At 37.7% G+C, this 142,950-nt stretch overlaps 9 protein-coding genes across 15 annotated transcripts; 5 read left to right on the top strand and 4 right to left on the bottom strand.

The window, feature by feature from the left end:
- The first annotated feature begins 31,676 nt into the window (after positions 1–31,676).
- LOC102226547 (secretory carrier-associated membrane protein 1-like) lies at positions 31,677–41,873 on the top strand. 2 transcript variants are annotated; one of them, XM_005794940.3, is made up of 10 exons: positions 31,677–31,901; positions 33,674–33,754; positions 33,917–34,027; positions 34,682–34,696; positions 36,519–36,630; positions 37,831–37,959; positions 38,060–38,219; positions 38,312–38,413; positions 38,496–38,613; positions 39,395–41,873. In XM_005794940.3, the coding sequence occupies exons 1-10, from the start codon at positions 31,845–31,847 to the stop codon at positions 39,554–39,556; spliced, it is 1,047 nt and encodes a 348-aa protein (XP_005794997.1). In that variant the 5' UTR covers positions 31,677–31,844; the 3' UTR covers positions 39,557–41,873. The 2 variants fall into 2 exon arrangements, with proteins under 2 accessions (XP_005794997.1, XP_005794998.1); XM_005794941.3 differs by lacking the exon at positions 34,682–34,696.
- Positions 41,874–42,899: 1,026 nt separating this feature from the next.
- On the bottom strand, positions 42,900–56,636 carry LOC102226292 (LHFPL tetraspan subfamily member 2a protein-like). Its single transcript, XM_005794939.2, has 3 exons — positions 56,518–56,636; positions 46,180–46,832; positions 42,900–44,150 (listed from the first exon to the last, which is right to left on the bottom strand). Exons 2-3 carry the CDS (start codon positions 46,571–46,573, stop codon positions 43,894–43,896), a joined length of 651 nt encoding a protein of 216 aa, XP_005794996.1. The 5' UTR covers positions 46,574–46,832; positions 56,518–56,636; the 3' UTR covers positions 42,900–43,893.
- Positions 56,637–66,328: 9,692 nt separating this feature from the next.
- On the top strand, positions 66,329–69,359 carry LOC102226035 (betaine--homocysteine S-methyltransferase 1-like). Its single transcript, XM_005794938.3, has 8 exons — positions 66,329–66,428; positions 66,897–67,029; positions 67,113–67,225; positions 67,318–67,509; positions 68,175–68,322; positions 68,405–68,587; positions 68,686–68,914; positions 69,024–69,359. Exons 1-8 carry the CDS (start codon positions 66,411–66,413, stop codon positions 69,211–69,213), a joined length of 1,206 nt encoding a protein of 401 aa, XP_005794995.1. The 5' UTR covers positions 66,329–66,410; the 3' UTR covers positions 69,214–69,359.
- Positions 69,360–70,498: 1,139 nt separating this feature from the next.
- Positions 70,499–74,824, top strand: LOC102225771 (betaine--homocysteine S-methyltransferase 1). The gene is made up of 8 exons (XM_005794937.3): positions 70,499–70,581; positions 71,495–71,627; positions 72,032–72,144; positions 72,225–72,416; positions 72,518–72,665; positions 73,773–73,955; positions 74,054–74,282; positions 74,381–74,824. The coding sequence occupies exons 1-8, from the start codon at positions 70,564–70,566 to the stop codon at positions 74,556–74,558; spliced, it is 1,194 nt and encodes a 397-aa protein (XP_005794994.1). The 5' UTR covers positions 70,499–70,563; the 3' UTR covers positions 74,559–74,824.
- A 770-nt stretch (positions 74,825–75,594) lies between these two features.
- mrps36 (mitochondrial ribosomal protein S36) lies at positions 75,595–80,282 on the top strand. Its single transcript, XM_005794936.3, has 6 exons — positions 75,595–75,668; positions 75,780–75,931; positions 76,143–76,234; positions 77,322–77,385; positions 78,200–78,393; positions 79,824–80,282. Exons 3-6 carry the CDS (start codon positions 76,181–76,183, stop codon positions 79,839–79,841), a joined length of 330 nt encoding a protein of 109 aa, XP_005794993.1. The 5' UTR covers positions 75,595–75,668; positions 75,780–75,931; positions 76,143–76,180; the 3' UTR covers positions 79,842–80,282.
- A 91-nt stretch (positions 80,283–80,373) lies between these two features.
- pdxp (pyridoxal phosphatase) lies at positions 80,374–83,455 on the bottom strand. The gene is made up of 2 exons (XM_005794935.2): positions 82,628–83,455; positions 80,374–81,421 (listed from the first exon to the last, which is right to left on the bottom strand). The coding sequence occupies exons 1-2, from the start codon at positions 83,223–83,225 to the stop codon at positions 81,072–81,074; spliced, it is 948 nt and encodes a 315-aa protein (XP_005794992.1). The 5' UTR covers positions 83,226–83,455; the 3' UTR covers positions 80,374–81,071.
- Positions 83,456–84,253: 798 nt separating this feature from the next.
- Positions 84,254–105,809, bottom strand: spef2 (sperm flagellar 2). Of its 3 annotated transcripts, none has more exons than XM_014476161.2 (41): positions 105,653–105,809; positions 105,277–105,379; positions 103,939–104,170; positions 103,589–103,753; positions 103,336–103,458; positions 103,131–103,207; positions 102,816–103,038; positions 102,489–102,677; positions 101,452–101,639; positions 100,006–100,177; positions 99,559–99,877; positions 99,372–99,445; positions 99,173–99,239; positions 98,804–98,844; positions 98,464–98,558; positions 97,874–98,121; positions 97,708–97,771; positions 97,415–97,569; positions 97,101–97,193; positions 96,884–96,967; positions 95,241–95,348; positions 95,014–95,129; positions 94,546–94,673; positions 93,351–93,489; positions 93,101–93,238; positions 92,855–93,009; positions 91,675–91,728; positions 91,491–91,533; positions 91,342–91,410; positions 91,106–91,235; positions 90,894–91,007; positions 90,569–90,707; positions 89,435–89,507; positions 89,189–89,345; positions 88,984–89,090; positions 88,595–88,777; positions 88,319–88,411; positions 87,429–87,599; positions 87,064–87,276; positions 86,216–86,338; positions 84,254–86,032 (listed from the first exon to the last, which is right to left on the bottom strand). In XM_014476161.2, exons 1-41 carry the CDS (start codon positions 105,708–105,710, stop codon positions 86,000–86,002), a joined length of 5,256 nt encoding a protein of 1,751 aa, XP_014331647.1. In that variant the 5' UTR covers positions 105,711–105,809; the 3' UTR covers positions 84,254–85,999. The 3 variants fall into 3 exon arrangements, with proteins under 3 accessions (XP_014331647.1, XP_023198776.1, XP_023198775.1); XM_023343008.1 differs by having other exon boundaries at positions 99,658–99,877; XM_023343007.1 differs by lacking the exon at positions 96,884–96,967.
- A 1,171-nt stretch (positions 105,810–106,980) lies between these two features.
- On the bottom strand, positions 106,981–131,079 carry LOC102224986 (leukemia inhibitory factor receptor-like). 3 transcript variants are annotated; one of them, XM_023343629.1, is made up of 18 exons: positions 130,926–131,078; positions 120,785–120,986; positions 120,537–120,673; positions 119,944–120,097; positions 119,511–119,780; positions 117,923–118,049; positions 115,557–115,672; positions 115,267–115,403; positions 114,199–114,355; positions 113,916–113,980; positions 113,511–113,736; positions 113,107–113,298; positions 112,834–112,935; positions 112,589–112,738; positions 112,251–112,385; positions 111,956–112,049; positions 111,739–111,805; positions 106,981–111,651 (listed from the first exon to the last, which is right to left on the bottom strand). In XM_023343629.1, exons 2-18 carry the CDS (start codon positions 120,888–120,890, stop codon positions 110,950–110,952), a joined length of 2,937 nt encoding a protein of 978 aa, XP_023199397.1. In that variant the 5' UTR covers positions 120,891–120,986; positions 130,926–131,078; the 3' UTR covers positions 106,981–110,949. The 3 variants fall into 3 exon arrangements, with proteins under 3 accessions (XP_023199397.1, XP_005794991.1, XP_023199398.1); XM_005794934.2 differs by having other exon boundaries at positions 106,981–111,630; XM_023343630.1 differs by lacking the exon at positions 112,834–112,935 and having other exon boundaries at positions 130,926–131,079.
- Positions 131,080–132,743: 1,664 nt separating this feature from the next.
- Positions 132,744–141,658, top strand: cep78 (centrosomal protein 78). Of its 2 annotated transcripts, none has more exons than XM_023343128.1 (16): positions 132,744–132,873; positions 134,396–134,664; positions 134,775–134,950; positions 135,421–135,493; positions 135,582–135,685; positions 135,802–135,976; positions 136,093–136,206; positions 136,507–136,571; positions 136,662–136,764; positions 137,347–137,449; positions 137,609–137,648; positions 137,775–137,921; positions 138,054–138,131; positions 138,294–138,475; positions 139,326–139,488; positions 140,779–141,658. In XM_023343128.1, the coding sequence occupies exons 2-16, from the start codon at positions 134,403–134,405 to the stop codon at positions 141,340–141,342; spliced, it is 2,349 nt and encodes a 782-aa protein (XP_023198896.1). In that variant the 5' UTR covers positions 132,744–132,873; positions 134,396–134,402; the 3' UTR covers positions 141,343–141,658. The 2 variants fall into 2 exon arrangements, with proteins under 2 accessions (XP_023198896.1, XP_023198895.1); XM_023343127.1 differs by having other exon boundaries at positions 138,054–138,134.
- The last annotated feature ends 1,292 nt before the right edge of the window (positions 141,659–142,950 follow it).

The raw sequence follows: 142,950 nt of genomic DNA, 5'->3' as shown, positions 1-142,950 counted from the left end.
TTTATGAAAGCATTAAATTGATGGTTTCAAGCCAGCCCAGAGAAAATGCACATAAAACTGAAACTAACTGAGGGATAATAGTCCTCATAAACCGGTCTAAGAGCTCCATAATTCACATCGTCCTCAACTTGTTCTGTCTTACACAGCACGAGCTGTCACATGCAAAATGTTTAAGGTCCCAATTGCACAAGCTGCAAACACAACTACAAACAAGAAGAAGAAGAGCTCATTAGCAATAATGCTGACATGAATAGGCTGAATCACCAACACCTGGAAAGGTCAGGGTAGTACACCACAAAAATAAAATATCTTGATAAATTCTAAAGAATTTTTTTTTCATGGAATTACTGATGCACCAATCAGTCACTAAAATCTGAGAATTTTCCTGAAATACTGAAAGATTCACTAAATGCGTTGACACTAAAAACCCAAATTTTATGGTCCAGAAATGCATTAACAAGCAGTTTATTCATTAGTTTTTTTAAATAAACAGGAATAAGCCTGTTGCTGTGAAACAAATCTGAATCTCAGAAACTCAAATTTTTTGCTGGAATAGAAAAGTAATTTCTGGAATCTAAAGTCTCAGTTTCAGGTAACTGCATCACAGATGGACACACACAGTTTGTGATTTTTGGACGTATCTAAATGAGTGTATTGCATTTTTTACCTTTTAAGGAGTTGGAACCTAGCACAGATACTAAAAAATAAAGGTTGTAAAAAATGACATAAAAAATTTTTATTGGACAACAATGGATGAATACTAAGTATGTCGTCAAGGATCCATTGGTCATAAGAGAAGAGAGAGAATGGAGTCAGTGGATCACAGAGTAGGTTTTCTAGTAAGTAATTTAAGCTGATCTTACTTGGTGTGAGCAGGTAGACGAGTCTGGGGAAGAGTTAGCAGGACGTTGTGGCGGGTCATATGGATTCCAGGAGATTTTGCCAGTTTTGCTTTTGTTAAAAACATGAGGATATTTGTTAACACAAGATGAGGTCAAGGTAGAGTTTTCTACAGCATTGGAAGATTAATGTCAGTATTTTAAACACCCAGTGTAATGCAGTGTTACACTGGGAGAGTCTCGGGACCAACACATTGACCACTAGGCTTTAAATCCTGATCGATTTAATCTCCAGGCTTGATGAGTTTTATTGGTAATAGGTGAATCAAAATGGAACAGTCCCATCCTTGTAGGGACGAGCATCAAGATGAGTGAGAAAAATAAAACAAACAGAATCAGCCCTCATAAATGCAACAACAGTTTTTCAACTGAATTGTAGGCAAACAATTGAAAATGGAAATACACAATGTAGTTAACATTGTGTAAAAGTGAATTTTACCTCACCAGCAGCAGAAAATAGCTGCTCAATCAGCTATGGCTCATGTAAATGTGTGTGCAGCAGAAATAAAAAACAAAGACATTTAATTTGAATCCAACACTTTGCACTGAATCCTGTGCTACCTGCCTCCATTCTTTCCCTTTCTCCTATCTGCAGAGGAAACCGTCACGTGTGCAGGACGAAAAAAAGCTAGACTCTGTGAAAAAAAAGAAGAGTTAACAAGAACTTCTGCATACGCAAACATCAGGGATGACACACAGCAAGTGCACAAAATCTACAAGTTCATTGTGCATCTTTGCAGGTTGCACAGGGCGGTAATGGATGGCCAGTGAGCGCCTGCTGACGTGTTATTCTTTTATAAAACATTGCCTCCTCGTAGCAGAGCGCAAGGGAGAGTGTGTCATGCTTGTGATGAATGACCAAAGGGTAACATCTTCACTCCTGACCCCTAACACAGGGAAGAATGCTCACACATAAACACAAGCACACAAAAAACACAGACTCAAGCTTTTACTCATGCACTTGCAAGTCGGCAAACAGTTTTTTTTGTCACTGTGAAAGCATCATAAATACCTGATGCAGTGTGTTTACTGTGCAGATGTTTATCCAGACACAGGTGATCTGTCATTATACCTTCATTTCTGGAGTGGACACAAACAGATGCTCGATTGTACTCTCTTAAAGGTTTCAGGGGTTGTATTTTCTGCTTTCTTATTTTTTTATTTGATCATGGATTGGTAATTATAAATATTTACTTGCTCTCATTTATCAGACAGCTCGAACAACAGGCTTGCACTCATCAAAGGTATCTTCTGCTATGCTGACAGACAAAGCATGAAAGACCAACATCAAAGCAGTTCCTGTTAACACTGACAAACCCAGAGATCCTGGACAATGCTGAGAACTGAAGAGGGCAGTAATAAGCCCTGACCTTCTCCTTGTTAGTCATACACTAGCTGCACTTGAAGGCAGCACATGTGTAGCATAACAAGTTATTTGTTTCTTTATTCTTTCTGCAAAAGCTGGAAGAGAACAGGAAAAACAGAAAGACAGAAGAAGAGATGGAAAGAGAAGGAGACATGATAGGGAGGAAAACGAGACAGAGGGGTTTTGGGGGAGGGAGGGTGAGACAAGGAGACAGAGACAGAGTGGGTGAAAGTGGGGGACGAGGCAGCAGAGGTTTGGTGGGGCGGGTGGAAGGGGAACAGGCAGCCGGTCTATTATCAGGGGTCTATAGAGAAGCATTTAGGGACAAATAGGACACCACCCCCCTGTCACCCCAAACCATTCAAACCCTGTCAGCCCTGCCCATTCACCCAAACCCCAGGAGGAGTGGGGCAGAGGGGGACGCGGGGCGGTTAAACTGGAGCAGGATGTTGGAGGGCTTGAAGATGGACTACCCCAGTACCACCCCTCTGTAATACTTCAGATGCTGTATCTTAGCAACGGCACTCAGGGTGTGACCTGTAGTTCTATGACTCCATTCAGCTTCACACTTTTTGAACACACACACAGACTCACAGGCATACGAGGGACCCCACAGTGCTTATCGGCAGCCAAAACAGGCTCTCTTATTCAACAATTAGCACCGATCTTGCCTCCCACCCACCTCCTCCAGCTTGGCCATGCTGGCAACCCCGCAGGGAGGAAACTTAATTACCATCAACAGACAGAGGGGAGTTGATCTTTACACACTTAAGATGATCCACTTTGCACTGGCTGACAAACACACAGAGGGCGCGGCATCCCCTAAACTCAAAAGTTTCTATTTCTGCATGCTGTCAATCACATGCTGATTAAGGCAGCACAGAGATGACATTCTTCGCTCCCTAATTTTCGTATGGAATTAGTATTTAATGAATTGTGTGCAGATTAATTATAACATAATGATATTTAATTGTTGCCAACTAATTGTTGTGGCGCTCTTTTGCCTCACAGTTGCTGGGAACTTTGTTTTGTTTTACTTCAGAGGGGAACAGTTGGCAGGAGAACATCTCATTAAGCAGCATAAAAACCTGAAAGGTTTAAGTAAAATAAAGCCTTTTAATTAGGAAAAAAATTGCTTTATTTTTCATGATAAATTAGTTAATTTTCAGTCAAGATGAGTGGGACTAACATTGTATTGGATGTTTTGAGAGGTCAAAATGGAATAAGTATTACTCAATCCCATCAGGATTGAAATAATTAGGCCGTAAGCAATGAAAAACAGCTTTCAACTTTGTCTTAAATATTCAGCATGTTGAAGTGGGTAAATAATGTCAGAATTATGACATTTGAGCCACAATTGTGTTAATTCTGTTGTAGTGGATATGTGGCGAACACACAGCATGGGAGTCTTATTGTCCTATGGCATCATTTAATCCAATACCACAAAAAGGGAAGACTAATACACATTAATATGACAGCGCAATTAGGACTAATATGATTTGTAAAGAGAACATAAAGGATGAAGAGTCAATGTTTCTTTTTGCCTATAACCGAACTTGTCAGATTAGTGAAACAGCATTATTTGCATGTTTTTTCATTCAACTTATAGCATATTTAAGCTGTTTTCCACTTACATATTTCAAAGTTCTACTTAAATATGTAAAAGAAAAAAAAGGAAAACATTTCAAAATATGTAATCAAATTTCTTATTCCAACTAGTCCAAAAATGCTTGAAAACACACAAAATAATAGAGGCCATCATAATCCTTTCATAAAACTAAGGGTTGTGCTTGTGGTTTGTCTCTGCTGCCACATTTATGGCAATGGGCAAATAGATGCACTTGAATAAAGACACACACACAGCAGGATACGTGTTAAGTAATCCACCTTTCAGATGGATAAATGTCTTTATCCGCCTTGTTCTGGTAATAGATTTATACACTCCATCTATTATTTACCCAGGCATTATCACTATTGCCTGAAGCTATAGTGAGGAACAGTGTTTCCCATGACCTTGCGTGAGTGTGTGTGTGTGCGTGTGTGTTGGTGTCTCAAACACGCACACACAAACACACAACACTCAATTTTACTCTGAAATTGGTGAGTGATAATAAACACACATGCAATAATTGTCCCAAAGTCACTTTGATCTTTATCAACCCTGAGGAACCTTGCAAGAAGGTCTACAGAGTCTACCGAGTCTTTATGAATACTCATTAAAACACACTTTTATCATTTGTTATAATATAGCATGATCCTCTCCAAATGACACCATTAAACATAATTCAATCTTTACCTCTTCTTCATGTGTGCTGATTTTGCTGATTTATCCCCACTTTTATTTCATTTCCCCCTCCTGATCCACAGTTTGGATCAGCACACCCATTGCAAACTGCTGCGCTGCCCCTCTGTGGACGGTTGTAGAACAGCAGGGTCAACCACAGTGGGGGGGAAAAAATGAAGAATTTCACTCAAAATTAGCAGAAAAGAGAAACAGAAACCATGTTGGTGTAAATACTGCAATGGAGAAATAACTGATAAACCTGCTCTATTTGCACACTCAAACATACAAATGTAATTGCACACCCATTGAGCAATTTAGTAAATGTCATCCAGTGTGCAGACAGAGAGGGAAATAAGTCTGCCGCATCTTTGTATTGGAAACACAGGTGAGATTGATGAGAAGCGTCTGTTTATCATATCGGTTATTCAAGATGAAAGATGAGCGTTTGCAGAGGAGTTCCTCCCATTCACCATCATTGATTTACACTCATAAACACACACAGCTACACAAGAGTATACCCACAGTAAGTGTCCTTGCTTTGTCAATAGTCAAGGTTATATCATATGCAGTAGAATATTTGACTAATGTGTCACGATCAAATGCTTCAAAGCATTTAAGATTTTCATCTTAAATCCCGATGAAAAATAACAAGGTCTGATTTCTTAAGTGGCACAATCTCACTACGTAAGAAAGAAAGTGCTAAGTGGACAAAAGTTTAAAAAGAAGAAGAAAAACAGAACATAAAATTGTTGTTTAAAAGCAATAAAGGTCAGCTGGAAAATTTGCCGGGAGCAGAAAAATTAAGCACTTGAGTTGCAGCCAATTTTGTCCTGGTGAATTAAAACCTAAGCCTCTTCCACATTAACGTTCAGAGAGAGACAAGTGGCACGTCAAGTGAATCTGTTGCCAGTGCTTGTGTCAAAAGCGTGTTTTTCTTCCTCCGCCAATTAGCCCGGCTGTGTTATAAAGGCAGCTAATTTTGTCAGGCTCCTGTAAATGGAATGATGGATGCCGACTTGTTGGGTACAATGTGGGTGAACTTTAAAACCTCTTGCAGAGAAAACAGTGTGTGAAGGACACTATGCACAAACCTTGCCTATTCATGATGAATTAAAAACCCACAACACACTCCTTTCACATGAGAGTATTCATTATGTAACCCTAATGTAATGGCATAAAGCACGGAAACAACAGCCTATCAAGAGCAGCGATTTGGCTTTTTTCAGTTGTGCTGTTTCATTGCTATAGGGTAATTTGTTGCACTCAGCAGGGCAGGGTAAAGTGAATCAAGATTAATTTACATGCAGGCGAACACTTAGGCAAGGCAGAGCGGTAAGCAAATGCACCGTCTCTGCGGCTGAGAGGAAAGAAGGCAGCGCGGCAAAAAAAGGTGGGGGAAAGCGTTGGATAATTAAGGAGCATCAAATGTGATTGCTGGAGGCAGTTAAAAGGCCACAACATGCCGACTGGATGCGCACTCTTTAGAATGCAGCCTTCGCGTTTTACCCAAGGAGTTTAATAGGAGCAGCAGCCTTAGAGCACACTTCAGATTTCGTCTTCATTAATTGTTGTTTAGGATCTCACCTCTATGCTCAGCGTATTATTTCACCACATTAGCTTAGTAGAGGGCCACGCTCAGATGTGCAACAAAACAAGACGTTGCAGTGGTTTGAAGAGCCAAGAAACTCCTCCGTGAAGGTTATTCAATTGAAGCGCTTGATTTAAATAAAACACAGCAACATAACTCGTTGACAGAAAGACAAAGCGAAGAGTCCCAGAAGACCTGGGGCTGAAGTGACAAGTCTAACTCAGACAAACTGCAGCAAACACTCAGATACAAATGCAACTGCAAGTCCAAATAGATGGGAATAAAAATACTAAATGAGCTGTTTGAGGTGGACACAGGCAAATCTTTGCCCTGCTGAACAGGCTTAACATATCAGAGAAAGAAAGAGATCACTGGGATGGGATAAAAAGAAAAGACTTGGTCCACTTTCTCCCCTCTGGCGTTCGGTGGTAATGGACTCTGGACCCAGCATGTGGCAGGGGAATCTGATCAAGCATGCCATCCTGCAAGCTCTCTCACACACATACACACAGAATCATTCTGTCAAATATGAATAAACACTAACACACATCGGTTGGATTGCGGGATGCAGCTCTGGGATTTGGGCAGAGCGTCTGGCATATTTGCCCATCTCAGATCTCCTGTCAGGGCCTGAATGCAGGATGACAGCAGGAGAGAGCCCGCAGCGTCTGGAGACCTGTCTCCATCTATGCATCTCTCACATAAACAAATTCTCCCATCGCTGTATTCAGACTAACCTCTCTGCTCTATTACACACAAACACACAGCTGCCACAAGCACTCAGACACCCAATCAACAACCACAGTGAGAGAGAAACAGAGAGGGGGAAAGAAAAGGGAAGCAGATAGGGGGGAAAGAAAGAGAGAGAAAAAAAGTATGGAGGTGAGAAGGGGAGGGAGATGGAGGAGAGGACATAGTGAGAAAGGGGCAGCGTCGGGGGAGATGGCGAGATGAAAATGTTGAGAGGAGGCCAGCGCTCCGGAACTGTGCTCAGCGTTCTGTCTGGTCGAACAGGAACCTCCTAAAAGCGGGAGGACGGCCAGCGTGGATGAAAGAGAAATGGGCTCTGGTGGGTTAAGGAATAAGCATGGTGCAGGAGAGGAGGGCTAAGGGTTGCAAAAACAATGAAAGCATGAAATGCTTAGGACCTCCTGCTTTTTCATGAAGTGGGTTGAGCAGGAAGAAGCAGCAAGGGAAGAATCTCATCACACAAAGAGAATATTTGTCATCCATTTACTGCAATGTGATGCAGCTTTACTGAATAGTTAACTGCTTACCCCTCCCCTGTTATTTATTGTTTTTAGTCTTTTTTGGATACAAATTCTAAAAAATAATAATAATAATAATTCAACATGCTTTCCAGTCAATAGCATGGTGAAATATTTTGGATGTCTTAATGACAAAATACAATAAAGCAAAAGTAATAAATTTGAACACAGATATCTGCAAATGACTTTAATCTTACTTTAGTTTTGAAGTAGGTAACAATAAATTATGCCTGAACCAAGACCCCAAATCCCAGAGGGGTTGAAACAGGAGCTTCTTCAAAGCAGAGCAGAACCAAAGAGCAGAGAGAAGGACCAAGTTCAAACCGTCTCTTCCATCAGTCATCATAGACGAGGATCACATCCCCAATGCCGACGTCTCTCTGCCCCGCTTTCTAAACGCATGACCAGAGAGATTAAAAGTGAAGCAGCAAAAGCAAATGATGAGGATAAGCAGGGCTCGCCAACAACTGATTGTGCCAGCCCAGCATATTTTGCTATGAAATATTGTCTCTGCTGATTAAGACTAAACAGCTTTCAATTTTATCTTTTTTTAACGGCCACTCTGCTCTCCAACATTCTTCATGATGACATCCAGTAGAAATTGCAAAAACTTCATTCACACCACTTTTGCACTAGTAATTGATTTCACGTGCAATCTTATAGATTGCTCACAACATGCCCTCTAATTGCACATGTTATTTTACATTTATTTTTAAGATCAGGCCCTTTGTCTTCCCTCTGCTGTTTTATCATTTAAAGACAACACTGGGTGACAGGGAAATACCTGTACATGAAAATGCTGACAAACTTGAAAACTTGGCTCATGTGCATCTTTGTCAGTAAAGCTTTATTTATATAGAACCGTTCAGGTTTTGGTCAGACATGATGAAAAGAGGTCTTGAAATAATCCAGATTTGACAAAACAAAAGCATGATTTGACATATCCAGTTCAGGACAAGAGGCAGTGGAGCAAAGGTTGACAATAGTTCCTAAATGACAACAACATGACATGACATTATCTAAAACTTGAGTGAAGTGTTATCTTCTAACAGAAGATTTTCTAAAGTACCAAAATGCCCAAGAACTTCCTTCATCTTGAACATAAATATTCCAGTTTCGGTGATGCGGCCATGAAAACTGAGATAAATATGAACAGAATCACAGAAAATCCTGATGCCCCAGACCAGCGCCTCAACCTATCGACCAAGATTGAATGGTGGACTGTATCAAAAGGTCCAACAGAAGCAGCACAGAACATTTACCTGCTTCACTTTTCATCAAAATGTCAACTTGTCTTTGTCAGTCTGTGTTACTGTGTCACCTGGGAAAGTGTTTGTCTCTTGTGCCAATATCTAAGCAAGGAGTGTGAGTGTTTGAAAAAAAATCAACAGTCTTATAAATGCAGACGTGCCTATAAAAGTAGCCTACCGCACAGTTTAGGAGGATCGCACAGTGAATGTGATGAGTGGTCAAGAACACACCCAGAGAGTGTGATGTTCTCCAGATTGATCAGCCACATTACAAAACATCCCTCCTGCCTCTCCATCCCTTCTCTCTACACCTCTCTCCTTTGATCAGAGAATCGATCCCTGGATCAGTCGATCGGTTGCTACTCTGTGATCTGGGTTGGGCCAATTACTTCAGTGAGTAATAGTGATTAGTTTGTGTCTAGATCAATCCACACTGATACAGGCAGAGAGGCTGCAGACAGAGCCAGGGGAGCCACTGACTATTCAAATCAGCAACATATTTGTAAGACAACAACAGTGTCGATCCACCATCCTAAGTTTAGCACCTTGGATGCGCTTCCTTTATCATAGTATCAAATTTTCATGGACTGTCTAGGTGTTGAGTACAAATTAAAGGTAAATTCAAGACCTAAAGGGGGATTTAAATGTTCACAGGTAAAAATAGAAGTACAAAAAAATGTGCATAGACTATGTACATAAATTAATCTTATGAAGCCAGCATTTAAATGTGAGCTTGTGGCATTGGTTTGACATTGTCCAGGTGATTAAAGGAAAGCCAGTACTAATGTCGAAGGCAAATCTATTTATGTTGATAGTATTCATGGGCAATCTTTCCATAACATTGATCAACGCAGTTTGGTTAATAGGAAAATAATAAACAATTACTTCTGCAGACGGGAAAGGTAATTGATTTTCTTCTGTAAATTACTACCACTATCAGGCCTGCATACACAGAAAGGTGATCATCTACATAAAATCAATGGGATATGATCCTATCTGTATGATAATCATGGACCGTAGCCAAGGAGCTTTCTTAAGCTTTAGTGAAAGCACCATTAAAGAAAAGCAGGACAACTTCAGAGTTTTAGTTCTCTTTTGCAAAGTTAGTGATAATGTTTTCATCATTTAAAAGTATGAATGTTGCTTTAAATTCTTATGTGACACATCATATGTCCACCATATCTTACTCTAGAACTGCAGTTAGTTGAATCCTTTTGTTGTGATCCTTTGTTGATTTGACTTTTAGTTCTCTAGTTTCTTAATTTTTGTTTTCTTATATCTTGCCATTTTAGTTTAATCCTTATGTTAGTTTAGTTATTATCATCATCGTTTGTATTTTGGGTTTGATTTATTAGATTAGTATTTCTTTTTTTTACAGTTAGTTTATTTCCCCTTCAATTTTCTTATTTAACCTCGGCCTACCAGTCTGCTCTCCTTCCCAGCTGTTGCTCATTTCCTTTTTTGTCCCCACCTACTTTACCTGTAATTATCTTCACTCCCTCCTCTATGTTTTTATAAGCTCCCCGGTTTCTTTATTCTCCACTAGTTCTTTCTGTTGATCCATTTGCTCCATGTACCTGGTGTATGTTAGTTCCCTCATTCCCTGCGTCTTCCAGTTTTTTATAAGTTGTTTTAGGACTATTTACTATTTATTAAAACATTATTTCGTCATTATTCATCTAGAGTCCATCTTCCACTTTGGTCCACTTTCATTCCATATGCAGCATGACATCTTTGAACTGAGAAGAGTAGGTTCTGTATGTGTAAACCTGAGAACTACACAGAAATAACAAAAGGATGATTAATCTCTGGCAAAAGCTCATACCTCGCTGGTGTTCCCAGTGAGACGCTGACTTATAGTGATGGCTAAGCCCACCATCGCTGTATGTATGACTATGTACAAGCCTCTGAATCGATACTGTTTCCATCTGGACTTTTATACTCCCAATATTAATATTAGTCTCTGTGATAGTTTACTTTAATAAGCCCTGACTTACAACATTAGCTCAGGACTACGTAATGTAAAAAATTTATTTTCACATTATTTCACATTTATTGTTTGATTTTCTGAGACTATTTGAAGCTGATGACAGAGTTTGTGAAAACTCTTGTTAGCTTTTCAACCTACCCTTGAGATTCCACCTTTATTTTTAACTTTTACAAACCTAAAGTAAATTATCACTTAGCCTTACATTTATTGGTTAAAATTGTAAAATTGTAAATATAATGTATTTGAAAACAGACTGATGTTGATAGATATGACTTATTTCTGAGGATTTATGGAAAAACTTAAGATTTTATGTAACTGAAGTAACTTTTATGCATATGTTCAGTTCGAAAAAATAAGACAATACATAAGCTGAGTAAGAATATTTTTGAAATATTCATAGAAATTTCACAAATTTAAGTTTGATCTTTCATTTATATATTGTCTAAGCTAAGTGGCCTGTATGTGCAGAGGGCTTCATCTGGTCTAGAAGACTCCAAAGTGCTTTACGCTAAGTTCAATTATTCGCCCATTCACACACACATTCACACACTGATGGTGGTGCAGACAAGTGAAGCTGGAATATACACCGGAGCGTTAAAGGCAGGTGAAATGTCTTGCCCAAGGACACATTGAGTGAGGCAGTAAAATATTTGGTAGAACAGATCAGGCATTCGAACCATTGCCCCAATATTTTCTATATTGAATAATAAATATTTTTGTTCATTTCAACTGTTTACATTAGTTATCACTGCTGGAAACATTCATCATTTTAAATGCAGGAAAATCTTAATTATTACATTCTCTCTGTTCACTGGGAATGCTGAAAATGAACAAAACTTAATTTTGTTTCATCTGAGGATTCTCAAAATACAGTCTATTAAAATTAACTGTGACCAGCACTATACTAAAATACACAAACGTTTTTTTTTCTGGCTGTTTAAGCAAACTTAGGTTTCTGAACTTGTGTTTTTTATATAGTTGAAACTGTATCTTAATCTACAAAAATGGAGGGGGAAAAAAGGTATTAAACATTATTCTGGACCTCCATACTTCACATCTCCACCTCTTTACTTAAGTCATGTGATTGAATAAAACCATTTCAAGAACTGAGGGCATTCAAGCTCTTTTCATTTTAGGCTCAGAGTTGAACTTGTGGTACACAGTTTTGTTAGACTTTAATATCAAATATAGACCATTTTTAGTCATTCAGCTTTGGGCTTTTAAAGCAGGGAGTCTGTGTATAAAGAGAAACAGAAGGCTTTCAGTATATTATCCTCTCAAATCAAATCACCATGGAGGGAAGACACAGCCAGCATTAATATGTTTAAGGAGCCCTGGACAAAGAAGAATAAAGTAAGTGTCCTCTGTTCGAAGATTTTAATGGCCTGTGGAAAAGTGAAGTGTGTCAACACTTGATAACCGCATTAGCCTGGGGCTATTTTTTTAAACCACCAAAAGGATTGAGCCCATTAACTATTTCCATTTCCATTACTGCTGCAAATTACACAAAATGAAATCAAAACCTTTGGAAAAATCAGTCCGTAGCAGGTTGTCAAATTAGATTCAGCAAGTTATCAAATTATACTGAATTAGTTGATTTGGAAGATTAAGTGCCCACCAGTGTGCACACATCCTCCCACACTGGGGTCGAGTTTACAGCCACGGATGTAGCGAACGGACCTCTGAATTATAGTTGGTAAAGAAGTGGCTTTGTCCAGATTGATGTTCTGCTTCTCGTCATGACTGGCTGGAAGGCTGAGATCACTCAATACTAATCAACAGGCTGGACACGAACTGGTCTTTATCACTTTGTCCCCTTTATATGAATCCCAACCTTGGCTGTGCGACCAGTTGCCTGATTTCTCATTTTGTTGCACTGCGACTGACAGTGAGCGGCTCTGATTGAGGGGATCCATTAGGGATCGGCCTGAGGAAAGCCTGTTTGATGGATGAGACCAGCAGTCACCTTCAAAGCTTGCTAACAACACCTGTATCCTCTCTGTCTCTCACACACACACACACACACCCCGCACACACACACACACCCCTACACACTCTTTTGCTGACACAAAGCGATTCACACACATATTTCCACAGTGAGAAAGATTCAGGTAGCCACTGCAATAAAGGAGGAAAACCCTCCAACTTATCAGCAGTTTCTGCTCAATTCAATCTTTAACTAAAACCAAAACAAACAAAGCTTCCTTTGGAAAATGGAATTGTTTATTTTTAAATTATTTTAAATCAAAATTAGATTTTTACTTCAGCAATATCTGACGAAAAATGTCCTAAGCAAGTCGCATCTGTCTGGCCATTTTCACCTTTGACTTTCCAAGCCTTTGTGCTCCTGGTCTTTTCCTGTCCAACCTTTTCAGGTACGAAATAAAACGGGATGTTTAGTAGTGACCTATTCATATCCACCACAAGGAAACTACATACCTGCTTTCACAACTGTGATTTTAAAGCACTTCCATGTCTTCTACTGTCTGCTTTGAGCCAATGTGGTTATATGAATATAAAAATGTAAAAAACGTCAAGCAAGAGGTTATTTAAGGATTTTTTTTTTTTGTACTTGATCAGTAGTCATATTTCGTAAGAACAAACAAGATCAGTTCCACAATTTATGAAGAGAATAATACAAAGTCAATAGAAAATAATTAATGTTCATATTTTTTAACAGTATTTGAGTTTGTATGATTTTTTTTAGTTATTTATCTTCATAATTCTTTAAAATGCTGAGCTACTAGATGTGTAGTCGTGCTATTAAATCACCTTTATATTTCTTGTCTAAATAAAGTTTCCCAAAACATTGATGCACATGTCAGCATGTGGCTTTGGTGGAGTAAGTATGAGCTATAATGCATCAAAATAATAGCAGTATTTCTGGTTTGTTAGAGTGACAAACAAGCACACAACACCACTTCATCACTCATGTTCTCTGTTTCACAAAATTAAAAATAAAACAATTTTCCAAGCTACCAAACTACAGATACAGCCTCCTGTTTGCTGCTCTTCCATGACGCAGACAGGAACTTGCACTTTGATCTCTTAAGAATTTAATTAAAAACATTATGAATGGCACGCATAGATATAATCTTGTTTTGTTGATAAGCAATAGTTAAACTCGATTCTTTTATACCTTGGAAAATTAAAGTGTTAATTTTTGAAAAATGCTGCTCTACAAAGGAAATGAAAAATGTGTGGTGTGTAAAATTTTCTTCCAGAGCGATGTACATTACATTTGAGTGTTTAATTTTTAGCCTTTTAGAACAAATGGCTTTGAATTTATTATGGGTTTTCTGTAGCCTAGCGTTGCATCAAAATATACATACAGGCTCATTTGTGGTTGCATTTGCACAAAACATGATGTTCCAAAAGGGCAATCATTCTAAAAAAACATCTCAAAAATGGATTTAGAGTGGAAAAAGCAGGCCAACTAAAACCCCTGGAAGGGTCCCAACTTCAAACCTAAATGAATGATTCAGATGAATAAAAAAATGCTTCAAATGAAAATAAATTCATGCAAATTGTGAGATTAAAAAGAGATTCAAACATAATTTTTCCACAGGCAGAGGGAGAAGTAACTGCGAATAGCATTTATTTTACAATATTCCATTGCAAGGAACATTGATTTTACCTGGCTCTTTTTTTTTTTTTGCTGGTTCATCTTTTTTATAGACACTGTTGTTCAAGTTGCTGCTTACTTTTGTCAAACAGATCTTTAAAAAAGGTTATTAGAAAATGATAGTTCTAAATGTACTTATTTTTGTTTCTCAATTTAAGTTTGCATAATAGGCAGCATTGTGAGGGACTAAACTGATACAATTTTCTTTAAATGTCTGGCCTTCAAATCTTCCCTTGAAGATGGTTGTTACAAAGTGTTTTTATATATTAATATACAGAATGAGCATGCATGCATAAACCAACGGTGTGTATGCATAAGACTGTGTGTTTTTGTGAATAGCCATCTGCATCTAACAGGCTAATTGCTCTGAGCAGTATTATCTCATTAGGGCTCATCAGCGTTTGACATTTAAATACAGAGCTGCTAAAAGCCTCTGCTTATTTAACATTAGCATTAACATCCAGCGGGTTGTTTGGAGAGGCAGGACAGGTACCGACCTTGGTCTTTTTAGCTCATTTTCTCTTAACTCCCAGCTCTCAGAGCCTCTTGGCAATTTTGTTTTTACTTAAATCACCAATTTATGCATTTAATAAGAATAATGCTGCTAATAGCCACAGTGTGAGTCTGGCAGAAGTGGAGCAAGAACAATTACATCAATAAGGAGGGAAAGCTGCGGCGACATTAGCAGAAAGGAGAAAAGTGGGACAAGCAAGGGGGACACAGAAGGAGGAAGGTCAGGAGAGCAGCGTTGGAGAGGGACGGTAGAGCCTGATGGGCACCAAATGAACAAATTATGACGGACTCCATTTTGCAGGATGGGGTCACCCCCTCCTCTTTTTCCCCTCTATCCCACCCTCTTCTCTTTTTGCAGTCCTCCTCTCTTCTCTTCTCTCTCCTGACAGTTCAATTTCCCCCTCTCGCCTCCCTGCTCCTGCCTGCTAATTGTGAGTGAAGCCTTATCATTGGGCCCCCCATCCACCCTCGGTCCAAGGAATCGCAGCTTCTGAGAGAAGAGACCGGAATGTCAAAATGTTATCCGAGACAGCAAACAGCCAGAGAGACGGAGGTCACACACAATAAGGCCGGATGTTCATCTGAATGCACGAACACGGGCAAAGCATCTCTCAAAGGAAGCTCAGAAGAAAAGACAGAGAAAAAATTATATGAAAATGTACTACAGACATTTCAATTATGTTTTTGATCTCTTTGCAATGCTTTTATGTTTGGCTATTTTCTAGGCAGTTTGGGTTGTCTTATATACAAATGTGGTCTTGACTTTCATATAAATTACCCTCAATATTTCTCAAAGGTTTTTAGCAATGAGCTGGTCTCTAAGATCTGGCATACAGTACTTGTAAAAGTATTCATATCCTTTCATTGTTCCTTTCATAACCAGATACTTCAATTTCACAAAGTAGAGTTTAATGTACAATTATTTTCATACTTTTACAGCGTTTTATCAAGTCCAGAAGACCCTGAAGAATTTCTTATTAGCCAGTCATTCACCCATTCACACACACACTGATGGTGGGAAGTTACTGGTCAGTAGCCACAGCTGCCCTGGGGCAATTTATTGGATGAAATGTCTTTCCAAAAAAAACACAACAACAGAGCAGGGATCAAACAGCAACCCACCGATTGCGGGACGTACTGCTACCACCGTCGCCTATTCACAGTTAGGAATTTGTAGTTTTTTCTGTTTAACGTAATTTCAAGTTATTTGTAAAAGAAACTGCCCATTCTCAGATTGTTAAGTAGAGCAAATCTAAAAAGTTGAAAAAAAAAATGCAGTTTCAGAAGTTAAAATACATAAACAAATGCAATATTGACTGGTATTTGTAAACCAGGGAATCCATGTGTGCTCTTTATTTTCCTTGGCACAGCTGAGGTAAGGAAGACTGTTGATAATAGCTTCTTTAGTGGTTTATTAATTTACATTCAGGTATTTTTAGTGTATATGCTATTAAAAATGCATTTTTAGAAGAGGTCTCTAGTATCTGTGGATTTTAGTCATTCGCAAGCAGCTGTGGTCCCTGACCTCCATGCAAACGAGGGTGGCAAGACTTCAGTTTTAGCTCTGGATATGTATAATCTTCTCTGATCACCTCCTCTCTTTGTAGAAGATAAGCAGCCACAAAGCATGATGCTGCCACAACCATGGATTGCTGTAGGATTTGCATCTCTACAGAGATGTGTAGAGGTCATTTTCCACCACACATCACGCTTTGCATGTGGGTCAAACTGTTTCTGACACAAAAAGAAATACTTTTTTCAGATAAGGAAGGAAACAGAAAAGGTTTTATAAGAATGTACTAGCCAAAGGATTCTCACGTAAACGTATCCCGATCCCTCAACTTAAGACTCATCTAAGAATATCTGACTTCCATCTGTAAGGTTTTGTTCATAGTTGTCTTTTCGTTTCACTATTCATTGTGATACAACTGTGATACAAAAGAGACAAATAAGCAGAGAGACATGAGGCAATCTTGACTCTGAAGGGAGCAGCTGGATTCTCGATAGGTTTGGGTTTAAGCGTTTTAACGGTCAGCTGACAGCACTGATCTAAGGTCAGAACAATCTGGATGCAGGAGGAACTGTCACGGGTGACACAGGACAGAATCACTGACCCCAGACGTTCCCATCACAGAAAACTAGATGGTAGGTAAGAACAGAACGAAGGGGGAGAAGATTCAGAGGTGAGAGAGAACGAGCATTCATCTATATTCCAGCCATGGTAATGAGGGTTAATTCACTGGTTAAGGATTAACAAGGTGAAGGAATATGATGGGTAAGCAGTTGGCTTCTTGAATATGGGTTTAAATCAACTCTGTAATGTGTGATGTAACCTCGGCTCCAGAGCCCCGCCTAGTGGGAATGTAATTATGTCGCAACTTCAGGGACTCTTCATGAAGTGAAACTCCAGATCCTGTGGTGCTGAGAGTTAAATTAAATTGTGAAATCAGTCCATAACTACCAGAACTAGTGTGAAACTTAAAACCCTGCTGTCTCATATTTCTACTGTAAATCACCACATGCAGATAAGGCACACTCCATGCTGATTCAATGTGGGAAAGCTGTTCCTTGTTGAGAACAATTTTTGTTTAAAAATTAAACCATACCCGTTGGCACCAAAATTGTAAATACTTTGTTAAACTCCATTTTTGCCTGTACAGAAACAAATAATCTTATATTGGATCATTTAGAAAACATTTAACATGTAAGGTCGCTAAAAAATAAATGTTTCTCATTTAAAATCCTATTGATTTTGTAAGGTGGCAAGATGAATGTTGGTCCATCTTTCTTTAATCACTGTTAAGTATTGTTGCATATCCAACAAAAACAGATGATTTTGTTAGAAATAAAAAAATAATTACTTTTAACATACTAAAATACAGCTCTGGAAAAAAATGAGAGACTACTTAAAATGATCAGTTTCTCTTATTTTACTCTTTATAGGTAAATGTTTGAGAAAAATGAATGTTGTTCTTTTATTCTATGAACTACTGACAACATGTCTCTGAAATTTCAAGCAAACATTTTGTATTTATTTGCAGAAAATAAAAAAGATGCAGTGCTTTCAGACCTCAAATAATGCAATGAAAACAAGTTCATATTCATTTAGAAACAACAATACTAATGTTTTAACTCAGGAAGAGTTCAGAAATCAATATTTGGTGGAATAACCAAGAGGTTTTTAATGGGGTTCAGTGGAGCGGTCGCTTAATTTTTTCCAGAGCTGTGGATGGTGATTTTTTCAAACAGTTCCAGTCCTAAATATTGCTACTGATCCTATTGTAACTCTTGATCCTTTTAAGCCTTTTTACCGATCTTTGAACAACAGTGTAAGTAAGTGTGAGATGCATGTGTTACCATCGTCCCAGTTGTGGCAGTATTATGGTGTATAATTGTTAACTGTGCCTGTTGCAGCTCAATATGCATATCATCTTAACATCATTGCACAAGGTTGTTGGAATCCATTATTTGAGAGTCAGCTGCACAGAGGGTGTTTCAATGTTGAGACTGAAACTCGGGGGTTTTTTGTCTCCTGATTGTGGTGAAAGAATACATTTTAAATTCTAACCTAATTGATAATTAATCTAATCTACCAGCAATGTGATTGAAACAGATCATTAATGCTAACATTATGTGTAGGCACTTGCCACCCAGCGGTGCTCTAACTGCAGGCGATCTATCTCTCCATCTGTATTCTGACAGTCCAAAGGAGTGTAAGTGACATTTTAATGAGGCCTAATTTACGATACGAAGTTCAAAACTCTGTTTGGTCTAAACGGACATATAAAACACAGCCACACTGAACAATCAGTCTTGAAACACGCTAAAACAAAACAATAGGATCAGACTCAAAATATCTGGAGACAAACACATTTTGAAAAGGTAAGCCCCTATAAATGAGTTCTGGTGTAGAGTGGAAAAGCATCAAAATTCAATTTCTGATTATATCTTTAAAAAAAGATTTGATTGGAGTAAAATTGAAGGTAAACTTTGTACAAATGCCTATATTTCTTTAATAAGTTCCTGCAGAACACTTTAGCTGTGTAGCGTTAATATTTAGCACAATATTAACAATGAATAATCCCATCAGAAAATACAATGAATTTTACAATGCAAAAAACAGAAAAAATATTAATTGCCTTTAGTTGTCATTGACAACAGACAAAAATATGAATCTGACTACATAGCTATTGTTTTTGATCTCTTCATGAGAAATAAAATGAACTTGATCTCCAAGGCAAGCCCCAGCTAACTAATAACGACTCGAGCTAAGCTAATATTTCATCATCGCCTCGCCGCCGTGAGAGAGATCCTGATGCTATTAGCAGACTAATGGCTAAATGCTCTGGCACCGCTAAAGAGGATACAGCCACTGACACACTTGGCATCTGTTAGCTCGTTTAGCACAGACATAAATGAGTCTGTGAAGAAAAGACATGAAGATTGGGAACATCAGTGACCCCTTACATACAATATATCAGTAAATATATGCACACACACACACGGACATGGTGACCCCTATACATCTGATGAGATGGGAGCTGATATGCGAGTTAGTGGGAGCCACATTTGTAAAAAGCGATAGCCAATTACAGCAGTGCGAACTGGGGGGATAATAGCCTGCCTGTCAGAGTCTGTGTGCAGTATATGTAAGCGTTCGCATGTGTGTGTGTCTGTGCCTGAGCACGCAGTGCCCATGGGTGAGTATTGGGCTCCTATTCTCATCTATTTGCTCTATATCTTCATACCTTAGATATTAATTTCATAGCAGAGCTTCAGCGCGGGGCCTGGGTCGTTAGTGTGATTCATCAGGGGTTCATCCACAAAGTGCTTAAAAAAGATGGAAGACAAAGACTATAACAAAATGGGAAGTATATTTCTGAGATTTCAGAAATGTGTTACATTTGAGGGGTTTTTTTACCCATCATACTCAGGGTATGATTTTTTTTTAACTAAAATAATTATAAGAAGCAATTACAACAACTGTGCAACAAGCAGTCATAGAAAAGAGGAATATAATTTACAGTTTAAATAATATATACGTGTTAGTGAAAAATTTGGATCAACCTTCAAGTGTATAAAACTACACAACAGATTCCAGATCATTATTTGTTAAACCACATGGTAAAAGCTGTCTTGGAAAAAAGTAAGTACTCCCTATTATTCAGTTGCTCATAAAAAATAACTTAGAAGTCTTCAGATCCAATAAGACCCGACTTTGCTGCCATCTTTATAGGGAAAGGCTTTCTGTTTGCAACTCTTCAGAACAAATCGTACTTGTGAATTTTAACATGGTGACAGAGAACAACCATTTTCATTGTTGATGTTTTTCCCTCTTGGCATTGTGTTAACACACATCTGTAAACATTGTTGTGTGCTTCTATACTTATTAAAATTATTTATAAAAACTGGTGTAGATAGACCACATCCTCCTTATGACCTGAAATGGTACTCCGTGGATCTGAGAAGGAGTGTACTTTCTTTTTCCATGACTGCATGTGTCACATTATCCCATATACTGTATTTGTCAGAGCACTCCTACAAAAGTCATGGATCACTGAATCTACATGAACCTCTAGGAGACATCAGGAAGGAAAGAGAACAGGGGGAAACGGCAACGATAGAGACACAGTTAAAGCTCACATAACGCTTTCTTGTCCTGTACTTTCCACAGACACATGATCTCCTCAAGGACTTGGCCCTGTCAGCCCCAGCAGCCAGCCATCTGAAACAGAGGAATGATAGACTATCAGAGAAAGGGAAACTGTTCAAGGGAATTGTGTGGATTTAGTGGTCTAGTGCTGACACATGGCTTTGAGCATGGTAGAAAAGCACTTTAACTCTTGAGTGCTTTTATCGCATGCACACACTCCATAAAACGTGGGTTTATGTCGTCAGATGGCTTAGACGTACAGCAACACACACACTGTGTGTGCATTGCACTACCTCAAAAGAAAAAATGGCTCTAAAAGAGAACCAACAGATATTTTATGCTATGTAACAGCCTTGCATTTAGTAAAGGTGTCCCTTCATAAAACAAATGCTGATGGAAGAAATGACCTAACTCAGTTTTTTATCTGCTGTTGAAGCCTTTATTATGTAAACATATTTTAATAGTAAGTAGGTGTTAACCAGTACCAGTATTTACAGATGCATTCTGCCTCTTGCATTCATATTATTATGATAAAATCAAATTGAAAAACAATATCTATATCAGCGCTTCATTATGTAGATTTTAAGGCCCCGCTGTCTTTTCTGCTTTAGATATGTCTCTATCTCATTAAAATACAGTCATCTGAATGTGGTGGGAATGAATCAAGTGCTGGAAAAACATGTTAATCATTTATTTATTCAAGTCGGGTGCACGGCAGCAGGGAAACACCTAAAACTTTGCAGTATGGTGAGCCATGACAATAAGGGTTTACATCTATATCATGTATTATGTCTAAAACATAAGAAAATGGTTCCATGTCAAACAAAACCTGTAAGAACAAGTGGAAAATGGTGCTGTGGTAAGAAGAATTAGACTTTTGATCAACATGCAAAATGCCATGCGTGACAGTGACAGCACCCTGAACACACAACCCCCACTTTGACACAATGGAGACAATATCACACTGTGGAGATGCTTCTCTTTAGTAAGGGCACAAAGCTGGTCAGAGATGAAGGGACAATGGAAAGAGCTACAGCTGAGCTCAAACTATTAGTACAAACAGCAGATTTAAGTTTAAATTTACTTTAATTTGACCAAGACAACAAGACAAGTATCACACACAAGATAATAAAGTACCTAAATTATGTATACCCTTCTCCATAAACAATGGAAAAATCATATTTGGCATAATCGTCTGCTTTGTAATTCCTGAAGAACTTCTTGCTTTATTTCACTGGAGACAGTGTCAGGTCGGGTAACTTTAAAACAATTACTACTTTGGGTCAAAAAAAAAAAAAGACGTTAGAAAAGGCAAAGATTACTACAAATCTAAAACTACCAGGGGCATGAATAATTCTAGGCTTTACTGTAAATACGAATTGCACTGAAAATACAACAGTAGAACATGATGGTGCACTATTATGCTGTGAAGATACTTTTATTTAGCAGGGAAGTTGGTTAGAGTTGATGGAAAGGTGGATGGAGCTAAATTCAGGACAATCTTGAAAGTCAGCAAGTTGGATGTTTGGAGGCTGGAGAGGAGCTTTACAGGACAAATACAGAAAATATGATGGACAGTGATGGAATTGGTCAGATCACAGCAGATTTATGTAGAATATAGCTGTCTACTCAGAGTCCATACATAAATTCATTTAAAAATGTGGCCTTTAAATTGATTTTAGCAAATCTACTAGAATCGATTTATTTCGCAAAGAAGAGTGTAAAAATGTCAGTGATTAGTACAAATTTCAGACTCATTTTGATGCTGTTTGCTCCTTCTTTGCATCTGTTCTACTTTGTGACAGTGAAGAAACCGCTCTTTTCACCTCAAATGTCAATATCTCAAAATGTTGTCAACCTATTTGTCACCAAGCCTCTTTTTGTATTTTACAGAAATACTAAACAGTGGCTTTAATACTGAAAACAAACGGGAAAGCTAAAGTGTGTCCTATGTGATATTCCCTTCTCTCCTATTCATCTCTGTAATAGAGATGCAAGGTTTGTAATGCTCGCTGGGAGCCAAGCATGAGATTGAGGATTTCTCACACACCATGCATTATTCATACCCCAGAGCAACAGAGTGTGTAAGATGAGAATTACACAGCATGAAGAGAACAGGGGAGAGGGGATGGAGGGGAGGAAAGGGGGAGAAGGAGAGGAAGGGGAGAAAAGCATAGGTGAGACACAGCATGGGAAAGAAAAGAGATTAACATGGAGACAAAAAAGATAGATAAATCTATCCATTTCTGGCTTAAGCGCTGCATTGTTTCTGGAGTTTGTGGACAGTTGGGTGGAAGAAATAAATATGGAATCGAGAACCCAGATTGGCCGACAATTTGCATCTTCTAAATGTGGTTCTTGTGAGTTTTACTTGTATTCTGAGCACAAACTGAATAGCGAGCAGGAAATTTCAGGGTTCGTGTTTGGCCTTGGTCTCCGTAATGAAAAACAGTGGGAAGTGAGCCAGGGTTGGAATTGATTTGTTTAACAATGGAAATGAAACAAAGTAGGAGGCACGGAGCAAAACAGGAGGCATGCCATCTTCAGCAAAAGCTCGAGACCACGAAATTGTAAGAATAATTTCTGGGCGGTTAAAAAAAAATAGATTTTATGATTGTTACTTTGTTATTATTCTCTCAGTCACATTTATCAGGCTGTCAAATGGATTCTCAGTGCTTTTTAAAGTTAAACCGTTATATAAAATCAGAGTACTGAATAGTCATGTTTTTTATTGTAATTATTAAGTCAAACAATAGCAATAAAACTTTAATTCTTCCTCTGATGACCCCATTTGCTTGGTCTGAAAGCCTTTTAGCAGAAGACTAATGCTGTTAGTTTACTCAGTTAATGGAATATTACATTACATTTTTTTTCTATTACATACGTGTGCACGGGTGTGTGTGAGTGTCTCCACAGATGCAGCCTTAATGACAAGAATGTGATGGTTACTGGCTTTTTAGCTTCCCAGTGATGAAAAGCCAGTATTAATTTGGGCTACAGATTTCATTTGTTCCGAACAGGAAAAACAATATAAATCACTTTTAGCGTGATTAGAGAGAGAGTTAGATTAATCCAGGCCTGATTAGGGCATTATGCCGGCTTGTTATGGACACACAGGGTGACTGACGGTAATTACTGTCTGTAATAGGAGAGCGCACGTTCAGTCAAGCCTCGAGCCGGGCAGTGTGGCTGAATTTATGTGTGCAGTTATATATACTGCATGTGAGGGCATTGCTTGACTTAAATTGGGACTGGAATGAATTTTTTTTTTTTTAAACTCTGGGTAGACTTGTCTGCAAGGCAGAATGGAGATATTGTTAGCTTCATGCCAAAGGAGAGGTGAAAGAAAAAACAGACTTATGGCTTTGTTTATGATTATTGATATACTAAGACAAACATATACACTTGGATAATTAAAACAGATAGCTGATGTTTGGCAAATATTAGCCTGCTGAAAACTGGAGAGGTGCTACATCAGCAAATTGAACCTCAGCGCAGTTGAAAGGCGATTGCAGAGACTGCAGCGTCAAATCCATAAACACGACACACCATAAACAAACCATGAGCGTAATTTCTACATATGCAAACACTTGAATTAAATATTGATCATTTATCATTATTTTCATGTAACTTTACAATGCAAATTGAACTCCTGAATCAAATTTTTGGTTATTTTTTTCAAATCAAAGATGAGTTCAAGGCATGCTTTCCACAGAGTTCATCACTAAACATAGCCTGAACCACAGACTGTAAAAAATTATGAATGGACGGACAGGCAAGCAGATAGTAGGAGAGACGGATGGACAGACTGATGGGTGGATATAGAGTAAATAATCAGACACATATCAAAAATTCTCTCTGAAGGATGGATTCCTCATCTTTCCAATGAAACAATTAAATTGTGCATTTAAAGAAGAAAGGAGATTCTGTATAATTTTCAGATTTATGATGCTAAAATTATTGGGTTTTTAGTCAATAATTATACAGAAAAATAAAACAGTATAATCAAGAGTTTATGATTAATGACACTACGGCACGTTTGCTAATCATTTACGTAAATAAAAAGTAACAAAAAAGCAAGAAAAGTCAACCAAAGAGAAGATTTGTGGAAAAAGTTGAACGCAGTTAAATGTCTGAAGGACATTGAGTTCACATCATCAGTAGCTCAGAAACTTTTTTATTTTTTGTAATTTTTTTATAACTATGGAATGTATGTAACTGAATTTGAATCTGAATGATTGGATTGAATTGACTTGCAACAATATTTGCTGTAAAATGGTGCTACATAAGTAAACTCAATACAATTCAAATCCTGAACCTGGAATATGATGACAAAAATGGCCTCATGGTAAGTGTGTGCATCTTCTTTTTATAAAACCGGCATAAAAGTTTGACATGTCATATTTTTCCGGCAATGAAACAGGGAAAAATAATTAAAGTCTGGAAAAAAAACAATAATTTGAGCCAAGCCAGATTTCAGCTTGGCTCAAAGTACATTACTTTTCCACACTGTTTGGGGACCCTGGGCATTAATTCTGAGTTAGATTCAGAAAGGACTCAATCTGCTGCTCTTATCATTATTACTGGGAATTTCCAGCAGGTGCGAGGCTAAACATCTTTTACAGTTTGGAAGCAGACATAAGGCACCCAATGAGATGTGTCCCATTAAAGGCATGGAAAATAACTAGGCATATTTAGCACCACACTGCACATCTCTCTTACGACTGCACTCCCTCCTCCACACTTCTTTTCCTTTTTCCACTCTCCCTTCATCCTCTTGTCCCTCTCTGCTTTTTCTTTATAGCAGCACTTGTTCCTTTTCACTACATCACTGCTTAACAGAGAAGTTTAACATGCTGTTGGCTCAGCGAGAGCCTCACATGATTTAAAAAGGCTTAGCACCCCCCGTTGGCCTCTTTGGGTTGTAAAACAACGGTCCAGAAGCTGATTTTATGAGTGCACGCCTCTGCTCTTTGCATGTTTATGTCAAATATTTGGAACAAATGGCATCCATTGGCTGGAACAACACGGATAAATCAAGTCAATTCGCAGGCAAGGAGAGCGGAGCGGGCCGCAGCAAAAGTGGCCCACTTCATGGCTGACGACAGAAGTGCTGCATTATTCAATTAATACCTGAAAGGGTACGTTTTATGCAGTATTTACGAAAGCCTCCACAAGTCACCATGCACAGAAAACACACAAAACGCTCCCCACACAAACACAAGGGCTTGTGTTTGCATCCTGGGAAAAGACTGGACTCCCCTTCCATTTTGCCAAATCAAATATACAGTGAGAGCAAGCTAAAAGGCACTTTCAATCAGCCACTCTGGGTCTGTCTGTCAATCTGGGAACAACAACAATCTAGCCCACTTGGAGTGGTCTAGTCAACATCCATTCCCCAATAAATTCAATCAGTGATGCTTTGTGTGTGTGTGAGTGTGTGGGCGTGTCCATACGTGTGCATCCGAGAGCAAGTGTTTATGAGAGAAACAAGGTTTCTGACACATTGTTTTAGCACAACAACCACAACAACAAAATTTAAAGTGACATCCTCATGTATGAAAGAAGTTGAATAGCTGGAGAATAAGATAGACACATCTAAGTTGGTGGATTTTGCTGTCAACCCAACCCTATTCCTCTTTCAAAGTGACAATAAGAATCTCTGGTTCTCTACATAATCTCAGAAAGCTGAGAAGCAGAAGCAACCGGCCCCAGCTAATGACACTGAGGTGGCAGGCTGCACGCTGGAGTGATTGCCTGACTGCCTGAGACCCAAAAGCAGCACGAGCAGGCTCATCATGGCCCCGCACTCTCATTATTTGGCCACAAATGGAAATGCAAATCGCTCGCTTTGCTGCGGACGCCTCAAATTTATTAAACTAAAAGGTTTAATTTCCATTTTTTCTCTGCATCAGCTTTATTTATAAATGTCGTGCCCTATGAAGACCCAGTTATTTTCTTCCTCTCCTGCAGGCTCTTAACAAATCTGCTCATTAATATGGAAATGGAGAATCAATTGCTTTTCCACCGACAGAGGGCTGCTTCCCTCGGCGGCGTGTGTAATGTGTTCTGACTGGTCATCAGCGCAAACAATCTTGCGTGCAAACACACAACACATATTGAGCTATGCAGTTTCACAAACCAACATTTTATATATATCTGTATTTTATGCAAGAAAGTGACACGAAAATGCTGGATTGTATCTTACCACCACAGAATGAGTTGCATACTGAATTTTCCAGCAAGCGCAGTCAGACTAGTGCCAGAATGACACCAGATGTTGCAGCATTAATAACCCATAATATCAAGTGCTGCTCATCGAGCCTTTCAGTGCCCTAAAATAACACTCATAGACCATAATGAGATCTAATTACACACAAGGTTCTTATCTAGGGCAATGTGGTAATTATTGCATGTGTGACTTTTCACATTTGGTTGCTGCATCTAACAGTAAATTGAAAATGTTTTCACACCCCTGAAACATGCTATTTTGTTATGCCAAAACCACAACATTTCTCATATTTTCTCAGGATTTTATTTATTAGACCAACAAAAAAAAATTGTGCATAATTGTGAAGTGAAAGAAAAATAGTACATGGTTTTAAATTTTTACTTATACATAGCATGTATAATGTTAGGTGTGAAAATGTTTTCAGCCATATTTTACTTTGAAAAACCAAATAACCAACTGCCGTCCAATGTCACCTGATTAGTAGTCCACGGGATTAGGTTATAAAACGATCTAAGCATTGTTCACTCCATTATCTAAAGAGTGCGGCAAACTAAAACATGGCACATAAACTGACAAGCCGGAGAAGGACACTGTTATTAAGAGAACCTGTTTCAATATCCATGGCAACTCTGGAAAAGAGATGCTGCTTTAGCACAGCTCATGTGGGACAATCTTCCAACAGGACAACAACCCATCATGCAGCTCATAAATCTGGTAAAATAATTATAAATTATGCAGGATTGTTGAATTATAATAAGAAAGACAGAAAAAGTCCTACTGGAATTTTATCATAAGTCATTTAAAGCATATAGAAAATATGTGAAAAAAGATGCAGATGAGAACACACAATGTGGTAAAAAAGCAAACATCTTGAATACACCATCACAATGATGAACCATGGTGGTGGCAGCATCATGCAGTGAGAATGATATTGGTCAGAGTTAATAAGAAGGTGGATTTAACTAAACACAGAGGCAACATTGGAAGAAAATTGTATTAAAAGTTGTAGACTCATTTTCTAGCAGGACAACACCCAACATACAACCAGAGCTTCATTAGAATGGTTCACCTCATTCATGCACTAGAATGGCCAAGTCAAAGTCCAGACCTAAATCTGATTGGAAAGACAACTGATGTTCAAAGACATTCCTAAACTAATCTGAGTTTTAGACTCATTTTCAAGCCACGTGTTTCAGTTTTTTATTTGTAAAACATTTTGAAAACTAGCATCTCCCTCACACTTTTGATGGTCAATCACATATAAACCCAGCAATTAGCAGAACCTAAAAAAATTGAGTGTGAATACATTTGCGATGCACCGTGATTCTGGTTTTCCTCTGTTCTGCCTCACTTTCTGCTCTCGCCTTCATTCCTCTTTTCAGTTGACAGCAAGGGAGCAAAGAAGCACAACTATCGCTGCAGCCTGCAACCTAATGAACATTTCTAAATGGCCATGACCAGCTGGTTAAGAGACTAATGTAGCAGCTATTAACCAAAGCGGTTGTTTCCACACAGTGTCATCTGTGGAGAGCACCACTAGAAAGGGAGGAGAAAAAGATAATTATTTTTCACACTGTTCTATATACAGTAGATGCATGCACACATTGCCATAGCCTGGCATGGCGTGTTTATCTTTCACATTTTGCAGCAAACAAACCATGTGACGTAAATTCAACCCACAGCACAGAGCTTATTAGTGGCTCAAGGTGCGTGTGTGCGTGTGTGTGTGTGTGTGTGTCCTATTAGGAAAATTCAGTTTCACTCAAGGTTTCAGCACTGCGGTCGCAGACCACTGGCCATTGATTATTCATAGAGTCTGTGATTGGGTCCATTAATACAAGATTAGGGAAGGAACCAATGCTCATTTTCTTTCTGTTTGGATGCGTGTGTGTGTGGGGGCGTGTGTTTGTGTGAGTTAGTTTGTGGACTGCAGGTGAATTGCAATAAAGGCACAGTTTGATTCATCCAGAGTCCATCAAGGCAAAACATAATACATGGACACTATATGAAATAGAACCTTAGCAGGGTGCAAAGGTAGGTGATTAACTAAAATGGAGCATGCTACATTTAAAGGCATGTTGTGATGGGCTGCTATAAAACAGAACAACATGGTGCCTTTGTTTAAAAATGAGCAACAGCATTCCAGCAGAGAACGGGAATTGTTTAATCTCATACTGTAAGATTTCCACCCTAATAGCATTTGTTCTTCAATTGGAACTTAATCTGGGTAAATGGTGCTTAAATGTTTAAATCACATTTACAGGCTGTCAACTGATCTGATGTTCTTCACATGGTCACCCTTCGTTTGAATGAAAATAAATTGATGGCAAATGAGGAGGGATTTTGTAAAATTGGCTGAAGAGACCAATTGGATTGTAGCTCCCCCAAGTGGGCATTTGTGGCAACTTGCAAAATCTTGAAGACATTGAGGGAAAGCTCACAGGATTTCTAAAAGAGGGGTGTGACAACTTGTTTCACTGATAAGCGGGTTAACTGGATTTCCAGAAGATATTAAGGAACTGCATCAAAGAGAGAATATTCTTTAAATTTGAAAATACAGTCTGGTTGTTTCTTCAGTTCACTCATGTGTAAGGAAATTAGCTGCTGACATTTTCATATATCACCGTCCTCATCATTATCTTCATCATTAGCATAATCATCACTATCATTAAAAAGAGGAGATGACAGTAGAATACGACTCTAAGCAATTTAGAAAATTTACTAAATGGGCACAGAAAAAGTGGACAAACAATTCCATTTTTAAGTAGTGTAGCAATTTTCCAGGTACAATTTAAAATGTACCATTTTTTAAGAAGAATTTAAATATGGTCTTTTTTTTTTGTCCAGTCATACTTCAAAGCAGCTTGAGATATTAAAGTTACTGAGATGGAGCTCTATAGAACAATTTAATAAATGTAAAAAAATAAATTAATAAAAACACAAATTTACAGTTAGTTAGAAGTTTCTGCAAACTTTGTCTCTTTAGTCTATCCAAAAAGACTCATTTGATCAAGAATAGAGAAATGGGCAAATAAAGGGCACAGGAGCTGCTATTTTTCTTAATTTAGAAAATGAAAATAGGAAGAAATGCAAAAGCTTTGTTGTACTCAAGAAAGTGTGTTTGCTATTTAGTTGTTAAATTGTTGCTTTAAAACCCCAAAACAGATATACATGAAGTTATGATTCCTAATTTAACATTAAGACAAATCCATAGTATCTGATCAAGGTGTTTTATAAGCTATGCTTTTATTTTTACGTCAACTAGGGCTTGCAGTTTCAGATAGGTTTTATTTAGTACAAGTAAAAGTTGTTGGTTCACTAAAAAAACAGAAAAGCCACAGGATTGGATGTAGTTATGCCTGAAGCCATTAGGCTGGAGGCAAAGATTTGCCTGAAACGCCAAATATGTTCATAAGGATTGTGACAAAATGGTTTAAGTTTATGTTTATTTTCCACTGGTTCCTTAAATATATCTCTGATTTATTTCATCTTTCTATAGTTGGTCATAAATCCTTAATTTAAACATTACTGTCATAACTTTGCTTCACTCACAATCCCAGGTTTGTTTGTAGAATCATTATTTAGCCGTTTCCATCCAAGCATGTGGTTTTTTTTGTGTGTGTTTATTTTATTTATTTATTTTTTAAGTTAACACTACTAAATCATTAGATAAACATGAATGTTTATTTTGTACCAAGGTACATTTCTGGTATATTATTTGTTTGTTTCTTTTAAACTCACCATTGTTTGTCCTTAGATGCTACTGGTATAAAGGAGGGGTGGGCCCAGCATTTCCTGTTTAAATGGGTGAATGATGTCACTGATTGCATCACTGGGTGCAACCAAGTGAAGGGTTTTCATTCTCGTATTGCTGTGTTGTTTTCTTTAGAAACAAGCAATGTTTATTGAGTTACCCTTTATTAAATGTCTTATTTTGCAGACCATTTAATTATGTAGATGAGTGTGTGAATTACATTAGTATTGTTATTCTTGTTTCTTTATTTAGATTTATTTATTTTTATTGGTTTGACCCGTTTTCTCACGGTATTGTCTAATGAAATGCAGGTGTGTTGTCAGTTCTGTATAAGATTTTTTCAATGTCAGAAAACAAAACGTTAAACAGAAATGTTGGCAATATTACAATGGGTAGAAGACATAAAACCATTAAAAACAACAATTTGTTCAGATTCAAGCTCTGCATTATTAAGTTTCAAATATAATCAGTCAGATAGTAGAATGGACATTTCACTAGAAATATGTCATACATTATTCAGAATACAAAATATGGGTTTGATAGTAGTAGTAGTTGTAGTAGAAGGAAATGAGAGGGCAAATAAAATGGCAGAGTGCAATTTAAAATCCTATTACTTTTACAGTTAAAACAAGTAAATCTGAGAGAAAGAGCATTGTTAAAGAAAAACTGATGAAAGAATGGCAAAAAAAGGTGGGATGAAGAAAAATCAGGAAGATGGTTTTATAAAATTCAGAAAATAGTAGGAGAAAGAAGAAATGGAAGAAGAAATAGAAAGGAGGAAAGAGTGATAACAAGGTTAAGATTTGGACATACAGGACTTAATTATACACTTTTTGAAATACAAAAGCGTACTACTGGCAAATGTGATTACTGTGGAAAATATGAAACAATAGAACATGTTATATTAGAATGTCATAAAAATGAAAAATAGAGAAGATATATGAGGAGAGAGTTTGAATGTATTAAGGAAATGGTTAATTTATTAGATATTTTGAGGAAGAATTTGTGGAGTAAACATATACAAATAGTTATTCGATTTTTAAAGAAAACTAAATTATTTCATAGAATTTGATTATAGTAGGTGTGTTTGTGAATGTGTGTATGATGTAGATGGGTAGAATACAAAGTTATGTATAAGTATGTATATTTGTAAATTTGTACCCGTGGGTCCCCATGTGCTGTACCTGCCCAGGTAGTCCAGCTATGGTGATGCTGTCTGACTCTGACGCTATCAGCATCCTCTCAGCTGCTGCCATTTTTCTGCTATTGGCTAACTTGCTAAGCGAGAGCTCTCCATCTGCAGGAGGAGGCAAAGGGGGCTGCTACCATCAAAAACAGGCAGTCAGATCCGAGGACTAGACCTTTTCCGGAGAATTAGTGGTTTCTTATTTGAAAGGAGGCAGTAATTAGAAAGGCGACACAATGTCTGATTTTGACAGTAATCCGTTCGCAGACCCGGATTTCAGCAATCCCTTTCAGGTAGCTAACGATGCTAGCATGGTCGGCTAACAAAAACCGTTACTTCCCATTGAGCCGACATTCTTACTGTAGCATCCAGGCTAATAGCTTGACAGCCTAATGGAGAAGCTCCTCTGGGAGTTGAAAATGCTATATATTGTCATTTATTTTGAATGTAGTGGTTTAAAATGATTTACAAACAATTATGTCTCAGATTATTCATGGAAACGTTGCTGTTAATACTGTAAAAACTTGTAAATGTATGCTAGTTGGATAATACTAGCTTTGACCATCGCCTGTAAACATTGCATAAAGCCTCTTCGTTAGTACAAATCTTACTGTTTTTTTATTTTTATTTTTTTTTATCTATATTAAAGTTTAACGTGAGTGTCAGTATTTGTTTTATTTACAGCTGTCGCTAGGATGCAGGCCTTGATAACTGAGACGCCAGGCAATAGCACAGATGCAATTATTAATTGTAAGAGATTTTATAAACGAGATGACTTCACTCAGGCTTCCATGCTTTGATTGTTCGGATTATTTTGGTGTTTTTAATATTTTCTATATGCCATTTAAACGCAACAAGCTGTTTTAAATTGGTCATAACAAACGATTGTCTGGATGAGGATTAAAAGCTTAAATGAAATCAATAATATGTGTACAGAAGAAGTGAGTTGCAGTGTTTTAAAAGATGATACTTGAGGCTAATGTGCATCTCAATACACATTGAATTCTGTAAAAACTTGTAAATCAAAAAATAATGTTTAACTTCAGACAGGTTTTAGATGACAAATACTCATTGATCAATAATCCATCTTTAGTGAGTCCAAGCAAATGTTAGTTTAAGATTAGTTTTAGATTAAGCTAAAAACAGAAAAAAAAAAAAATTCAAAACAGCAACTGAGAATATTCTGAATTGAAACGGAAAGATTTTCAGTTTGCACTAATAATTGTAAGATTATGAAAGTTAATTCTAGCATTTGATGAAATCTAAATCCTGCACAGGCGAATAGAGCATGTGCACGTATGTTAAAGTATGTATATTTTCTTTGGAATATATTTTCCTGAAACCATCAAGTAATACATTTTTAAGAAAAGCAGCTAATTTTGATGTATATGAAACAAATGTATCATATCAAGCCCACAATGGCAAATACAAAGGTGTTTTCGAGAAGATGACTCAACCAAAAGTATAATAGCCAATCAAGCATTTTGAGACCAAACAGCAACAGAAACATACCATATACATTTATTTTGAGTAATTAACTGGGGCCTACCTCATGAAACTGTTGGTTTTTCTGCCCAGCTGCTCACCTAAACAAGTGTTTACTATATAATTTTTTTTCACTGCTTATTAGTGTTGAAGGTGCCTGTGAAAAATTTTTTTTGTCATGAACTGGGTTAGCAAAGAGTTGTTAATCCCAAGTACCTCATTACTGGCGTCAACAAAGTGAAATCTTTTGACTCGATATAGTTTACCTTTTTTCTGATCTTGCTATTAAAGAACAGAAAAGAACTGAACTTTTTTAGCAAATTAATGGAAAAAATAATCTCTGAATGTGGAATTTTTTTTGTCACACAACCTCAAAAAGATTATGTCTAGCGCATCCTAATCTAATTTAAAGTTTGCTTTTGTGAAACCACTTTAAGAAAAGCAGAATCTGGTAAATGAATGAATGAACAAGTAATTTGTTCCAGTTTCTATACAAGCTGAGTGAAAAAACTGTATATAACTGATTTGTAGTTGTAGTTTTCCCTCCCTAAACTCCTGTATGAACTTTCGTACCTTGTAGGATCCTTCGGTGACCCAGGTGACACGGTCGACCCCTCCTGGCGGTCTGGAGGAATATAACCCCTTCACAGACGCTAGAACGGTTAGCTTCAGATTGTGAGAGTGTGTGTGTGCGTGTATTTTAGTGTGACCTAGTTTTATCCACCGTCCTGTCTTCCATGCTGTAACTTTCAGAGTGTAAAAACAATCCCAGTAAAGTTTGGTTGCACAAGTAACAATGTAGACGTCCTTTGCTGATCTGCAGGCAGCACCTGGAAATGCGCCCAAACCGACACCCGCCCCGTCCCAGAACACACAACCTGCCATCATGAAACCTACAGAAGAGCCGCCAGCTTATTCACAGCACCAGACTCAGGTGAAACTTACACCACCATCATGACTGTTATGTTCTGAACCGCAGCTATTTATGAACACTAAACTAACAACATACAGAACTCTCCACTATTTTTTGAAACCCTTAAAAAAATGTATTTAAAAGCCTCGAAAGAAATAGTTACTGACCCAAAGTAGATACTCTTTGAATCTTCTAATCGTTTTGGAGATTTTTATTTTTCGTCCTCCCATATAATCCTCTTCGTTGTGTGGTGTCAACATGATCTTGTGTCACAGTTATGGTTATTATATACGTTTTAAATATTTCTCTGATTTAGAAGTGAGTAGGGTTATAATATTAGCAGCCATTTTCTAAACATATGACATTATGCCAAACCAATTTACTTTAAGGTTTTTTTATCCTCTATCTATGGTTCCCAAATATTGTGGAGGGCTTTCGCCGTCTTGATTTTCTTTTGTGCAATTAAAAAACCCATATTGTTCTCTGTAGTTTTTAAGGTTTAGAAAATCTCATATAAACAATAACCTATTACATTAATAACTGTGTCATAATTTATCCAACATGTGCAACTGTAAAATCGCTTAAAGAACTTATCTCTCAACAGAAACTCTATCTGTTCCTTTGGTTCATTTTTCTTTTTGTTCTTCATTGTTCTTGTGTTTTCTGATGACCCAGCCGCAACGTAACGAGGTACCGTCTTTAATTCTGATGTGTTAATTTTTTCATAGAGCTGATCTGGCGTAGATTCATCTACACCGTGTTCCAAATAATTATGCAAATTGGATTTAAGTGTCATAAAGATCATTTTTTTTGTTGTGCTATTAAATTTATAGATGGTATTGTGTGTCAGGGCTCTTTGAATCACTATAATTAATGAATTAATGGGTTAATTAGTTAATTAATTATTAATGGGTTGATTAGTTTGTCTGGTGAGCTCAATTAAAGGAAATCTACTTAAGAAGGATGTTCCACATTATTAAGCAGGCCACAGGTTTCAAGCAATATGGGAAAGAGAAAGGATCTCTCTGCTGACGAAAATAATCAGATAGTGTAGTGCCGTATGACAAGGTATGAAAACATTAGATATTTCATGAAAACTGAAGCGTTATCGTACTGTGAAGAGATTTGTGACTGATTCAGAACAAAGATGGGTTTGTACAGATAAAGGCAAAATGAGGAAGGTTTCTGTTAGACAAATTCATCAGATTAAGACAGCAGTTGTTAAAATGCCTCTGGAACCTCAAGGTGGAGGATCCTGCATGAACCTACTATTCGGCCCCTAACCAGAGCTCACAAGCAGAAATGGTCGCAGTGGACCCAGCCGTACATGAAGATTAATTTTCAAACAGACTTGTTCACTGATGACTGCTGTGCAACCCTGGATGGTCCAGATGGACGTAGTAGTGGATTGGTGGTGGACGGCCACGTCGTCTCAACACAGCTGTGACGTCAGCAAGGAGGTGGTGGAGTCATTTTTTGGGCTGAAATCATGGAGAAAGAATCATTGGTCGGCCCCTTCAGAGTCCCTGAAGGTGTGAAAATGACCTCAGCAAAGTATATGGACTTTCTGACTGATCACTTTCTTTCATGGTACAAAAAGAAGAGCCGTACCTTCAGTAGCAAAATCATCTTCATGCAAGACAATGCACCATCTCATGCTGCAAGGAATACCACTGTGTCATTGGCTGCTATGGGCATAAAAGGGGAGAAACTCATGGTGTGGTCACCATCCTCCTCTGACCTCAACCCTGTTGAGAACCTTTGGAGTTTCCTCAAGCAGAAGATCTGAGGGTGGAATGCAGTTCATATCAAAACAGCAGCTCTGGGAAGGTTTTTTGACATCCTGCAAAGAAATTCAAGCAGAAACTCCACAAACTCACAAGTTCAATGGATGCAAGAATTGTGCAGGTGTTATCAAAGAAGGTTCTATGTTAACATGTAACTCTGTCTGTTAAGATGTTTTTGATTGAAATAGCTTTTGATTTTAATACATGTGACCACTTAATGCTGTACATTCAAAGAATGACAGTTTGCAGCTCTTTATAATGCATAAAATGTTTAGAAAATCTGCTGTGCATAATAATTTGGAACAGTGCATTTTGAGTTTTTTATTTTTGAAAAATATACTGTTCTCATGGGGAGCTTTGTTCAGTAAAATTTGATTTATACTGTAATAGTTCATAACTTGGAAATTATACTGACCATCATTTGCATTGACTATTTAAGAAAATCTGAGAAAATATAACTTGCATAATAATTTGGAACTCGGTGTAATCCCCCTTTTTTTGTATCTATGACTTTCAGTTAAAGGAACCTTGTTGAATCTAGTTTAATACTAACAGAAATGTGTTGTTTGTAGTGACTAATTAGCTTCCTAACATAACCCCTTTTCCATTCCAAACTAACATAACATTTACCCGAATGAGAAATGTTGTAAATATTTGCTTTGCTGTAACTTTGTAACAGCTTTCAGATGTTGTGAATCACACAGGCTTCTCTATGTCTCTCTCAGGACCAAGCGCGTGCTCAGGCAGAGCTGCTGAGAAGGCAGGAGGAGCTGGAAAAGAAAGCTGCAGAGCTTGATCGCCGGGAGAGAGAGTTGCAGTCCCACGGAGTAGCAGGAGGTCATTCAGATTTCTATCACTCGTCCCCTTCCTTTTGTTTAAACTGGAGCATTTACAATGGAGAGAGACAAGAGTTGCTGTTAATGTGTTGCTGCTACCTGTATTATTTTGAAAATACGTTGCTATATACTGAATAAGAACCAGCTGCAGCAAAACTTGTTTATGTTGTAGAACTGCTATCATCCTCTTTTATAAAAGCCCCAAGACAAGTTTGTCTTGTCAAATATTAGTTGTTTCTTCCCACACCATGCAGCAGATCTCGTTTTAATTAGACAGAAAAGAGAAATCCTAAGCATCAACTGGGAATGAGCTTTAGGTAATGTGAGATACATTTTTTATTAATCAAAAATATATTTAAGAAGGCCTGAAATGTGTCCTCTCAGATTTTACTTATTTGACAAGATATTAAAAGCTGGAGTTTGTGAACATTTTCTTGAACATTAGTTGTGTTATGAGGGATCCACCTGTCGGCTGAAACTGGCAAAATGTTAACTACTGAGATCTGAGATTACCGGACGCTCAATATATAGGAGTCTCATGCGTGGGGGGTCCTGCTCCAATTCTCAAGGCCCAATTCAAATTCAAATGGTCCAACTATCTTCTCTAGATGTGAAAGTTCTGCAGAGTTCTGCCAGTGGACCTTCATTTGATTCAGGTGTGTTGATCCGGAGAAAGAATAAATACATGCATGGTAATGGGCCTTGAGGACTCACTTTGGATGCCAGAAATCTTGAGTGGTTTGTTTCATTATAGTTTTAATAGCTGCTCTAGATGTGCTATATCACAGCTTAGTTGTAGATGAATACAGATGAATTCAATCATTAGTTAAAACTTACTTTTATAATAAGGCTTTTAATATTTGAATTTGTTTTTTGTATTTTTATTTCATTTTTTCTTACATTGTTATGTATTTTAAGGAATTTGGTATACTTTTTTGTTTTGTGTCATTTGTAATGTTTTAATTGATTTTTTAATGTAAAGCACTTTATACCATTTGTTTTAAAAGGTGCTATACAAATAAAGTATTATTATTATTTTATTTTCCTCAGAAAAAAGCTAGAATTCTCTTTTTTTCTTTTACATTTTAACAAAAATGATTTGGTCTGACTCTTTCACTATGAATTAGCATTCATAAAAATAAACAATATCTCATATGAAATATGATTAATTATCAAGACACTGATTGTTTTTCTCATACAGGCCGCAAGAACAACTGGCCTCCACTACCAGAAAAGTTTCCCGTCGGTCCGTGTTTCTATCATGATATTGCCGTAGACATTCCTATTGAGTTCCAGAAGACCGTCAAGATCATGTACAACCTTTGGATGTGTAAGTCGACACATCTTTTAATTTATTTTTGATCACTGACAGTTTTTGGTCTTGCGCTGTTGCTAAGTTTGACCCAGAGCTGTTCGATGTGATGTACCAGTTCATGCAGGCACGCTCTTTGTGAACATGTTTGGCTGTCTGGCGTGGTTCATCGTGGATGCCTCTCGTGGGGTGGATTTTGGCCTGTCCATGCTCTGGTTTCTGCTCTTCACCCCGTGTTCTTTCGTCTGCTGGTACAGACCGCTTTATGGGGCCTTCAGGTAAGCAAGAGGACAGAATATGTCGCTCAATTTTGGAGCAGTAGATGCAAATCAATCACCGTTTTCTCACAACTCTTGTCTTCTCATTTCAGGAGTGACAGTTCATTCCGCTTCTTCGTCTTCTTCTTCGTCTACATTTGTCAGTTCGGAGTCCATGTTCTACAGTCGATTGGCATCGCTGGCTGGGGAACATGGTAAATATCTTGTGCTATCACTGGATCCATCACTTTGTGATTGTTTGGTACCTTAATGCTGTCTCTGCTTTTGTTTTGCCAGTGGCTGGATTGCAGCGCTAACTGGTCTGAACACCAGCATCCCAGTCGGTATCATCATGTTACTGATTGCAGCTCTGTTCACTGCGCTGTCCGTGGGATCGCTCATAATGTTTAAAAAGGTAACAGTATTGCAGAATGTTTGACATGTTGTTGAAAGGGAAACTTGTGTAAAAGTTAGGGTATTGTTTGTAACATGTAAAATATCAGTGTAGTAATGAAAGATATAAACCATTTTCATGTCATTTTACGTTTTATTGAATTCATTCAATAATAAATATGAATACTTCATGGAACAACTAAAAGAATTCATTAATGAAAAGGAGCAGAAAGTATAAGCTTATAAAAAGTTAATAATTTATCCATAATGGGGATAGTATATGACTTCCATCACTTAAAAATACTTCTTAAAAGTACATACTTAATGCCACCAGGTAAGATAAGTGACTCTACACATGCAGCTGATGTTTTAAAAGCTTAATTGAAAGTGATTTGGAATCTCTGATGGCTTAAAAAGGAAACATGGAGAAGAAACGAGGAATTTCAAACTGTTGTTGTCCAAAGTGTGGCCTGCAGCCGTCTCAATGATTTTGTGGAGCCTGTGACCACAATTCAAGAATACTACAAATTCTTGAATTTTTAGTATTCAAGAAGAAGCAGGTGTAGAGACCTGCACAGTCAGTAGATGAAAAGAGACCCTTTTTATTATTTAGATCAAGGTTTTCATTAATGTAAGGCCTCTAAAAAAACACACACAGAATCTAAATACTCTCAAAATGAAAAATTGTAGACACAACATACTTTTGTCATAATTTTGTTGCTCTCAGATTTATTTCATAGAAGGCGGCATGACAAATATCTGATAATTGAACTGAATTGAATTGTCTTTTCTGCCTTTTCCAGGTGCATGCGCTGTACCGAACCACTGGTGCCAGTTTTGAGAAGGCTCAGCAGGAGTTTGCGACTGGCGTCATGTCAAACAAGACGGTTCAGACCGCAGCCGCCAACGCTGCCGCTAATGCTGCGACCAATGCTGCTCGCGGGGCCTTCAAGCCTCATCCATAAACAAAACACACACAGGCCGCACACGCTCACACACCCCACCAAACACACACAACAACAAGATGGAGACGCTCAGCTCTGGTCCTGCTGTCTCTCAGATTCAACAGAATATATTTATGAATGTTTCCCCTGCACATTTATCTTCTAAAATGTGAAGTTAAATAACAGACTAGTTACTAGAGTTGTTTATCTTCACCTAAAGCCTAACATCTGTGAAGACACTACAAAATTCACCCTATCTGCTTTACAGTCAGGTGACTGTCTCAAGGTGGGCTCTGTGTGTGTGGGGTGATGTCATCATGCACACTTACCCACTTCTGTGCTCCCCTCATCCTTCTGTCCCCTGTGAGCTGATCCCAGATCAGGCAGAAGTCACATCTCTTGCATAGTTAGTGATGGTGATGACCTCCGAACAGCTTCCTGCCTGATGAATTCAGTGTAGACTTATGAGAAGTTAGAGTCTGTTTGCACATAGTTTAGTTTTTGTTTATTATTATTTTTTGAATAACTGGACGTCAGTGTGATGCAGTGATACATTAATCGCTTTTCTTTCATCCATTTTTTGGACATTTAGGACTTAAAGGTACAGTTCACTTCGTCTTGTATCTGTGCTAAATGTAGCAAGATGATAGCGTTCTCATTATGGAAAAATGGATTCATATTCTTATAATAATTGAACAATCCCCCAGGTATACATCTCAGTTCTGTTCTGTGTGCTCTTTTGCTTGGGCTGATTCGGCAGCTTAAGATTATCCAGCATGACAGCAACAAGCGTGCTTGGCACACACTACACTTTAACTTCATTCCCTTTTTTCAGGCTTCACATGTTGCTGGTTGAGGGGGGGAGTGACTCAAGTCCCGACTTAAAACAGCCTGGTGTATTCAAAGTGGGGGAAAATGCAACAAAAACCGATGTTCCCTTTCATTTATGAATGGCATTTACTCATTACCACACTAAGTGACTCTCTCAGTTGTTTTTGTAGCTGTTCTCACTTGTTGGAAAAACTAACGCTGCTATTAACCTCAGAGCCGCTTGTTGTTGGGCTCCTGCTGTCCTGTTTCCTGTTCAAAAAGAAACAAAATACCACACGTGGAGAGAACTGAAATGCCTTTTCTCTCAGGAGATTTTTTTTTTATTTCTTGAGACTAACCTGCACATATGTTAAAAAGGAAAAAAAAAAAAAACTTGAAACTGTGTACATGTACACTACATAGGCTAACAGTGGCTATCATTTCAACTGGTTTTCCTCTGTAGGAAATTACTGGCTCCAGAAAATGTGTACCCAACGTAAATACTGAAGGAACAGGGGACTGAACTGGATGCACTCTCAGTGCCATCACCAACACACGTTAATTTATTCACACTAAAGTTGTACAGACTACTGTCACTGAGGTGAAATGTGGATGTGCGTTTGTTTTTTTTTTCTTTTTTTGTTGTGCCGAAGCACTTCACGTAGTGAACGTGATTGTCTGACGATGTGCATGATAAACGAATGATAACTGCTGTGCTAAACATTAAATACTCCCAAAAGTAAATGCTAGAAAGTAAAGGATACTTCCTGAAATAATAAGCTTAAATCTTGGCAGTATTGCTTTTATTTGAAGTTGTTTGGGGTTTTTTTGTAATACGTTACACATTTCTTGTTTTTACATCCAAGTTAGTGAAAATCATGTTTTTATTTATTTTATTTAAGTTGTTTGCAATTTTGCCTGTGTGTGTTTTCTTTTTTGTAATGACATGGTTAACGCGACAACTAGGCTGCAGAAAGTTCTGCAAACACGTGTGTGTGTTTTATGAGAGTGAGAGTAAATGATTTGGTATGGAAGAATTAAACTCCCTCAAGTGTTATTTTATGTCCTGAAAAGCTGTGAGAAACTACCAAATGTGCATAGAAAAGTTTTTCCAAATCTTGCTTTGTGATGTGCGCCCTTCAGTTTTACCTTAAGTTATTACAACACTCTGCTGCATACACCCACATGATTACCATGTATTTATACTTTTGAAGTCGTTCTACGAAGCCTTGCCACAGTGGTTAGTTTTTTTGATGTATTTGGCGAGCTGGTTCTGCTGTACAGAACTGTGTGTTTTTGAAGTCTGCTGACACAAAACAGTGTTTTCTGGCCTGTGGTAGTGTTATTCGACAGATTCAGAGAGGAAAAGTGACACCTGTATATTTTGTAAAGTTTAATCCTCAATATCAATCACGTGTAAAAAAGGAAAAAAAGTTAATGCACTCCTGTCTGGCTTTTGTCGCATGTGAAATAGTTTCAGTTTTGTATATTTATGGTATTAACATTAAATAAAATTTGAAAGAAGTAATGTTTTGATTTCATTTTAGTGTGATATGATTTTAATAATGCACACACACACCTTGGAGTTTATCTTCTCTCTTTTTTTTCCCAGATCACATTCATTAGTTAATCATTTTTCCAAAACAATTGGTATTTTTAGTCCCTCCTCTTTATTGTTCTTTGGCTTATTCCTCAAGCTGCTTACATATGTGAAAAGTTCCTCCTATAGTTTGATTTAGTTTTGCTTGAAAATAAGAAAGCTGTAGAATACTTGGTTGATTCTAAATCTGAATACTGATTACATGTCAAACTATAAAAGCAAACCTGCCTTTCATTCAGTGGAATGATAAATTGTATGAAATGGTTGAATGTGAAAACAGCCTTAGTCAGGAGATACAGTACAGGCAAAACATTTGGAGTCAACTTCAGCTTTCTGTTTACAATTCCTTTTACTTTATTGCATAGTCAGATTTATTTTTACATTAAAAAAATCTTATTTTCCCCAGTTTACTTTTAGGTTGACGTTGCTTTTTCAGCACTGTTGCTCATATAAAGCTAATATAAAATAAGGCTTTAATTTCAGGTTTGAAAGGATTCAAAACTTCAACAGTAACACAGTAAATAGTTTCCATGTTGTATGTTTGAAGTGCTTCTGGTAAATTAGATGATTTAACAGCCTGACCCCTGTAGAAATGTATTCAGTGAATGCATACTGATACTTGTGTTAATGCTTCAACAAGAGAACAGAGAACAGTTTGATATTCTGACATAAAACTGTCTGTAGTCTTGTAGTAATCATTTTCTTTCACTAGGTGTCCATGTTTTCTCAGAAAATTCTGAGTTCGAGACAAATTGCGGGTAACCTGCTTTCAATTTTTATTTTTATGAAAGAAACAAAATGTAGGCACAAATGATCTCTTTTCATACACCACTCTAATGTTACATCACACTTTCTGCTTTTTTGTCAATGTAACAAAAGAGAAATCACAAGGAACACTGACTAAAGATTCTCTTTGAAGCAAGTCAATTTCACTTTTAATTTCATTCAGCCCAATCAGTCAGTAAAATACTTTTATTGCACATCAGGCACACATTGAATTTATAAAAGCACAGCAAAAGATTAATAACTAGAATTACAGTAAAATCTGGAGCGTGGAATAGAGAAAAACAGATCTAAAACACTTTAATGAAGTCTGCAGCTTTATGAAATGAGCTAAAGAGTGCAAAATGCAATAAAAGGTGCTATTTAATACTCCGAAAGTACTAAGACGTGAAAGAGGCATCCACTCCAAGCATAGGAGACTGAAAGGAGACCAAAATGATGCATTTATGTATCAAAAGCTGAATACATAGAAGTAAACATTTGGTAAGTGAAGCTTATTCTGCAGAAACTGTCAGTTGCCATTCTGCTGAGAATTCATACATTTTGCTTTACAGAGGACAACATGTGCTATGTAGAGCAAATGAACATATAAAACAAATGAACAGGTCAAATCCTAACAAATTCTTTTGCCAGCTGTTGTTAAGTATTGTTTTCCTAATAATCTAAAATAGAACTTCCTGGCAGAAGAGACATAGGATCTCAGTTAAACATCCCTGGTTAAGAAAAATAAAGTGAATTGTTTCGTTTTAATAGCTAATAATAATCATAATCTGCTTGTGGTTTGTTGTTTAACAATATGAACATCCGTAATAGTTGCCTTTAGAGTAACACAACCATTCTTTAATTTTCTCCTTTTCCAATCTAGTGGTTTCTTGTAGGTAAGAGTTTCTATAAAAATAAAAATGTATTTTTGTAAAAAGAATGTTCATCCGTTACCTCCTGTATTAGAATACTTTTAAAAATGTAACCTAAGAATATAGAAAAAAATTAATTTCCCCACTTTTCACAGGTTGTTTTCCTTTTAACACTCTTTTATCTGGACCATCTAGAAAGGAAAAACCCTCAGGGAAGTCCTTGTCTTTCTTTTATTCTTTTGTACAAGTGTGCACATCCTAAATGTTCTACCAAAGGGGATTTCCTGCTCTTCCTGGAGCTTCCTTGAGGCTCACAACAGGCAGATAAGGCTTTTCCCCTCCTCGATTTCCTCCTGAACCTTATCGCTGGAAGTGGCGATCTCGGCCTGCGCGGACAGAACAGAGCACAGGAAAGTTCCCAGCGTTCCTCCTATCGCTGTGTAGAACGCCCAGCCGAGGGAGCAACCAGCCGGCCTGAAGGGCGAGGCCTCCAAGCCGCAGAAGGACGCCACCTTCTCTGACCCCCAGCCTGTGGGATACAGCATCAGCCCCACTATTAGCAGCAGACCTGTGGGGACAAAGCCGGGACCAGACAGTGAGATGATTGGTTTCATTCATTCTTTCGATGAATGTCATGATTAAAAAAATGCAGATTGGAACATGTTGCGTCAACTCTAGTTGCGATAGCATCTATTCCATGGATGGCAAATGTTTGATTTGTGATAACAAAAACTAAGTTTGATCCCACCTTTCATTGCTGTGCAAATCTTTTACATATTCAGCACAAACAACTAGACACACGTGTAGAAATTCATTTTTGCATAGAAAGAGGTGTGAAGAGATTCTAATATTAGACTTCCCCCCCGCTGAAAAGTGCAATGCAACTGAATTGTGAAATCAAATGTTCCAGCTTGCAGAATTACAGCCGTGAAACTTCCTGTCAGCTTGATGCACAGAGTGCAACAGTGAGCCTACATGGTCTCTGTTGAAAAGTCACATTTGTGACATTTAGTATTTCCGCTTCTTCGGTTTCTCTTTACAATCTTGAAACTTTGCAAAGATGAATCCAGAACATATGAATCACTGAAAAGATTAAATGTTTGATATGTTTCTGATTCTGGTCAATGAAGTGTAAGTCTTGTTATAATGACACATTATTGAACAAAAGATTACTTCACACAAAAGTGATATAGAAATAAATGTTTTTATTTTCTATTTTAGCTTCAATCAGATTTTTTTATAATCATTATTATATAGTCACGCTTTGTTAAAAAAATTGCATTTGGAATTTTATACTAAAACTATTCAGCACCTTAAAGTAGCACTTGATAAATTCTGGGCAAAGACTGAAATACCTGAACTGAATAATATTACAAGTAAAAATTACAAAATGAAACCTGGCAGGGATTGTGGCTGTGCTGTTTCCATGACACAAAAACTATTTTTATTATTAATAAGAAATTGTGTCTTTGCTTTGCAGAAGACTCCACTGGGAGTCATAAATCAATCCATTAAAGATTTTTATCAGAAATCAAAGTTAATAACAAAAAATATATTTTTTCATATACTATTATTCTGCAAATAATCTGTTATTTAGTTATTGCTATTTGTGTTTACATTATATCTGATTGGTTTACTAGACATAAAGTTGGAAGTTACATTTTTTGGAAACCACTGTTCCAGGTTGCTCATGAATAGTTAAAATGGAGGATTTCCTTGTGTTAATAATACCAGAACAGAAAATAAAACACACAACAAAAAACATTATTGGTCAAAAATGAAAAATAGGGTTTTTTTGTATGCTTGGTTCGAGGTCCTGTTATAGGTCACGTAAAACCCAGTTTGGTCCTTTTTGAGCATTTCCAAAATCCAAATAACTTTCTGTGTTATGTCTTTGTCATGATTGTTGCAGAAATGTAAGTAATGGTTGTAAATAGATAAATAAAAGTATTAGAGTATGCCAGAGAATAGAAACTTGAAGTGTTGCAGTCCACGACCACCTCTTGCTGAGCACTGCAAGTGAGCAGGCTGAAAGACAGCTACTACACTTTTCCTTCTCTTACCTGCAAGAATGTGAATTTCTGTGAATATTTTCCAACAAAAACAGACTGCCTTGTAGTGGAAAGTGTATGAGTACCTCCCATTATTCTCATTAAATGAATGCTATTTTAAAATTAAAATAAAACAGCTGACTACCTGAGCAGACAAGCTGATGAACAAACCCATTAGTAGCAATCAGGCTCTTCCATAAAGAGCAGAACAAAAATCAATAATATTCTAAACATTTAGCATTTGGAAACTACTAGTAACAGATGTTATTTTTGTTTATGTATTAAAATATAAATACATCTTCATAGAATACTGCAGTTGTGATAATCAATATATTATGTGGCATTAGCAGAACAATTTCTTATTAGATTTTAGATCATGATTTTCATTTTTGTTTTAAAACTTTGCCTTAAACTGAAGTATTTTTTTAACCAGCATTTTCTATTTACATCTTACAATACGCTAAACGCATCCAGGGCACAGTTAGTGTGGAATATTTGGACAAATGGCTAAGTTTCCTCCATTTAAAAGAACCAACACATCTTTACCTCCAATAGCCTGGAGCAGTCCACAGATGTTGAATATGCTTTTCTTCTTGATGCTCTGAAAGCACAGCGTGAAGACGGAGATGCAGGCCACACACCCGAGCACCAGCATCCCAGCTGCCAGAAACAACATGGCGGCCTGCCAGAATTTACTGGCCACTTCCCCGAACGCCCGTGCGTAAATCCCACAGCTGATCTCTCCCTTGATTCGGTAGCAGCGGTTGTAGAGGCCGAGGGACTCCCTGTCATTCACTTTCGTCTGTGTCACACCGTTCTCAGGCAGAGGGGGTCTCAGCAGCCATTCGGGGCTCATAAAGGCGACCAGCTCCGCAAAGGCCACCACGATGCTGAGCAGGGTCCACAGCATGGAGCGGCATGTTACAATAACATGACACATGGCTTCAGCTCTGAGTCCAAAGTTGAAATAAGGTCTTTAGGTTTCCAAAGAATTCCTCTCCCTCTCAACAGAAAGGTCAGAGAGATTCCTGGTTTAAATCCAGATGGACTGCAGATCTTATCCTCTCGGAGCAGATGTCGGTCCCACCAGTCAGCACCACTTCTCCTTTTTAGTGTTTCCCTCCTCTCTGAAGCGAGCTAACACACTGGTCATCCCCAAAAGCAACAAAGCTCTGACACAGCTTCCTTTAGTCGTGGCTCTGGAAAATAAAGAAGCAGAGGAACATCGAAAGGTCACTCAGGATTTTCCCGTTCATTATTCATTGGTCCCCAGGATGTCCAGTTCGTCTCCCTGCTATCTGCTCAGACTCATCCTACTACAGATTCTGTCAGCCAGCTGTGAGCGTAACATGAGCATCACTCCCAGATGGTTCACAGTCATAATGAATCACACACACATAACTTCTGGAGATAGCAGTTTATACTATCATAATTTATTCTCAGACCTCTGTGTGCTGGATTTGAACTGAGAGACAACAGGAGCTTTGTGTGAGCAGCTGTCAGCACCGATCAGCGCAGAGCTCTGCTACAACACGTTACATCTGACTGCAACAGAAAAACAGGCCTGATCCATCCTGCAATGGCAGATCCAACTTAAATAGAGTCGAGTGTTTAAGTTACACCTAATAAATGCTATAAATGATGAGTTTTATACATCAGAACCTTCCTGTGTGACAAGAGCTTGTGTTTATTTACAGATGAGTCACTGGATCACAGAAAGTACTTGTTCTGTTATGATTTAGCTGCTGTGGCCGCACTGGCCTCGCCACAGTCATCGTCTTGCGGAAGTTGAATAGTTTCTCTCATTTCACAGATTCATCATGATGACATAAACATAAAAATATTTATTATCTGGTTTACAAACTGCCTGGTTGTCCTTGCCTAATTTCGCTGGTCGGAAGTCAGGAGACATCTCAATAAATATCAACTTCTAAAACTGCAGTTGGTCTGCATGGCTAATCCTATATCACTTGCATATCATATTATGGGCATAATGCATATCTAAAAAAAAAACTGGAAAAGTTTAAGCAAGGTCAAAACCCTTTACTCTCTTAGAATAATATGAAGGTCAGATGAAAGTTTTCCGGCAACAAGAAAACAATCTGGACTTCTGGAACAAAATTCTTTGAACAGATGAATCTAAAACTGATGAGTCCAAAACTCTCCAAACAGAGTGGAATCTTATCATTTCAAGTAGAATAATCTTATTAATGTCATTCTAAATCCTTACTTAATGTCTCATCCTTCTTTGGGTAAAAGTTTAAGCAGAAAAACTTTCACCAGAATTTATAAATCGCTCCTTCTACCTTGCCTGAAGGACATAAATAAGGAGTTGGGTTTCAGATAACAACACCACAAGCAAAATTCCAGTTTAAGATGGTAAATCTCTCAACCACAAGCTCTAGGAATGAACAGCACTGCTTCATATTGTTTGATAAGGTCTGAGTCACTTGTAGAGAATCCACCTCAGAAATTTCAAGGGCCACAAAATGATAGAGTTATCGCTTGTATGTTGAAAAGGAGACTTGATGATTCATCTAAACACAGGACTGACTACAAAGCAAAAAAAAACAAAAAAATGAGGTCACAATGGCAAAGTCAGACAGCATCTGAGATCCAGGTATGGGTCAGCTGTGGTTGCAATTCATATCATCAGGATTCGGCTTTGTCTACGGTTTGTCTTAAGCTGAATATCACGGACTTCACAGCGCTTCACATTTTCTTACTCCCATTCAACTTGTTTTCCCACTCCTAATTAGATATTATATGAAACCCCAGCCAAAATACATCGTCTAGTGTCTACATATAATTACCCAGCCAGCTTGGCGATAAACAGCGGGAGTATACTTAAGCTAAGACCAGTTATAGCTACAGGATACACAAGAAGCAGGTTTGTCAAAGTACATCGTTTGTCATGACGGAAACAGCCGGAATAAACAGGAAGCAACCAGGAAGCATCAGTGTCTCCCCCTTTGAGGACGATTCGGCTCTTAAACATTCTTCTGATCTAAACCGTCATTCCTCAAGTCAGCTCTCTACAAGGAGGATTCAACAAGGCATACAGTTATAGTCCACAATAAAAAGCTAGAGTGACAGTATAATCGGGTATCCGAGCTGTGTTTATGTGGTTCGGAACAATTTTGGGAGTGCTCCTTACTGTTACTGTTTATTTTAGGCCTTTCCACACTGTGGCTGTTCTAATTCTTGTCCATTTTCCCCTTTACAATACTGGTTTCACACAACAGCAAAAACACAGTCCTGGCTAGCAATGAGCAATCGGTAAACATGCAGACGTAGTTTTTTTTATGAACCTGAATTTCAATGGGATTATGAGTTTACCTTGTGCAGTTTGAGTCTTTAGTTTGCTGCTGATTATAGTTTATTCAAACAGAGCTCAGTGCTCTCTGTTAAGTCTACAGTGCCCACAAATTAGCAGCTCTTCCACTTCAAACTACAAGGATGGAGCCATAAAATACATTTTTGGAAGGCAATTAGCAGGCTCCTTTTGTGTAGACCTCAGCTATTACAGGAAATTGTCTCATTCAGATCCCATTGTGGCTCTCATTTAAAGAAAACATTCAAAGGTTAACGAAACCTTCAAGCCACCTCAAAGGGGTATTACAAAGAAATATGTCTAAAAGTTTCTTCTGTGTTTTTGGTAAAAGGATTGAGAGCAAAACCAGGTAGATTTATCTGAAACCTAAACTTGCTGTCACACTTTATTTTGTTGGAGTTTTTAAAAACCCTTTTTTTACTGGACAAAATAATAGCACGATCCTGTCCTGCATAACTTCAAAACGTACTCACCGCTTTACATACATTTGTTGTTACATCTCTAGATGCCTCATTGACCTTTAGAAGAGTCTTTTTTCCTTTGTGGCATGGATTCAAAGTTCCCTCTGGGATTTTCCTCTGTGCTGACATGATAAAAATAATACAGTGGCTGATGATTTGTTGGCTTAGCATTAACTAAGTCAATTTTTTTCATTCCAACACATCCCAAAGGTGTTTCGTTGGAACAAGATGTTCTTTGCACCTTTGTGTGGTTAGTAAGTGTATATTATTATTTTGAAGAAGGGCGTAAAACATACAGTTTTCTACGGTGCCAGGACAGATAAATTTATTGTTTCTTTTTTTTTCTTCACTTAATGATCACCTGACACTGTTCAGAAGAAAGTTTCCTGCTCGTTACAGAGACCATAAGCACTGGGCTTATCGACATGGGTCAATCTTCATCAGTACAAACAAAGAGTTGGCATAATGTAGGGTGAGATTATTAACGAGTCGTTGCCCCATTGAGTAATATTAGCAACAGTTACATGTGGTGTCTTTTAAGCAAGGTTCATTACAGTTACAGACAATCTTTGAAGACATATTTCTGTCAGTAAAGAATTTTATGAAGATCTTTTATTGTGAACTTGAATCAATGGTTTGTGGTTTTTATGTTTCATGGGGCTCAACCAAAATTTTCAGAGTTTCTTTGAAGGAAGTCGTGCACGAACATACACCTGCTCAAGTCATTTCTCCATTTTAGATCTCCAACTATTGTCACGCTGATTCTGATTCTGATTCAGCTCCAGCGGTCGAACTTTCTGGCATATTCTGTCTCGCAGTATGAAAAGATTTCAAGACTGTATCATATTGAACATGCTGCAATATGACACTTTCAAGTCCCTTACAATTTTTTAAATAGCAGTATGTGCCAGGCTTGAGTCGCAGTAAATTTGGACGTGATTTATTTATTTTGAACATGTCCATTATTCTGAGCGTCAGATGCATTGATGCTGAAACCGTATATACTAAAAGAGATGCAAATAGTGTGCCAGGGTTATAAAATCCATAATACCACTTGATGAACTGATCCATATTAAAGCTTATTTAGAGTTGTGTACAAGATGTTGCAGAGTTGTATGAGTAATGTGCAGCAGTTTAAGTGTGCAGAAAAAGTCAAGGCACCCTGAGACAAATGAAAACTTCCCACTTGTTTACTGGCTGTTGAGCAAACTTCTGGAGAAAGTGCGTAAGCAGCAGTTCACTGATAAAAATGTGTTTCTCTGTGTTTACTGGAACACCAAAGAAGAGAGATTTTACACTCCACAGCACATCAGACACTTGAAGTTATGATCCATTTCAAACATGCAGTTATGGTTGCGTTCTGTGTCTGTATTCTCAAACTGCTTGATCTTTTTTACTGGATGTGCTGCTTGTGTTGTGGATATGTATCACCTCAAACAGTGACGAGCTCTGGCGTCTTGTATGTATTGAAATGATCCTCTGTTATGCTGAGTTTGGCTGATGTTACAGGAGATGGCCTTCCAGATAAAAGCTAGTCAGCGATGAAGCGGTTTCCCATCTGATATGGTCCTGTTTCATCCCACATCGTCCTGCTGCCTTCAGACAGCAAGTCTGCCACGCAGAATAATATCCAAGCAGCACAAGACTGAAAACAACTTGCACAGTTTTCTCAAATGTCTTTTAGCAAACGGAAATGAACAACACACACACACACAGTTCGATATACCAACAGCCAACCGTGTGGCCAGAAAGTCTGTGTTGCTGTAAAAATTCCTTTAACTAAACCAAAACATCAGTTTCAGCAAAAGCCTGAGACAAAACAGTAAAACTGAAGGCATGTTTGTGTCAGTCAGCAGCTAGCTTGAGGAAGCAGCTAAAGAATTAATCAGGAGTAATTGGTGTGAGACATCAGAAACAGGGCTGATAGCATTCCTAGGTGCTGAGGTATAGATAGGAGGCCACTTATTATGGAACTGAAAGTGAAGGACAACTTAAAGGCTGATGGCCGAGGGGTATAAAGCACTGCTGAGTCAGACTATTCAACGAAGGAAACATTCATGAGGAGCCAGAGAAAAACAACTCTATTCATGGACAAAAAATGTTTCCAGTTCACAGCGTCTGTTAGGACGCAGCGCCCTGCATCCCCTTGGACTTTATCTGCGCTTCTTCACTTTACAACAACAAACTTCAGTCTATTTATTAGGATTTAATGTTATTGAAGTAAGATAACCATACTTGGTTTTAATGGGGTGTTTTTGTTAAAACAAATGAAAATTCAAGTCTTTGGTTGCATTTCCACAGACTAAAAGTTTTGCTCATTTTCTTTTCAAATGGCTGGAGCTCAGACTGAACATTAGACTGAGAACTTTAGCTTTCAATTCTTGTCCAATTAATGAATTTAAGTTTGGACTTTAACTACATCATTATAAGGCATAAATATGCCTCTGACGGTTTCACAAAGCAGTTTTATTTATACTGAAATTAAATCAAACATCAGTGAACTCTTATGACTAGGTGAGTTTGAAAACTGCCGGTTGCCTTGGATTTTATTTTGGGGTATCAGTGAAAAACAAGCTGAACAAAAATGCAAATCAGAATTTGAAGTTTGTTGTCTTGGCTCCAAAACCTAAAAGATGAAATGCATTTGTAATTCTTTAATTTAGCTTTTATATATATATATAAAAAAAAAAAACTATCTCAAAAGATTGGTCTAGGTTTTGCATATCTACATGTTACTGAGTAGATTCTAGGACAAACTGGTTTGTTTAGTTGTAAAGGTTGCTGACTTTTTATTTGTCCCAAAAAATCCCAATAAAACATTTTGACGTTTGTGGTTGCAACATCACAAAATAATGAAAATATGAAGAGATATGAATTCCTGTTAAAGGAATTGTACCTTTTTCATCCAGAACTATAGATTTCCCATTTACATTATATAATCTAAGGAGACTCTGTCCTGTATTTTCCTCTTCAAGCTGCAGGTCCTGAACCAGAAACCTCAAACCAAAGCAATCTGTTCCCTGAGCTGGATCTGCTCAGCTACGGTCTGGTCAAGCATCTGGACCAGCCTAAAGAAAAACCCCTCAAACCAAAACTAACATAAAAAAGCTATTCCTCCTTCTGCAACTCAAATGACATGTCGGGGGACAGTCAGCAAATCACAAGCCACTAATGAGGGCCTATCTTCATCATCTTTCCAAGAACCATAAAAACACCACATGACATAACGCCAGTAAGACAGGATCAGACAGGACCAAGCATATTCCTCCCTCATGACGGCATGCAAACAGCTGAGCTCCACATGAAGAGAGGAAAACTAAAGAAACAAAACTCAATCAGCAGCCACACTTTGGGAACACCTAAACTTCTAGTCAAGATCTGAAGACAGACTTCATTCCCATGATCTCATCAGGATTCTGTTCTGACAGAGCAGGAACATAACACCCAGAAGAACAGAGAGGCTCGAGCCCTGCAGAGTTGACTTGTAGACATTCGTCACATCTCTTACAGCTCTGGGAAAAATTAGGAGACAACTTAAAATGATAAGTTTCTCTCATTTTACTCTTTATAGCTATATGTTTGAGAAATATAAACATTGTTCTTTTATTCTATGAACTACTGACAACATGTCTCAGAAGTTCCAAGCAAAAATTTTGTACTTATTTGTAGAGAAATAATCAAAATAACGAAAAAGATGCAGTGCTTTCAGACCTCAAATAATGCTAAGAAAACAAGCTCATATTAATTTAGAAGCATCAATGCTAAAGTTTTAACTCGGGAAGAGTTCAGAAATCAATATTTGGTGGAATAAGCAAAACGTTTTCAACAGGGTTCAGTGCAGTGATCTCTTCATTTTTTTCAGAGCTGTATCAAACTAAACAAAATACAGAGAGAAATCACACCCAGAGCTAATAAACATCACACTTAGTCATCTACCCTCAGGGAGCACTTACTTTTGGTTTTGCTAACTTTGAATCTAAGAACAAATTTAAGGAAAAATGCAAAAGAGTCACAGTAAAGCTGGAGAATAAACAAAAAGACGAGTTATTGTTCGTTGGTCGTGCCATATGCAGTGAAATTTAAGAAGAATCTCTTGCAGCCACATCATAACAATGTGAGTCGCCACTTTTGTTGCTTTTCATAAACATGAAATAAAGGAATTGCAACAGAAGATTTTCCCATGAATGGGCTTCTACCATATACTGCTTCTCAGAACGTCAGCCTGCAAGTGATGAGCTTATTAAATACTTTTTCAGTGCTCCTGACATTAGTTAGATTTATTTTGCATACCCTGATTAAACTCTGTGAAACAGCTCAGGCTGTGAATAGCCAATAAACATTATTCCCAGACCTCTAATAGGGAGTAAAGTAATCTCAGCAGCTCTGACTCTCTTACGAATAAAGAGCCGTGTTTGTTTATTGATCTGACGCCAAAAGGACACCAAAACACGTAAGCAACAGAGCAAACTATAATGAGGCAAATTCACAAACGTAAACTGTGAAAGGTGTCATGCAATGCTAACCCATCCGACACGAGATTACATCCAAACGCATGACTTCCCCAGAGAAAACTGTCGGCCAGCCTCATTTATGTGTTTATTTGTGTGCATGTGCCAGTAAATCCCTCTTCATCTGCCGAGATCCTGGCCTACTTAAACTCTCTGAGATGTGAAACTGTTTACCCAGGATCCATGCCATCATTTCACATCCCGACCCTTCAGCTCCCACACAAACTTTGTATCAGTCCTACTATTTCTGAAATACCTCTGTAAGTTTTGCAACTTTTTTCTAAAATAAAAAAAAGTTAATACTTTCTGTTTATTTTTTATGAAATAAACTCTGCTATCCAAACACATGCTTATTAGCAGGCAATGAATCAACTTGATGCAGATGTTTCATCTGCCATAAATCTTGAGCTGAAGCTGCCAATAGGCACTGTTTAAACAAGCCAGCTAGGCAGAAAAATCCCAACACGCCTCATCGAGAAAAGGAACAAATGAATTCTGAATTGTTGATCAATGCATTTTTGCAAACTTACCTCCCAATATCTCTTGTTGACATTTTGTCAGATTTTATTTTCAGCAACTTCCCCAGGAAGTCATGTGGAGGAGTTATGCTCTTCATATTTTAACCGGCCAACAACAAAGATTCACGTTTAACACGCATCCTAAACCAGTTACTTAGATCTTAGATGATGACACTAATCCAGAATCATTCTGTCACAGAAGTCAATGGTTGAGATTACACACACAGCATCCCCCAATCCCGGCTAACTCTGTCATATTGAAGTCATAATGACTTTGCAGCTTCCTCTTGACATGGATCCAAGTTGGGTGAACTTTGACCCCCCTTTTTTGATGAGTATTTTCCAGTTTGCAAATAAAATAATAATAAAAATAAATTTACAGTGACTATAATCCAGAGCTCTAGGTAAATTTGGGATGTAGGTTCATAAACATAATTTGAGCAGGGGCGTGCTGTGGTGGCGTAGGGGATAGCAAGACCCATGTTTGGAGGCCTTGAGTCCTTGACGCAGCCGTCGCGGGTTCGACTCGCGGACCCGGCGACATGTCTTCCCTCCTGTCTCCTTCCCCCTTTCCTGTCAGCCTACTTTGAAAAATAAGAGACACTAGAGCCCACAAAAAAGACCCCCTGGTGGAATACAAAAAATATATAAAAAAAAAACATATTTTGAGCAAACTTCCACTGCTCCATCCCACCTCGCATGCCCTCACTTTCCAGCCACACACTTCTCATAAAACAAAGACCTGTTGCTATGACACACTTCAGGAACATCTTTCCCCTACCTGTCTTATCTTTAAAGGTGTTTTGACTGCAAAGGAAAAAATGACTACCAAGGAATCAGGGGAGCTTGAAAGACTCTCCAGAGCAAAAAGAACAACATACTTTAAAATACAAGCCTCATTTTTAAGCACATATTATTTTTGACATTGTTGAAGTCCAGAAAAAAATCCTGCCTGCATGTTTCTAGACCTCTTATAATGTGTTAATGTCTATTTGAAGCTACTTCTAAACCCAGCTGCAGAACAATAGTAAGAAGTAGTTTCCTTTATTTTGTTGAACTTGTTCTAAGGTGCAGCCAAAGTGACGCACTTACAAGTTCCCGAAGCTCTTTTGTTAAAGTCTTGCTCTTCAATGCAGCTCCAGAAAAAGTGGTTTACCAAACCTTGCACTCATTCACAAGGTAAAAATTAGGACTGATCAGTGGACATACTTTAATATATTCATACTTTTGCACAATTTTTAAAACGCTTTGCACAAGCTTTCATTGTGTGGACTAGTCAGCCAACAGTCCCAGTTCTGCTCCTGTCAAATCTAATTTTGGGAAAAACTCAACATGTCAGGGCAGCCACTAAAGTAATTAACAACATGACTGCAACTTAAGACAAGTCCTGGAATCCACTGAGCACTGATGATGTATAGCTGTTAATGTACTTTTAAATATAGTTTAACATTTTGTTCAGCTCTTCCATTGAAGGGAGGATGAAAATTTGTCATCATTTTGCTGAAGTTTGTTCTTGTATAAACACTGCAGAGGTTTCTGGCTTTGTTTAGCTTGTGAAGTAGTACCACTTCCCTTCTCAACTAGAACAGTATGCACACAGCATGTTGGGTGGCTGCAGCGTAGCTGGACCTCCTCCCTGCACTTCAAGGACATGAGGTTGTGGTTGCAAAGAGAGGGGCTGCTGTGTGGACATTTGCGGAGGACAGATTAAGAAGTAAAAACAGCCCAGTTGTTTTCCTGTGAACCTAATGGCACGGTGATGAGACCTTTGACTGCTTCCACATGTCGTATCTAAACTAAGTGACAGCAGTCATCTGTACACACAGTTAACTCACTTTTAACCACATTTTATTTCTTCTGCTACATAGCAACGCCATTCTTATTAAGGAAGAATGAAGTGAAGCATAAAGACTTAAGTGAACCTTGTTTCTGGAAATGAAAGCATGATTTGAATGAAGATAAAGTCTGAGAGATGAGCTTCTACTCCAGTTTCATTCATAAAAATCCACAGGATACTTCTATGAGAGTTGAAATATTTCCTTGTTGCATTGTTTTCTACTTACATGAATCCAGGACTCATTGCAGGCAAAAAGGAGTTCTAACGGTGTGGTTCCGTTTCCTAGAGGCGGCCCAGCTTTCTCAAACATTCATTCAGTGCCTCTCCTTTCTTCAGGACTGTTCTCTTTCCTTCTCATTTTCAAAAAGACATCCCACAGCTTTCTGACGTCGTTTTGTTACGCCCCTCCTTCCTCCTGTTACCTTTACCCATCCCCCTCTGTGTCTGTCAGAGAAAAAGAAGAAGAAATGTTTCTGTGCAGCTGCATATATACATAGGGGTTGGGGAAAAAACTAGAACAGCAGAACTGAGGGCAAGACAGGGGTAAATTAAGTAAACTTTGCTTGCGGTCAACCGTCTTTAAGTCACAATTTGCATGGAGGAGATCAAACATGTAATACCAGCAAGAGTTTTGGATTTCCGTAGGGAAACTCAACCTCAGAATACTCATAAATAGTTCTTTGAAAAAGAAAAATTGTGTTAGAATTTAACAGAATAATTGTTTTACATTGCTTTCTAAAAACTGAATTCAGACAAAATTATTAAACGTTCTAAAATAATTTCAGCTTGAAATCTTTATAACAGTGTAACATATTTTATTAACATTATTTTAATACAATTAAGGGATTCTTATCAAAACTGAGTTGTTGTTGGTAATGCGGTGATTTAAATTAGTTTTTTCAACATCATATGGCCTTTGAGGCTGACAAAATCCATTTATTTTAAGATGTATTAAAAAGATCTGGTGAGAGTGTAAGAAAACTTGCATAGAAATATATTTCTTCTAGTAATAAAGTAAAGTAGTTTTATAGAACTAGGGCGACAAATAGTCATAAAAGTTTTCAAAAGCATGTATTGTTAAATTTGTTTTGAGTATTATTACTTGAAGATTTAATATTATGATATTATTCTTGATTGTGACTCTGATCCTTTTGTTGTACTAGTTGATACTCATGAAATCAGATGAAGTCATAAATGAGGGATTATGACCCATAATCATCTCCTGCTGGTGGAAAATATTTATTATAGTCACATAACGGCTTCACTTGATGTCACTGTTGCATAGCAACAGCAAGGTCCTGGGTTTGTGTCCTGGCCTGTTGTCCTTCTGCATGGAGTTTGCATGTACAAAGTCAGTATAGATAGTGGTTGGATATAGTCACATAACTACATTTTCTTTAACTACACCATAAGTAGATTAAAGATAATTACTTCAAAAGATTTTTTGCCGGAGCAGGTACAAAATGTCCCCAAGGAAACAAACAGGCGCATGGTTGGAATGTTATCCCCTGTGGTAGATTAGCATATGAATTTTGGCAAAGATGTCCTCTGTTCTAAGACTTCTTCTGCTTTCAATTTACCATCCTGACCAGGGTGATAAATTTCACTGCACACATGTTGTTTTATTTTTTACATAAAAACTTGAGAGCCATTTGTTGTTGAGCTGCAAACTCAGTTGTTTTTGATGTACTTCTAAGCTATAAAACACATGCAAGCCCTTTCTTCTCCCTCCACTGGGGAAGGGATGAATTGATTTGATGATTGTTATGAGTCTTTCTCCAGACACTCATATGATTCCTCAGTTCATGGGTGAGACAGTGACAGTTAGGAGGTTGAGTATAAAGAACTGGATCAGTTATAGACATGACATGGTGTATACAGAAGCTACATCACCTATGATGCAAAGGACATAGTGTAACACATAGTAAATGAAAAAACCGAGCGAGCATGCTGATATACTGCAAGAGCAAAATATTTAGACTTTTAAGATGTAATTAGGAATAAAAGCAAACCAGAAAATATTCAAAACGTTTTCCTGTTGACAGGCATTTATCCGACTGCCTCATATTTTATGTTCAAATGTTTCTAAAAAAAAATTAACTATCACCTAAAGAAGGCTGATCAAATATCAATAATGTTTGAACTGTTTTTCAAATTTGGGATTAGAAAAGTATAATTTATTTCAAACATCTGTACCTTATTTCAGTTAGTTTAGTTCAATCCACTTCCAGGTTAGTTGTTGCTACTCTGAAAAGACAAATGTAAGTTTCAGTGCTTTGCTCAGCTCCTCTAAGCTTTCTGTGCATTTCTCATTTTAATTATAATGCACTATTTCTTTTTGCTCTCTCCACATTTTGGTTTGTGTTTGTGACTTTGCCACTCAAACACAACCACACTGCCATTTGCTGCATTCCTGCCGCACACTCTTTGCGTTATTTAGCAAGCGCACAACCTACAAATAAAGCCCAATGGCTGCTCTTCCCAGTCTGTTCACACCAGCTCCCGTTTCCGGTTGCAGTGGGAGTTGATTTAAACACAGACCAACCCACCAACCTCCACTCATTCTTCCAGGCTGAAACCAACATCTCCCATCACTCAGATAATGCCTCAGTAGTGTGTTGCCTCTGTGGCACTGTGTCATTTAGCTGGCCTCATTTCCAGGTCATCGTCTCTCCACACCGCCGCTGTCTCTGAGTGACTTCTTGGTGAGAACAGTGTGGGAGGCAGCGCATTCTGTAAATAGTAAAGTGCGGTCATGGCAGCATTCTGGTCTCCAGAGACATGAAGATGCTCTCGGCTGCAGGGCAACTCCATGGGAAATGCAGACAGCGCGTGTGAGACACTGGGAGCGACAACTGGGTTTGATGGTTAGTGTGGGAGAAAGTCATCCCGATGCGTTTCCTGGAGTGTGAGTTAATGCAACTAGATGTGTGTGTGTGGAAATTAGGGCTGTTGTAACTGTTTTTTTTATCTTCTCTTAATTGTTATTGTATTATTATAAAGTTTTATAAAGGTTAAAGTTTCTGTCCAGTTCACAAAAGTGAAAGCTTGAGGACTGCAGGTCTACTTCATGCCCGATGACAAGAACAAGCGGGTCCAAACAGTGGATGGATGTGTTTTGTCAAGGTCTTTAAACATTTTTCTTTGTACTTTGGCAGCTTTTTCACAAAATTTCAGACCATCGATCTTGTGCAGAGTTTTAAAAGAATCAGGCTTTGACCTGACACAAGACAAGATGCATATTATGATTATATACTCACTGCTTATTGTTTAGGTGGGGAACACAAATTGGGGCAGAGTTGAACTGGTAGCACTGTTACCTTGCAGCAACAGGGTCCGAGTTTTGAATCCAAGCCTGGGATTTCTACATGTTCTCCCTGTGCTTTCATGGCTTCTCTCTGGGTACTCTGGCTTCCTCCCACAGCCCAGAAACAGGACTGTTCACATTTGAAGAGAAGACAGATTATTTTACTAGTTGAAAACATGGCATATTGCATTAAACTTTTTATAAATTCAGTTTATTGACACAATTTTCCTCTTTATGTTGAAATGAATATGCATAAAAGCAAGATAGAAAAATTAAATTGTTAAATTTAGTTTTTAACCACAGTCTGAGCTAAAAATACGCTCAAAAAAGTAAACAAAACCAACTTCACATGTAATAATCGATGGACAGGTATTTGAATTTACTTACTTTGTGCATACTCCCGGCACAGTGCATGAATTCAAATAGGGATGCATACCTTGAAAAACACCTCATGAAACTTTTGCTAGCTAAAGCTACTGCTACGTCAGCCAACGTCAAATTAAAAGCTTCATTATCAGGAACGTGTTGAGGGATTTTTATCTAAAAATAACATCTTACATTTTGCTACTTGAATATAAATGGCTGTAAGAGACAGTAATGTGTCATTTCACTACTTTCGTTTTTAGCTTCTGAATAACGAAGCTAGCTTCTGATGATTTTCAGCAGTTAGCTTACCAGATAGCAAGCACTTCCCCCTGGGGTGTAGCTGTAGATGTGACAGACAACACAGCGGTAAGATTTTCCTGTTCAAAAATTGCTGGGGAGTGTCAGGAACGACGGCTGAAACTTGAAAAATGCAAAATATCAGCTGCTTTATCAGCACGTCGATAATATTGGTGGACTTCAGCTCAACTGGGTGTTGGTAATATATAATATATAATATATAATATATATATTATATACTTCAAATCACTCTGATTTGAAGTATATGTGCCTTTGTGAAAGGAAAAAAAAATCCACTCCTAATTTGTTTGGGAACATTTCCAACCACTTCGCAACTCTGTACTGAAATGGGGTCAGAAATAAGGATGTAAAATAAGTATGACATAGAAGAATTTGATCTGAATCTGACTCATCAAGTCTCTCATGCGAAAACATAAACTTACATGCACTTTTGAGGAGTATTTAAACATTCTGACATCTTGTACAACCTCTGCTCTATGACTCAACCTGCAGACATGAAGCATGACTTTAAACACTGGAAGCGTTCTCATAACATCATGTCAGGCATTCAGACATGAGAGGCATCAGTAATGTCTTACCGCTGTTTGCTTTGCCAAAATATACACAACTTTTGGATGGAAGTAACTTCATGAGTCTTATTTGGAAAACTCACCCATGGTTGCTAACAAACAGAAGAAAAACTCAATCCCAGAATAAAGTCAGCAACACAAATTTTCATAATCATGCTCCAAAAGTTCATAATGTTATGTAAGGTTAACTTTTATGCTTCTGATGCTGAAAACTGATTTACCATTTTTGGTCACTTTTAGTTAAAATTGGTCAAACACAAACTAAAACCTCTATTTCCAAGATTGTTTGACTTTGTTTGACTTTGGGGCAGCTTTTTCTTTCTTTAAGATCCAGCTACAAAATGGATTTAGATTCCTGCATGTAAAATGTTCATCACACTTGTTTATTTTATTTTGGTTTAAGAAAACAATGTGGTTCACTGCAAAAATAATAAATCTGACCAAGCATTTCTTGTCTAGTTTCTAGTGCAACTATTTTAGCACACTTGAAATAAGACAAAACTAACTCATAAGTAGATTTTCAGCATGATATGGGAGCTTGTTTTAAGTCAAAAATGTCTTAATACTGATAAAAGACAAAGTATTAATTCCTCTAGTAGATTATTTTACTTATAACAAGACATTTTTTTCCATGTTATAAGTGAGTTTAGTTATCTCCACACCAGGTAGTTTGTCTTTTGATGTTAATTTTAAGCTTTATGATTTTTGCAGGAGTACAAAAAAAAATCTATGCCACCTTGGAAGACGAGGAAAACAGCAAAAATGAGTCGGCCCTGTTTAACCTTTAATTTTCCTGCAGATATTTCTGTATACATTCAAGTGATGACAGGCCATGTCAGTTAAGCCTTTTGCTGAGTCACACAGCTTAATGGTGAAATTAAAGGGAGGGTTTAAAGCATGTTTTGGCAAAACGCAGATTAAGTGTATATTTTACCTCAATGGTGTCATTTCACTATAGAAGGATGGGAAGCTGCACGGTTGCTTTGTTACAATGAAAAGCAATTTTTAGATTGTTTAGGTGATTTTAAATATGCAGTTAAAATTAGATATTTAACATATAGTAAAGTGCGCTCTATAGTCCAGAAAGTACGATACATACTGCACTTTGAAAATTTTTCTTCTTTCTTTTTTAACTATTTATAGTTTTTGTACCACTTCACAATCATGCTGCACTTTGTCAAGTGATCCAAAATGTAAAAAGGTTCAATTAATTAATTTACTTTTGCATTATGTGCAAAAAGGAAATGCTTTCTGAAAACATTTATACTTTTTTTTTTTAATTCTTATATTTTTATGGTTTTAACAATAATATTTCTTTATAGGCTGGATTCAATGATTTTACAATTTGACCTAGAGAACAGTGTTGATCCTCGTCTTTGTATGAAAGTGTGTTGTGGGTCCCTCCTGTGTCCAAAGGTGGAATTGCAATATTTTCCACTTTTAATTTAATAGAAATATTTTCTAACAACATTGGAGAAATATGACACAGGTCCGAATCACTACAGTGACAACACCCTGTCACAAAGTGTTTTCATTCAGTGTTTTAACCTTATGTGTTACTAAGAGCCCTATATGGTTATCCATATATGTTACAATGTCAGTGGATAGAGTTCAAAAACTTGAGCCATGATTGGATCAGAGGATGAGGTGGAGTTTTAGAGAGAGGAGTTGTGCCTCTGGAGACCATGAGTTGGTGTGACAGCTCTGTAGGATGCAACACATTTTTATTTTACTTCTTGTACATTTTATTTCATTTCAGTCAAGAACAGAAAAAATGTGCAGAAAAAACTATGTCTCATTATTGGCTTATAGTTACAGTACCAAAATGTTGAATCATGTATTACACTGCAAAATGGAGATCAAAGTTGGCAATGCAACATTTTTATTTTTACCATTACAGTTATGTTACCACCCCACCAGAGGAACATGAGATAAGCCCAACTCTTGATCCGTTCATGGTGAGTCAATAGTTAACCAAAATTATCTCTGCTGCAACTTGCAAACAGTCTGTTTCATTCTCTCTTTTCTTCCAGCTTAATGCCAGCCAAAGTGTTTTTTTCCCTCCAGCTAGCCTCCCTCCCTTCTATCTTTCTTCACATCACAAGCCCTACACCAATGTCAGGATTTACTCCCCCAAGTCAATCAAATGTTCCTCTCCTTTTCTGCTTCTCCTTCAGCCTCTGGCCACAGAAATTACGCAGACGGCCAAAGCTCCAGTCTCAACCTGCAGCAGCTGGTCATAGCAACATGAGGAAAACGTAAGTCAGCACAGGCCAGTGCTGCAACAGCAGGAATAACTCACAAAGAAATAGGATATAGAAGGCATGAACTCTGTAGATACATTTCTGAGAATAGAGTTGAGGATACCCTGTAAATACAGCTTCTGTACAATTTGTAACATAGGTTAATCAGTTCCATGAGGGGGAGAGAGAAAGCTCAATCAATCTAAACTTTATCATATGTTGCATAAAGTCATTGAGACGTAATGTGAACATGGTGTCCACATTGCTACACCTAGAGCTGAGGTCTCTTCCACCATGGAGATAAATCTGCACCAAAGTAGCAGCCTTTATTTAACCAGGATAAAAACTCCTTGAGATTAGAAATCACTTTTATTAGTGTCCTTGATACACACACATGAACTATTTCTGCTCTTAAATACAAACACTAAGCCAGACAAACAGTCATTCAAAGTGAACTTGCTAAGCCTGGAGTTCGGAGAGTTTCTTTTAGTGTTGTCTTTGCATGTAAAAATACTACACCTTTCTGTAAACATGACACTCCTTCGTGAATGAATTATCATTATATTTACAGCAACTGGATTATGGACAACGCCTTGCAGAAGAGTTCACACATTTTATCATATTTAAGGACCTAAAATTCAAAGTATTTCATCAGTCAGAAACAGTACAAGTTCTTTATATTTTCAGAAATAGATTCTGAATTCAGCAGTGATCAGAAGAAGCCTGAGCTTGAAAAGAAAGTTGCTTTAAACTTTAAACTTACTAAACTTAAACCCCACAACTCTCTCCCTGACATGTCTGCTGGGTTCTTTGGTCACAATGATGTCACTTTTCTGAGAAATTAAAATGAAAAGGAACATAAAACATTTTCCTTTTACTACACAGTGTAGCTTTGTCTGGATTCATCAAACAAAATATCAATATAAAATACATTAAAGCTTTACTGCAAATGACAAAATGTGGAAAATGGTCAAAGGGTCTGGACTGGACTGCTTAATGAACATGCAGGTATAAATAATGGATGCTTACAGAGGTAGATAAAGCTGCACTACTTTGAAATATTTTACTCACATGAAAGTATTTGTCCAAAAAAAATCTCAACTAGGATTAGAACAGTATTTGGTAAAAAGGCTACTTAAGTACACATAACTGATTTAACATTTTAAAATGTTCTAATCAGACAGACAAGAACATAGAGTTACACTTAAAATCTGGTATTTTAAAGACTAAAATAAATAGAACGTATACATAACATGACTGCAAAATAAATTTAGACAGAGGAGACTTTACTTTTATTTTGCCAACACAAAACTTTTGAAACTGATATTTATAGTAGGTAAAATTACTCTTTTCCGATAAACACATATCGGAAAAGAGTAAAGTACTTCCAGTGACAATATGCCCGGCTTACTGGATCTTCATGATCTCCAAATGGAACTGCAAGTTTACCAGATGGAAAATGACATTGGGACAAAAGTTTGTGTTCAAACAAGAAGTCTTGAATGCGTCTGGTGCGTTTTCATAAAATAGCTTATTCATTCGGTGAAGTTACTTGCCGTGGGTAGAGTAGTAAGAAAATCTAACTAAATCAGAGCAGTGATGCTTCATAATAATATTATTCAAGTAAAAGTAAAAAGTGTGGTGCAGTGGAACTACTCCTAAACATGTGACTGAGTGAATGTAACTTGTACCTCCCACCTTTAGATGGGTATAAATGCCTAAACACTGTCTTTGCAGTAGATTTTAAATTCTATTTTCTTTTCCCACTGAGAAACATCTCCAAACAGCAATGACATATTTATCTCAATATTTTCAAATTAGTCCCAGAATCTGTCCCTACATTGCAAGACATTTCTGTCTGGCTGCATTTGTTCCGCACTCCAACAAAGGTTTGCAGAAATCCTGCAATGAACTGCAGCTGAAAGGCAGTTTCCTGAACTTTGACTCTGTTGATAAACACATGAAGAAGGCCTGAATGTAACGTTCCCCCTGAAACTGGATAAACCCAGAACTGCACACACCAAACTGCTCCACCGAAGGTCATCGATCAGCCGTATCTCAGAGTGTGTGTTCGGGTGTGTGGGCGTGGGCAGGGGTGTGCATGTGTGTGTGTGCATATTTGTGGGTTTTGTGAGCTGTGTAAAGCAAATGTGACAGGCATGAAATTCAGTGGCAAAAAAAATAAGGTGTTAATGGTTAATCTGGAGAGATGTAATGATCCACATGCAGCTGAGGCTTTAAATCTGAAATAAACCTAATCTGAGGTCGGAGGTGATTCTAGCAACTACAAAAAAAGCAAAATATTTTAATGTAGTCATCTAAATGTTTAATGTTTTTTAGCCATGTATTTATTTTGACTGTAGTTGAAATGTGCAGTCAAAAGATTGACTAATTTCTGCACAAATTAAAATGAAAGTTAACTGTCATCACTTGTGTATGCAGACTTAAATCTTCAACATGCTTCTTTTTTAAAGATTTTAATAAAAAACAGGACAACCAATTAAAATAAAATATTATTCAAAGGAATGAAAACAATAATAAACTATTTCTACTTGGCAAATTGGTGAGGGAGGAGGATCTGTAATGCATAAAAAATAAAATAAAAACACAAAGATTTTTTTGTTTTTCTTACCCTTTTTTTGTTTTTTGCTTTTCAGCATTTTGCAGCACATTGCCAAACATTTCCAAAGGACTGCAGCTGAGAAGCAGTGCAACCCTGAAACAACACAGACTGTACTTTTCCCAGGGAATGTGGATGAAAGGAACCTGGTTTAATATTCTTGGGTTTTTTGAATAGATTACAAACATATATGCAGGAGATTTTACATGAAGCAACTTTATTCTCTTAGCTTTGTGTAAATGACAATCATTAATGCAGCTGGTTGCATAATAAGGATTTTATGTTCTGTTAAGCAGAACCCAGAACATCCTTTTATCCCTGACACATGAACACAGAATAACTTTTTGGGTTTTCAAAGCTCAGCTGGACTCAGTGGGAATCTTAAATAAGCAATATTACTGGCTGGACTGACCACTACACAGGCTCATCTGTCTTTCTATCACAGATCCTTTCTCTGCTGCCTCAGAGAACTAATACAACTTATACCATCTCCATTGATCAGTGGGCTTGGCCGCGTTGCACAACATTCAAACAGACATGTACATAATTGACGTAAATTTGGCACCAAGCTGAAATCCTCCCATTCATCCTGCTGCTATATAAAAGAGGAGACGAGCAGCTTCTTGGTACTCATCAGGTCAGCTGAGGGGCTCGCTGTTACCAAGTGCTGTGCGCTGCGACTGAGACGGGACGAAGATGGCACCAACCAAGAAGGTAACACACACTCTGCAGAGATTTTCCCAATGCATCACACAGATTGAAAATGGGTTAATGTAAAGAAACTGCTGGAGGTGGATGTTCTTTTGTCTGTGCTGTTACTGGGAAGGTGTTCATGCAGCTTTTTTTAAAGTATTGAACTGTGTCAAGGCGTTTAGTTGAAAACCCAGACTATGTCAGTCCATGCTGATTTCTGGCAAAAGAAAAAACAGCCTTATCTTTGCACCTTTGTACCCCTAAGGCACATCTGGTTGCATTTTTGTGATTGCGCAGTGATTTTTGATCAATTTTCAAATTATTCATCCAAAACATCAATTTCTGTTCCTTCTGTTTTGCAAGAACATATTTTATTTTGCCCTTTTTCATTGTGGTTTTTTTTTTTCTTAACTGAGGTGTAAGAAAGAAGCACAACTCATTTTTTTAAAGTATTAAACCCAGATTAAATAGATATTTCTTCTCACGCAGGGGATCCTGGAGCGTCTGAATGCCGGAGAGATTGTAATCGGTGATGGAGGTTTTGTGTTTGCTCTGGAGAAGCGGGGCTATGTGAAAGCTGGGCCATGGACTCCTGAGGCTACTGTCACTCACCCTGAAGCTGGTATCACAGTTTTAATCTTACATTTAATCCAAATTCAATCTCACACTTTCACATTAAGGTGACAGGATATGTTTTTTTATCAGTGCGACAGCTGCACAGGGAGTTCCTCAGGGCGGGAGCCAACGTCATGCAGGCCTTCACATTCTACGCCAGCGATGACAAACTGGAGAACAGGGGTCAGGCACTGAAAATCACTGTAGGTACCCAGGGACAGCACCTCAATGCTCCAAACAGGTCTTTTCAGCAAGCAGTAAAGGTGATAATCAGTTGTTTGTTTGTTTTTTCCAGGGAGCACAAATCAACGAGGCTGCTTGTGACCTGGCGAGGGAAGTTGCCAAGGAAGGAGACGCACTGGTAGCTGGAGGAGTGGCCCAGACTCCGTCCTACCTGAGCTGCAAGAGTGAGACGGAAGTGAAAGCCATCTTTAAGAAACAGCTGGACGTGTTTGTCAAAAAGAATGTGGACTTCCTGATTGCCGAGGTGAATTCATTTAGCTCTTAACTCGATAACGTCAAATCATTGATCGCTCTGGCTGTAGAATGACTGCTTTTGTCAAAAACCTGCTGAGTTGACTGACTGTTGTGCTGAATATATTCTGTGTATTCTATATCAAAAGCAAAAAATAAAAATAAACAGGAAAAATCTCATTTTAAAACTGTTTGTAAAATTATAAAGTGATAAATGCTATTAGATTTTGTTATGTGATTTTATAATTCTGATCTGAATTCAGAACAGATTTGCACCCAAATCATCATTCCTGCATGTGCCGATGCAAAATAGTTACAGACATGCACCAAAAACAAAGATGGAGCAATAGAGAGGATATGTGTTAATTCTGATTTATTTAAGTTTGAGGATGTATCTCATGTTTGTGATACAATTTTCAAGTAGTTGCATAGTATTTATTGCATAAACTTAGCAATAGTATGGACTTTTGAGTTTTCTTTACAAAATACTGTGTTTGCAAAACCATCACTCTTAAAAAAATATTTGGCCACCTGCAAAATCAACTTAAATTTTGCTTTGTCACACACCTCCATTTTTCATTTTTATGACAGTTTATTTTTGTATTAGGCTTTAAACGGCCAAATGTACTTAGCCTGAAAAGTCATTTAATTCTTCATGCTGTGTTTATGTGTTGGCAGTACTTTGAGCATGTGGAGGAAGCAGGGTGGGCTGTTCAGGTGCTGAAGACCAGCGGGAAGCCAGTGGCCGCCTCTCTGTGCATCGGCCCAGAGGGAGACATGCACGGCGTCTCACCCGCAGAGTGTGCCATCCGGCTGGTGAAAGCTGGTGCGCCCTGAAGAGTTTGCAACATGAAACTTCTCAGATTTCTTCCTTATTTGACTGTAATATTTTTGCTTTGAACTCCAAGGTGCCCAGATTGTGGGAGTCAACTGCCACTTTGACCCCCTGACCTGTGTAAAGACTGTGAAGATGATGAAGGAGGGAGTGGAGAAGGCCGGGCTGAAGGCTCACTACATGGTGCAGCCGCTGGCGTACCATACTCCCGACTGCAACTGTCAGGGATTCATCGATCTGCCTGAATTCCCCTTTGGTAACAACAACCTGCCTCCACATAGAAAAAGTGGAGAAAAGCTAATGTTGTAATTTAGCATCTTATGTTTTTCTGTCTTGTGTTTTCTTGTTTCTTAGCCCTGGAGCCCAGAATCCTGACCCGCTGGGACATGCACCAGTACGCCAGGGAGGCCTACAATGCTGGCATCCACTACATCGGAGGCTGCTGTGGCTATGAGCCTTATCACATCAGGGCTGTGTCAGAGGAGCTGGCCCCAGAGAGGGGCTTCCTCCCTGCTGCATCAGAGAAACATGGATTGTGGGGTGCTGGTCTGGAGATGCACACCAAACCCTGGGTCAGAGCCAGGTAAAACATCTGCAAACATCAAGAACTCTGCAATCCACCTCTTTGTTTTTTTGTTGATTCTTTTGTGACACAACAAAAAAGTCATTTCTTTTGTTTCCATCTATAACAGGTCCCGACGCGAATACTGGGAAAACATCCGACCTGCATCTGGTCGTCCCAAGTGCCCGTCATTATCCACACCGGAGAGCTGGGGAGTGACCAAGGGCCACAGTGACCTGCTGCAGCACAAAGAGGCAACGAGCACCCAGGAAATGAAGCACGTGCTGGAGAAGCAGAAGAAGGTCAAATCTTCTGCATGAACATCATGCACTAAATAAATAGAAATGTATCTGTCTCTTACGTCAACATGACAAGAGTTTTTCACTTTAGTCCAGAAGCAACGCTCCAGTGGAGGAGTCTTAAAATGACAACCCCTGAAACAATAAAATCTGAGTTTGTTACAAAATCTGAAAGCTCTGGGTCTGTTTCAATCAGTGGATCAGTGCAACAAATGAGTCATTTATTACTCCTAACATATTTCACACATTTACTGATTCAGAAATTGATTCAATAACTTTCTAATACAAACTGAATTTACATTACCTTATAAACACATTTTGTTACACTGCAACTACAAATTTTAATGCTATTTTAATTAAAGTTTTTGTGAAATTTGAAGGGGCCAAAAGAGCAACTCCTTTAGAGCATTTATCAAATCTGGATTTTTTGCAGCAGCTGAAATTGACAGAAATTCATAAAATATCCCAATTCTATTTTGCTATAACACTCAAACTTGAACATTTAGAATGAACCATGATGTAAAACACTTTCAGCAAAGGAAAACGTATCTCTAAACATTACACTAAACACACCGCCCACATGATGAAACATAACAGTGGCAGCATTATGGTGTGGAAATGATTTGTTTCTGCAGGAAGAGCTGGACACAGGGTAACACTGGAAGAAAACCTGAAAAGATCACATTTCAACAGCGCTAAAAACAAACAGCTAAAGTTACAAGAGAATAGTTTAACTCAATAGATAATACAACGGGTCAAAATCCAGATTCAAATCTATAACTTAGAATTTAAAGACCTCCATCAAATCTGACTAAACAGGAGCTATTTTGCAAAGTAGAACTGCAGAGTAGAGTTTAGACTTTAGGTGCGTCAAACTGGTTCAGAGACTGACTGAAATACACTAATATAAACAAGTGGCTGGTGGTTCTGCAAAGTATTGCCTCAAAGATGGTGGTCACAAATATACATCACTCTTATAAGATTTGTATTTTTATCACGATGCATTGCTTTGTTTATCACATTAAACCCCAATATAAAACGTTATTGTGTGACTGAAACAAGACGTATGTGTCAAAAAATAATTTTAAAAAATCAAACAAACAGAAAACCACAAGCCAGCAGAGAAGTACACAGAAAACACGGAGAACCGTAATTAATCCGGACCAAACTAGACACAAAAACGCATTCACAGTGCTCTCATTCAGTTAAAAAGGGGAGGTGTTGAGTAACTTGTCTTTTACCAATCAGAGTGGCCCCTGCACAGACCCCTCCCCTGCTTCAGGGGGATTTAATGAGGCCCCCTGCACCTCTCTGGTGTCACTTCAGCTTCTCAAAGTCTGAGCAGTCAGGGGTCCACACAGCAGCAGGAGAATGGCACCGACAAAGAAGGTATGTGTGAAAAACAGGAATGCTTTCTGAGAAAGCGTATTATTTTTGGTTTAGGACTGATTAACCCAAACTGCAGTTGGTATTTTACTAAGATGCTTCATTTCAAGGAGGGTTTTATTTTTCCTTTAACAACACGTGGGGGTCCGGTGGTTGTGGACTCCTAATAAATCTTCTGCACAGCTGGCATACCAGAGTCACATTTCTCCAAAATGCCAACTGTTGCTGCAGAAATGAAACACCAGTGCAACTAATAAGATATGTTTTATAAAGCCTTGATTCTAAGCTTCTGTCCTGGAAATGTGTTGAAATCATGTTTTGTGTTTTGTTTTTTTACTTTTTCTAAACGGTAGATTGGTTAGAATAATTTTTTTAAAGTATTAAAAACATTTGCTTTATATTTTTTTTAAGCTTACGACTGGCCTAAATTCTGTTGATTATGAAGAAAAAGTCAATTTCTTGAGTGTGGACTAAAGAAGAGATCATCTTACATTAAACAGCAAGAATGAACAACGACAAATCACTCCTGTAAGGAAGGGAAAACGTAATACATTTTATTTGCTCTGCAGATTGCATTTCTTGACCTACTTGGATGCAGATTCATTTTGCAGAATCCAGATGGTGATAAAGTTTAACCCTTACATTTCGATAAAGGCTTCTGGTGTCAAGCCTTTGGTACACGCTTATTTCACAAGCAGCTGTTTTCATGACTCATTGCAACCGTGATAAAGCGAAATGGATTAAAAGATTTCAGGACACACGTTGTACAACACATATTGGATTGTTAGAGATTAAAATCAGACGGTGTTCATAACATTGTCCTGGAATGAGAACAGAAGTTATTTTTGGCTCAGCTGATTTATTTGCAGCCTGACTGATCCAATGTTTTACTGAATTCACTGATAAATTATTACAGGGTATCTTGGAGCGTCTTGACGCTGGAGAGATTGTGATTGGGGATGGAGGGTTTGTGTTTGCCCTGGAGAAGAGAGGATACGTCAAGGCTGGGCCCTGGACCCCTGAGGCTGCTGCAGAGCACCCAGAAGCTGGTGAGATTAAACTTTAATGTTGAAATTCTGCTAAAAAATATATTATTTTTGCATCTTCAATGATGAACTCCATACCAAATTAAGGTACTTTCTACAAAATGTTGAACTGTTACATTTTCTTCAGTTGGCATATCTGATTAGCTCTCCTGCAACAATGTACAATTTCAGAAAATCTTTTCAAACGTTGACATTCTTAAAGTAAACGTTAAAGTAAAATCTCATTCAAGGAACACAAACAAATCAAGAAGGCTCTTCAAGTCAGTGGATTACTAAATCCTAACTCAGCACAATCAAGAAAACGTTCAACATTTCCTACAGGTTTATGAAATGACATTAAAACAAATCCTTATATGCTTCCTGTATTCTTATAATTTTTCATTTCATCCTCTCTGGTTGACTTCCAGTGCGTCAGCTGCACAGGGAGTTTCTGCGGGCTGGAGCCAACGTCATGCAGACCTTCACTTTCTATGCCAGTGATGACAAGTTGGAGAACAGAGGCAACAAGCTCGCCCTCACTGTAAGACAAGAGATTATAACTCTTTGTGACACTTTATGGATTTGCATTTCATTTTTTATTTTTTTTTAATTGGCCTACAGGGAGCTCAGATCAACGAGGCCGCCTGCGATCTGGCCCGGGAAGTCGCCAATGAGGGCGACGCTCTGGTGGCCGGAGGAGTGTCCCAGACTCCATCCTACCTGAGCTGTAAGAGCGACCAGGAGGTGAAAGCCATCTTCAAGAAACAACTGGACGTGTTCACTAAGAAGAATGTTGACTTCCTCATTGCTGAGGTAGAGATTAAGCTATTGAGGAAGTAAAAATATTTCCTGGATGTAGTATCTGCTGGATAGATGTTGATGACCATGATTTGACTGAGAGCTTTGTCCTGCAGTACTTTGAGCATGTTGAAGAGGCTGTGTGGGCGGTGGAGGTCCTGAAGGAGTCGGGAAAGCCTGTGGCGGCCACTCTGTGCATCGGACCTGAGGGAGACATGCACGGCAACTCACCTGGAGACTGTGCCGCCAAGCTTGTTAAAGCCGGTACGTAACGGAGTCTTCAACGTACCCCAAACTAATCGTTAAGTTTAAGTCTTACACACATACACAGCTGGTCCCAAAGCTTTAGGTCAGTTAGGATTACCAAAATTATTTCACTTTACCAAGTGCCAGAAGGATGAATGAGAGGATTTTTAAATTGATGTTTTTTTTTTGTTTTTTTGACATTTTTGAATTACGAAGTATGTACAGTATGTTCTTAATTCATTTCATTGGATTAAATGTTTTAGTAATCATTGATGATGTCAAGGCTTCCAGGACTATTCAAAATGAAGGCAGTCCTGTGGATGTAGTTTAGGGTAAAACCACAAACACACATGTGGTATTGCTGTATGAGAAAGTGAAAAATCTCACAAAATTGATAACACCACGAGTAAAGAATATTACATGAAAATGTTGAAGAAACATCTCAAAACACCAACTGGGAAATAAAACCTCAGCTGCAAATGGGTTTTCTAAATAGACACTTCCAATTTCATTTCAAAGTGGCTTAAGGAAAACAAAACCATTATTTTTGATTGACCATAAAAAAAAAAATGCTGATCTCAGGCAGATAGAAAATTGTGCCCAGAAGATCTGAGTAAAGCTATACAGTTGGACTATCTATCAAATATTAAGGGGATGCATGCAAACTTTGACTTGGTAGAACATTATTTAAAAAAATAACTCTCTCTCCATTTTTTCTGGCATTTAGTAAGCAGAAATAATTTAGGTAATCCTAACAGGAAAAGCATACACAAATATAATGTGACACAGTGAGAAAATGGGTCATATTCGTACAATATTTATCTATGTTTGTTTTCAGCTGCATTACAAGAGCAAAAGGTGCAAAAAAAATTAAAAAATGAAATTCAAGTAGTGTCAGAAATGTGGATCTATTGTGGTTAAAAGTATGGCAGTAGGACGTTTGTTTTATTAAATGTGGGTTATAAACATATTAAGGACTTAAAGCATTTGGTAATAGCACAATATCTTGTGACCAGAATAAACTTTTAATGGCATTTCTAGCTAAAGGTAATGACAAAGTTTTAGTTAATAACATTGTTGTGCACTTAAATAAGGGTTTTCCTCTAACTTCTGCATGCTGTCTAGGTGCCCAGATTGTGGGAGTCAACTGCCACTTTGACCCCCTGACCTGTGTAAAGACTGTGAAGATGATGAAGGAGGGAGTGGAGAAGGCCGGGCTGAAGGCTCACTACATGGTGCAGCCACTGGCGTACCATACTCCCGACTGCAACTGTCAGGGATTCATCGATCTGCCTGAATTCCCCTTTGGTAACAACAACCTGCTTCCACATAGAAAAAGTGGAGAAAAGCGAATGTTGTAATTTAGCATCTTGTGTTTTTCCTGTCTGTGTTTTCTTGTTTCTTAGCCCTGGAGCCCAGAATCCTGACCCGCTGGGACATGCACCAGTACGCCAGGGAGGCCTACAAAGCTGGCATCCACTACATTGGAGGCTGCTGTGGCTATGAGCCTTATCACATCAGGGCTGTGTCAGAGGAGCTGGCCCCAGAGAGGGGCTTCCTCCCTGCTGCATCCGAGAAACATGGAATGTGGGGTGCTGGTCTGGAGATGCACACCAAACCCTGGGTCAGAGCCAGGTAAGGAGCAACCATTTGTCTTTTATTACCTTGGAAATGAACATATTATGGCTTCTAATCACCAATGTGATCCAGCTAATCTCCTCACTGTCATTCAGAGCCCGCCGTGATTACTGGGAGAACCTGAAGCCAGCCTCTGGCCGCCCTTTGTGTCCATCCATGTCGGCCCCAGACTCCTGGGGTGTTACCAGGGGCCACGCTGATCTCATGCAGCAGAAAGAGGCCACCACCAAGGACCAACTCAAACAGCTGTTTGACAGGTCAAAGAACCACTGAGTGTTTCCCACCTGAAAGCAGATGCGAGTTAAGCAGCTGCATGAAGCACCTCAGCACAATATAGTGGACAGTTTTGTATAAACCAAGCAGCAATTTCTAACTTGAGACTGCACTGCTCTGTTCATCGATTTCTTGGAAAATGAGGCCACAGTGTCTCAGGTTAGGAGTTAGCCACATGTTGAAAAAGGGACCGGTTTGTTTTCCATTATCCTGGACCAGTTTGTGAAATGACGTAATATCTAATAAAACACAAATTGGCTACTTAACTGTGTTGAATGAAGTTTTTGATGTCTTACTTCTTCCACCATCAATACTAGAAAAAAGATTTGCATACTTCAAATTGTAAGCATTAAGAATATTAAAACTCTGTTTAAGTATGGTCAGATTAAATTTATTCTTGTACTTTAGAAAGAAGAAACAAATTTATATGAATAAATATAATATTTTCCACCAGATAAATAATACTGTGTTATTACAGGTTTTGGGTTGGTAATGGTCTTATTAGCTTTCATTTCTCTGTAGTTCACATCTACTATCAGTCATAAATTTTCAGATGAACTCCAAATCAACCTAAGCTTTCCGAGAAGAATTTTCTTAACATTTAGAGAAAATATGGAACAACTAAAGATTGACATTTTTCCGCTACTGAAAAAAAACACATAACTTGAACTAGACAGCCATCAACACTGAATGAGCTGCTGTATACTATGGAGAGCCGCGATGCAACCCTCACACAAACGTAACTTTAGTAAATATAAAAACATATTGAATGAGCTAATACAGTGGTAATTTTCCACATGGAGAATAACTTTTGCTAATAAAGAAAATGATCTTTTAAATCAAGATTTTCATTTCCAGTTACTCTGATATTAACATCTTTTTTTATCTGAAACATTTTAATGTACTAAAAATAATTTTTTAAAAAGTGAGAGCGAGCGAGAGATAGAGATAGACAGAGAGAGAGAGAGAGAAAGTTGGCGCACTAAACGTCTGCAAATTCTTGAGTATTCGTGCAGTGATGCATCTTGACCTATAAAGGATCTCTGATATGGTCCTTATTACTGATAGGATAGATCCTGGTCATATGACAACGTTATCTTTGCTCCAAAGGTAGGTTGAAATTAAAGATAGCTTCTTTTTTTCTAGTACAGTGAGCTTCTCTTAACGTTTAACATTATAAACAGACTCGGTAATCTTTTTTTGTGTGTGTGTAAATCTTAGCGGCCTTACTGAAGCTTGTCCTGTTTTACCTCATTCTGGATGACGGTCTTGTATTCGTCTGGGATATTCTTCCATAATCTGAAGGTTGCATTACTATGGGATGGCTACTTGACCAAGCAGGACAGCCCCTGACAACAACGGCTATCTAAACGGTACAAATGTAGCTAACGTTTATTTAAGTTATCTGGTTAAAATGTGGTCATTTCTGAACTGTGCTAAGCAGCCGTCCCGCATCATTGCCTCCTTATTCTTCATATATTCTTTGCTTTCAACAAATGATAGCCCACCCGTTTTATTCTAGAAAGTACCTGTTTTTTGGCAATAACAACAGTGCCCTCTTGTGGTGGGTGTTTGTTGCTACAGGAGACGTTTTATACCCGGAAGTAAACCTTGAGGTCGTCATGGGGAGCAAAGTCAGCTCCAAAATGGCAGCTCCCACCGCTAGAGTAATTCAGGTAAAGTTGCTGAAGAAATTTGAATCGTTCTACCTCCCGTTTGGTTTGTTGCTATTTTAGTATATGGTTAAAGTACAAAAATTAATTCGGGATGTTTTTGACTCATTTTAGTGAGGGCTACTGGCTGAAATACCTCTTGTACCCTTGTTGATGTCCTTGTTAAACCGAACGACTCGCAGTCGTGTCTTGTGTTTTGCTCTGCTGCAACAGTATATTTCTAGTAATTAAAATGTGTTTCAGGTCACTTGATAATTGAGGTTTTTTTCTATATTATGGCCTGTTACAAGGTAGATAGGATTGAATAGTTGCACCTCAACGTTTTGCACCAGTGGCGCCCCCAGAAAATGTCCATAGGGGTGACCAAATTTATTTTCCATTTGGTAACTCAGGTGGAGTTCAGCCGGCGGCTGTGTATTGCATGCTCCTTCACGCTTTTTTATTATTAAAATGACTATGCATCCAACAAATTTACCTCAGGTTGGAGAAACGCAAAGATTTCAGAAGACAGACACTTCATACTGTTATTTCAATGATCATTAATTTGCCTGTTAATATGTCTTTGCAAAAACATCTACAAAACCTAGAAAGACTGATTCTATTTGCTCAATTTGATTCATGGCAACCTAGTTAATCGGGATCTCGTTACTCTCTGTGTTTTAAAAGTGTATATTGATTAACTTGAAGTGGTTGCTGATTTATAGCACAAATCTCACAAAACTGGGGACTGCCTGGGGTGGAAGCCTGTCTTACATTATAACAAATGTTCCCTTGAGAAAATCCCAATGCATATTAATGACTGGAATGATTGATTCCTTATTAAATGCCCCCTTATCTGTGTTTTTCTGTTTTTGTACAATTGTATTAGACATTTAATATTCTGTAGGCTAACCATATATCCGAACTTCAGCACTATATCAATTACAGATGTATCCATCAAGCTTTTCCTGGCTTATTTTGTTTGTTGTTGTTGTTGCTTTTTTCCATACAGATGAACTTGGTACTAAAAGAAGGCATCAAAATTCTGTACCTTTTAATGATTTTTTTAAAGTAATAAATGATTTGGGTTGTTATGTGTGTTTCTGCTCAGGCTGTTCGGCCACATGCTCCTTTGATCAAGTTCCCAAACAGACAGGATGTACCAAGGCCCAATGGTAAGTCTGTTTATAAAAAATGTGTGAGATTTAAACAGAACCAACCAGCAGAGTATGTGTCAAAAGTTTATGTCTTTACTGATCAAAAACATATCTGGTTTATTTTAGCAGAATGAGTTTTTGTTAGAAGCTGGAGAAAACACTTTAACTTTCCTGCAGCTGTTAAAATTAAGGATAGTTTTGTATGATATTTTCTTTTTATGCAGAGAAAGAGAGAATGAGAAGGGATAAGAACATTTATTTGACAACAAAAACAGATTTCAATATGTGGCTTTCTCTGAAAAAAGCTTCAGCATAGGGGCAGATGCCAACAAAAACCAGCACTGCAGAAGATGTTCACCAACACCAGTTGTTTTATGCATACTTTAAGAACAGATTTGTAACACTAAGGAATCATTTTGGCTGTGACGTTCAGACAAATGAAGAATGTGTAGTTGTATCTGATGTCAAAATGACATGAAACCAGCTCCAAAGTTGTTGGGAAGAGGCTTCCTTTCCTTCAGGTCACCTGTCCTTGACTTCAGAAGCCAAACTATTATCACAAGAGCAAAATCTACAGCAAAATGTTTAACTCTTTGTTTAGCTGCGCCTTATCTGATAAAAGTCCAGTTGCCACAATCTTGACCTTCGGCACACTCAACTTAAAAAAAAAAACAACACAGAAATGTCTCCAGATACACTTGTATTTGTCTCTGAGGGAGTGTTTCCTGATAATTCCACATGCTCTGATGTATTTATGCAAGCTCAATACAGCATAGTCATTTACTGGTAACATTAAATGAAAGGATTTCCTGCTGTACTCTGTTTGTTTTAGTCCAAGAGGCATTGAAACTGCTCGGTCTTAACGTTCCACAACACAACGCCCCCAGTTCAGCCTCAACGTCGTCCAGACCTCAAGTACCTTTGACTCCCACCCTGGGAACGCCGGACTCACTGGCCTCTGTTCAGCAGCTGCCCGCCAGGTACCGCAGGAGACCGTTAACTCTGGATGAAATGGACTACATCCAGGTGAGGGGTGCAGCCTACCATAGAAGTATGGCAAATTATTTTTATTACTTCATTGGTTTAGTAAGTTTATTTGTGTGCTTTTAGACTAGAAGAAGAAATGTTTTTTTTTGTTTGTACATTCATAGATATCACTTGAATGCTACTGTGTCCACGGAGGTAAAGCAGCACACAGCCAATAGATGGGGCTACCAGCTGGGGAAATGCGCACACACCTCCAAATTCCACACAGAATGGTTGCAATGAGCAGAAATCTGTCTCTCCTGCATCATCTCATGCTAACAAGCTGATGAAATATTGACGCAGAAACCTCTTATTCATTGGAAAATACAGTGTGAGGAAATAAACTAGTGACAATGTAATAGCATTGAGATAGAATGGCCAAAAATGGGAGGTTAGAAATTGTGTTGAGTACTTGGAACACAACTCTTCCTGCTTACTCTAGTTTCCAACCACAGTCCAAAGACATGCACACTATAATGCCAAAAGTATACACCCACTCTTTCAAACCATTTAATTCAGGTGTTTCAGTCCCTTTCTTGGCCAGAGGTGTATAATGTCCAGCACTTAGGCATGCAGACTGCTTTTACAAACATTTGGGAAAGACTGGATCGCTCTCTGGAGCTCAGTGACTTCCTAATATGGTGGGATGCTTCCTGTGAAATAATTTCTTCTCTGCTAAATATTCCACAACCAGAAGTTATTAACTTCTGTGGAAGCAATGAGAAAAAATGGCAGTTCTGCCGCAAAGTATTAGGGTGTTAAAAACCTTAAGAGTGGCGTCAGTGTGCACTGAGTGTCCTACTGAGGTAGGATGTAATTACAGTCCATGTGTGTGTAAAAGCAAATACTCTAGGTAATTCAGTGTATGTTTAATTATTTAGCACATTTAAATTGGACAAAGTGTGTGTGTTTGGATGTTTGTGTTGGCCCTGCAGTGAGCTGGTACCCTGTCTATTAGTGTAGGCTTCAGCTCCCCTGCAGCTCTGCACTGCAAAAACACAAAATCTTACCAAGTATTTTTGGTCTAGTTTCAAGTAACAGCAACGTATTGGAGGTTGTCTTACGTAAATAATGCCTTAATGTTGATTTTTTAAAAGTATTAGTTCTACAGGTGAATCATTTCACTTATAACACAACATTTTCCCATGTTATAAATGAATTAATATGCCAGTGGAACAAGTACTTTTTTATTAATATTAAGGAATTATGGGCTTAAAAAAAGCTCCTATATCTTTCTCAACAGTTACTTGCAAGTTTGTTTTGTTTTATTTTAGGTGTACTAAGATATTTGCACTAGAAACGAGATCAAAAATACTTGGCAAGACTGTTTTTGCAGTGTGAGAAGGATAATGTGGTTAAAGAAATTATTGGATATTTGGTGCTTTTTGTTCTTTTTTTAAACACTGAATTGTAATTTCTCTTTGCCTCAGCGTGGTGGACCAGAGTGATCCGAAACAATTCATTCTCTGCAGCCAAAGGAAGAGGAGTCTTTCTTCTCATCAACACAACCCTAATGCTGAGATTCATAGGATATATTACATAAATCCTATTGCAATGTACATAATGTTTATTTTAAATGATTACAATTTATTTTAAGTTCACACTAAAGGATAGCTTCATTGTAATACACAAAAAAAAGCCATAATTATTTTTTTTTTTCCTTCAATAAAATTGAACCATGACGGCAGTGGAGACAGCTTGGTTTTAAATGATCATTTAAATTTGATGGAGCTACACATGAACTGTAACTATCCTCAAATGCAAGTCGACAAAATAAAATGACATCTGGTTTTATTTTAAATCAGGGCAAACGTCAAAAAAAAAAAGTGGTTATGAAAATTTTTGAAACTGTTTTGTTGTGAACCACTGGATTAAATTGATTATAATGATTTGGTTTGTTGTGAAAATTTCTTTTTAAACAACACTGGCATCCGAGAAATATACGAAGCATTAGTTGAAAGAAGAGGCAATTGCTGCTGATCAGATGAACAATATTTAATTTGCTCCTCGGGTATTTTATTGTTGATACCATTGCTGGCATGCTTTAAATGGTAAAAACATTCACAACACTAATATTCCCATGTCAGTGCTTAACACTGGCAACCATTAATGTTCTCCAAAATAGAGTCCAGTGGGTTGTTCATTACCCAGATAAATGTTGGCACAATGTAGTACAGACATGACAGGTGAGAAGACACTCCGCCTACAGTCTCTGCTTTATTTTCTGCCAGAGCTGCATGTTTTCACCTTGAAGTGACACTCAGCCAGACAGATCAGAGGAGATTATTCTGCATTCACAAAAACAATACCAGCTCCTAAACACATGAATTAAGAATAATTCATGGTTTTACAAAAATAACTTTGAATGTTCAAAACCCTAATATCAAATACTACCAATGGACTTGATTAACAAAGTGCAGTATATCCATTAAACACAGCAACAACAAAACATTCAGTCACAAATGGCCACAACACTAGAAGAAACACAGAGGAATGCACAGGTTAATCATTATTTTCAGATATTTGTCCTAGATGTGAGTTGCTTTTGATATAAGCAGCTCTTTTTTCCCCTCCCCCCCTCTCTTGCCATAAACTGGAACATTTTCTTGCAAACGTGAGACTCAACACTGCACTTGTAATGTCGCAAAAGCGATCTGTGCTGCCGACGGAATCGTTCGTCAATCGTCGTTCTGCTCTTCTATTTCCTCAAAAGCTGGGAGGAAGTCGGCGATGGTGTCCACCACGTAGTCAGGCACGTAGCTGTGGTTGGTGCTCAGGTCACTGCTTCTGTATTCCTGGGCCTCCTCGATCTGAGACACGCCGGTGAGGGTGAGCATGGTGTCCAGGCCGCAGTTGGACCCGAACAGCATGTCGGTCTCCAGTCGGTCCCCGACCATCAGGCACTGGGCGGGATCCACGCCGCTGAACTGGCTGGAGATGCACTCGAACATGAAGCGGCTCGGCTTGCCGATCACAGTTGCTTTACGGCCCGACGCCACTTCCAGGGCGGCAGTGAGGGAACCAGAACCTACGGAGAGCAAAACATCAAAAACAGAAGGAGCCTCCAAGTGTTATGACATAGGTTTACACAAGTGTTCCTATCACTGATGTTAAATGTGTGTTATGCATTTGTATTTACATTGATGCAGCTTAAAAACTGCAAGAAATTCACATATAAAGTCAAGTAATTCATAAAGTTAATCTGTGTGTAATTTAAATAATCCGCATGGGAGTAAATGTCAGATACAATTGGACTTTTGACTCACAAGCAAAACACTGATAGAAAATTAACACTGCACGTCACCTGGAATGCTCTATTCCCAAGGTGGCAGCTTGATGCTGCGGCAGGTTTTTCAGCCGGTCTGACTCTGAGATTTATGGCTATTATTGGGTAAAAAAAAAATTATGTGTGTGTAAGCCTGTCACATTAAGCAATAAATAAATCACATGATAAATTAAAATGAATGCCACAATTTTCATTTGGACAGTTGTCGTCAAAGAGGGGGTTTGGACTATTTTTTGTAAATACTGGGCAATCCTGGGAGAAAAACTTTTAAAAGCTGCTAAAGACTTTAAGTTGGGACTGAGCTTCACCTTCCAGCAGCAGGGTGACCTAAACATACAGCCAGAATCTCAATGGAAAGGTAAAGATTGAAGCATCTGCATGTGAAGGAATGCCCCAGTCGATGTCCAGACCTAAAACTAAAGGAGAATTTGCAATAAGACTTGAAAATGACGGTTAGAGGTCACTCTCCTGACCCTTAATATTTTAACCAGGCGATCTATAATGCTGCTAGAACAGTTAATAATTCATTTGAATCATTACCTAGCCTAGTTGTTTCCAAACCAAAGGTGAGTTTTAATGGTGATTATCTGATATTATGTAGTCAGTTCAAGTTCTATTCACACATTCATATTCTATTCTGCATTCAATGAAACAGAAACATTATCTTCACGAGGATGTTATTTTTGTTTTACTGCACACTATTGATGTTCAGGTGTGAAGAGGGGAAGAGAAACAATGAACAGAAAACAGCAACAATAACATTTGTAGTATTTGAAGCAAAAGGTGGGATGAATCACAGCAAAGATTCACACACACAACTCCAAAGCTTTAGGTTTGAACAGAGCTAAAGAATATTATATTAAACATAGGAGGGGAAAACTGTCCGCTTGAATTAGCTGATTGTAACTGGGTCAAGCTTCATTACTCCAATCATCATCATCATCATACCTGGCAGGATCCGTCCACCTGACAGCGGGTGCCACGGGTCGTTGTCGGTGGCCAGGAACAGACACTCCGGGTCCCTCAGGTAGCACGTAGCTTTGGCCAGTTTGAGAAAAGTCAGTTTGTCGTCGTGTCCCACCAGAACCGCTTTCACGTCCGGAGTCAGGTCGCAGTTGTAGATGGTGGCGTCCGGGTCGTCCGCCTCCTCCACGCAGGGGATCCCCGCCTCCAGCAGCTCCCTGCGGAGCCCCTCGCAGCCGATGACGAACACTTGGCCGCGGACCTTCACGACGTCCCTCAGGTAGAGGGCCGAGCAGTAGGAGGAGCTGAAGATCTGGTCCAGCATCACGTCGGTGAAGCCCAGGCGCGTGAACTTGTTCACGTAATTCTCCCGGGGCCTGGTGGAGTTGTTGGTGACGAACACCACGTTTTTCCCGCGGCGGATCAGAGCGTTCACCACCTTGGCCGCTCCCGTGATCTCATTCTCCCCGTGCCAGATGACCCCGTCGCAGTCGAACAGGAAGAAGTCCTTCGCTTCGAGCAGAACCCTGATTTGCGCACCGCGAATTTTCTGGCAGCCTTTGAAGGCAAAGGCGCCTGCCATTCCGGCGTTTTCCTCCGTCTCTTCCGTCTTTCACCGGCTAGTGGTGCCCCATGTCAGAGGCTGCGACATAACGTGACGGAAAACGGCGAGCTTATACGGGACGACAACAAAACAGCGTCAGGAAATCACATTGCAGAGACCTTGATGCTGTTGCACAAACCCGACATAGAGGAGCTACATAAACATTGACGTCCAGCCACGCTCGCTTGTCCAGATCGACCAATCAAAACGCAGCACTGCAGCCAATCACAGATGAATGTGTCAGAAGGCTTTAAATCCTTGGAAAATAAAATTTCTCTAAATGAGCTAAAAAGGTTCAGAAGTCTAGAGCAAGGGCTGCATGATAAATCCTCAAAATTATTACAAAATAACTTTCCAGTAAAAACTGTTGCTGTGTTTGTCGCTCCAGAAAGGTTCTGTATGTTTAAATGTAAATATCTCTAATAACTGGGTTACTAAGTTGCAAGACCATGCGAACCTCATGACCTTGCTGGTGCAAGGTATGAGAAATTTCATCCATCAACAAGAAGCGACTTCCTCCTACAAGGCAGAAAATAAAAAATGCACATGTAATATTTTTATAAGCTACCTCAACAAATTATGTCAGCGCGATATCAAAAGTTTGCTAAGCGATACAAAATTGTTTAAAGAGATCTTCAAGTTATACTCACCAATCAGACAGACCGTTAGGATGTTGGCAAAGTGAAGCAGAGGAAGAGCCAGAAGAAAGATCATCCAAAAAGCAATACCCATGCTGTTATTAGCAGCATGTGCTGGTATGTAGCTCAAGTCTTTTCGTCAAACTCCGAAACAAATCAATGAAAACAGCACAAACAGAAAACAAAAGAGACTAAGCTAAAAAAAAAATAAATGCACCTGTTAAACTTCCATCCATCCATCCATTTTCTATTCACCCTTAGTCCCTAATGGGGTCGGGAGGGTTAAACCCTGTTAAACTTGTAATTTGTATATCTTATCATAGAATGCATCCAAGATGGGGGTTTTCTTGCAGAAACATGGAATAGGTCCAACTCTGAGGTACTTTTATTTCCTTATTTTTCAAGAAATTTCCAAGAACTTCTCTGTGTGTACTTGTCCCGTGCGCGTTGCTCCGTATTGTTGAAAACCAGACAATGAGAAGGCCAGGGAGAAACAGAGAAAAGGCAGGGAAATAGATCATGGGTGTAGTGAAAGGGGGGAGAAGGGTTCCCAAAGCCCTCATTGTATGCCTATTAGAAATTTTGCAAAAATATTTTTTTCCTCTGCCTTTTATGTCACAGTCAGGTCTTTCAGATCAAATAGTTTTCACTATCAGAAACAGATAATCTGATTCAACACAAAATATGTTTATTAAGAGAACAAAGAGAAATAAAAATCAACTTGTGAAAAATTAAAGAGGTATGTTTACTGCCAGACGATATGAAGTCGGTTAAAACTTTTTACAGACACATCCTGCCATGATGCAAAGTCATTGACATATTTGTCATGATGCAAGTTTAAAGGAGAACCCAAGTGCAGAGAGCTGGAGGAAATACTTTCTTTAAAAAATGAAATAACAAAACTGAACTGAGGACCAGTGGGCAACTAGAGATATGGCTGGAGGGTAAGAAGGTGCAACAGAGAGAAGCAGGTTAACAGAGGGAACCAGTGGAGAGCAATGAGTCTGGAAGGTAAATATACAGAGTAGGGAGTCATTAGGGAAACTTACTGCAGCTGGGAAGGGAGCGGTGATGAGGTAAATAATCAGCAGCTGGGGAAGGGGAGTGAATGGCAGACTGAGTGAAATAAGGATGACACAAGAGGGAAACCAAAACAGAAATTCTAACAAAATAAATTCTATGCCTTGAATAGGAATCTAAGCTAACAGGAGGAATGAACTAGAATAAAATCATACAAAAAGAAAACAAATCCAAACAAAATCAAATACCTGAAGTGAGTGAATAAACTGGGATGAGGAGAAATGAAAATAAAACACTTACGTTTTACAAAAATCAAAAACCAAAGAAGTCTGTAAGGGATCACATAATTTTACATAGATCTGTTTTCTACAGCACAGAGCAGAGTTACTGCTTTTGCAGACATGTAAATGTAATAAACCCATTAAAGCAGAGGACAAAAAAAAAAGATGAAAATGGCAGCAAAGATGAGCTGTTAAAATTATAGTGAATGTTTAAACAAACACACAGTGACTTGTTTCTCTTGTTTTCTTCTCAGTTGGTTTAATCACACTTTTTCAAAAAAAAAGTTTGAAAAAGTTTAGAAGACTTTTCCAAAAAGACACAAAATACCTTCAAAAAGCAGACAAACATATTCTTTACTACCTTCTTAAAAAACACAAAGTCCTTCTCCTTGGGAGTCAACCATGAACAAATAGGTAAATGTCATATAAACCGATGTTACATAAACGAATAGGGAGTTCTGCAGAATGAACTCTGTTAGGTGTTGAATGTGCTTTGGTTGGTTGTAGCCAGTGAAGCTTGACAAGCAGGTTATCCTGGGCAATGCTCTCATTGTAAGCACAAATGATGCTGCTTGTGTTAGGCAGGCCATTAGAAAAGCAAGTCACTCAGAAAAACTGCAGGAGTGCTTGACGAAGAGAAAAGGCAAGTTAAGGAGGTCGTTCCTGCCATCACTGAGGTGATTGTTGTTTCAAACATAATGCAATCCCAAATTTCAGTTCAGTTTAAACCACTTCAGTCAGTGCAGGTATGGTTGCATTGTCTGTTTATTTAACAACAAAGTAAAGATTAAACAAAAACGGTTAAAATTCCTTTTCATCCAGATGGGACAGTAGTATTCAGAATATTCTGAAGGAAAGACAGTTAAAACATTAGTATTGGTATTATTGGTTAAAATAATAATGATTTGCAAACAAGGTGGGGGCAGGATAAATACATATAATGCATATAATGCAAATAGTGCAACTAAATGTTGGGTGAGATAGGAATAAGAAGATCAATGAGCATACTTAAAAATTTGCAAAAACTTACAATGAGCTGGAAGTTTGTTGAAGTTTCCATCAGCATGTGGGTGTATGGATGCTTATAAATAACAGAGAATGGGACTGATTCAGTGCACTCATATCCCATCTCAATGTACACATTCTCAAGATTCTAAACAGACAGCAGAGACAAAAAGATTAATTAGCAGGTCAGAAAACGTCAGTAATAAAAATAAAGACAAACAATTCCTAGTGACCATTTTTGCCTTGAATACTTGCCAAAATGGACCGTAAGAGGCTCCAAAGTAATCAGTATCTTCTCAATGTGTCTGATTCTAACCAAAAATCCAAGCATATTGGATGAACTATGGGAATAGAATTGGTGTATCCCTGAAATTCAACCTTTTATCTCTGCTTTTCTTACACAGAACTCAATAAATTATTGTTGAAGCCAGCCTGAAGAGTCTCTATGATATTATCATGATGCAGGGCAATGCATTTTTAGGTTTTAGATTGATGACAAACCTACTAAAACAGCCGAGCACAAAAGACCTGCCTGCTTCATTAACAATTCATTCTCTCTCCGTTGTTACCTTCTAAATTAGGACTAGGCTAAATTCTTTACACATTCATTTTATAACCACAATACTTATATTTAGTTATTAAATCCAATCTGGTGTTATGTGTGTTGTGTAACACTTCTGAAGAGCTTTGGTTAAATGAAGCTTAAATTGAACTGGAGATGCTAAATGAGGTCTACCGTTGCTCTCTGGGTAATTCGTCATTATTACAGATTTAACAGAATGTAACATGAATTGTGTGCTCCACAATATAGTGGAACACATTTTCCTCCCAACCTAAATATTAGTAATTTGTTCAATTGAAATTCCTAAATACCTGTTTGTGTTGTTCATAACTCATGCTCCCTGGAGGAAGGGAAATACCCCCCATCTTGATGAGTTTGTGGCAGATGACGTTAAGTAGAGCAGAAATGGAAACTTCCTCGTCCTTAAAAAAACTGCAAGATGAAAACAGAGCATCCTCCTCTTTGTAGTCTTCAGTGAACTTGAAGGATGTGGGCTCTGTGGTTTCTTCCGTGCCAGGCAGAGACTGTATTAAAAAAAACCTTTATGTCAATTTAAGAAATGTGCGTGTCTCTGTAATTATTTTTGGCTCATATAAAATAATCTAACAAATACAGAAATATAGCACAACAGTACATCTGGGTTTGATTTGACTCACTTTGCTTTTTATATACTCACATTTACGAGAAGGCTCAGTAATGGCTGCTGGAGATGTTTCCCCAACACTACACTAAGTGCTCTGATAAAGCCCTGTTTGGGGTTTGGGTTGGCTGCAAAGTACTGCAGCATGGACACATAATCCAGCAGAGGGGGAGAGGAGGAATGGTCTGCAAACATCTGGAAAAAGAACTACAACAGAAACAAATTGATACAAGTATCAATTAATAATTATTTCAGTCTTTCGCAGGTGTGTTAATTTGAAATGTAAACGTAAGACAAAACAAAAGTTCCACCATCTTTGTGTAATCAAAAATAGTAGAATGTAAAAACTGCAAAGGTTAAATTACTTAGGCTCCCTTGCAAATGTATCCATACCTCTAGAACATTTTCACATTCTCAATGATACTGGATGGAGAACACCTGTGAAAAATCTATGTATCTACTCATAATGATACTGCCGCCACCATGGCCACATTTCTACTATAGATTATGTTTGGCTAAAAGGTTTTATTCCGGTTTCATCTGACCGGCACACCTTTTCCCATGTTTTCTGTGTCCTCTGACATGGTGTGTGATGAACTGTAAACAGCACATTTTTTGGCTTTTATTCAACAAACATTTGCAAACATTTACCAATCTTTTATATATGAAGTGAGATTACACACAGGTGAAATATACCTACTAACTGAGGAACTTCTGAGGGAAATTAACTGTACTGGATTTTTTTGTGACACACTTTTGATATTGTTAATTTTAAATTAAAACCATGCATTATGTTTTTTCCCTTTCACAATTATGGGTTGCTCTGTCACGTAAAATTCAACTGAAAAATAATTCAAGTTTATGGTGTGGACAAATCAAGTTTCTTTTTAGATTAGAAATAAAGAAGTTAAACTCTAGCCTGTTACCTTCTGCAGGTTGGCTGAACGGTCGTAGGGGAGAGGCTCTAAAGGATCCTCAGGAACTTTCTGGACACTCTGACCAGGAAACCACAACTCTACCTGTTAAGAAGGAAAAAGAAAAGCTGATCAACCAATCCATGAAACTAATTTCTGTGACCGCTTGTATCTATACATTATATGTTTATTTTTCTCACAAACAAACAGAACAGGGTTGGACATGTTATAAGTCACACACACATAGTTCAAATTAGTGTGAAATCTGGGTTCAGGATAGATCCTAACCTGTAGGTACTGGTCCTCGTTTATATATCCAGTGTTATCAGTATCTGCTTCCTTAAACTGTTTCAACAAATACAGCAGCTGTGACAGAGAGGGAAGCGGCCACGGGAGAGTAGCGCTGAGCAGAAAGCGCCGCCAGTCGATCAGCTCAAATTCATCAGTTAGCAAAGTATTAATCTCTAACAGCTGAAAGCAAGAGACAGGACATGGCATTTACTGCTCATTCAAAAAAATAAATTACGCTGTATTCACTGCTACACTTCAAAAAAAAAAATGAAACACTGCTACACTTTAAAAAAATAAAACATTACAAATGAACGGATATCAGAAACATAAAATTCAAGAAGACCACCTCTACTCTGGTCACTGAGAGCCTCGAACCTGCTGAATACCTGCATTTCAATCATATCTGTCCAGGCCTCAGGTACAATGCTCCTGCCTGTGCTGTTAGAGACCAAATCTTGGAAAAAGTAAAAGAAGTCAGAGCTGGACATAAAGCCTAAAAGACAGAAAGAAGGGAGAAGAAATTATGGGCCATTAGTGGGAAGAACAGTAAACTTAGTAACAGTCCAATTAGTCTCTGGTGTACACATAAACCTGATGGAGCCATGTTGAACAGATGATTGAAGAGTGATTCCAACTGAGCCACCGTGAGTATGGACCGATTTGGTTTCTCCATGGAAGGGGGACGCGGTGGAAAAACCACACCCGAAACCAACAGACAATCTCCATTCAAATAGAACTCACGATCTTCCTAAAGTACAGAACGTAAAAACTGTTCTCAGATTTTACAATAAAAGCACCCAAACATACTAAAAAGATTCAATGAAAGGCTTTACAAACCATCACCAGCTCGTACTGCAGCTTACTGGAAGCCTCTATGTGGTAGCGAACCACTTCTCCAAGTTGATCGATACTGGAAACAGAAAACTTAAAACATTCTGTACACAATACATGTTTAAAATACCTTGCCGCATTTAAGACCCCTAAATATTTTCCCATTTTATTACAACCACAATATTCATTGCACTTTAATGGGATTTTATGGAATAGACAAGCACAAAGTAGTGAATAGTGGCGTGCATTTATGCTCGATCAGAATTGCAGCAGGTCTTTTGGGTATATCTCTACCTGCTGCTCTGAAGAGGCTGAGCATCTTTTGCTCATCCTCCACTGCACGATAGTTAAGGCTGAGTCAGATTGGATGGAGACCATCTCTGAATATCAATTTTCAAATCATGCCATATATCGCATTTTACTGTATTTAGGTCAGGACTCTGACTGGACCATGTCTGAGTCAGCTTTTATCTATATCTACAGCGCGCCCACACGGACAAAAAAATAAAAAAGTATGGTTTTGAAAATGATCAACAAATACAGTTCTATTAAAATACATGTTCAAGGGCGTGCCGTGGCGGCATAGGGGATAGCGCGACCCATGTTTGGAGGCCTTGAGTCCTCGACGCGGCTGTCGCGGGTTTGACTCCCAGACCCGATGATGTTTGCCGTGTGTCTTTCCCCCTCTCCTGTCAGCCTACTATAAGGGATACTAGAGTCCACAAAAAAAACCCTGGAGGGGTAAAAAAAAAAACATGTCCAACATAAATGGATTTAACCGAAATTATTTTCTAAAGTTCCATAAACAAATGACAGACATTTGTTAAGCATTGTGGGGCATTATGAGTTACATCAAACAGCTAAAAAAAACTATTATTTTTCTAACAGGTCAAATACAGAAGTTCAAACCCCCTTTACACTGTTTAAGAATACAAATATGTTTCACTACAACCAAAAATATTCAAATCAGGTTTACACTACTGACTGTAATCTACTTTGTGATTGTAATGTGACAAAATAGGGAGAATTTCAAGAGGTATGAATGCATTTGTAAATCACAAGATGTAAAGGGCTGTACATACACACATATGGTCAAACCACACCAAACCATGAGGGGAACAGATGTTTATATAATCATACCACTTCATTTCGGACAGATAGCATGATTCAAACTGCTTCTCCAGTTTGCTAAAAGTCTCATGCACTCTGTCTTCCAGGGCGTTGACCATCGCCAGGCCGCAATCTTTCACCAGCTCAAGACGAACCTTTATTGAATTTTCTACAAAACACACACAGAAACAGGACAAATACCCAGCTAAACACTGACTAATAAAGTACTAAATACAATGTTATCTCTGTGCATAAAAATAACTGCATACAGTAACAGACATTAAAACAACCCACTGCATGATAATATAAATACTTGGCTATATGTTAGTGGGACAGATAGTGTACATGTACATACCCTCATGAGTCACAGAAGTTGTAAGTTCTTTATATATTTTCTCTCTAACTTCTTGTTCTTGAGTTTTTTCTGGAGGTTTTGGGGATGGAATCTCCACTGCTGGTGGAGGTATTGCTATGGAAAGTAAAAGATTATACAGGAGGGTTGATTTAAAAAAAAGAAATTAGACAATTACAGTACATATATTTGCTAAAAGTTGTTCAGTATCATGCCTGAATGCTTTTTTTGTGACTGCTTTTCCTTTTTAGAACTTTTTGGACTAGTCTTCTTTGATACGGTCTCTTTTTCTTCTACGGTCTCTTCTGGCACTTCTGCATCTTTCTGCTGGAATTCTACTGACACCTGCACAATTGAAAGACCAGCAAGAGTCACTACAGCAAAATAGTAGGTAATATAATGTGTAGAGAACATTTATAATACTCTTCAAGCTAACAAAAATTAACATTACCATATCCTTGATAGTTTGAGTAGCTTGAAGAGCCTCTTCATAGTCACTTACAAGTTTCCCCCGAAATAACTTGAAGAAACAACAAAAAGAATCAGTATCTGCTGCGCTTATGGATCAGAATAAAGTAGAACACTAAAAGTAACATTTACATTGTCTATCATCTTAGAGGAAGACTTCGTGGAGTCAGCGGGTCTAACAAAAGTAGAGAACAATCAGGTGTACAGAATGTCTTAAGAATGTCTTACTTTAGAGTATTATCACCATATATACTTCGAAGTGTTTAGGTGAGCATCAACAGGCTTATCAGAGGACAACTGATGTACTTCTACTTACGGCAGGTTTTTTTCGCTTGCCTGTTCCTTCACACCACTGCTCAATGGCTCCGTACTAACAAAACACATTTTTAAGCAATTTTCATTAGCCTTTAGTAACTTTCCATCACATTTACTGACTTATGTTCATTTCAATAACTAGACTAATATCAATGCAGTACAAAAGTACTGATACTCTTTAAATGTTTTTTAGACTTTGTGTTGTGACAGCTTCATTATTCAATGCATTTTAATTAGATTTTATGGGGCAGATCAGGAAAAAATACATATAATAATGAGGTGGGTGGAAAAGTTGTTTTTCTTTGAACAGAGAATCTGTAAAAAGCAATTTTGGTCTCAACACAGATTTTCGATAACATTTAGGTCTAGGGATGTGTGATATGGAAAAAAGATCATATCTATTGTGATAGGTGGCAGTAACGATATATATTACAATGTTTTTGGTATAAAACTTACAATAGAAATGAAAACAATTTATATTGTAAGAAATTAAACAATCACATTTTTGTCTGTAAATATGTTCTACCCAGAACTCCTGAGTTTTAGCAGTTTTAAGCCTCACCTCATATAAATATATATATATATATATGTGATTTGTGTGTACTGTTTGCCAATGTTTTGTTTTATGCTGCCTCCTATTATTGCCAGGTCTCCCTTAAAATAAGACTCTTAATCTAAATGATAATGACTACCAGGGTAAATCAAGGTTAAATAAATAAAAGATATATCTCTATAGAGAAACACAATAACTTTAGTATGAAGGATGTCTGTGTCGAATCCTGCTTTTTCTTCCAGTGTGGTGACTGGAACTTGAAGTTGTCTGCATTGCTGGTATTAAAGCACATGCAGATTTGAATTTGTTGATTTGGACCAGATGTGTGGAAAACACAGCTGATGTTTTTTCTCGTCAATAGATTCAAGTGCCAGAGTTACCAGGGCATGTTGGTTGTTTCTCTGGTTTGTTGGTGTAATGGGGGGTGGAATACAAACGTATGCCACACTTTTCAGATTTTTTTAAAATTACAGTAGCATTTTGCCTTTACTTCATAATTTTACATTACCTTGTGCCAGTCAATGACATGACATCCTAATAAAATCCAGTGAGGTTTCTGGCTATAACTTGGGAAAATTTGGAAAAGCTCCAGAGCTTTTGCAAGGCACTGTATATTTAAGGTTCTTACATAACCTGATCTTTGTCCTGATCTTCAGCTCCAGTTTCTTTCAGCAGTGTGATACTGAAATCTTTGGGAGATGTCCTAAGTGGTAAATGCTTGTGCATGCCCCAGTAGTAGACCGCCAGGGTACACAGTGTTTCACGGAAACGGTTCATTTCTGCCTATAGGACACAACCAAGGAAATGCTGGGATTTCAACGTTTCTGTAACATCAAACCATAAACCAAACAGTTACATACATTTAGAAAGTTACCTGTATTATCATGGAGTAGTGATTGATGAGCAACGCTGATTGCTCCTCCAGCCATCCATCACACATGAAAGCTGACCTCTCCTGCTGGTCTTCTTCTTTACGCTTGTCGGTAATGTCCCACAGGCGTTCCTGCAGCTCCTGAATATACATCGGATCCATTCAGGGTTCTTGCATTCCTTTTTAAATGACGGGCACCTAATTTGTTTGCTCCTTTTGCATCACAGTACAGCATATTCTAATGTAGTCTTACATCCAGCCTCAGATGAAGCTCCGCTTTGGTCTCCTCATCCTCTCTCATGTCGTCTGGCACGCTGTTGAACACCTTCTGCCACTGAGAAACTAACTCCTGCTTCAAGTCAGGGCAACTCAAAAAGTGGGTGTATCTTTCTCTGAAAAAGTGTCACAGTTTTACAATAAAATTAGAAAAATTTACATTAACTGCAAAATACTGTGGAAAAAAAGTCACCCATAAACACTTCTAAACCCCTTTTCTGTGCACCCACATTAGTACAAATTACATTTATGCCTATTCTGACATGAAAAAACCAGGAGGTCATGTTTTAAAAGTGCAAAACAAAATCTAGAAACAAAAGAATTAGAACGATAAATGATTATCGTGTTAATCATGATGAATTGCTTATTGCAAAAATCGTCAACAAATTTAGCAATCAATTAGTTGTTAACTAGTGTATAGTCTTGAAAAAGGGTCATTTGCTGAAAGAACGTACTCAGCGCAGCACATAAGCCCAAACTGTAGTTTTGGCTTATATACTTTAGTCTCCTTCTTTGAGACTAAAGAAGGAAACATTTTTGTCTGTAAATCCATTCTACCCAGAACTACTGAAGTGGTGGTTTTAGCTTCACATGGTTCAAATTCTTGAACCAAATTATGAATCCAATTCAAAATCTCCTATCAAACACCTTTTGCTGTCCAATGATTACCGTAATCGGTTAATCAAAAAATATTAAGCACATTAGCCCTACACTGTATTAATGTTAGTCAAGCAGAAAGGGCTGAGCTTTTTACATGTCGATGTTAGAGGTGTTTTTTATCTGCATCCTTTGCTCCAAATGATCGAATGTTCACTAAAGGAATGTCATGTTATTGCATTTTATTATCTACAAAATGAATCGAATTATTTATTTATTTGCATCTATTAATGTATTTTTAATACTGGCTGAGAAGAAAAATGCAGAATGTGTCCTTTTGTTATGCCAATAATCTGAAAAATCAACAGATTAATTAATAACTAAAATAATCATTAGTTGCACCTCTAAAAAGAATAAAAATATGCTACAAGGTGTTGCTGGCTGAATGTGGATCCAAATATGTTTGGTTTAACTGAACAATCAATTCTTGTTAGCTTGTAAAATGGAAAATTTCACACAAAGGGCAGTTGGTGCTTCGAGTTGAAACCTAGAAACCAAAAGACTGAACATGATACCTGATGTTGAAAAGGTGGCGATCAATAAGAGTGAGCTGTAAACGCAGCTGCTGCATCACATGCTTCATGGTGTTTACATAAGAATTACAGACATCTTTCCAATGTGAACACAGGTACTCAGGTACTTGCTGGAGAAAGATAATAAGGGAACTAAATCAACAGCAGAGAAGGAGGATAGTAATAGCAAAACAGGAAAAAGAGTAATATCAGTTATCTCTGACAGATAATACATATAGGAGACTAGAAGTCTATCAAAGAAATCAATAAAATGCACAAATGTTTGTGGCTGTAACAAGACAAAAGGTCTACAAAGAGCTTTGCAAGGTACTATACATGTTACAAGGTGGCTAAAATGAATACATTTTTTGTAATATATGCAAGAGATACAACTAAATGTAGAGAATAAGCAGGTATTCAGAAACCACCTAAAAACAAATAAAGCATGTAAATAAAAACAGTATGTCTTACTGGAGACAGAGGTTCATTTATGTAGAGCGGGTTTAATGTGAACGACCCTGGCGGTTGGACGCTGTCATTGATTCCGTCAATAGACCCAGCGGACAGTGGCACACTGTCAGAAAACCCTTTTCATCACACAAAAATGTACAAGTTAACATTAAAACAAGGTATGATTCAAAAGCAGCTGATCAAATCATGTCTTAATGAATGTTTTTAGATCAAGAGTACAATCTGACTTGTGTCTTTTGCCTTCTTGAGGCTGGAGCTGGGCCTTGTAGAACTCCTTCTCTCCACACTTCTTGTGCCCTCCGTCGACAGATCGTCACTAAGAAGATCAGCGGCGACTAATGAGGGAATTAATTGCAACAATTGAGTTAATATTGTATTTATGCTCAGTAAAAAATGTTTGACAAATATAAATTCACTTTAAAATAACTGTATAAGGCGTGATTAAAGAACAGCTGATTAAATCATGTCTTAATAAATATTTTTAGATCAAGAGTAAAATCTCATTTGAATATCTTCCCCTCTTTCTATCCATATTCACACATAAATCTAAACTAAATAAAATCTCTGTGGAGTTCCCCGAGGTTCTACTCTGGGTCCTCTCCTCTTCAATATCAACATAATTTTCTCCTTTGAAATTTTGCAGAATAAAAATGTAGAGTACCATAATTATGCTGATGAAACACAACTATATATTAGCCTATTACCAGGAGACTTTAGTCAGGTGCATGTATTTGATAAATGTATTAAACAGATTAACATTTGGATGAGTCTAAATTTTCTTCAGTAAAGTAATGAAAAAAATGAATTTTCAGTTTTTGGTCAGAATAGGCACAGGTTAAAAATTAATGCACATCTCCTTTAAATTAGTTTAACATGTTCTGATTTAACATGTTCAACAGGACTCTGAAAAATTAATAATTAATGCCTTTGTTTTTAGGAGACTCGATTATTATAATGTTATTTTGCCCAGACTGCCAAAAAAATCAATAAGATCAAGAGTCCCCCTTGATCCTATTGATCAAGCCTCTTCAGAAGCTGAAGAGTCTCCACAGCGAGAGTCTCCTCTAATACAAATCGAGACCAAAATATTAGTCCGGTCTTTACATTGGTTATCTGTTGCTCAAAGAATAGAGTTCAAAATTTCACTGAAGGTTTACAAAGGACTTTAAGGTAAAATCCCGGGCTACATCTCTGGTCTGTTCATTGCTATTAGGGATGCACCAATCACAATTTTCTGGCTGATCACCTGACCTGCCGATTCTGATTTTGGCTGATACCAATTGTTTTGTTTCATGGTAAATTAGTTGCTGAGTTGGCAACAGTGGGGTGACTATTCTTAAGTGCGAATGTGCAGACATGATCAGCCGGCTGATCATGTCCTCTATTGCTCACAGCAAAGCGATAGAGGAATGTGACAGATTTTTAAATCTTTGTTGAGGTATATAAGATCAGTAGTTAAGATCAGCTTCCTATTTACGCATTGATCACCGATCTTCAAAAAATAAGGAAATCGGGGGTGATTTATTGGTGCACCCCTAATTGCTATGAACCCTCAAGACTTCTAAGAACATCTGAACTAAACCTAATTACTATTCCATGAGTTCCAACAAAGCATGCTGAAGCAGCTTTTAGTTATTATGCACCAAAAATCTAATCTGGAATAAACTACCTGTTCACTGCAGGAATGCTCACACCTCAAGTTTTTTCAAAAACTAGTTTAAAAAAATATCCTATTTGCTGATGCCTACTTTTAACCCAATTTTTTTCTTTGATTTTATTGATTTGATCTGTTGTTAGATTTTTGTTTTTATATTAGCATTTTGAATTCCTTTTGGCTGATAGGTGCTATATATAAATAAATCTGCCTTGCCTTGCTTTGCCTTAAAGATGGAGCTGCTCTTCCTTCTTGGTATGAAATCTAACACACCATCTTCACCAGCATGAAACCCAGTAACTAATAAGGGAGTCAATCGCAAGATTTGAGTAAATATTGTATTCCTGCACAATAGAACATGTTGACAAACACAAATTAACTTTAAAATAACTGCATGACGTGATCAAATCATGTCATAAGTGTGAAATCTCACCTGAGTCTCTTCCCCTCCTAACGGATTTAGAACTTCTTCTTGTTTCCACACCTTTTGGGATTTCCTCAATTCCCAAACTTCCCTCAGGAATACCTGAGGGAATTAATTGCAAGATTTCAGGAAAAACATGTTGACAAATTCAAATACAAATGTCTCTGTACTTAAGCAGTGAAAATCTTATCAGTGTTTAAAAGCAAGGAGGTTTCTTTGAATTAAAGTATTCTAATCATTTAATTATTTGGAATAATTGACTAAATTACCTGACTTTAACAGCTAAACATCAACATTAAAATGGTAAAAAGAAAAAAAGTCACCTTCTTCTTGCTCTTTCATAACCTCACACAGGGACGACTCCACTTTGTTATAAAGTTCCCTCTCTTCCACATCAGCGTTGATATTAACCAAAATGTTTTGCTTTTCACCATACCACTTTTCTAGCTCTGGCCAGGTATCCTGAAAAGCTGCAATCCTTCCACAAAAAATCAAATCAAGTTCAAACCTCGAGATTACAGTCATGCAGAAGAATTCAATCCAGCAGTATTCCTGCCTGATCACGTTGTGCTATCTGTATGTAACGCTGTACTACCTGGGTGTAACGCTGTACTACCTGTGTGTAATGTGTGGAGAAAACCTGGTGGTATCTGCTGGTTGGGAGGTTGCAGCAGCAGCATCTTTAGATATTTTGGGACGAAAATGACCACATGAGCACCAAAAACATTTACCTTGTTCTTTTTCATAACACAGAGCAAAAAGCTCCAATCACATAATTGTACCTTTATCTGTGGATGCCCTTCTAATCACACACTCATCAGATATATCCAGCAGAAGAGCCACGTCCAGCACAGGCGGAATAGGTGTTGGTGGTTTGAGCTGCTCTGGATTAGGAACAAGTTCATATGTGTTGATTTCAGTGCCGTGTTCTTCTTCCACAAACCCACCCAAAGCTTTCTCCAGCAATTGGGCTTGACCGATATTAGTTGGAAAGCCATCCAGGATCCAACCTGACTGAGATGAAACCTGACTAATGGGAAGAAATCAGCTATTTTAGTGCTTGTTGTAAATCCGCATTAATAGAAACCAACCATTTAGTTCAATACACCAATGACCATTTTATCAAATATGGTACAATAAAATCAACTAAAATTGTGTAGTCATTTTCCTGTCATACTGATAGCTCACAGTGCTTTATACTAGAGCCACTTTCAGCCATATATACGCAGATATGTGACAAGAGAAAGCTGGAACTGAAAACCTGTCAATTGCAAGACAACTACCCACTGAACCACAGTCAACCTACTTAGAACAGTTGGCCTGCCTAATCCATGCAAATAGTATTTCATAGTTCATGTAACATCATTATTACCTGATTGCGTCAACTACAATGTCCACTATCAGCTCATTTGGAATGGTATTTCCTTTCTTCAGCTCCCTTTCTACTGATGCTGCAATCGAGGCCATCTGCATAAACACATAACAGAAAGTGAAAGTAGATATGTTTCATTACAAACAGATGTTAGGTCTGGAATAATTATGCCTAAAATGCATTCATTTGAATATTAGGATTCTCAAAGTCTCTTTGTTATGTTACTAGTTGAAAAATCCTCCGTAATACCAGAGAGATCAATGTAATGTGTGATGTACAAAGGAATACAAAATTAAAACAGTGTATTAAAATTTCATTATGAGCACCCTTGAACACTCACTTTGTTACTACATTCTCTTTTTTCTTCTGGTTTGCTAGAATCTGAGAAAGAAAGAAAGGAAGAAGAAAGAAAAACAAAGCAAAATAAAAGTACATAAGCAGCTTCAATAAAAATTTTACTTAGTCCCACGGAAAAGCATTTTTATACATTTTCAACTTTTTTACTTAAAGGAGAAAGTGCATAGGACAGAGTAAAAATGAACTTCCTTCCACCTCACAATTGTGCTCTACTTCATAGTGGTCCATCACATAAATACCAATGAGATACATTAAAATTTGAGTTTGCAGCATGCCAAAATTGTGAAAACTTTCCAGGGGCATGAATAGTTTTGCAAGAGACTGTACAGAAAAAGCAGCTTCAATAAACCACCTGACTGAACTGGTGTGGGGGGTTTAAAAAACTGCTCGCTCTCCTTCTCCTCCTGCTGATCTGTAGCCTATATTGTTAAAAAAAAACACAAAAAAACATCTGCTTTAAACTTTGAACTAAGATCAACAACTAAGATTAAATGGCAAATCAGTTGCAGGTTAAAAAGCCTCGAGACAGAAGTTCCAGCACTATAATTTACCTTCTCTCCTTCTTTAGCAGACCTCAGCGCCTCTTCAATCAGTGTGTCAGGCGACAACACAGTGACGCCATGCGCTGGGTAGGAAACATTAACTTTATATTTCAACAGCAAAGTAGAAATCACAAGGGCTAAACACTTTTAATGTGTGAACTCTAAAAGGCACACATTTTTAAATAAAATTGTATACCTTCAGCAATCTTGGCCAGACATGTGGTCTTGCCTGAGGAAGCCTTGCCCAGGACGCAAGCCTTGATACGAAAATCTCTTTTCTTCAAAGATTTTAAACCTTCAGCAATCTTGGCCATACATTTGCTCTTGCATTGGCAAACCTTGCCCTTGATGCAGGACTTGATAGAAAATAGAGGAACGGTCGTGGCCGGTTCCGCAACAGTTGGATGAGCAATAGTTTTAATTCGCTGGATAGCATATGCGAGAATGTCGTTGATGCTCGGTGGTAACTTTGTTTCTTCTGTAGCCTTTGGCCATGTCCACACACCAATCATATTCTTAAAAATAAAACAGAATTTTAAAAAAAAGCTTTCTTCTATTAAAAAGAAAAAAGAAAGCCATGTGTTATCTTTGGCAAAGCACACCGACTGAATTTAAAAGTAGTGAAGTAAAGTTTCATACTCACAGTGTATTCATCATAATCCAGGTTGTTGAGTACCTCCTCTTTCTTAAGGTCTGAGGGGCTTAATGCTGCTAAGAATAAAATCTCTGGCTCAATGTCTTTTTGTGACTCGTAGAAGGGAACACCCCGAATGAACAGTTCCTTCCACTCTTTATATTTCTTCTCTGGAACAAGACTGAAAATGACAGAATGAAAAATGTCAAGAAGCAAATGTAGACTTTAAATTGTGGATACAATTAGACCATAGATCTAAAAAATGGCTTCAGGGTCATAAATTACTAAACAATATCAAAAGATAATTTAAGTGTTGTTTCATAAACAGATTTATTTATTAAACAGTTGAAAAATATTTTTTAAATGAGATATTAACACAAAGTACCTTGCATCCAGTAATTGTTGAGCTGGCCACTAAGAGACTCTAATACAATAATCAGCTACAATAGAATTTACATAAAAATTCAAAACACAAATTATAAAATGACCAAATTCCCCTTATTACAAAACAGATGAACTACTTAACTGCTCATAAAATAACACAACATAATTATCATTGCAGTCATAAGCATGTTAGCGCTTATGAATAGTTCTTTTTTTTACGTATATACATTGGCTGGATTCAAATACAAAATACACCTTCTACGTTTAGCAGCAGTATTTGTCCTGACAAGCTTATTGCACAGAATATTATTGCATTTTGCTGATCTAGAAGCATTTCCAAAAAGCTGAATTAGACTTTTTTGTAAACGGGGGATAAGTTGAGTAAGCTTTTTCCGGCCTGCTGACCGATAGTGTGCAGCAACAGATGCATTACTCTAACAGACTATTGCTAATTTTCATGCTGTATTTTATTAAATGAACGAACACCCTAATGACATCACTATGAATCATGAGTCAATGAGAATATCTGTAGGATTTGAACTTTTACTTACTCAGTTGCATCTTTCAGATCATTAAGTTGTGATAGCAGAAACATGTATTCAACTTAGGTTCCTTTTCACAAAAATGTCATTTTGTTTTGTCTAAAATCTAAGAGGTCAATTTGAAAATAAGTATTCCACTGACAGTTAGGAGTGTACTGATAAATTGGCCCCGATTTTCTTAATTTTAGGAGATTGGTGATCGCCCAATACTTAAATATGAAGCCAATCTTATCCACTAATCTTATCTACCTCGGTAGAAAATTGGCCACCGTCCTCTGTTGCTCTGCTGTGAGAGGGTTGACTGACAGCCCGACCCACCAGGATATGTCTGCATGTTCACAGTTAACAATAGTTACTCCCCTGTTGCCAGCTCAGCAACAAAAACATTGGTATTGGCGAAAATCGAAATTGGCAAGTTAGGTTTTTTAAAGATCGTTGATCTCTGGTCAGCCAGAAAACTGCAATTAGTGCACCACTACTGACAATACTTTGTTTCTTGCATATTTCTAAAAGCGAGGATGTCACGTACTTCTCCGTGATGCTGCGATATTCTCCGACTGTGGTTGCCATGTCCACTATCTGTCCCAAAGTCTCTGAGCAGATGGTGTAGTGTTTCATATGTTTTTCGTGAGCACGCTCTGCAGCTACCATCTTGCAAAATTCAATCTCTTTTTCGATCTCTTCTGCTCGAGCCAATTTGGCATGCTCAGCCAGAACCTGCAACAGGTCCAGGCAGAAGCAAGGATTTAGTAGAGGCAGCATGGCAAAATCTTTATGTTGCTGTTGGAACTAATTAAGACAATAATGAATTCTTACTTAAATATTGAAATCTGTCAATGCCATTCTTTACTTCAATCAAATTTTATTTGTATAGCACATTTCAGCAGCAAGGCATTTCAAAGTGCTTTACATCATATCAAACACAGAAACACAATGCAACATAGAATCAACAATCAAAACATGACATTAAGTCAAGTTCCATCATTAAATTTACTTTAATAATTATTACTTACCCACGCTTGTAAAATTGTCTATTTTACAAATTCTTTTGTTCATAACACCAAACAACACAACCACACATTAACTCAAAGCCACCAAAACCATACATTTCCTTGAAATCCCTATGGAAACACTGCAAAACCACAAAATCTCACTTGTATTTTGTTGGGTTTTGAGTGCAAATATCTTTGTACGCTTGAAAAAACACAAAGCTAACTTACAAGTCACTTTCTTCTGAGCAAGATACAGAAGCTTGTTTAAAGCTAAAAATGTGCTAACATTGTTGACAATGTACTAGTTCCACTGGCAGATTATGTCACTAATAACACATTTTTCACCATGTAATAAGGGAAACATCTGCCAGTGAAACTATAGTACTTTTTAATCTATGGTCAAGAAGTATTTACTTAAAACAAGCCCATATATCTGGATCACAATGTACTTTTAAGTTAGCTTTGTCTTTTTTCAAGTGCATACAGATATTTGCTCCAGAAACCATGCAAAAGTACTTGGCAAGATTTTGTTTTTGCAGTGACCACCCATAGAATGACTGAATATGCTTCTCACCGCCTCCTTGTCCAGAGCTTCTTGAAAATCCTTTTCTCTCTGACGTTTGTACTGCTCCTCTCTGAACAGGCGATTCTCCAAAATCACCTCTTTCTGCTTCCGTATCTGCATCAGCTGCTCAGCCAAACGCTGCTCCTGCTGCGTCTGACGAGTCAGACGACGCACCATTTGGTCTTCAAGCTGCGCCTCCTGAAACAGAGGTTTAAAACCATGGTACAGGACAATGTGATTGAGGATATTCGCGGATATGCAAAATTCCAGAACAAAAACAGATGCCACTGTGAGTATTTGTTTCTGTTGGGGATATATAACTTCACAAAGTTTTACCTGCAGAGATTCACGCGCTTTATACTGCTCCAATAGAAATCTGTCTACTCTTTTTTGTCTCTCTTCTCTAGCCACTGCATTCTCCTTCAGCTGCTGCCGGATCCCCTGTACATACTTGGTGCTGGATTGTATTGTCACTTTATCTGGTTTATCTGCAGGGACTTCAATGTCCTGTATGACGGGACTAAGAGAAGAGTCTGCAGGGATGGATTGGTCACTGGGGCTGAAAATAATAAATATAAAAGTATACAACTCTACAAACAGAACCATTTAAATAAAATAGTATCTTATATTAACTTTACCGTTTTCTCTTACCTTGACAAGGTCACATAACTAGAGTTGGCAAGTTTGTGCTGTTTCTCCTCAAACTTGGCTATTTCAGCCTGGACCATCTGCACAAGCAAAGCAGTTGGAAAAGCAGAACAATTATCCTAGAACCCTATTCTCAAAACAAAACAAAAAAAACCCTTCCTTTTGCAAAATGAAAAGATTCACATAAATGTTTGTATCTTGATCAAACCTGAACTTCTTTTTCTTTGAGCTCCTCCTGATTACTCTTTTTCCTGAGAACTACATTGGAGTCCAGTGGCTTTAGCAGCTTCGTATTGGTCACAATTAAGTCAATGAACTTCTGATGACCAATCTGCAACTCACACATTTCCCCACATTATCAAGCTTCTAAGGACCACGTGTATGTTTTCCACAAACCCAGGCATATTTAGGTTAAACTGAATAGAAGAGTAAAAATGTACTTTATTTTCCATATTTTTTACCTTCTCGCTCTTTTCTAGTTTTCTCTCATCTTGGATTTTGGGTAGCTTCATTTGTTGAATGGGTAGGATCGCCTTAGACAAATCATCCAGTTCTTTACATTCATTATCCTGAGTAATTTCCGGAAGACACTGGTCTGCGTTGGGTGACACCACCTGAGGAAGTTGCTGTATAAAAGGAAAAATACTTTTTACATTTTTTGTCATAATATCAATTATCAATCTACTAATTTTGAATTCAAATGGAAAGGTAAAAGTCAGCTGAGTATTGGTAAAGAGCATATTATCCACAGACACTAGCCTCTAACCTCTCTTACTGCAAAATACCTTACACATTTATTCAATGCTCTTACATAGGACTGGGTTTCAGACTCCCTTTTCTGCAGGGAGGGCAGCTTCACCACCCGGCTGGTTCCTGCAGGCTTCTTCTCTTCTAGTGCGACGTAGAGCTGGTAAAGAAGGTTTGTGGCGACACCGTGCTTCTTCTGCATCAGATCTTGGGCTGTGCTCTTATTGAAGCTGACCCCCAGACGCTTAATAGTTGGCTCAAGCCGTGAAAAGTTATTGGTTTTGGCGTCGGAGGAACTAAAATAAAAAATGTAATTTAATGATTGCTGAACACTTTAAATTTGTTGGCAAACAGTATGACATTGAGTTTGGTATTTGATTAGAAATGTTGAGTTCAGTACTGGGGTGGAGGTTTATTTCATTGCTTTTGAAGAATCTGGACTTCATTTTATCACCTACTTTAAAATCTACCATGGTCAAACTGGGGCTGAATGATTCTACATCAAGCTGTGTTGTGATTTCATGTGATAAACCAACACAAAACAGTACAAAGTTGTGAAGTTACTCCTTTTTTATTCAACAATGTAAAGTTTGGTGTTCTTCTATGTTCCTCCCCTTTCACTTTGATATTCTTAAGTAAAGTCCAGTTCAACCAGTTTTAGTCAATGAATAAACGGCATCATTAAGACCAAGGAGCCCAACAGTTTAAGTCTGTGATAAAGTAGTGGAGGGATTCACAGCAAGGCTAGGTTATAAAACAATCCCATAAGTTTGACCATCTCACAAAGTGCACTTTCATCCATCATCCATTTATGTAGGCATAAAGGCAGCTCAAAGGATTGTTGGCCCCCATTTTCCCTCTCTGGCAGCTGAGCTCTACTGGGGCTCAGCTGCCCCAGTAGAGCTATAACCATCACAGAGGACAGCTCCCACTCTGGTTCCAACATGTTTGACCTGCTGCCCTCAGGGAAGCGCTACAGGTGCACCAGAACAAAAACAAGTACTTCCAGAAAGCTCTTATTACTCAAAGCTATGTGCTAGTCACATGGTGGTTATATGTACATGTATGTACATATGTACAGAACAAAAACAAGTACTTCCAGAAAGCTCTTATTACTCAAAGCTATGTGCTAGTCACATGGTGGTTATATGTACATGTATGTAGGTAGGTATGTATGTAATACCACCATATTTATGTTGATATTTTACATCTTCCACTGTTTGCACTGGTTTTGGAGTTGGTTTTAATCTCATTGTACATGTGTATAGAAACAACAAATTATAAATTGTAATTCTAATAAGCATGTGAGTTGGCCTACCACATATAATTCCAATTAAGTAAAGTTTGCATTGAACTTTTGAAAGGTGCTATATAATCACTAGTTTCACAATATGGAACTTACTCGCTTTTCAGAAACATATTAAAATCCTCCTGCATCTGATATTTATGAAGTATCTCTCCGAATAGGTAGCCATTAGAGAAATCCTTGCAAAAGTTCCTGGCGTCTAAGAAACAGACAGCAATGATGGTGTCATAAACTTTTGATAAATTATAAAGTTCAGAAAGTTCTGTGCTCAGATATTCGCAACTCAAATCTAAGACATCAAAACCACAGGCACAGTTGTGCCATGCCTTTAAAACTTAATGTCATTTTTTTTTAACAAAATGCTAAAAATGTACGAAGCATTTTCATCGCACAACTGCATTGAGGCATTTATTGCGTTAGCGTTAGCCCAATGAAGCTAGCTCTACGTAGGATTGTTTTAATTTATACTTACCTACGGTTTCAGAGAGCCTTAGTTCACGGTTCAGCCACGAGCACAAAATATCTGACATTGTCTCTGATGAATAAATGTCACCTCATAAGCAATTCAACGAGAAGTACCTCCTTTTTAGATAATATAACCGTTGCAAAAATCAACACCGAAGAAGACTTCAGTTTCACCTTGTTGCCATGGTGATATGTAAACAGCGTTACCATGAGGTCTATGATGATGACGCTGATAACAAAATATATTGAAGAAATGTGGAAAAAAGTTCAAGGGGAATTAATATTTTCGAAATGCAATGCATACGTGAATTAATTTTTATTTTAAGAGTACTTTCATTTTTCACAAATCTTAATTTCTAGTCCAGCTCCAGGTTTTGTGGGAAATTCTGTTCCCCTGTAAAAATCTGCTCCCCTGTGTCGGGAGCGCGCACTGCAGCCAGGGAGTTGTTTTACGTTTCTTGTGCCAAAAAATGTAAAATAAATTTGAGTAAATTATTGAAAATGTTCCCTGTTTTCACAAACAGAAATAAGACTGCCTTGATCTAAAATGGTGTAATAGAAAATAAAACTAAAGTTGGGCCAATCTACAGATACAGCTAAAGAAATTGAATATAGCAAAAATATTTGTCAATTTTAGAAAAAGAAAATCATATATTGTATAGATTAATTATACTCAAATTGAAATACTTCCAGTCTCTATTTCTTGTTATTTTGATGATATTGGTTCATTTAAACAGGTTTTGGTAAAGTTAACCATTTACATAAAGCTTGACAGCAGAAGAAACAAAGGAATGTCTAAAATGTCCAACCAGATGAGTGTGGACTTAATAAACACAGTGGACCTGCACCAGCTGGTCCCCAAATCTTCACTAAGTTTGAAACTTACACTGGACTTCACTTAAAGTGAATTCTGTGCATCCCCACTCTTCCTTTAGACTGTAGTACCTTGATTTCCAAATGAAAAGCAATCTTTACTTTTATCTGAAAGCCTACCACACTTTTTCCTTCCACCTAACTTCCGGTAAATAAGCTTGAACAACCAGATCTTTAGCAATAACCTTTTGTATTGACCGTCCTCTGGACATTTGTCCCCTCAACTGGTCCAGCCTGAGACCATTCGAGGCTCAGGGAACCTTTGCAAATGTTTTGAGTTAATTAGCCAATTGGGGTGTGTCACATACATGTATTCATACATACATTGTTGCCATGGTGATATGGCAACAATGTATGCTGCCATATCATATTAAAATTGTATACTCAACACTAATAAGTAGTAAACTCTCTGAAGAGTAATTTAGCTCACCAAGCACAGAAATGAAAACACCGACAAAGTTCCAAGTGTTCAGACAAAAAGCGATTTATTGCATTTAAACAAGAATGATAGCAATCTGTGGTATTGAGTCTTACATGTACACATTCACTCAGAAGCAATTCCTATACTATACAGGTCCTTAATAAAATATTCTGCAATATACTCTCTACATTTTACAGAAATCCAGGGGGTAGGGGGATTTGTTCAACAGATAACATTTAAGTCACGTTATCATGCAATGTGTTAGTGTTTCAAGCCAAAGATGGCAAAAAGGTAACAATTTTAGAGGTTCACAAAGCCACTGTTTTGTATTTACAGTTTATGTAGCATGCATCAAGTTCACAAAACTATTGAGCTAATATTGAGATGTTAGACAACAAGTAGACCCTGCATATCTTTTTTCCCCCAGAGATGGCAGTTTCTAGCAAACAAAAAAATATGCTTGAAAGAAAAACAATATGCACACACCAATGATGACTTTTCTGGTCACATTTACACTGATTAAAAATTAGTTTGTGATATGATAAAGAGAAAGTTCAGCTACACAGTATTAAGTTGGTTTACAATATATTTTTTTTTAGAAAAACTTCACATTTTATTACATGAAAAAAGATTTTAATTAAACTCAAATATATCTGATAAAGTATAACATTTTGTTATGACAAGGAAAGAAATCACTTACTCCCATATAAACATTTTTTCTTAAAAAAGGTGCCATTTAAATTAAATTCTGTAACAATTAATAATGACACTTTAAAGGTAATCAGCCATTTTTGCACTCGTATGCAATCTTTTAAATCAGTTTTACAAGCTAAAGAAAAAGTTTGCAAGTGTCAAAAAAACTGGGCTGATTGCCCCTTACCAGTATCTCAAATGTAAAAACATCCTTTAATAGCGTTTCCATGTCACAGTCGTTTTCATTAAAGCTTGTTGGCTGGAGGCACTAAAGTAATTTACAACTGTCAGCCGAAAAAAATCCATTCCGACTTGGAAAAAAAAAAAAAAAGATACAATAGGGAAATCCAGAGATTTTGAGAAGTATTACCCAAAGGATAAACATTCCCTACTGATACTTTAGCAAAGCCTCACCAATGGTGCATTTTTTACTAAATGCAGACTCTTTAAAGGGCAAATATATTTTTGAGCCTAAAATCCCAAAAGTCTTGAATAGAAATCTTGATAAGCCTTCCAATTGTTCTAAGCAGATACAAACTTTTAAAATGCACTACCTGAAACTGAAAGACTTAAAAAAAAAAAACACCTGAAAACATGGAGGCACTTCCATATGTATGACAACAATGTTTTATTGATGCCATCTTGAAGCCTGTCATGTAAACAGAAAAGACTTGCTTTGCAAATAACAATAATAATAATAACAAGACAGCTATTTGAAATATCCTAAACCCACTTGTGAACGGAAAAGAATGGCCATAACATTGTCTTTTAGTGGCAGACAATTTTTGACCCAGAATTATTTAACAAATAAACATTTTAAATTTAAGTAAAATGTCAACACAACCCTCAGGGGAAAGACCCAACTGTTCTTGTTGTGGATAAGTGAGGGACGTTTACAGTAAGCCTATCAAGATAAATGCAGGTGTAGTTTGTGAGGGACAGACTGTTTGCTAGGAAAAGAATTGGTTTTACTAAGATTTTAGTTTTTTTGTTTTCTGCATCAGTACAAACACCTGCTAATAGCTGCAGATCAAACTAAAACACTTTTTCCAAATGTTTCCTCTATATGTCTAACCAGAAAAACTAAACTAAGCATTTTGTCTTTGTGTCTGAGCCAAATGAAGGATAGATGATTTAGTTACAGCTGCTGTGTGAGTATTTTATCTTTTCCACCTCCTTCTTGAAGTGACGTTTGCTGCCAAACAATCTGTGGGGCAATTAATTACAGGCACTATGACAGAGTGGGTAAAGTGACACATGGTGTCCAGATAATAATGTTTTGACTGCAACATAATTGCAGTGGAGTTATACCCCAACATATAAAACATGTAGAAAAAATTGAGATTTGTATAACTACTTCTTGGATTGGTAAGCATTCTGGTGTCGCAGTTATTTGGATAAATGGGAGTGATGACTGTTTTGGGCATCAGACTAATAATGCTGGAATCGCACAGATTCAAAGATTTGTCAAAAGCCGTCACTGTCGCAAATTACAAGCAGACTGGGCTCATAGCAGAAATGTAGCTGGTTTGTTAAGTTTCCAAGCTACTGCACTCAAGACAACATTTCTCACGACATTTCTGGCATCATATCAAGTCATTATATTAATATTCAAATTCATGAACTCAAGTTTGAACCTGCAAATTTAGTGTCACTATTGTCTTGAATGGTCACTTATACTGATATACACGTCTGAGTTAGTTTCCAAACTACTTTCACTTTCAATTGCCTTGTGTACACTGGTTTTTCATTCATACGTTTTTACTTTCAATTTCTGAAAATCCAAATTACACAATTACTCAGAACAAGTTTTGTTCTGACTGGTAGCTGTAGAGCTACAAGTCAGCTCCACAGCCATAAAAAAATAGAAAGTGGCTGCATGCATTTAAAAGACAATGTAACATGTAGTGTAGTTCACATAAAAAAATTTAAAATAAAAAGATTAAATAAAATTTTCTACATTAACACTCCAGTGGGATCTATAACTCCATACAGTGCATTTTGGATCAGTTGTAAATTGTATACCTGCAGAACATTTTAAATACTTCGGGGTAAGGCAGTGAAAGGTGAAATGGTGCAAATTCTTGGAAGCATAACAGCTTTGAAGACAATTTATGCACTGTACACAGAAAAGTTCATTTAATACCCATAATAATCTCAATAATGCTGAGCATAGCTTTAAAAGAAGACACTGGCCTGAAGTTAAATGTGTTCAACAAAATAAACTTCACTGAATATGGAAGACAAAACAAAATTCTCAATAGTAACAGTTTGAGCAATAAATGATACAAATTTATAATATTTTAGCTTATTGTAGTGTATATCCGAAAGGTTCAACCCCCCACACATGTCCAGACTTCATTAGAAAGCACCACTTCTTTATGAGTGCATCTGTCAGAACAGTAATTTTTAAAAAAAATCTATAAAAAATGGAAGCTACTTTAGTACTATTTTTTTTCTTGTTAAAGTGACTTGACATTGTCTTTCAGTAACTCATCAGTTGACAGCAGAAAAGACGACAGCTTTGCTTCTGTCAGACTGCCACAGGGCAGCAGCGGCTACAGTGTAGTAGCTTGCCACCATCAGTGTGTGAATGTAGTGTTAAGCGCTTTGGGTTCTTCTGGAGTTGATAAAGCGCTGTACAAGTACACTTCATTTAATATTTTAATTAGTTACATTTTTAGAAATGTATTAAATGTTGAGCGAAAATAAGCCTGTTGTATTGTGTTCGCAATAAACACCAGACTTTAAAAAACTGCGTATACAAGCTTTTTGTCAACTTAGAATTTATATATGCACAAATAGAACTCTAAACACTGCATTAATCACACGTTTCTAGTGTTTAAGACTTCTATTTTTTTAGTGCTCTCAGAGAAACTTATTTTTGTCCTAGTTTTTTTTAGAGGACTCTAGATTTTACATAACAAAAACTAACCTGCAAATGCAAGATGATTGACCATCACAGCATTTCGCACAAGTAAGCTTTTAAAATAATTTAACAACTTTCAGGCTTTCCAGGGGGGCATTAACCACCGTATGAGCAGAGACAACTGCAAATCTGTAGATATCTGTTGACAAAATACATTTTTTCATGTACATTTTAATGTATATCCCACCAAAAAGAAAAGAGGGGAAAAAAAACTTGTATATTTGTTGAATTTTTTTTTAGTAAAGTCACCTTGAACGGCATTAACTCAGTCAAGATGCAAGTTTTGAAAATGCAGTGCTACAGTGAGAGGATTCTTCCTTGCATGTAGATATGAGACAATGGTGGCAGAAACGAAAAGGGTTCACCTAACAGCCAAAATGAGATGATGTCACGGTTTTGCAGATGACAGCAGGTTGGTGAACCAGTTTGCTGCTGATGATGGTTGTTGTCTCTTTTCTTCATGTCTTTCTCTGTCAGGAAGGAGGAACTGAGTAGAAGCTACAGAGGTGGGTGAACCCAGCGAGGGGGCCGGGCTATTTTCATCTCCCTCAGTGGGAGAGTCTAAAAGCCAGGAGTTCTGGGGCTTGTAGCCTTCAGAACCAACAGCGTGAGGCTCCACAATGGGCTCAGGAGAAGCTAGGTTTCCACCCAGGGTTACAGAGTGCATCTGTGGGTGGTAACCCTCTCCTTTATTCCTGCTGCTTAAAGAGAGGCCACTGTGTGGTTGGAAGCCCTCAGAGAATCCCTGAGAGTCTGAAGGGAAGACCAAAGAAGAGTGGGATGTCTGGATACCTGTGTACGTCACATCAGTGTTGGCTGAATCTACAGAAGACGAGGATGAAACTGAGGAGTCTGGAAACCGCGGCCTAATGGGGCGCTCGTCCACCACCTGGTTGTAGTAACGCAACAGCTGAGGCTCATCTGTGTCTACCGGCTCATCTCCAATTCCCTCTCCCTCATAATCCTCTTCCTCAGGAATGATAACGAGAGTGTCCTTACTAAAATCCCACTCGGGTTTTTCTATGATGTGGACCATGCTGTGGGGAAACGGCTTCACGTCCATAGGTCCCTGAAAGGCACAAATTAGAGACTACAGGGTCACTTTAACATGGATGGTGATTGGTCATTTGTAGATGTGAGTACAGAAGAGTTGGACTCCTTTAAGGTGGTACTGTACCTGTGTTCTCGACCAATCACCAGGCAGCTTGGGCTCAGGGATGTCCGGGTAGAAAGCCTTTTTTACCCTGAAACAAATAAATATCACTTGTTACACTGTGTGATATTTATGGTCATAGATTTAACAGTGTAGAACATATTAAGATACTAAGAAATGTAGATTTTCACAGTCAATACATTCTTTTCAAGAACACAAAGAACTATCCAAACATTCTTACCATCTTCTTTTCTTGTAGCAAAAGCAACTAACAGTGGTCAGTAGTAGAGTCACAATTCCCAAAGAAGTCAAAATCTCCAGAATCAGTCCATCCGCTGTTAGGAAAAAAACAAAACAAAAAACCAAACACGAAACTGGTCACAAAGAATAAAGATTTTCTGATGAGGGCACACATTATAATTGGACTACATCAAAGCATATTTTCAGTAAAAAAAAAAAAAAAAAACACATTCACATATGTTTATCTTATCTGAACATAAAATAAATTAGCTGAATTTTATTCGTAATTCACACACCACATTGCTTCAGCGTGATGGCAGCAGTGCCGCCTGTATCCTCGCCTGCAGATGTGTAAGCCTTCACAGTGAATTTGTAGGTGCTGGTAGAGAGATCCTTCACAGTGTACGTCCTCATTTCAGGGCTCAGATCGTCTACAAAAATGTCAGGTTGGAAAAGATGCAGAAAAGAAAAGGAAGCAACCAATATGTTATTGAGTGAAATTACCATTTTCACGCACCATCTTATTTGTTGAATTAAATGGCAAAAATAACAAGAGAAAGAGAGAAAAGAAATGTTTTATAGATTTTTCCCCTTTATGAAACACTTTACTGTGGCAGTAAACTGGTGAATTTACCAAGTAGTGTGAAATTGGAGAAGTTATTGACTCTGTAAACTTTGTAGCCTAGGAGGAAGCCTCTTCTGCCAGCCAGTGGAATCTCCTCCCAGCTAAGAACAACGTCACAGTCCTGCTGATTGATCTCCAGATTGACAGAAATAGACGGGGCTGCAGAGGTCACAGCAGACAGATGTAAATGAAACAGAACAGTACATAAAATCACCAAAGTAGATTTCATTTTCTGGATATTGCACAATCCTTACGCAGCTCCTGAATATATCCTTGCCAGCGCCGTATTAGTACAGGGGAAACTGATGGGCTCTCATAGAGGGAAAAGTTGTATCTCACACCTGGCTGGAATTTAACTGATGACCAAAAATATATATATATATATATACATTCAATATTATACATTGTGCACCATATTATACAATAAAATCTGAAATATTTTACCCTAAATTTACAGCAAACAAACAAAAAAAAATCTTAACGGCATTTAAATTTGACTTAGAAGAGTCATTCATAAGTCTGAATACCGATAGAATCTTTAATGGAGACATGAGTGCTTCCAGCGTCCAGTCTGATCCAGTCCACAGCGCAGTCTGACGTGCACACAGCTTCACACCACTCAACCAAATAACCGCCTGTACTGTTGTCACTGTGCTGCCAGCTCAAAGGGAAACCACTGCTGGTATAAATGGTCTGAGCCAAAGGAGCGCACTTGTCATCTGAAAATGAGAAGTATAGCTTTTAGTAAAGCAGTAGACATCTCTTCTTTTCCTGTATGTGGTATTGATCTCATCCCTTTGTTTTCACGGTCCACAAAACACAAGTGTCAGGTCTAAATACCTATTAAAGACAATTTAATCAGACACAGAAAAGACAAGAGAGTTAGATTCTGGTGAAACATCCCACAAATTCACCCTCTCTCCACACATACCTATTAAACCTAACATTATGCTGGAAGGTTGAGACATCCCCTTTACATTGTTTGCCTTCACTGATGCAATGGCTTTCTTATCAGCAGTGATTGAAGCCCAATCCGTGAGGTTCAAAGAGTTATCTTTTGGAGATAAATTATTGGTTTGGTTTTCATTTTCTTCAAGGCTCCAGAGAGTAACTTCGTATCCTGTGAGCACACCGTGGCTCTGCCATTGCGTCAGAGGCTAAAAAAAAAACGAGAACAAAATGAAGAAAGATTATTTTCATGTTGAAGTCTGAAAATAAGAAACTTCTTTATGTGAAAGAAAACTATTGTAGAGAGTCGGGGTAATGCTTGTTACCTAGATGTAAATGCTGCATATTCTAACAAGAAAAAAGAAAGATTTTGAAGAAAAGACATCACCTTCCACATAACCCGCACAGAGTTGTCTCTGTTCACAAACATCCACACATCGGGGGCTTCAGGAACTAAACACAGAAGAAGAAAAAAGGTAAATAATTACACTATACCTGAAACTGAAATTTCTGCCAAAAACAAATGAATGGAACAGAACCCTGTAATAACAATAATGGTCATTATGTCTTTATAAAAACCCTTAAATAAATACATAAACTACAATCAAACCGGGTACCTTCCCTTACGATAACATTCATTCGCAAACACCAATGAAAATTAAAACTCTTACCATATGATTTGGTTGTGAAATTAAATTCTTTGCTCCAGTTGCCCCACTTTAAAAAGTGATTCAGGGATCCACATTGGATTTGAACTCTGTATTTGGTGTTAGGGTGGAGGTGAGGCAGGAAAACAGACTGGAGACCCACACCTGAGAAATTTCTAAGCTACAGGAAATACAAAAAAAAATAAGATGATCAAAACTACATTTTATTACTCAAGAAAAATAATTTTAATGAGGTTTCCTATTTATGAACTTAAGCTAGCTCAGAACCCTACCATCTTGCCCACTGCCACTCAAGTGCACCAAGATAACATTAACCATAAATATTTTTGCAATGAGCATTTCAGGGAAAATCAATAGTTCAAATCGTACTGATGCTTTGGCAGGAAAACATTAAACACTTCCAATTGTTTTGAACAATTTAGAGATAAAAGTAATGTTGGGCATGCAAATCCACTTTATGAGTGATGAGCATTTATTCAGATTTTGCATTTAGTGGACGCAGACTCCATGCCTAGATGACTGGCATCAGACCATTTATGGTTTAGAGAGGAAGGAAAGAATAAGTCAAGTCAAGTATATTTGTACAGCACATTTCAGCAAAAAGGCATTCCAAAGTGCTTTCATTATAAAAACATCACAAAGCCACCAAATATGGTCTCATACAGATGGCATCAAGCTGTTTGTGCAATAAGATTTAAAATTAATAAAGATCTGTTTGAGAATTTCTAGTGCACTACATGGGGTTTCCCTCCCATGTTTTTCATTACAATAATTGTGGTCCCTGATAAAGACTGAATATATGCAAAATATTTTTCCACAACAATGAAGCTGGTAGGATAATATTTTGATTTAAAAGTTTTAAAATATGTTAAGGTTTCCCCAGTAAAGGGTTAAGCTTTCAGTTTTGTCCTGTTGCCTTTCTTAGAATAAACGAACAACAAAATTATTGATGCAACTAAATGTAATTTAAAACTTAATAGAGGAAATCTGGACATATTTCAGGGTTTAAACCCTAAAAAATTAGATTTTCAAGTTTTGGATTTAAAAAAAAAACTTTTCGAAATAACTTACCAATATATTGTGGCTGGCCAGTTGTACCTGGCAGAGAAGAGCCAGGGTGTTATAGCTACTGTATGGCCAATGCCAATTCACAGTGGTATTCCAGGCATCGTCAGTGGCACTCAGGTTAACTGGTGCTACTGGCACCACTGTGGGCAACAGTGAGACAATACATGAGCTGATGAGTAGCAAAAGTTTTTATGAAAAATACAGATTCTGTCTTCACCAATCTTATTGCGGGAACTAGATCAACAAAAGTGTATACTAGACGCACTGGTGAAGAGTAAGGTCTGGTCACCTACCTCTGTGAAGAAGTTCAGCTGAGTAAGTCAGACTGTACTGGCCTAGGGGATTAACTGCCAAGAGAGTCCAGTTACCGTCCCACTCAGGCAGCACACACTTCCCGTCAGGACAGTCCCTACAGAGATAATGACGCAACAATAACAGTATTTGATTAAAAGCAGATCAGACAAGTTTCCTATAGATTTTTAAAAATCTATTATTTCACCAGACTTTTAGAAATCTTTTGTAACATTCACAAAACAATTTATTTGGGATTTACTTTTTTGGCATCCAAACCAACTTGTACACCATTTCAAAATTCATAACACTTAAACTTATGAGACCTGGGCGGGATTCTCATTTTAGTTTGTTTGCAAATATTCATTAGCAAAATAGCAGACAGAATGCTTTGTTTACACGTCTAAACCAAATGTGGTTTAAGATCCAGAGGTTCCAGATTAAAACACTGATCTGGTCCATGGGCCAAAAATGTAATGAAATAATCTTTTTGTTTTTTGGGTGTTGTTTTTGTTTTTTTAAAGCACTGTGTATTTATCTACAGGTTCTCCATAAGCAGTTCAGAAAGCAAAATAAGCAAAGACTTAAGCAGCGATGTGGTAGATCAAAAATAAAGGACGTTTTGGCCATCTTTCAAAAGATTTCTGCAAAATGTCTGGATGAGAGCCAACCCACCATTAGTCAGACATAAGTTGTTACTTAGCCTAAGTGCTTTATAGCTTTTATCTCTCTTTTTCTGTTGTTTCTCTCTAGAGAAAAATATTTTTTGGAGAACATTCAACTATTAACAGCTCAGAATTACTGTATTATCTCAGACGGTAAGTGACAGAATAAAAAAAAAAAACACTGCCTGGAAATCATCATTAATGACTTATTGACATATTTTTTATTTTTCCTCCGAAGAGTTTTTGCGGCGCTAGCGGCTCGTATTTTTTGTGACAGTAGGCAGACAGGAAAGAGGGCGAGGAGAGGTGGGAAGACATGCGACAAAGGTCGTCGGGACCGAGAGTTGAACCCGTGACGTCCGCGTCGAGGACTAAGGCCTCCAAATGTGGGGCGTGCTAACCCCCTGCACCACCACAGCACGCCCCGACTTACTGACATATTGATGTATCAATCAGTCAGCATTAATGCCTTTTGCAAAAAACTGATGCTAGAGTCTAAATTGTTTTGCTCTTTAAGCTGTTTTCGATGTTGATTCCATGGAGAAAATTACAGAAAAGACGACAGATGGTTTCTGTAATGTTTATTATTGTCACTTTTCTTGCCCCTGCGTAAGAATAATGGAGACGACACAGGAGCTAAGTTGAATCCTCTCGTTCATTCAACTCCATCTTAGAACAACAGTGCCAAAAAGGTCCAAACACGCACATCTATAAACCTTTACATCCTGTAGTCTGGGTGTGAGCAGAGCACTCTAGTGGTCCACCGGACCCTCAAAATGAATACTACATATTGTGACAAAATAATAAATCTGCTCATATCCAATAGAACTGGATGATTTTCCCATTTTAGAAATGTAACCCTTAAAGTAAAAACACAGATTACACATTTCCTTGTTTTTTTCTGCATGTGATTTTTAGTTAGATTTATAGATTGCTCAATACATTTATTTATTACGTTCACAATTGGACTGTTTTTTATTTTACTTTTTATTGTGTTCTCAGTAGCCCTTTTTTTTAATGCAAGTGCAGATAAGAATGCATCTGAATAAGAAAATCTTCGAGCTAAAGAATGTTTCTCAACAGATTATGTCAAGTTAAAACCCTGAATTATGCCTAAAAATTATAACTATCCTGTTTCTGACAGACAGGCAGCTGCAGAGCTCTTAATGGCTGCTATCTGTGAACTGATAAGTAATCTGTAAATTGATGTTTAATCTTTTCCAAATCAGTAGCTGGTAAATGTTCACCCATTTAAATCCTTACTTGCTGACATTAGACTTAATTTTTCTTATATACATTTCAGACAAATGCAGATTTTTCATCTTGATTTTTTTAATCCACCTTTGCAAACACTCATTCTAAGAAAATAAAAATTCCTTCTTTTAAGTACAATTATAACCATTACTCTATAAAGGGGTTAATATCTCATCCTTCAGATTGTTTTGTAGATTATGATCGATTGTGTGATTCACATATTTATGTAATTTAAGCATAGGCTGCTTTATAAAGGCTGAAGCAATGCTCTCCAAATTATTCTTGCCACGTTGTTCAGGAATTATGTGGAATTTTGCCACTGGTTAAGTTTCCATTTGGTAAATGGTGAAAGTTTCGTCCTCTAAGTTTGTGCAGCTGTGCTATGCAGTAGTTTATGGCCAAGTGGAAATCTTTTTGCAAGTATTTACTTTGCTAGGTTGACTACGTACCTCTTATTTATGGAGTAGCTTGTTTTCCTCTTGGCATACAGGTTGGTGACTCGTCCTCCATCCCAGTAACACACAGCTGAGGTCAAGTCATTAGTTATGCACTCAAAGTTGGTGGGTAGAGGTGGATCTGGAAATGGGACAGCATTAAAAATGGAGATGCTGTATTACAACCATCATAACCATTATTATTATGCAAGCATCATTAGGACCACGGTAAAGGTTTCTTATAAAAACAAAATCAGACAGATATATGAAATCTCCATAAATACTGGGGGATCTATCAAAGGTGCATAAAAAGAAATCCATGAAATCAATTGTTTTTGTTGCAGTGACACACTCACATTAAAAAGAACATTTAGAGAAAAAAATTTTCGTAGGCGTTTCCAGATTTATGAAGATTAACACTGATCTACTTTTATTGGATAGCATCATGGATGTGCGATATGGAATACGATTCATATGGTGGCAGTAACAATAAACATTTCATTACATGTTTTTGGTATAAAACTTGAAATGAGTAAAACAAAAAAATCACATACTAATTGAGTGAAATGCATGCATGTACAGTATGTGTACATTTTTTAGGTCTTTTTTGTGGATGCTATTTGTATATGTTTGTCAATGTTTTGTTTTATGCTGCTGGCCATTATTCCCAGGTCTCCCTTAAAATGAGATTCTTAATGTCTGCACCGAATCCTGCTTTTTTTCCCAGTTTTGACTGGAACTTGCAGTCAGCTACATTGATTGGCATTGCTGGTATTAAAGCACATGCTTTGTTTTAAGGTAGTAAAAGCTTGCATTTCGTCCACCCCACACATTTGCAGATTACGTTTTTCTGCTAGTGGTCTGACTGTTCAACCTTCCCACAGTCTTAAGAGATGGGGTCGCACTAACCTGGCCTGTGCTTTTACGAGTTTTTTTATTTGCGTGTGATTTCAAGAACTGACAAGTTGACGGGAACAACTCCATCTCCACCCAGCCGACGGTGACATCGCTGCGCTGAGCGTCGCACCAGAACCATGGGAGGTTAAAACCAAACCAGGAAATTGACGTTTTTGATCCTGTCTTTTCAACGACCTTTACCCACTCTCAGCTTCACACTTGCTCTATGTTTTAATGCCAGTCAATTACGTCGCCAACAAGCATTACCATGATTAGATAGTTGAATACATATCTCTGTCTATTGTTTATGCCATGTACTGTACATAGTGCACGTTCTGTTTTTTCCATTTTTTAGAGTAGATAAGAGAAATGATCCTGTGTCTCATGTCATATTTATATATTCAGTCCAAGAAAATAGGATTTCTCGCCACTTAGTAAATCAAATTACAGTTTAGACTGTTTTTAATTTTTAAGTGTGAGATTATGCCCTTGCAGAAAACGATTCATTTTTAGGACTCTTTACAAGTTGTGTCATTGAGTGTGAACAGCTACGTATCCCACAACTTTCCACCAAAGATGGACAGATTTAACAAACTATAGCATAAATTTAAGATCCACTTCCCATCATGCTCAAAGCTTCCAAATAATCCCATTTTCGAACTATTTATGCAACAAGATTAATCAACCATTCACCCACACAACTTACATCCGACAAAGATGACTGATCCATTCAGCTTGTTCTTTAAACGACACAAAACATTTGTTCCAGTTGGTCCAGATAAGTTCTGGTTAACAGCGGTGGTGACATAACTTCGTCGACTCAAACGTTTCACGTTCATTTTTATCGAGCCGTAGAGAAAGTCTCTAAACTCGTTTCCCTCCTCCACAATACAACAGAAAGTTGTGTTGCCCCCTACAGGCACGACTTTGTCTTGAGGATACACCTGTTGAACGCTGTTGCTCGGGAGATCCCTTCCTGCAAAGAAGAAGAGATGAAGAAATGACAATAACGGATTAGGACAAAAGACAGGATTGAGTTGTTGCCACATTTATGGTAAAACTAAACAACCAGATAAGAAAGCAGTCTAAAGGTTCTCCAATGAGAAATTATATTTGAGAAAAATACATTTCCAACTGACCTTTCAGGATCTGAGGTTCACTCCATTCACTTTTTGTTATTCCATCTCTTGAGCGGATTTTGACTGATAATGATGTGCACTCCAGAGGTTCAACAGAAGTCCAGGTCCATTGGTGCCGACCACCATCCTGGTTCATTACTGCTGGGACTGTGTTCTACAAAAAACACAGAAAGCAGAGTGAATGAGACGACATCCTGGAAATGGTGTGTGATTCCAGGCAATTGTTGCAGCTCAAGCTGAAATTTAAGCAAATGTTTAAATATTGCTCATGCGTTCTAAAAAAAAATTCCATATAAAGATTTCCTATTTTTCTAAACTGAAAATTTCAGGATATTTTCCTGTAGTTTGTACACAAGTTGAGACAGTTAGACACAAATATAATTAAATGCTTAGATTTTATACTCAACAATGACAAAGTTAGGTTCTAATTCATCAAGGAAATAAAAATAAGTTCTGTGTATTTTATGTAGCTTTTGTTTTGTCAAGTTCATTTACATCTAGACTTCTTGACTAGAAGTCTACAAATAATCGATTATGTTTAAGTTTAAAAAATAGGTTTTGGTTCATGAATTTGAAGAAAGAAATATCCTTACATAAAAGACAGTTTCATTGAATTCGGTTCTCAAAATGATAAGGTCAAAGGTCGTGGCCTCTCCTCCAAACCAGGAAATAGTTAGTTGTTGACTGAAAAAGTTGGCTGAAAGGCTCACTTGCTGAGGTACAGTTAGGACTAGGAAAGAAAATAAAATAAAACATAATTAAAACAAGTATTTCCTGTTTTTTTCTGAAGAAAGACACATTAACAAGAACTTAGAAGCTCTTAATAGAGACTTGCACTTACCAATTTTAGCTTGACTGTTTAGAACTGAGATGCCAAGCAGAACAAAGGCGACCCAGACAGGGCCACAGTTAGGCTTTGAGGTGAGGATGTTGAGTAAGCGCGGCATAATTGTTCACAGTCTGTTGATGTTGATGTGTTGTCCTTTGCACTATGGTGACAACAAGCTAAACATCCTCAGAGGGAAGGGAGAGACGGAAGCGATCTGTAGGAGAGGAAAACAGCAGCGAGACAGTGTTAATGCAATCCTGAGATAATGAAAATGTTACCCAAAGAGTACATAATTATAAAAAAATGGTGAGAAAGTTTATTTTTTTAGATTTATTTTTAAATTTGAAAAAAGTGCCATGTTGTTTTTGATTACAGCCAAGAGATGTGGGCTCTATTTGCAAACAGGTTGTTTTTACTCAGGGCATCTGAGTAAAGGAGAAAAACACAAATGCATGCCAGACTGATCAGATCTTCATTTGCTAAGAATTTTAATACCGTGTGTCCGTTTCTTTTCACTGCATAGATTTGCATTTCTTTGCATTGGCGTATTGCAGTAAAAAGAAATAAACTCTAGTTTTCTGTTTGCAAACAGGAAAAACATGAATAGTGTAAAAAATAAATAAATACTTTTGCCAGGCACTGTTGAAGTCGTCATCATTTAAAACGTAAAGTGGTGGAAGAGGCAGAGTTAATCGTTTTAACAAGCAAAAGAAGTACTCAGATAACCTGATTAAAAAGAATATACAGTACAGACCAAAAGTTTGGACACACCTTTTAATTCAATGAGTTTCCTTTATTTTTATGACTATTGACATTGTAGATTCACACTGAAGGCATCAAAACTATGAATAACACATGTGGAAATATGGACTAAACAAAAAAGTGTAAAACAACTGAAAATACCCCTTATATTCTAGTTTCTTCAAAGTAGCAACCTTTTGCTGTGATTACTGCTTTGCACACACTCTGCCTTTTCTTGATGAGCTTCAAGAGGTAGTCACCTGAAATGGTTTTCACTTCATAGGTGTGCCCTGTCAGGTTAATAAGTGGGATTTCTTGCCTTATAAATAGTCATGAAAATAAAGAAAACCCATTGAATTAGAAAGGTGTGTCTAAACGTTTGGTCTGTACTGTATATATAAAAAGCGTCACTTCTGTTCCTAAGAAATGTCCTTGCGTATGCAGGTTACACAGGTTTGTTTCCTCTTAGGTTTAATTTAGGGAGTAGGCTGCAGTCTATTCAACCGCTTTCCATTCCCTGCAAAGCTCCGCCTGGATGCATGCCAAACCCCCACGCTGGTCTGCCAGGAAAAGGTTTAAATCAGACATGGAAAAAAAAAAAAGAAAGCAAAAAAAACACACCGACAGTTCGAGAAAATGATGAAACACACAAGCCTAAGAATACCATTTAAAATGTTTCAAAAATTCCTCTTTTTTATAGAAAACAATGGAAGGAGTAGTTGAAAACAAAATTTGTTGTTTAAAGGGAGTGCTGCAATGCATGAATGCAAGGCTATTGGACTTCCTTTCTTTGTCCATGTAGTCTTTTGATCAATGGGAAGCTATTTGCTTACCGACTGTACATGTTGAGACCTTTGCACTTGAGGTTTACTGAAAAATCACCTGCAAAGCCAACCTCATCCAGTAAGTTCCCTCTTTATCCAGTCTACATGTGAGAAGCTTCAGGAACGTCCTGACAGCCGTGAACGCCGCCTCTAGAGGAAAATTTGAGCTCATGATCACCTCTTTTGCTTCATGAGTGTTTCATTCCTAGCACAAACACTGATAACGGTCTTTGTTCTGAAGCTTTTCTGCAATTCTTTGGGGCCTGAGAATGACTTGGATGAGTTTATCTTAGCTTATTTTTAAAATATTTTTTATTGAATTGTTGATATTTTGAAGTGCTTTTCATATGTAAATAATAATAATAAACCTAACCTAGAATAAAACAAAGAACAGATCAGTCCCCCTCAGCTTTCAGTTGTTTAAAAAAAAAATCTAAACTGTTTCAAGATAAATGTTATATTATTTTCCCAAAAACTCTTCCGCATAATTTGCCTCCATGCTCTTGAGAATAAGCAAACCTTTGCGCCAATGATAAATCAACTGTCCTTAGTGACATAAATTGATTGCAATCACAAACAACTTTTGACAACAGAACAATCATGAAAACTCATTAGAAGTTGGAGGCAATGCATAATTCATAACAACACAACCGATGATCCCAGCTGTAGAGCATCTCCCCTTTAGTTTGGTTTTTATTTTGGCTCACTGAGCATCATGGCTGACCTCAACAATGTAGTCAAAACAGAAAACTGTCTGAAAAGCTTCCATCCGAAGGCCTTGGTGCACATCTGTGATCACATTGAGGAAGCATCAGTCATGGCCTAGAGGGAACGCATGCTCTGGGATTTCACTCCGGTAAACTGAGAGCTTGTAATAGGAGAAAGCACTGAAATTGTGCTGGTAACACAATCTGCAGAGAGGCATGCTGTAAACCAGGACTTCAGAGCTTGAAATAAAATTGAAAACAGGCATGTAAAGCCATCCTTCTCCTCACGGCAGCTCCCAGATGATTTCCCAGGGAAACCCACCTTCTAGCACTAACAGAAAAGCTTTAACCCCGTCTTCCTTAGGCTAGGCCAGAACCTACAGAGATGAATGCGCAGAAAACGAAGGAAAGATTTGCTAATTAATTCACGAGTAACATACTCACCAGATACTTTTAGGTACATCAACGAAATAGTTTGTAACCACAAGCAGCCAATTAGTCAATTACAAGACAATAATTTATGGTTGCTGGCGCCAGATGGGCGCCAGTAACCATTCGTCTGGATATTTTTGAAACTGCTGATCTGTTGGGATTTTCTCAAACAACCATCTCTTCAGTTTACAGAAAATTGATGATAAGAACTGCCAAACTGGTTTGAAAGATGGTTAGCTCAAATATCCACTTGATCCAACCAATCTGTGCAGATTATCATCTCTGAACACACAACAGCAACATGCACACAAAAACTGTACAAGGGATAATTGGAAAAATGTTCCCTGAGCCATGGGTATGGATATCTGCAGAAGCATTCAGATGGTTAGATAAGAATTAGGTGGAATCACCATGAAAACAAAAATCCTGCCTTGTATCAACGGCTCAGGCTGCCAGGTGTGAGGTCATAGTGTCAGGGATATTTTCTTTTCTTGCACAGTTTGGGCCCCTTAAGGCAGACTGAGTGTAATTACAACATCTCAGCCACTTGAGCATTGTTGCTGGCAATGTACTTCTTTTTATGACCACAGTGGATCCATCTTGTGATGGATGCTTCCAGAAGGATAATTCAAAGCTCAAACCACCTAAGACTTGTGTCTTGAACTCAACAGTAAGTGCGCTGTGCTGCAGAGTCCCCACAGTCACCAGATCGTAATCCAATAAAGCACCCTGAGGATTTACTGAAACATGAGAATCTTATCACTGATCTGTGACCAGCGAATCTGCTGGGGTTGATTGATGTCATCAGATCTCTGCAGGATGATTCCAACACCTTCATGACTCTGTGCCAAAGAACTGAGGCCGTTACGAAGGCAAAACCAGGTCCAACATAGTGCTAGCATTGTACCCTTAAAATTTAAACCATCTTTGTCTTTTACGCTTCTGCACAGTAATTTGAGAACACAAAAGTTCATCCAAACTGAACTACTGGATGTCTTCTATTACAGAAATGTGGAGCCCACGTGAATCATCCGAGTCTGAAGTCAGACCATGTTCTTTTCTTTGTTTTAAATGCTGCTTGCTACTTAGTCTCAGCACAAAGAGTCCTCTAAAGTCCTGAAAGTAGAGCGTTTCCCAGTATTGAAAGATACATTTCATATCATGGATGGAGGGACAGGAATTCAGTTTTCTACATCAACAACCCTGTTCCTGCACCTCGCTGCAAAGCGAAAGCCACATTGTCTCAGCTTGCCCAGTGCAGCAGCTGATATAATGATAAAAATGATAATTATAATAAATTATAAATGTTTAGCGTTTGCAGGAGACAAAGCAAAATGTTAGAAATTACATTTAATCAGGGCAGAACAAGTATTTGAAAAGCAGAATTTCTCTCAACTGTAAAGTGTTAGAGTAAACAATCAATGAATATTTAACAAGTTAATAATATTAGGATAAAAAAACTGCAGCCCAGTTTGAAATATCATTTCTTTCAGAAAGGAGTATGATATAAAATTGAAACATGTAAATGTTGAGAAACAACAAAAACATCTAGAAGCAGAAGCTGCATAAAGAAGACCAAAAAAAATGGTGCATGCAAAAAACTATCAGTTAGAAGCTCTAAGGAACAGACAGATTGTGCTCGGCAGCACAACACAATCTTCTGTGGGAACGGCCCATGGACATATTTGTTTGTAGGGTTCTTTGTTTTCTTTCTATTGGCAGTTTGGTTTTCTCCTCAGACAAGCTGTGGCAGGCCTCAAACATTTCTGCACAACGTAAAAAACGACCAAGCCCGTTACAGTAACAGTACAACAGGAACACTCCTCCGGCAGACAGAGCCTGTTTTACTCAAGTCTGGACAAATGCATCATTAATACTGTCTTCTGCAGTACTTGTGAGGTATTTAATTGGTTCATTGCTGGATGACAGAACAGAACCCCCAAATTTAGTCTTATTCTTGTTAAAGGACAAAGTCAGTAGAATTCATTTCTCAATGCAAAAATAATAATTGCTGTGGGTAGCAAAGATATGGCACAGAAGCTACACAAATAAAATGGAGAAAAAGTACTTCTGCAGTCTAAACATTTCCAATTTTATTGACCTAAATTAAAAACATTCAGCCTGGAGATCTGAGTACAAAACCTGGTAGGCTAAATTCTTCATCTACAGCATCTTTAAAAAAAGAAGAAAAACAAAAAGCTTTAAGCATATTTCTTGTTTATGTGTTATTTGAAAGTAAATTTAAAAAGAAAATGAATAAAAAAAAAAAACAATGTTAGAATTCAAAAAAAATAAATAAAAATCTGAAAACCCTGATCAGTACATCTTTACTTTTGGATTAATGAAATGATCACTTGTAGTTTTTAGGATGACATTTCCTTCAGACGGCTCATAAAATTTAACACTGTAAAGCTAAACTGTAATTCTCTCTACATCTCTCTGTGTGTTGACTTCGAGGCAGATTGAAAACTCGTCTCCTAGTAGTGCATCTCATCTGTTGCTGCTTAAGGTCTACGATAGGCTCCAATTCCAACAAACCCTGAACTCCTGTAACAATGTTTTCCGCATAAATACTTTTCCAGCAGCTAAACGTGTGTCACGTCTTTAAGTGCAGCTACTTTCCAGGGATGAATTCACTACTGAAAAACAACCCAACCAGGTGTTTATAATCTAAAAACCGAGCCAGGAGACACCGAAGAGTCTCGTTGCAGCTGAACAGAACAGCTAACCAGATTATCTTAATGTGATTTCTTCATTTCAACATACTTGGCAACAGAAAATCTTTTTATTTTACATCAGCTTTATGCTTCTGAGTTATTCCACACTTTGTTTAATATCTAGAGATTTCTGGAAGTTCCACCCCACCCTAAAAAACAACATTTCATTCTGAAGAAATTCACAAGCAAGGCTCAGCATAAACAGAGCTGTTTGCAAAGTGTCTTTCTGCAAATCTGGGCCAAAACCAAAACAAAAACACCCCGCGGGCCCCACACAAACTCACACTTGTGTTTTAGTATGTCTACGTCCCAAAAATTGCTTCATTTTCAACTTTGGTACCAACCTGAAATACTTCAGAACCCACAATACATATTCTACATATAGCCTTCAAGTCCAGAGGGATGAAAAAAAGGGAAGCGGTAAGGAGTAGAAAAAAAGCAGATTCTGGGAAGTCTCATCAAGAAACTGATAGCGCCACACAAATCAATAACTCTCCATTGGTTAATAGTCCCTGTTCCCGCAGCAATAATATATGTGACCGCAAAATACTGAAACCATAGAGATAACATTATTTAAAAACCAAACAAAATCTCAGTGTCTGGATTAATCCAATTTAGAAAGATCAGAATACTTTAAAAACGGAATAAAAAGAAAGAAAGCAGCACTGTAACCCCTGATGTTACCCATCTGTAAAATATAGTTCATTTGTATTTCTACGTAAGAAAAACATTTTGTAAATCCAACGTGCAGGACGGACCAAGAATGGGATGCAATTTATGAAATATCAGCAAAAGTTGGTAACCTTGAATTAAATCCCTGACTGAATCTGTAAAGAGGGGCAAACACTCTTCAGAAATTGACGGAGAACACAAATATGAAAATACAGTTTCAGGTTTATGCAAAGATAAATATTTGCAATGAGTGCAATTACTTCAGCTGAGACAGTGAGCTCAGCCATCAACTAAATCATATTATGTTTTTAATGTCACTTGAACTTTTATGTACATTTTAAGTAAAATTTTGAGTAACACTGTTTGACAAGCTGTAACTAACTCAATAGTGCTTAATTTAAGGCTCAGCAAGACGTAATAAGCTCCTGATTAATATCTAGATTACTTATTAATCAGTCTGTTGCACAAATAGAAATCCAAGAGAATTAACAAGGACAAAAGTTAATATTGCAAAAGAATAAAATTACAAAACTGTACTTCAGCCACTGTTTACTCTGACTAACATGATGGGTGGCCCTCCTTTAGCTTCCACTCCACAGCTGCCTGTCTTTTATGGCTGGGAATATTTAACTGTCAATTTTTTCTGTCACGCAAGTATGGGAAAGTGTTCTAGCTGACTTCCAGTTTCAAAATTCCAGTTATTTCATAACATCATGGAAAATTTTAGCAAGGTCAAATTTGAAGACTTTAGTATACCTTGATACTGGTAATGATAAGCATGTCTTTTTACTAAAAATAAAAGCGTTAAACGTATTTGAAACAAGCATAGAGATTAATGAAAGTTACAATATGTAATCACTCATATTCAATTTAATGTTTGGATGTTGCAGCAGCTAAAATATTGATATTAGTTGTCTATTTATATAACCAGAAACCTACTTGATTGGTTTCATTTACCATTAGAAACTCGGGCTGGACGACACAGCCTAATACTTATGATATAGGCATTTCATATCAGTAATATTTGTTTCTGCTTCAAATATCTGAAATACTACCAAACTCACAGCATGACTTTTCCTATCCATGCCACTGTTTTCTATTTTTAAGCATCTATGAGGCATAATGGCTGCTGTGGAAGTCACTCAACAGGTTGTTGTTAGGCAACCAAGGAGTAAGTGAGTTAGTAGATGATACTCACCTTGCTTATTTTAGCTCTCTGTGAGAGTTTGAGCAGCTAAAGCCTTTCCTCTGCCTACATTTCCTAGAATGCCATTTGGTTCTGGATTGGAGTTCAGTGAATATTCTATCAGATGGAGAATATCTCTGAACATCATGATATTTATTTTTTTTTTGTCCAGCCCTATCAAAACCACTCATTTCATCAACAATCACAATCTCTCATTTTCTTCAGCCAAACACAGAAAGGCTTCAAATCAGTTCTCCGCCTTCTCTCAGGAACTCTATCATTACACCGTCATACAAGAACCACTACAACCAAATAAGCACACAGTGACGCTAGTGAACTATAAGAGAGAGAATATAACACAGACTGAAAGTCACTGATACTTAAGCTTGACCCTGTAAAGAAGCGAGAAGACTGGAAGCTGTTTTTCACTGAGCGAATCAGTGAAAAACAGGGAGAATGCCCATGTGAAATGCCGGCGCCCTGACCTCAGTGGAAAAAGGACATTCAGTCTTCTGTGTGTAGCTTCTGGAGCTGAACCAAACAGCGTTTCCTTCCTTCCTACTCTCAAAGTCCCTGTACCCATTTATGAATGCAAATCTTTGGAAGCAACAGGAAGTTTAAAAAACTCACAAATGTAATAGACAATCTATTTTTAATCTAGGCAGTACAAACCATGTATGGTGACTGGTTGAAACAAAACTGAAAAACAACAACAAAAAAGAAAGAATAAGGCAGACTGGACTAGGTTGAACATTACTGTAAGTAGGGAGTTTATTTTTATCCAAAGCTATAGTGACTAATACTGTGAGTTTATTTGCAGGAGTAGGTACCTGATGCCACATGTTCTGCCTCAAAAAAAAAAAAAAAAAAAAAAAAATCTGATCACTAATTTGACTCGGCTACATAGTTAGACACAATATGCAAAGCCAATTAACAATTTAAAATATGGGGAATGTTAATCTTAGACAGCCCAACAGTTTTCTTCATTTTTCAGAAAAGAGATAAAGCCCAAATAGAATATTGCATCCAATTTCAGTCCACAATTTGTTTGTAAAACTGTTGACAGGTCAATGCAGGTTTTGACTGATTCTGATTTAAGAGGACATGAGAACAGCATATTTTGCAGTCTTCCAACCCTGCATGGTTAATAATTATTAAGATGAAATCTCACAATTAAGATCAGAGGCAAAATCACTCTACATGTGTGAGATAACTGGATTTAGTAAGGTTTTAAGTCAAAATTATAACAATATTTTGATTTTGATGCATCTTTTAATACATACAAATTCTTTTTAAATTTGTTACCTCTCCCTTATTCCTCTGCCTTTGTTTTTAAACACCTCATTGATTCTGAGAATTGATAACTTCCAATAGTCTTCATTTTGTAACAGGGTCCACTTTGAAACGGGTTGCAACACCGTTTGGTACTGTTTACGCAAGATCTGTTTACTGATGGGAATTTTGAGTTTCTGACCCAACAGTTCCTGGTCAGGGAAGATATAATGTGTAATAAACTGCTCAACGTGATGTGTGGATAATATTTCAGATGACTATGTAGATGGCAAGTCTATCAGAGATGGACAAGAAGCTGAGTGGAAAAATAAAATAATCTTATCTTGAATTTGAAGAAAACAAAAAAGTTTATAGATTTAAAAGGAAACAAAAAATGGACAGGAAACGGTCAAACCATATTTCTATCATGAGAGAAGAAGTGGAGGAATACAAATAACTCAGTGTTCACACAAACAGACTTAACTGGAGACTCAACAGGGAAGTCGGCAACAACAAGAGACAGAGCAGACTGTATTTCGTGAGGAAGCTTAGATCTCTCAGTGTTTGCTGATTCTACATCTGTTCTGCAAGTGTGTTGAGGAAAATGTAATATCGTTTGCCATCATCTGTTGGGTTAACAGCACCAGAGACAGGAATTTAAAGAGACTCAACAACCTGATACCAAAGGCTGGTTCTGTTCTGGAGACGACTTTTGAGACATCCGAAGATCATGGCGCAAACAAGAGTTCTTCATGAAATCAATAAAATTATTGTCAACTCTGAGCATCCTCTTCAAGATATTGTTATAAAACAACAGTGTTTTCAGTTAAAAGGCTTCTCTACCGCTGTAATACAGACTGCTACAGGAGATCCTTCCTGTCCACAGCCAACAGCATGAACAACAACATAAAGAAACTTGGATAATATGAAGTTACATTTAATTTCCCACTTCGATCAAAAACGTATATAAATATTTCTTTTAATTATTCATCCACGCAATATTTTGAAAAAATTATAACGATGACAAAAAATGTTATATTAAAGCTGTTCTGTCCCATTCCAGTCCGTCAGTCGCCTTAGCTGTCCCACCGAGGGATCCCAGCAACAACAAAAAATATTAATAAAAGGCTTTAAAATACTGCACACCTTACTCCGTGTCCAGTTAATGTTATGTGAACTATTTCAAATATTCAAATTATACATTTTACAAATAAATGGTTCTTTACGGCAGATAAGTGTGAAGTACATCATCCCAGGACGCTTTTACTAGCATTAGCAGCAGGACAGCGTGACATAATGAGCGAACAAGAAAACAACAAACACCGAGTCTACATTACTGAATATAATATAAACTATCCACCATTGTAAATGTCCATTTTTAACATTCTCAGACTGGGTAACGAACCGATTTGAACTGAATTTAAAGTGATTTCAAAGGTAGTCCTCCACGCAAACGAAGGCCAGTGATATGTTTGGGGAAAAAGCACTGCCGCTGCTAGCCAGAGCATCGGGGCCACGCCACTGACCACAACGTCCGTACGGTTTAGCTAACCTGTTACGTTAAATTTGGTAGAAAATAAAAATCAATAACATCACAATTACCTTTGAGATGGGAGGGAATTGGTGACAGAGCCCTTTAGTGGATATTTTTAGTACTTCGAGCTTCTTATAGACGCTGTGTTTCTACCCTCGCGATTCGCCTGTTCGGTTTGACTATTCCCAAAGCCTGTCCAGACAGCGGGCTGCTGGTATTTCTGGAAAACAGCGGAGCACCGGAATGATTGACGTCCTCGCCAGCCAATCAGCTTTGAGGTTTTTCTGCCCTCCCCCTCCACACCACGCACTGCTAGGGAGAAGAGGACTACGTCAGGATGAAAGAACGGGGGCATTCATGGGGTGGACTAGAAGGGATTTTAACTTCAATCATCAGATTTCAGGAACAAAGATCTTCACATCGTTAAAATGCAAAAATATAAAGTCATAAGACACTTTACAGTCCACAATTGTCAACAAAGATTACATTTTGATGAGTGCAATCATCAAAATCATCAATACAGTACACATCAAATGTCAGTCAATGTTTCATTTATTATGGTTAAAAAGCAACTCTGAACAGGTGGTTTTTAGTAAGGATTTAAGGAAACTCAGTGTTTCAGCTGTTTCGCAGTTTTCTGGAAGTTTGTTCTGGATTTTTGGTGCATGGAAACTGAATGCTGCTTTTCCATGTTTGGTTCCGGTTCTGTGGACGCAGAGCAGACCAGAACCAGAAGACCTGAGTGGTCTGGAAGGACCAACAACAACAGATCTTTAATGTATTGTGGTGAAAAGTCTTTCAATGATTTATGTAACAATAATATTAAAACAAGAATAACAATTCAGGGAGTTAACTAGGCACTACAACTATCAAATTACAGGCAATTTTCTTTTTCAACAGAGACCTGTTTGTGAATAAAAAGGTCTGATGCTGAAGTTACAAAAAGAGCTCTTTTCACTGTTTCTATTGTTTCTATCTAATCTCCATAACCCTAATTATTCCAGTAGCTCCTGACCTGAGAATGTATCTGCTATGAGAAGAGATTTTGTCAGGGTTTGTCAAGGCTGGAAGTGGTGCTTTGCTGGTCAAAACATGTAAGTTGTTCAATCTTATGATGCCTAACCAGCAATTGTGAAATTGCTTAAAACAATGGGTGGGCAACAACATTTGTGTCTAAGTGCCTCACCCCACAGATGGCGAGAGAGATTGAAATGCATTAATTCAATACAACATTTATGTTTGCAGATTTGGAATACAACTACCAGACATAATTCTAATTTTTAGCAGAAAGACAAACAGAAAGCCGAGAGACAAGCCAAAGCCTTGACCTTATTGATCAGAACTGTTCACACAAAGTTCATGGAACTGAGCTCGCAAGTTTCCATTTGCTCAATGACTTCTTGGAAGTGATGTTGAAGGTTTTTTCACATAAATAATTAGGGTTTATTATATTTACAAACTTGGAATCTTCATCTATTTTTCAAAACAGCATTATACAAATGGATTCTACTTTCCAACAAAAAAAAACCCCATGACTTGAAATCGTAAATGACTTAAGCCTAATAGCAAAACAGTTGAACTAGAAAAAAAAAAAACTTGTAGCCATTAGTGCAATTATGCTGTGGGCTTATAAAAAAGATATTTGGACGGAGAAACTGTTAAAACTAGCTTTTCTTTTCCAAGGATATATAATAAGCAATTTCTCAGTTCTTTATCATATTTGATCCACGTTTTAAAAGCCATTGCATTAGCCGGTTTCAGGCAAACACAACAGTAGTAAATAAAGCTTTTCTTCTGAATCATCTGAGCTTCATCTGCGTCGATAGGTGGCAGCACCTGCTGCTTGGAGACTGACATAAAGAAGAAGAAGAGGAAGTGGGCGCTGACAGAGCAACACCGCCACTTTTGAGCTCATCATTAACCGTTATAAACACACCGTAGAAATGGTAAAGAAACCAGCCTAAACACAACGCTAGAGTTATGTCTTTTCGATAGAGTCTCCAGACATACAAAAAGGTATATTTCATTTTTTATAAGTACTTTATATGACTTAGAAATGCATGAAATTCAGGAGTTTTATGGACTTGTCAACAATAGAGATGGTTGCTAGGAGCTCAGTTTAGCTAACCGATGGCAGAATTGAAGCTTTCTTTACAGACTTTTAAAGATGTATATTTTTTAACGTGACTAAAGGAAACGTTGACGATTATCTTCAAGTTAAATTCTCTGTCTGTTTATCTTGAGTTAATTTAAATGAAGTCTTTTAATTCTGAATTTGTCTTTAAAAGGTTCGCATTTTGGTGTCAGTTCATATGTTAATACCCATGATGGCAGTTTTCTTTCGGCAAATACCAACCATTTTCTTACGTTTACTGAATGAGGCAATTTAAAGAGTCTATTACTCCCCTCCAAAACTCAAAGGTAAATTTAAATGTTAACTGCAAAGCCTCAAAAACTTTGCAATTAACACAACTGCTTTAATTTGAATAACTTAATTTTCCATGTTGAAAGATACAATGAGATTGAAGCTAGAAACAGAAATTGCTGACAATTTCAAACTCACACACAGAAACTTGTAGTACATGCAGATTATCAGTTAATCTGCATGTACTACACTGCAGCCAATATAAAAATAAATAAACTAGAACCTAAATATATTTCCTTACAATCGTTTGATACTAGAACAAAAATAGTGGAAGTTGTTAAAGGTTCATTTTGGTATTTACTCTTATTTTCATTCACAGTTCTTTTTCAATGTCAATTCAATCAAAAATATAAAATCAGCATGCAATACTTTTTGCTTTTAAGATATTGCCTAACATAAAACTAGGACAGTAGAGCACATCACCCCAGTTCCAAAGTTCTTACATTGGCTCCATATAATTCAGAGAATAGACTTTGAAATACTTTTGTTCATTTATAAAACACTGAACGGCTATCTTGTTACGTTTTTATTACATATAGCACTTAGAATGGCCTTGTTGTTGAAAGGTGTGACACAAATAAACTTGATGATGAATAATGATAAAATATCACATTAAAATGGTAAACAATAAGCAGGGGACACTGTCTTGTCCTACACTGTTCTGTACACCTCTGTATTTAGTACTTTTTACTATTAATCTATAGTTTATTGAGAGTAATCAACGTTGCATAGAAAATGTCCCAGAATGCACCTAGTTGCACATATATTTGAATAAAAACCCAACCAGACCCAACAAGATCATGAAGTCACCTATGCTTTTTGGTTTTATTTGTAAATTATTTTTATTTATTATGTTGTGTCTTTTCCCTGATGTTATATGTTTATTATTGTTATTTTGACTTTTTAGAATGACAGGTGTTTTTGATCTGGTTCAAGAAAACTGTTCCTGCATGTTGGTACAATGAATGTTAAACGAATCATAAGTTGGTTTGAATCGAGGTAGAAAGTGTTTGCTACTCTTTAAAGTCATGCTGTTCACACATATGGTCTTTTCCAGACTATAATAAAAAAAATCTCATGTCTTTTTAAACCTTTATTTATTTTGTTTTCTAGGTCAAAGATGGTTCAGAGCAGTGCTCAGATTCGACAGCAGGGTCCTCATGACTTCATGGCATACTATGAGTTTTCATGTGCGAAGCAGGACTCGGTTCCTCTCCGTGCTGTAAAGATAAACTTAGATAAAGGAATGCTGGACTTTAACGGAGACAAGCTGAAATTAGTGGACTGGCCGCCTATTCTCAGCTCTATATCCATCAACAAGCACCTGCATCATATTGCAATAAGCAGCACATTTCAGGCAGGTGTAGCTTTTGCAGATTCAGGTAAGAAATGCCAATGAAAAGTGGACTGGGCACATTCATCCAGACTTTAAAGCAATGACAATTGTACATTAAATGTTTTGCTTATTTACATCAATCACTAATCATTTCAGATATAAGTTACGGTAAGTATGGCAGCAGGAGGAAGATCCCCCCCATTCGCTCCAAGGACATGACATTTAAACTGTGTAAGACTCTGAGAGAGTGTCTCACTGTCTCTCCCTGCCTCAAGACTCTTCATCTTCACGGACTTCCATTGAGAGAGAGGGACCTTATCACTTTAACAAAGGTAAACACAGCCTGCAACAGTAATTTAATCGTCTTTTAATTCACTTATTGATATTGGTACAACACTTCACATTTGTTTGCATCAACAACAAGAACACGTTTTTGCCTCCATTGGGTCTGATCAGTGGTCGGCAACTTTTCTGCTTTTGCTTCAATTAATTAAAAGCATCAAAACTATAAATTATTAAAAACATATTTAAGTTCACTAATGCGCCAACAAGAACATGTGGTTTAGTTAACTTCATGGAGTTTAGTAAAAGTTAGAGCATTTACATCATGTGATTTAGAAATGAGGATAATCTTCCAAATTATTACCTTTGACAGAGATCCTGCAGCAGATTTCTGTCCCCAGAACAAATTGTAAAGAAAAAGACAAATTTTTATGTGCTTCAAAAAACATTTAGAAAAAAAGCTTAACACCTGTTTCATGTAAGAGTAGAAATTTTAAGTTTTTCTTGTCTGTGGTTCCAGGGCTTGGCACAAAGCTCTTCCGTGGAAAACCTTTCTCTGGCTAACTGTCCCATCTCTGATGAGGGCTTAGAAAGTATGTGCTGTATATTCTTACTTGTAGCACAAAGAAATGTTTTTCTTTCAATTTATTCTATACATGAATATGTTGTATCTTGTTTCAGTCATTTGCCAAAGTGTGAAATATTCTACAAGCATTAGATCGGTGGATTTTACTGGATGCAATCTAACCTGGATAGGAGCGGAGCATATGGCCAATATCATCAAGGTGTAAAATCTGACTTCTAGCTTTTAGCTAAGATAAATGTAGCCACATATTATTGTAGGTCCAGAATCCACGTGAGAAATATTTGCCCTGAAAAAAGGACATTGTATTTGTTTTAGCACCAGGCGATGCAGAGACACAGCGCTGCATGGGCAGAGTCCCTGAGGTATCGACTTCCTCAGTTCGATGTAATGAGCGGCCTCCGTCGCGTCACTTTAAATGGAAACTCTTTGATTGGGGATCGCGGTGCTGCTGCTCTTGCACACGAGCTGACTGAGGACCTGTGGGTTAAAGGTTTGTTGGGATATGTAGATTACAGAAGAAGAAGAAAAACACAGTACTTGAAGTTTTTTTGAGTTCCTGTTTATTGGATTTTGCTGAAAGGTTTTTGGTTTTTGTCCCTTGAACAGCAGTGGATCTACAGAAGTGTGGTCTGTCCAATGAAGGAGCTCGTCGTTTGTTAGAAGCTCTGAAAACGAATTCCTCTCTGTGTGTGTTGGATATCCGTAATAACCCTTTAGTTGGTAAGACTGTCCATAATTACAAGTCCTGCAAAAATCTTCATATCCATCGTCCACTTAAATGTTTGTCACGTTACAACCTTCAATATAATTTATTTGGATTTTTAAAAAAAAAAGAATGTATTAAGAAATATGTTGTGGAAGGAAAATGCCTTTGTATTTAGCCGACAGGGTTTGAGTAGAAATCGTTTCAAGCTTTTAAAGATTTCACGACACATTGTTTTGCCCTTCATCTGTAGATGCAGAATTGTTGTTCTGTTATAGAAATAACTGAGCATGCTCCCAACTTTTTTTCCTTTACAGACAAAGTTTTAATTAAAACTGTGATCGAGAAAGTACTAATGATCGCTAAGGGACAATCATCGGAGGTAACACTTTGTGGTATTAGCATTCACAGTGTTTTGTAGTATGAATTACTATTTTAAGTTGATAATTTATTTTCTCCTGTTGTACTGCAGTACTGCTGGATAAAACCAACTAGCACAGAGTCACATAAAGCATCTGGGCCGAAAAGAGGAGTCATACCCGTTACAGTAAGACGAAGATCAACATATAGGAAAGGTATATGTGTACGCATATTTAGAAAAATCTGGTTGTGTTCACCAAGGAACAATACATGCTTGTGAGAACAGGCAAACACCAGCATGATATCGTGTACTTTAAATGGTTGAAGTTACCAATTCATAAAGGCCTGATTTTAGCTTTTATCAACCTGTCATGTTAAATGAGAGAAATAGTTCTGTTTTGTATTACCCACACAGACCATTTCATTATTCTTAAAAGCTTTCTGAACTGAGTTCAATTTCTTCTTGGTTAGTTTTATTTCCCCTGTTGGCAGGTGTAAAAGTACACTTGAAGATGATTTTCTGTTTCATGACCTTCCCTATATGTAATTACCAGCTTCTTGGTTCATTCCTGTGATTAAGTTAATTGGTAAAATTATTTACTGATAAAAACCCATTTGATTACCGATGACCAATTTAGATGACCTCTTGGGTATTTAGAGTCTTTCACACTTACAATCCATAAAATAGTTTAATGAGGGATTTGTGCTTGTTGGTGCATTTGATGACATAAATAAAGCATTAAGTCCTTGTTTAAGTTTTTGATGTGGTTCTTTTACTCCTACAACTTCTCTTAAAGGAACCTCTGTAGGTCAGAGTTCAGCTGTTGCTCAGCCCAAGAAGCTATCTTCTCACTCCAGTTTGATTCCATGGCGTGCGGCTGCACGAGCTGGACGCCAAAGGTGCGGCGATGTGAGGAAATCTGTCTTTTTTTTTTTTTCTTTTGGTGCACGGTTTTTGGTTTTATATCTAGTCGAAATTTTGAACAGCAGAATAAATCCTACAATACGTTTTAAGGATTAAATGGATACTTTAATTTGTCTTTGATGCTTTTCTTTCAGAGGTCTTCCTGGCGTTACCATCATAAACCAGAGCTTCGAGGTGAGGTTCCCTTTGATTATGAACGGTTAAAAAAAATTGGTCAAACTCCTTTCAGTAATCCAGTGTTAAGGACTAAATCTGATCTTTTGATTCACTGTAAAACATGCTTTATGTTTGCTCCTATAGGGTGCGGCGGCAGTCGAAGTCACTGTGGAGTCAAACTCAGAGGTCGAGGACAGTGAAAATGAAGAATTGGTGGTGGAAGTGGGGCAGACATCATCTTCTCTTGGAGCCACGGACAGAATAACTGGACAACAGTATGATCGCATTCAGGTCAGCAACCATAATTGTTTAGAGAAATAAAAGAATCTGGGGCGTTGTTGTTTTATTCCACATGATTTTGTAACTGATTTGTCTTACTGAGAGTCTCTGCAGGTTGAATGTGTCTATATGTTTGCCCTGCAGATGGAGCTAAAGGAGTGCCGTCTGAGTTTGGCAGCGGAGCGCAGGGCTCGACTAAGAGCAGAGTCCAGGCTCCAGGAGGTGGTTAGATGTTTAAATCAAGACTTCAGTTACTTCTGTTTTGACTTTATTTTCAATAATGTTTTGGTTTAAAAATGCTTTACAATTTTTGAAATGCAGAATTTTCTTGCATTACTTTACCAGATTTTCTCAAAGATGCAGGCATCTTTTATTTCTTCTCAGTGCGAGTTGGAGAATGGCTATCTTCGTGATGCCAACCGTTCGCTGTCTGAAGCTCTAGGAGCTCCTGGCTCTGGATCAGCACTTCGGACTTTCAGCTCTCTTGAAGACGAGACAGTCCTGGAGAGCATTGAGAACTCTTTCAATAAGTTCCACGCCTTCCTGGATCTCCTAAAGGATGCAGGGTGGGTTTTTCTTTGAACTACACCAGATTATGCAGGAGTTGTAAAACAAAATTCAAAAGTCTTTATTTGTAGAACACGCACATGCACAAAACAAACAATGTTAACACACAAACAGAAGAAGGTTAGTATAAAAATACAGATGTGTGCAGTTACCAGAGGTGATGATTGTTTGAAGGAGTTGTGATGATAAAGAGGCCCTAGAGATAACAGATTCTAAAATCCTGACTAATGTTAAAAACTAGACAGATTGTAAGGACTAATAAAAAAGGTTTAGTTAAAAAAAAATCACCAGAAAGAGACAATCTGAATATTATTCAACCTGTTTTAAAGTCAGTCCATCATGAAGAGCAAAACAAATGCACAATATATGTAATTATTTACGTTCATTGTTAAGCCAAGCTGAAAGATTGGTGCAACAACAGATAGGATTGACCTAAAAGAAGGTTTTTATTAATCTTCAGTTTACTTTTACAAACATCAGTGGTCTCTGTTGCTGTCTGGTAAGCTCTCAGGCTGATCCAGTTTAATCAGATTATATTAATCTGTTTAATATAAAACACACTGAGTTATGTTCTTTGCTATGAGGAATTATCAAAGTATCACTAATAAAATAAAATCATGTACAAATTTGTGGGATTTTACCATTAATGGCTCTGAAAATCTAAAACATTTTAAGGTCAGTTCTAACACACAGGTGTCCAGTGGAGTGGTCTTTGAGATTATTATTAGCTTTATTAGCTTTGTTTTACAGAGAACAGAAAGCCAAGTATTGCAGTATTTTTTTTCTTCTTGGTTATAAAAGCATCTGTTGAAATCTTCAGCATCTACAGATCTCTTTCCTTATGTTTAGCCTTGGTCAGCTGGCATCAATGGCCGGGATCAACACCTCCGATTTCCAGCCTCTTGGAAAACCTCAGCTGTCCTCCACAGTGGGACCACAGCAGGAACGTGCCGCCTCAACAACCGCAGGCCAGTTCAGGGATGTTCAAGCACAGTCTCATAACGCTTCTTTGGTGAGGATCTGGGAACAGTATGTTTTCATCTGCAGCAGTAGCTACCGGGTGGTGCGTGTCTTAAAACTGTTGCATGTTATTTTAAAATGAGTCACATTCCTTTTATATTAGAAACAGGTGAAAAGCACTGCGAGAACCTTTGTGTTATTTAATTACCGTGCTGTAATTATGTTTGCAACATGCTAAAATTATATATAATGTTCTGTTGAAATGCGTTTTAAATATGCAACCTGGAATGTTTTTATTTATGAACTTAAATTCCCCAAACCATTTGGGTTCACCATTCCTCCAACTGTGTGTTTTCACACCATGCGATCCAAAACTGGACTGATTCTGAGAGTGTGCCTCCTACCTCAGGAGTGTTGCTGCCCCAGAGTCCAGTTTGAAATTAAAAACCAGAAAATCAGACAATAAAATGTCAATATCAGATTGTTTTAAATCAGTTAAACGCTAATTGTTATTACAAATAATGTGTAATGTTATTACACAGCAATACATGACCTAAATACTTTAATCATATTAACAGATTCATATTCAACTTTTTACATTAAAATGTAGTGCTAGTTATCAAATAATGCTGTCGCTCTTTACTGCCTATTTGTAAACAGGTATGTAAGGTAGCTCAGGCAACTGCATAGTTGGTTAAATCTGCAGCAGGGTGAACGCCCATCTGCTGCTACTGAGCACGTCTGTGAGAAGACAGAGCAGACAAACAAAAAACACAGAAGTTTCCATGTCAAAGAAAAAGCATGGAGTTCATAAACACACAGAGAGAACATGAAGTTATTGGAAGCAGTAACTCAGCTGATTGCCTCATCCAGGAAATGGAAATACTTTCATAAAGTAGAAAAAATAAAACAAAGTTAATGGCAGCAAAATCCGCCGATAAACCATAATTCTATTAGATGTGGACTGTTAATATTAGGGACTTTATATATAAAAAGGAGAATTTTATGATAATCAAGGAATTGATGCTAAGTTTGTAGCTTGACCTATAAATTATTACCTATTGACAAATTACACATAAGTTGACTAAGTCATTATATAAATAGGATCTAATTAGAATGTATGTAATTGAATTCAAACCTGTTTATATTTTTGGAAGCATTTCATCTTATTTCTGTTTATAAATCGGATCTGCTGCTGTTGTGAAGTTCCTTAGGATGAATTTTGTTGTGAACTGGCCCAGTTGAAACAATCTGGACGGATCTGAATTCTTACATGGTGCGGTTTTGTTACCATGGCAATATCTTCATTAGGTCTAAACTTTCATTGCTTGTTTTATTTCAGGCAGGTAGAGTGACACCCTATCCTCCTGGTGCAACAGCCTTCTTTCCCACTAGTCGGCCTCCTTCCTTGCATAAAGACAGATTAGTGGATGTGACCTTTAATCACACTGGATTAGATGCAGCAGCCCCGGCGCTGCCTGGAGAGAAGGAGCCGCATCAATATTTTCGGCCTGATACGCAGCCCGACTTCGGCTCTGAGCACAGCCAGAAGTCATTTGACCATTTTCCTTTCGGTAAAACCTTCCAGTCTCAACCAAGCAGGCAGGGGATGGAAACTAGCTCCAACAGAAGCAGCAGTTACCACGGAAACGGCTTAAGCAACAACTCCATGTACAGTGGAGAATCTCAGAACAACAGCACCCACGGTGGCTTCCCTGAGAGTGTCAGCGAGATTATGAGTGACAAGGGAGAGTCTCTGGGGTCAGTGGGGTCAGTGAGCAGTGGGAATAGGAGGCCGATGTTTGGTCAGCCGGGGTCAGAGGGATCAGAGGGTTCGGAGAGAGGAGCTTACTCTCTGAATCAAATCGGCTCTCTTGGAGGTCAGTCAGTAGATAAGTTCTTTTGATGTTACATGAAAATGTAATAATCCTACTTTGTCAGACTTTTCTATAACTTATCTTTTTTGTACTGATTGAAACATTAGTGTGGAAACTGGTGGCCTTTAAAAAATTTTGTAAGACAATATCAGGAGTGTTGCTTTTTTTAAGAGACTGAAGTGAACCAGATATATTGTTTGTATTACATTTGCAAATATTTTTAGTGTATGACTGGAAATATTTAGCAAAGTAAGAGTAGATCCCTGGGCTTCCGAATCAACACTACCTCAGTATAGTGTTTATATCTGTACTGTTCCAGTAATCTAATAAAATTGCCTTATTTTCTCTGTGGGCCTAATTATTTTCTCTTCTTGGAATTAAATAATTTAGTTGTATCTGTTCAAAATATCTGTTTGGTCATTGTGATATGGATCTTGCGTTGTACAATTTAATAAACATTTTTGGTTAAAATATTTGCTTTTTGCGTTTTTGAAGTCATTTTGAAACACAAAAACTGTTTTGATAATGCATTTCTAGAAGAGGTTGTCTTTTTATGTGACCAATACTGTGAGCCGTACTGAAACTAAATATTAAAATATTGATGCTGCTAGTTTCTTCCATCTTACAGATTGTTAAGCTTGTGTTTGAATATTACGTTTTGTGTCAGTATCATGAGGACACATCCACCATGGCTCCTTAAAACGTTCAAAAATGTCCAAATTTCCCTGTTAAATATCTGGCATTTCAGAGAAAAAGTGCAATAACAACTTCACAGATGTTGTTGGGTAGAGTCGAACATAGTGTTCTTTTAGACCAAGCATCATTCATTACTGTGACCTCACAACACCAGAAAAATAATTCCTGCACAAGAAACAAAGAGCAAAAACAGCTCTGCTAACCAGCTTTTTCCTTCAACTTCTGCCCTGTTTTCACCCAAATAGATTGTTTGGGTCTTTATGGATCTGATTAGAGCAGGATGGTGGTGCAGTTGTTGCCTTGCAGTTGTAATTCTCCAAAGTTTGAAAATTATGTATCACTTCATGTTGGTCTAATAAATAAAATCACAACACAGTAAAGTTGTTCCTTGTAATGTGACCAAACAGGTGAATGTTTAAAAGAAATGAATAAATCACACCCACAACAAAGCTTTTGATGACAGTTCACAATTTTTATTGCAAATATACAATATAGGATTTTTCAAATCACAGACATAATATGTAGCCAACACTGCTAATTTTATTAGCTGACCTTTACTTAGGCACTGCATAAATTCTTGGTTGTTTATACAACATAACCAACTTAGTGCTCATGATCTGAAAGCATATTGTGGTGCAGAGTTGAAACTTGTTCTGAGGCTCTTTCATTTTAAAGGTTAAAACTGGTTGTTCTATAAGTTTCTTAGCTGCGAGTTAAAATCAGTTGTTCACTCATGAATATAAATCAGTTATGAGGAAAATGAGAAATGTAGGTTTCTATCACTGACCTTCCCTGATTCGTCTTTATAATTTGAGAGTTAAAAGCAACATCTTCCATATACACTTCAGAATACTAGATGAATTCTGCATGATTGCAAGATTGTGGTCTGTAAACTTTAAATCTTGTTCTGATCCCAGATTATGTTTCTCAGAAATAAATTT

Source organism: Xiphophorus maculatus, chromosome 12 (genome assembly GCF_002775205.1).
Source record: "Xiphophorus maculatus strain JP 163 A chromosome 12, X_maculatus-5.0-male, whole genome shotgun sequence".
Taxonomy (NCBI): Eukaryota; Metazoa; Chordata; class Actinopteri; order Cyprinodontiformes; family Poeciliidae; genus Xiphophorus; species Xiphophorus maculatus.
This window is presented reverse-complemented; position numbering and strand designations above follow the sequence as displayed.

Excerpts from the sequence above, each read along its gene's own strand:
- spef2 (XM_014476161.2), bottom strand. The coding sequence starts at position 105,710 with ATGTCAGATATTTTGTGCTCGTGGCTGAACCGTGAACTAAGGCTCTCT. Across the intron at positions 94,674-95,013 it reads TAAATGAACCTCTGTCTCCA|CAAGTACCTGAGTACCTGTG; the intron begins GTAAGACATACT and ends ATCTTTCTCCAG. Across the intron at positions 88,778-88,983 it reads CAGATATGATTGAAATGCAG|CTGTTAGAGATTAATACTTT; the intron begins GTATTCAGCAGG and ends TCTTGCTTTCAG.
- LOC102226547 (XM_005794940.3), top strand. The coding sequence starts at position 31,845 with ATGTCTGATTTTGACAGTAATCCGTTCGCAGACCCGGATTTCAGCAAT. Across the intron at positions 31,902-33,673 it reads ATTTCAGCAATCCCTTTCAG|GATCCTTCGGTGACCCAGGT; the intron begins GTAGCTAACGAT and ends CGTACCTTGTAG. Across the intron at positions 37,960-38,059 it reads CATGTACAACCTTTGGATGT|TTCATGCAGGCACGCTCTTT; the intron begins GTAAGTCGACAC and ends GTGATGTACCAG.
- LOC102226292 (XM_005794939.2), bottom strand. The coding sequence starts at position 46,573 with ATGTGTCATGTTATTGTAACATGCCGCTCCATGCTGTGGACCCTGCTC. Across the intron at positions 44,151-46,179 it reads ACTGCTCCAGGCTATTGGAG|GTCTGCTGCTAATAGTGGGG; the intron begins GTAAAGATGTGT and ends TTGTCCCCACAG.
- pdxp (XM_005794935.2), bottom strand. The coding sequence starts at position 83,225 with ATGGCAGGCGCCTTTGCCTTCAAAGGCTGCCAGAAAATTCGCGGTGCG. Across the intron at positions 81,422-82,627 it reads AGGTGGACGGATCCTGCCAG|GTTCTGGTTCCCTCACTGCC; the intron begins GTATGATGATGA and ends TGCTCTCCGTAG.
- LOC102225771 (XM_005794937.3), top strand. Across the intron at positions 72,145-72,224 it reads GCAACAAGCTCGCCCTCACT|GGAGCTCAGATCAACGAGGC; the intron begins GTAAGACAAGAG and ends ATTGGCCTACAG. Across the intron at positions 72,666-73,772 it reads CGCCAAGCTTGTTAAAGCCG|GTGCCCAGATTGTGGGAGTC; the intron begins GTACGTAACGGA and ends CATGCTGTCTAG.
- LOC102226035 (XM_005794938.3), top strand. Across the intron at positions 67,226-67,317 it reads GTCAGGCACTGAAAATCACT|GGAGCACAAATCAACGAGGC; the intron begins GTAGGTACCCAG and ends TGTTTTTTCCAG. Across the intron at positions 68,323-68,404 it reads CATCCGGCTGGTGAAAGCTG|GTGCCCAGATTGTGGGAGTC; the intron begins GTGCGCCCTGAA and ends TTGAACTCCAAG.
- LOC102224986 (XM_023343629.1), bottom strand. The coding sequence starts at position 120,890 with ATGCCGCGCTTACTCAACATCCTCACCTCAAAGCCTAACTGTGGCCCT. Across the intron at positions 119,781-119,943 it reads TGAACCTCAGATCCTGAAAG|GAAGGGATCTCCCGAGCAAC; the intron begins GTCAGTTGGAAA and ends TCTTCTTTGCAG. Across the intron at positions 112,936-113,106 it reads CTCCATTAAAGATTCTATCG|TTAAATTCCAGCCAGGTGTG; the intron begins GTATTCAGACTT and ends TTTGGTCATCAG.
- cep78 (XM_023343127.1), top strand. The coding sequence starts at position 134,403 with ATGGTTCAGAGCAGTGCTCAGATTCGACAGCAGGGTCCTCATGACTTC. Across the intron at positions 134,665-134,774 it reads TGTAGCTTTTGCAGATTCAG|ATATAAGTTACGGTAAGTAT; the intron begins GTAAGAAATGCC and ends TAATCATTTCAG. Across the intron at positions 137,649-137,774 it reads TCATAAACCAGAGCTTCGAG|GGTGCGGCGGCAGTCGAAGT; the intron begins GTGAGGTTCCCT and ends TTGCTCCTATAG.
- mrps36 (XM_005794936.3), top strand. The coding sequence starts at position 76,181 with ATGGGGAGCAAAGTCAGCTCCAAAATGGCAGCTCCCACCGCTAGAGTA. Across the intron at positions 76,235-77,321 it reads CCACCGCTAGAGTAATTCAG|GCTGTTCGGCCACATGCTCC; the intron begins GTAAAGTTGCTG and ends GTTTCTGCTCAG. Across the intron at positions 77,386-78,199 it reads GGATGTACCAAGGCCCAATG|TCCAAGAGGCATTGAAACTG; the intron begins GTAAGTCTGTTT and ends TGTTTGTTTTAG.